Source organism: Pelophylax lessonae (genome assembly GCF_965119305.1).
Source record: "Pelophylax lessonae genome assembly, chromosome: 1".
Classification (NCBI taxonomy): Eukaryota; Metazoa; Chordata; class Amphibia; order Anura; family Ranidae; genus Pelophylax; species Pelophylax lessonae.
In genome coordinates this window covers 532,880,219-533,002,114 of record NC_138768.1, presented here as the reverse complement: position 1 = coordinate 533,002,114, position 121,896 = coordinate 532,880,219, and the positions used below count along the sequence as shown (strand labels likewise).

Here is a 121,896-nt window from a genome sequence, read left to right as displayed (position 1 = left end):
CATCAGTGCAGCCTCATCAGTGCAGCCTGATCATTGCCCATCAATGCAGCCTCACCAGTGCATATAAGCTCAGCCTCATCAGTGCAGCTTGATCAGTGCCACCTATCAGTGTCCATCATTGCCACCTACTAGTGCTGCATATCAATCCAGCTTAATCATTGCTCCTGATCAGTGCTTACCATTGCCGCCACATTCTCTGCCCTGCTGACCCCATCCTATGTCCCACTGACCCCCATCCTCTGCCCTCATGTCCCAGGGTCTGATAAGGAAGCCGCAGCCATTCATTGTGAACAGCTGTGGCTTCCTCATCAGACCCTGAGACAAGAACAGTATACTGTGGCTGGGGTGGTATACATTTAGATGGGGGTGCCCGATTTAAATCTTGCCTAGGGTAGCACAAAAATAAAATACACCACTGGACACTGATGCATAGTGACTAGTGGCAGTCACTAACCCCTTTGTGCTGCATTAGTTGTACCAGTGTCAGTGTTTATTAACCATCTCATGCTGCACAATACAGGGGTTAATTAACACTGACACTGGTGCCACTGTCACTAATGCAGCACAAAGGGGTTAATTAACTGTCACTGGTCACTAATGCATTAGTGGCCAGTGGCAGTACATTAACCCCCTCCATGCTGCATTTTACAAACAGCATTGTAAATTAACTCCTCGCCTCAATGAGTTAATTACTTGAGCCATTTCACACATCTACAACACTGACATAACATTGCCTTATGTAAGGTGTATTATCAGCCTGAGCAGCCTCTGAAAACTCACTATTCCACAGGGCTTCACTGGGCTGGCTCCTCGCAGTTCCTTGCAGAAGCACTCTCCTCCGTCCTTTCTTCCCGCCTCCTGGCCTCTGGATGACATCACACTCGGCCGGGACTAGAAAGCATCTGTCGGGTGGAGATCACTCCGCCTGACAGGGAAGTGACTGGACTCACCAGTCAAAAAGGCCACTCGCTCCGCACCGATTCCACCCCTGCAGACAGGCATGACACCCGCCGGCCACCGCTACATTATAGTATACTTGCAGAGCTGCAGCAGAGCAGTGATGCTCCGCAAGTATAACACAATGTAGCGGCGGCCGGCGGGTGTCATGCCTGTCTGCAGGGGTGGAATCGGTGCGGAGCGAGTGGCCTTTTTAGGAAGCATCAGAGCGGCCTGGAGGGCAATCGCCTCCCTGCCTCCCGGCCCAGTCCGCCTCTGGTCACGGACTTGTCAGGTCCTGAGTCTTCTCTCTTCTTCACAACTTAGGTTGCCCAAAAAATTGAATTTGGGCTCAAACAGCAAAAGATCCTGAATAGATGGATGATCCAGACCAAGACTCATGTATATTTAAGCCTGCTTCCTTTATCATAAATCAAATTTAAACTTCTGAAGCAGGTTTAAAATACCTGGGGGGGGGGGGGGGGGGGGAACAAAAGTACAGAGCAAATATGTTATACACCTTGTATGCATTGCAAGGTTTCATTACCAGCTTTGACAGTCATGTACAGTAGTACCTTTAAATAATTTCACAAGAAAAGGTTGTGTGAAACTACCCAGTTAATCACCTATAATTGCCTTGATATAAAAACCAAGAGCAAACACCGCCTATAGAAAATTTCACAGATGTTCATTATTCAGTGGCTGTGAACAGGTATTACATGCTGTTCTTGGCTCGTGTAACATCGTTGGCACCAACACATGTTTGTTTAATAGGACCAAGGCTGCTTTATAAGTCCAGCAGAAAAGACTCTGACGTGGGCATTGTATACTTAGACTCAAAGTGGAAACATGGCAATCATTCTAGAGTGTATAGCTCTGTTTTTCATTGCCATTTATTCATACCTGGAAGCCTTTGTCAAATTATTTATCCCAGCAAAAAAGAAATCTGTTAGTGGAGACATTGTACTGATTACTGGAGCTGGACATGGAATTGGGCAACTTGTAGCCCTGGAGTTTGCCAAACTAAAAAGCATTGTGGTTTTATGGGATATCAACAAGGTAAGTAAATGAGTATTGTATCTCAATTATTATTAGGTTATTAGATCAGATGTCAATGTACAAATATATGTACAGGCTATATGCATAATGGTGTCATTATATTGACTCTGTATTTTAGATATTATAGGAATAAATGTAAAAACATTTCTATCGAAATTTTATTGTGGATCCAAATTTTTGTATTTCAGAAAAAAATTTGATAGCTAAAAGTGAACAGGTGACTGTGCTAGTGTAACACACTGCTCAATTGTTTAACAATCCAGAATTGATGCTTTGTTTTTTTTTAAGTAATAAGCAAGTTAAGATTGTAAGATTGTAAATGCCTGCAGATGTGCACAAACCTACTGTTTAACCACTTGATCTCCAGAAGATTTTACTTCCTTCATGATCAGGCCATTTTTTGCTTTTTAGCACTTTGCTATTACAACTATTATAATTATGATTGCACGGTCATGCAACACTGTACCCAAAGAAAATTTGTAACATTTTTTTTCCACACAAACAGAGCTTTCTTTCGGTGGTATTTGATCACCACTGGGTTTTTTTTTTAATTCTTTATTTATTGGTATGTGTCAAAAAATGACCACATAACAAGACAATATGAATGGGTACAAATCGGCCATGAAGAACACACATCATCAACACAATTTTAGAAAACCATAAAAGAAGAGTGTACAGAAAATTGCACTGCAGTAAAAATCAGTCACTAGCACTATAAGCCTCGGTTCACATTTATGCGATGCGGGAAGGCTGCGAATTCGCAGCCTGTTCCCGCATCGCACACGCACCCCCGGCAGTTCACACTGCCATATGCGATACGCTGGGGGTGTCAATGTAATGTTAACGACACCCCCAGTTTGATCGCATATAGCAGTGCGATCGTGCAGTTCGCACAGGATCGGATCGCACAAGTGTGAACCGCTGTGCGATCCGATCCTGATGCGGCTGCCAAAAAGGGTCCCTGTGCGTGTTTGCTGCGGCTGCGGTGCGAATTTAGCCATACAAACTGTATGGCTAAACTCGCACCGCACAGCCGATCGCATGTAATGTCAGAGCAGTGCGCTCCGACATTACATGCGAACCCCGCACACGCACAAGTGGGAACCGGGGCTGAAGGTACATTTCTAAATCAAAACTACCATGGAGATAAAAGGTGTTTGACCTCCTTAATTACCACTGGGTTTTTTTATTCTTTGCAATATAAACAAAAAAAAAGAAAAAACACGAAAATTTTGAAAAAAAAAAACAATATTTTTTACTTTCTGCTATAAAACATATCCAATAAAATGTTTTTTTTTTTTAATCTAATTTCTTCACAAATGTTGGCCAAAATGAAATATATTCTGATACATGTCTTTAATTTAAATTTAAAAAAGTGTACAGTGATTGGTTTGTATGAAAATGATAGCGCCTAAAAACTATGCTATATATATATATATATATATATATATATATATATATATATATATATATATATACATATATATATATACAGTATCTCACAAAAGTGAGTACACCCTCACATTTTTGTAAATGTTTTATTATACCTTTTCATGTGACAACACTAAAGAAATGACACTTTGCTACAATGTAAAGTAATGCGTGTACAGCTTTTATAACAGTGTAAATTTGCTATCCCCTCAAAATAACTCAAGTGAGTACACCTCTAAGTCAAGATGTCCAAATTGGGCCCAAAGTGTCAATATTTTGTGTGGCCACCATTATTTGCCAGCACTGCCTTAACCTGGACATGGAGTTCACCAGAGCTTCACAGGTTGCCACTGGAGTCCCCTTCTACTCTTCCATGATGACATCACAGAGCTGGTGGATGTTAGAGACTTTGCCCTCCCCCACCTTCCATTTGGGGATGCCCCTCAGTTTCTCAATAGGGTTTAGGTCTGGAGACCTGCTTGACCAGTCCATCACCTTTACTCTCAGCTTCTTTAGCAAGGCAGTGGTCGTCTTGGAGGTGTGTTTGGGTTTGTTATCATGTTGGAATACTGCCCTGTGACCCAGTCTCCAAAGGGAGGGGATCATTCTCTGCTTCAGTATGTCACAGTACATGTTGGCATTCATGGTTCCCTCAATGAACTGTAGCTCCCCAATGCCAGCAGCACTCATGCAGCCCCAGACCATGACACTCCCACCACCATGCTTGACTGTAGGTAAGACACACTTGTCTTTGTACTCCTCACCTGGTTGCTGCCACACACGCTTGACACCATCTGAACCAAATAAGTTTATCTCGGTCTCATCAGACCACACAACATGGTTCCAGTAATCCATTTCCGTAGTCTGCTTGTCTTCAGCAAACTGTTTGCGTCTTTCTTGTGCATCATCTTTAGAAGAGGCTTCCTTCTGGAACAACAGTCATGCAGACCATTTTGATGCAGTGTGCGGCAGTGGTCTGAGCACTGACAGGCTGACCCCCCACCCTTTCAACCTCTGCAGCAATGCTGGCAGCATTCATATGTCTATTTCCCAAAGACAACCTCTGGATAGAACACTGAGCAGGTACACTCAACCTCTTTGGTCGACCATAGCGATGCCTGTTCTGAGTGGAACCTGTCCTGTAAAACCGCTGTATGGTCTTGGCCACTGTGCTGCAGCTCAGTTTCAGGGTCTTGGCAATCTTCTTATAGCCTAGGCAATTTTTATGTAGAGAAACAATTTTTTTAAGTTCCTCAGAGAGTTCTTTGTCATGAGGTGCCATGTTGAACTTCCAGTGACCACTATGAGGGAGTGAGAGTGATAACACCAAATTTAACAGACCTGCTCCCCATTCACACCTGAGACCTTGTAACACTAACGAGTCACATGACACCGGGGAGGGAAAATGGCTAATTGGGCCCAATTTGGACATTTTCACTTAGGGGTGTACTCACTTTTGTTGCCAGCAGTTTAGACATTAATGGCTTGTGTTAAGTTATTTTGAGGGGACAGCAAATTTACACTGTTATACAAGCTGTACACTCACTACTTTACATTGTAACAAAGTGTCATTTCTTCAGTGTTGTCACATAAACATATATTATGAAATATTTACAAAATTATGAGGGATATACTCACTTTTGTGAGATACTGTATACATACTGGAATGTTTTTTCTTATACTGTACTACTAATGGCAGTGATTAGCGACTTATAATGGAATTGCAATAGCACGGCGGAAAATCTAACACTAACTGACGCTGGGGGGAGCTGGCTAACTGCCACTGATATCACTAGTGACATTAACCACTTAAACTCTGGAAGATTTTCCCCCCTTCCTTACCAGGCCATTTTTTGCGATACGGCACTGCGTTAAACGAACTGACAATTGCGTGGTGGTGAGACGCTGTACCTAAACAAAATTTATGTCCTTTTTTTCCCACAAATAGAGCTTTTTTTCAGTGGTATTTAATCACCTCTGCATTTTTTTGATTTTTTTGCACTTTAAACAAAAAAAGACCAATAATTTGAAAAAAAATATATATATTTTTTACTTTCTGCTATTAAACATATCCAATTAAAAAATTGAAAAAATCTAATTTCTTCATCATTTTAGGTCAATATGTATTCTGCTACATATGTTTGGTAAAAAAAATAAGTGTATATTGATTGGTTTGCACAAAAGTTATAGCGTCCCACCAGCCGCCTTTCTGCAGTACATTTGCTGGGGGTGGGGGGGGGGGGGCTGTCAGAAAGTGGATATAGTATATATATTTTAATCCTCTGTACCATGGGCAAGGGTGGGTTTTATGTAAGGCCGAGGCACTAAATGACTGCCTATGACTAAGTAGCCAGTCAGCCTTTACCTTACCCACAACCACCCTTGGTAGCAAGTTATAAAGGGTAATGAGGCAGTCGCCAGTTGAACCCAAAAGCTCAACCTCCCCTCCTTTTCTGACTAATAAATTGCAATATGTGAATCTTGGCCTTTGTCATGAAATATAGGTGTCGGTACAAAAACTGCATACAAGAGGGTAAAAAACTGCATTCTGTATTGTTGAAATAGTGACTTAAGCTGAACCATTTGAGTGTTTCCTACACCTGGGGCAAAAGAACAAAAGGTCTTTTTTGACCGTGGTCATAAATTCTTGCTATAGAATACAAAAATATCACAAAAAGAACACAAAAAAATGTAATCACGACAAAGGCAAGAGGACAAGCACTCTGAACCCTGATGAAGTCGGCAGTAATGTATAAATCAAACCCTCTTGCACCTGATGTATTGTTTATGTCCCCATGCCAATGCCATGCTTCAGTGCCCCCAGCCCCCTATAATACTTTCCTGAGCCCCATCTCGATCCAGCGATGTGCACAAGTGCTGCAGCTCTCCAGGGACTCTTCCTCCTCATTGGCTGAGACAGCAGCAGGAGCCATTGGCTCCCGCTGCTGTCAATCAGAGCCAGTGAGCTAATGAGAAGAGAGGGGGTGGAGCCTAGCCGCTGCTCAGTGGATGAATGGACATGCAGAGCCGCAGCTCGGGAACAAACCTGCTTGGATGCCCCCATTGTAAGCTGCTTGCTCTGGGGACACTTGGCAGGAGGGAGGGGTGAGGAGCACCAGTGAGGGACAGAGAAGAGAAGAATCAGGGCTGCTCTGTGCAAAACCACTGTACAGAGCAGGTCAGTATGAAATATTTGTTATTTAAAAAGAAAGCCTTTAATATCACTTTAACCACCTCCCTACCGGCCCATAGTATATATACGTCCTGAGTTTAAAGCTAAATACCGGTGTTATGGCAGCAGATAGCTGCCATAACCCTGGTATTTTTTTAAACTGCAGGCGATCGGCTTTCCGATAAGGGTGGTCCCAGCGGCGGATTCGCCGCAAGATCACCCTCCGGGATGGTGGAAGGGGTGCCCCCCCCCGGTCCTTTTTCCCTCGCTTACCGGACACGCCGGCAGCGGGGAAAACGATTGGGTCCCGGATCCTCACAGACAGGATGTCGAGTGAGGGCAAGCTTGCCCCCACTCGACTCTATTGTCTTGGAGGACCGGAGCGACGGCAAACGTCGTTGCCGAGCAACCGGCTTAAAGGTCCCTTTTTTTTTTTTTGTCATTTTTTTTTTTTTTTTTCCTTTCTATCTTTATTAGTGTACTTGTGAGATCTGAGGACTTTTTGACCCCAGATCTCACAAAAAAGAGGTCCTGTCGTGCCTATTTCTATTACAAGGAATGTTTACATTCCTTGTATTAGAAATAAAAACGATCAATTTTTTAAAAAAAAAAAAACGGTGTATAAATAAAAAATAATAAATAAAATAAATAGTAAAAAAAAAAAAAAATTAAAGCGCCCTGTCCCCGTTAGCTCGCGCGCAGAAGCGAACGCACACGGAAACCCCGCCCACATATGTAAATGGTGTTCAAACCACACATGTGAGGTATCGCCGCGATCGTTAGAGCGAGAGCAATAATTTGAGCCCTAGACCCCCTCTGTAACTCTAAGATGACAACCTGTAGAAATTTTTAAAGTGTCGCCTATGGGGATTTTTAAGTACCAAAGTTCGTCGCCATTCCGTGAGCGTGCGTAATTTTGAAGCATGACATGTTGGGTATCTATTTACTCGGCATAACATTATCTTTCACATTATGGAAAAAAATTGGGATAACTTTACTGGATTCTTATTTTTTAATTAAAAAAAGTGAATTTTTTCCCAAAAAATTGCGTTTGGAAGACCGCTGCGCAAATACGGTGTGATAAAAAACATTACAATAATTTCCATTCTATTCTCTAGGGTCTCTGCTAAAAAAAAATATATAATGTTTGGGGGTTCTAAGTAGTTTTCTAGCAAAAACAACTGATTTTAGCTTATAAACACCAAATGTCAAAAATAGGCCTAGTAGGCAAGTGGTTAAGGCCCCATTCACACGAACGTTCTGTTCACACGATCTGTTTTTCAGGCAGACCTGATCTGACCCTCTATTGCTCTCTATGGAGCGGCGTCCACTGATGTGTCCACATGTGTCCACTGATACCTGCCAACATCCGATCTGGGCTGCTAAAAACCAACAGATAGGGATATGTTCGCCATCCATCTGAAATCGGATGGCAGTCGGATATAAACATACAGTACATGAGAGTCCATTTGCATCCGACCGCCCCATAGAGGAGAGCAGGTTGTGTCCGTGTCCGCTCTGCATAGCAGAGCAAACACGAACCTGTTATCTGCCTGCTCAGTGGGGATCAATGGAGAGATCCCCAGCTAAGCAGGCGGATCTACTGGACGAAATCCACCTCGTGTGAAAGGGGCCACACACATACGGACCATTTGTCTGTTTTTTATCCATCCGTTGATGGATGAAAAATGGACATCAATGCATCTCTATGAAAAAATAGATTTATTTGGATGATTGTCCAGTTTTTGGAATGGATCAAAGCCCTAATTTTTTCCGTTAAAAAAACTGATCGGACGAAAAACATATGTAAACGAACAAACGGTCCATTTTGCATTCGTTTTTGGATCGGTAGTGGAAGTAAAAAAAAAAAACTGATGTAAATACTGATGAGAAACCAATAAAAGGCAAATTACTGTATATAAACTGAAGAAAAACTGATGTTAACCGCTTCCATACAGAGCAGTTAGACCCCCTTCCTGCCCAGACCAATTTTCAGCTTTCAGCACTCTCACACTTTGAATGACAATTGCTCAGTCATGCTACACTGTAACCAAACAAAATTTTTATCATTTTTTTCACACAAATAGAGCTTTCTTTTAGTGGTATTTGATCACAACTGGGGTTTTTTTTTTTTTCGTGATATAAGCAAAAAAAGAGCAAAAATTTTGCAAAAAAAACACTTTTTTTTAGTTTCTATTATAAAATTTTGCAAAAAATTAATTTTTCTTCATACATTTGGGCCAAAATTTATACTGCTACATATCTCTGGTAAACTTAACCCAAATTAGTGTATATTATTTAGTCTGTGTGAAAGTTATTGAGTCTAGAAGCTATGGTACCAATTACTGAAAATTGATCACACCAGATGTACTGATGGCCTATCTCCTTTCTTGAGGCCCTGAAATGTCAGGACAGTACAAATACCCCCCAAATGACCCCTTTTTGTAAAGTAGACAGTCCAAGGTATTTAGTAAGAGGCATGGTGAGTTTTTTGAAGTTATAATTTTTTCCCACAATTCTTGGGAAAATGAAGAAAATTTTTTTTTTCTTTTTTTTCCCAAAACGTTGTCAATTTATAAGCTATTTCTAACACATCAACAGCATGTACACAGCAAAAATGACACCCCAAAATTCATTCTGCTACTCCTTCTGAGTATGGTGATACCACATGTGTGAGACTTTTACACAGCCTGGCCACAAAAAGAGACTCCACGTCCATGTAGCACCATAAGGCGTTTTAGGAGCATAAATACACATAAAACTTTCTTACTACCTATCACACTTTTCAAGGCCCTAGAGCACCAATACAATGGAAAAGTCCACAAAATGACCCCATTTTGGAAAGCAAACACTCGTATATTCTATGAGGCATTATGGGTCCTTTGAACATGCCATTTTTTTCCACAAGTTTTTGGAAAATGTGGGAAAAAAATAAAAACTTTTTTTTTTTACACAAAGTTGTCAATTTATAGGATATTCCTAACACATAGCATGTACATAGCAAAAATGACACCCCAAAATACATTCTGCCACTCCTCCTGAGTATGGCAATACCACATGTGTGAGACTTTTTCACAGTCTAGCCATATAGAGGGGCCCAACATCCAAGGAGCATCATCATGCATCCTAGCCACTTGCCTAGGCCTATTTTTGACATTTGGTGTTTACAAGCTAAAATCAGTTGTTTTTGCTAGAAAACTACTTAGAACCCCAAAACATTATATTTTTTTTTTTAGCAGAGACCCTAGAGAATAAAATGGAGATTATTGCAATATTTTTTATCACACCGTATTTGCGCAGCGGTCTTCCAAACGCAATTTTTTGGGAAAAAATTCACTTTTTTGAATTAAAAAATAAGAAACCAGTAAAGTTAGCCCAATTTTTTTCCATAATGTGAAAGATAATGTTACGCCGAGTAAATAGATACCCAACATGTCATGCTTCAAATGTGCGCACGCTCACAGAATGGTGACAAACTTTGGTACTTAAAAATCCCCATAGGCGACATTTTAAAAATTTCTACAGGTTGCTATCTTAGAGTTACAGAGGAGGTCTAGGGCTCAAATTATTGCTCTTGCTCTAACGATCGCGACGATACCCCACATGTGTAGTTTGAACACTGTTTACATATGTGGGCGGGGTTTCTATATGCATTCGCTTCTGCGCGCGAGCTCACGGGGACAGGGCGCTTTAATTTTTTTTTTTTTTTTTTTTACTATTTATTTTATTTATTATTTTTTATTTTTACACTGTTTTTAAAAAAAAAAAATTGATTATTTTTATTTCTATTACAAGAAATGTAAACATTACTTGTAATAGAAAAAGGCACGACAGGACTTCTTTTTTGTGAGATCTGGGGTCAAAAAGTCCTCAGATCTCACAAGTACAATAAAAGATAGAAAAAATAAAAAAAAAAAATAAAAAAAAATTAAATAAAATGAAAAAAAAAAAAGGGACCTTTAAACTGGTTGCTAGGCAACGACGTTTGCCGTAGCTCCGGTCCTCCAAGACCATAGAGTCGAGTGAGGGCAAGCTTGCCCTCACTTGACATCCTGTCTGTGAGGATCCGGGACCGGATCGTTTTCCCCGCTGCCGGCGGGTCCGGTAAGCGGGGAAAAGGACCAGAATGCGGTGGGAGGGGGGGGGCACCTCTTTCGCCACCCCGGAAGGGTGATCCCGCGGCGAATCCGCCGCTGGGACCACCCTTATCGGAAAGCCAACCGTCCACCGTTTAAAAAAATACCAGGGTTATGGCAGCTATCTGCTGCCATAACACCGGTATTTAGGTTTAAACGGAGGACGTATATAAACCTTTTTGGACTTAGACATGGTGGCTGTATGAAGGGTGACAGGTACTCGGGTACTTTGCTGGGCAGGTGACAGGTACTCTGGTTTTGATGAGCAAGTGGCAGGTACTCGAGTACTCCGATAGGCAGGTGACAGGTACTCGGGTACTCTTATGGGCAGGTGACAGGCAGGTGATGGGTACTGATGAGTAGTACTGATACTGATAGGTGATACTAATACTGTACTGATGGGTACGGATGATCAGTACTGATACTGATAGTTGATAGGTACTGATGGGTACTGATGAGTACTGATGAGTAGTGATGGGTACTGATGAGCAGGTGGCAAGTACTCGGGTACTTCAGGTGTCAGGTACTCTGATGAGCAGGTGGAAGGTACTCGGGTACTCTGATGGGTAGGTGACAGGTACTTGGGTACTCCGATGACGGGTACTCGGGTACTCCGGTGATGGGTACTCAAAGTACCAGAGTACCTGTCATCAGAGTACCCGAGTACCTGTCATCAGAGTACCCGAGTACCTGTCAGAGTACCCGTCAGAGTACCCGTCATCAGAGTACCCGAGTACCTGTCATCAGAGTACCCGAGTATCTGTCATCAGAGTACCCGAGTACCTATCATCAGAGTACCCGAGTACCTATCATCAGAGTACCCGAGTACCTGCCATCAGAGTACCCGAGTACCTGTCACCAGCCCATCAGAGTACCTGTCACCAGCCCATCAGAGTACCCGAGTACCTGTCATCAGAGTACCTGATAAGCTGGTGACAGGTACTCGGGTACTTTGATGGGCTAGTGACAGGTACTCTTTATTGGGGGGGGGGGGCAATCAGTGTGGTTAGGGTGCACTGTACTTGGTAACTAGCTGTTACCACACTCTCCTCCTCACACAGGATCAGTGTGTGAGGAGGAGAACACGGTGACAGCTAGTTACCGTGTTCTCTGATGACATTTGTGACCGGCTGTGATTGGACACAGTCGGTCACGTGGTAAAGAGCCAATTTCATTGGCTCTTTACCTAGATCGGGGATGGGCTCTGTCCGAGGGACGAGCCTCACCCCCGACGTCCGCCCGGATCGAGAAAGGATTTGTGCCGACGTCATTTGACATGGCGCGGTAAGGAAGGGGTTAACTTCAAAGAATTTTCTTTGAAAAAACTTGATTGAACTGATGAAATGAATGGTCCGCATGTGTGAAAGGGGCCTAAGTCATTCTTTTAAAAGGACTTTGACCATGTACGCAGCAGATAAAGAAATATTTGGCTGGTTCAATTCTGTTTGCATAACATTTACATAAACTACATGAACTTATCATGCTTGTATTTGAATAATTTTATTAACGATCCTATTGTTTATAGTTGTTTTTTTCAAGATTTCAATGATTAACAAAAATTACGGGAACTAACTGCTAATAAAATGCAAACTAACTTTGGATGATTTGTATTCCTGAAAATGATTAAACCAGAGTTAACAAACAAACTTTATGTTGGTACCAAACCGATGCCACAGTAATCTTTGTCCAGGGAATGTTTCTCTGGTTGTATATAATGTTTCTCTGGTTGTAGAATAAAGCAGTACTTGTGACTGTACCATGTTTTAAAACATGCTATAAATTGAAAAATAAGAAGGGGGGATCTATCTATTAAAGGTAAATAGACTATGCACTTTACAAGTGCAGTTGCACTCATTTTCCCCAGAGCTTAGTATATGTGGTAAAGCTTCACGTTGTAAAGAATATCTAATCAGGCGCAAGGAAAAAAAAATAAAAATCAGCATTTTGGCTAATTAGATGATGGAAATCAGAAGAGCAGGAGGCAGTTGGCAGACCTTTTTCGGTCATGAGTCTTCGACAGGTTCTGTCGAATCATCTGTCGTACATAGGGGCCGAATGTTGGCCCGTGCATATTAGGCTTAGGAGCCCAACAGAGGACTGATACTTTGCAGCTTTAAAATGTTCCAACGTTCAGATGGCCGAACGTATACGAGCTCTCCCGAGCGGTGGCGGCGCATGCGCAATGACGTGTTGGCACCAGGCGGCGCTATTTTTAAATCTAAAGCGCCACAGGAATAGGCGAGATTCCTCCACAGCCGCACTTTTTTATTTATTTTTGTACTATGTCAGTTTCTACTTACGCTGTATATGGGTTGTGCTCAAAAGAATAGAATACTTTATAAATGTGGTTGTTTTGCACTGTATCTTAGAGGCTGTCTTTACAAGTCTCTTTACTATAAAAAACAAGTATTGAGTGTTTATGGGATGGTAGCACCAAGAATTTGTCTGAGCCTGTACCATGCCCGCAGCACTGCATCTCCTGTAGTATGCCCGCAGTCCCGCATTCTCTTGTACTATGCCCACAGCCCTGAAATCTCCTGTACCATTACCATGTCCACAGCCCTGCATTCTCCTGTACCATGCCCACAGCACTGCATTCTCCTGTACCAAGCCCACAGCCCTGCTTCTCCTGTACCATACCCACTGCCCTGCATTCTCCTGTACCATGCCCGCAGCCCCTCTTTTGGGTCTCCTGGTGGTCCAGTTGGGTGCAGTAGCTGCTGCATTTCCCACCCTAGGCTTATACTCGAGTCAATCATTTTTCCCATTTTTTTGTGGTAAAATTAGGGACCTAGGCTTATATTCGGGTCGGCTTATACTCGAGTATATACGGTATGTTAAATTTTTGTATCACTTTTGCTACAGTATTCTGACTGATAAGTAATGCTTTGCTGACCTTCTTGTAACTTTCACTTTTCTTGTGTAAAGAAATGTTTGTTTTTTCAGGCCTTGTGACAGCATGAAATGGGAAGGGGATTTCTTTGTTAAAGTGTTTTTAATCCCAATAAATGTCACTGGCAGCCCCTCTCGTGGAAGTATTTTTTTTAAATTGCTGCCTCTAAATACCTATATTATATAGGTACTGTATTTAAAATACATAAGATATAATATTTTTTTCTCAGAGATCTTTAGGCCGGTCACGTGACTCCCGGCCACTCTCCTCCTTCGATCCAGGACTACAACGGGGGGGGGGGGGCTGAGCTCTCCCTCTGACGTCAGCCGGGGAGGTCACATAACCACTGTGCTGGCCCCTCAGCCCCTCCCGCCGTAGCCCTGGATCAGAGGTGTAGAGCGGCTGGGAGTCACATGACCAGCCAGAAGCTATCTGAAAAAGGTATTTAGAGGCTTTGTTTTTTAAAAAAAATACTTACACTGTGCATTATGGCTGGGTACACGAGAGGGGCTTACAGTCATATTATTGAAAGTTTAATTTTCTACAGATAGTGGCAGGAGGGTGGGGGGTGGAGACACAGACATGGAGCTGACAGGCAGGGAAGGAGGGAGCGAGGAGGACAGAGGAGAGCTGCGGATGACGGAGGCACGCAAACTGAACACAGTGATCAGGGCTTAGCAGCCATGGTTATCGGTTGGTTCAGAGAGGGGGGACACAGGAAGTGGCAGGATCAACCAGGTTTTTTACAGTTTAGAAAGGGACAGATTAGACAGCACAAGCACTGTGCTGTTTAATCTGCTATAGGGGAACAGGAGCTCCTTATTTATTTATTTTTTTAAAGGCCCCTTTCACACTATCCGTCCGTCGGATGGATCCCGTTTTTCTTGGCTGGGGATCGAGCCGCCGATCCCCCGCTGAGCAGGCGGATGACAGCTTTGTCTCCGCGCTGTGTGCGGAGACACAGCTGTCAGTTCCCCATGCATCTCTATGGGGGAAATCGGATGGGAACGGACCGTTGGTGCGTTCTCATCCGATCCCATCAGATCCGATCCGCTGGACAGATGGAAAATAGGGTTTCCATCCGTCCAGATTTGAAGGATCGGATCGGGTCGGATGTCAGTGGACATGTCTCCACTGCCATCCGATGCCCCATAGGAATGCATGGGGGGACCGTTCAGATCCGCCAAAAAACGGACAGGCGGATCTGAACGGTCCGCCTGTGTGAAAGGGGCCTTAGGGTTTACGACAACTTTAAGTAACACCCTTTTATAATCAACTGTCTGCTGGACACCTGTTTAATGAGTAATTAGACCCACCTGTAGTTGAATTCTTGTTAATTAGGATTTTGTTTTCTGAAATGTAGCTTTGCTTCTAATGGGCCATACACACTATACAATTGTCTTTAGATTTTTTCCTTTAGATTAACCAAAACCATATAATATGAGGTCAAATCTAAACACTTTCAATTTGTATGCAATCAGGCATTCCCTTGCACTACATAGTTGAAGGTAAATCTAAAGGAAATCCATAGGCCCGTACACACGTACCGATTGTCGGCCGAAACTGTTCGGCCGCCGAATGATCGGCCGATTTTCGGCTTGTTAGTATGATGCTTCTGACAGCCGACAGCGCACTTTCGGCCGAACAGAATCTGTCGTGCAAGCATTAAAATTTTTGTATGCCGACACCAGAACGGCCGATTGTTCGCCAGTCAGTACAGAATTCGGCCGACAGACAGCAGATTTGCAAGACTGGGCATGCTCAGAGAAGAAAAACACACGAAAAGTTAACCATCACATGACATCACTTCTGCAGTCGGCTGTTGTTGGCCGACAAAATTAGTGTGCAGTCTTTTGCAGTTTTCAACAGACAAGACAGCCCTCGGACAAAAGACGGCCGATCGTTCGGCCGACGATCGGTACGTGTGTACGGGGCTTAACAACAAAAGTTGTATAGTGTGTATCCAGCTTAAGACTTTCATTGGAGTGTATTCATTGTTTTGCAACATGATCATAAATTAATTTGTTAGGAAAAAAATACTTTTTTTGTGTTCACATCACTGTATGCCTTCTGGCAGAGTTTTGTGGATTACAAAATTGGTGAACAGATTTACAAATCTTTTGGCAGTACAATCTTTTGATAAGACAGTTCACGTGTACTGTACAGTATGTACTCAAACTCTGTATTTAGCTATGTATCTGGAACTCAGTTTTAATTTTTTTTTGTGTTGGGTTGTTTTAGTTGACCCATCTCTGTACCAACATGCACTGCAGAAATAGTTAAGTAAGCATCATTTTATTTTTTATTAGCATAAGGTATAGGCTAATTATAACCGAAGCAGCACATTGTTCACACCAAAGCTATTGGTGTACGTTTTAGTCATGGTAAAATTCGATTAGTGAAACATAAGTAAAGTGACCTTGTTTAGCAATCAGAACATTTGGAGAACTAAGGTAATGCGGTATAAAATAAATATATATTTTTTTTAATACACTTGATAAGTGAAAATTCAGGAAAAATTGATTTTCTGAAGAATGCTCTGAAAACAAGTTAGCTCTAATGGTAATTCCCTTCAGTGCTCCTGCTTGACCGTTTAATTTTATCTGGATACTGCAGACAGAGCTCTTCTTCAACAGGCTACCTCTGGCTAGTGTAGAGGGAAAAGTCATGCCGTCCACTCTCCCCTTCCTTTCCCCTCGTCCATTCACACAAAGCCTTCTATTCTGTCCCATTAACCACTTAAGGACCGCAAGGTTTTACCCCCCTTAACCACTTAAGCCCCGGAAGATTTCACCCCCTTCCTGACCAGGGGGTATTTTGGGATTCGGCACTGCGTGATTGTAATGGACAATTGCGCGGTAATGCGACGCTGTACCTAAACGAATTTGGCGTCCTTTTTTTCCCACAAACAGAGCTTTCTTTTGGTGGTATTTGATCACCTGTGCGATTTTTTGATCATGCGCTATAAACAAGAAAAGAGCATAAATTTTGCAAAAATAACAATATTTTTCACATTTTTTTATATGAAATTCCCAAAAAAAAAATGTAAAAATCAAAATTTTTTAACATTTTAGGCCAATTATTTTTTTTACCGTATGTTTGTTAAAAAAAAATCGCAAAAAGCGTATTTTGATTGGTTCGCGCAAAAGTTATTGCGTTTACTAACAAAGGGAAAGATTTTTGTCATTTTTATTGTTTTTTTTTTAAACGCGTAATGGCGGCGATCTACGATTTTTTTTGCGGGACTGCGACATTGGGGCGGACAGATCGGACCCTTGACTGACATTTTTGACACTTTTGGGGTTACCAGTGACATTGCTACAGTAATCAGTGCTATACATATGCACTGACAGTACACCCTCCACTACACTGGCAGTGAAGGGGTTAACTTTTTTTTTGAGAGGGAGGGGTTAAGTGTGTCCCTAGGGGCGTGTTTCTAACTGTGATTGGCTGTGGCTTGATGTGTAAGAACAGTGATTAACGGTCCTACATTGTAGAACCGTTTGATCACCATTCTTACACAGGGGAGACTGACAGGCGTCTTTGTTTACACTAGCCACCTGCCTTTCTCCCGCTGTCACGGACGATCGCGAGTGCCCGGCAGACATCGGGTCCGCTGGGCACACACGCGGGGGGGTCCGTGACCGAGCGGGAGCGCGCATCCGGCGGCTGGCGCTCGCTCCCAAAACCCTTACAGTCTAGCGACGTACCCCTACGTCTCTTTGCCTGTGAGCGGCTGACTGCCGACGTAAATAGTCGTGCGGCAGTCGGCAAGTGGTTAATGACTAGGCAATTTTTTGCGATACGGCACTGCGTTACTTTAACTGACAATTGTGTGGTCGTGTGACGCTGTAGCCAAATAAAATTGATGTCCTTTTTTTCCCCACAAATAGAGCTTTCTTTTGGTGGTATTTGATCACCTCTGCTACTGCCAAATCCTCTGGTGATATTTTATCACCACCTTTTGATTTTGTGCGCTATAGACAAAAAAAAACAATTCTGAAAAACAAAAATATTTTTTACTTTCTGCTATAAAATATTCCCAATAAAAAAAGAAAAAAAATGTTTTTCATCATTTTAGGCCAATATGTATTCTGCGTCATATTTTTGGTGAAAAGAAACCCAATAAGTGTATATTGATTGGGTTGGGCAAAAGTTATTGCGTCTACAAACTAGGGAAAAGATTTATGTCATTTTTATTTTTTTATTTTTCTGGTAATGGCAGCGATTAGTGATTTTTAGCGGGACTGCGTGTAGTGCGACATTCAAGCGGATTGATCGAACACCTAACTGACACTTTTGGGGGGACCAGTGACATTACTACAGTAATCAGTGCTAAACATTTGCACTGTTTCTGTAATAATGGCACTGGCAGGCAAGGGGTTAACACCAGGCGTAATTAAAGTGGGGCGTTACCAGGGTCGTTAAATGTGTGCCTGGGGGACACGGCGGCGTGCTCACGCCCCCACTATCTGCTACACGAATCGACGTACAGGTACATCATTTCGCGTAACAGAGCCAACCTGCCACAGCATAACTATGTCGGCTGGTTGGCAAGTGGTTAAAGAGGTAATAAACTCGAAAGCAAAAATGTAATAAATTGCAGCTTACCACATCTAATAATTAGTAAGCTGTAATATATTACATTTTTGGTTTTGGGTTCAATACTGCTTTAATATAAGGCATTCTGTGAAAGGGCAAGAGGAAATCTTGCCGTTTATCTAATCATCCATTCTCTTCTGCATGTTCATTGTAGTGCATTGCCTTTCACTTTCAATTGCACCCAATGCAAAATACATGGGCAAAACAAACACATGCCTTCAGGCGCAACACAGCGTATATAGCAAGAATGGTTAGATAAATTTAGTACTCATTGAAAATGAATTGGCAACACAATTCATGATGACATACAATAGAAATAAGCATACATAATAAGTGTGATAAGGCCCTGAAAGTTTTATACAGTAATTTCTCCTTAAAGTGGTTCTGCGGAGACCAGCGGAGAGCAAGAGCGGTCCAGTCCCAGGAAAGCCTACACAGGTTGTGAGTACTGAGGATTGCCCCTGGGGGTCTGCCTAATGTCAGTGGGGTCCACTCCGGAGAAGGTTCTGGAATCCAAGTATCAGCTAGCTGTAAAAGGGGTACATGGTCAGAGGACCCTGAAGTGGAAAGGGGGCGCCTGCAGTTTGGGCCCTGAAGAGTTAGTACACAGTGTGAGTGCATCAGTTGAGAGTTGCAGCCATACAGGAATTCACAGCAAGCTACCTCAAGTCAGTGCAAAGCTGGAGGGAGTAGTCAGTGACTTTGCAGTGTAAGCAGTGTCAGATGCAGGGCCGATCCCAGGGTCACAAACGCCTGGGTGCAGAAATATTTCTGGCGCCCCCACATGGTCGTGGTCATCTTACTAACTCCTCCCCTTTACAAATGTTTCTATGGCAACGACTTAAACACAGAGATGCTCCCCTAAGGAGTCTTCCTTACCCCGGGACCCTGCCACGATCTCTTAACAATAAACAAATTACAGAAAGAGAAGCAGAGTACTCTAATAGGACCTGGAGGGGGGTCTCTCTAATGGACACAGAGAGGGCCTCTGTTAGAGAGTCTGTTAGACAGAGCCCCCAGACATACTATAGGAGATGGTCAGAGACTGCAGACTTGATACAAGAGATGGTCAGAGACTGCGGATATGATACAAGACATCAATGTATCGATGCAGCCTCACCAGTGTCCATCAAATGCAAGCTTATTAGTGCCCATAAAATGCTGCCTTATCAGTTGTGCCCACCAAATGCAGACTCATAAGTGCTCACCAAATGCAGACTCAACAGTGCCCACCAAATGCAGCCTTACCAGTGCCCACCAAATGCAGCTTACCACAGCCCACCAATTGCACCCTTATCAGTGCCCACCAAATGCAGCCTACCAGTGCTCACCAAATGCAGCCTTATCAGTGCCCACCAAATGCAGCCTTCCAGTGCTCACCAAATGCAGCCCATCAATGCCCACCAAATGCAGCCTAGCAGTGCCCATCAAATGCAGCCTACCAGTGTCCACCAAATGCAGTCTCATCAGTGCCCACCAAATGCAGCCTCATCAGTGCCCACCAAATGCAGCCTTCCAGTGCCCACCAAATGCAGCCTTCTAGTGCCCACCAAATGCAGCCTACCAGTGCCCACCAAATGCAGCCTTCACTACCTCCACCTAACCTCCTAAACCCTCCCCTACCTCTTCCCTGCAACATGCATGCCCCCCAATACTGCACCTTCACTACCTCCACCTAACCCCTCTCCTACCTCCTCCCTGCACCATGCATGCCCCACTCCATACTGTACCTTCACTACCACCACCTAACCTCCTAACCGCTCTCCTACCTCATCCCTACACCATGAATGCCCCCCTCCATACTGCTCCTTTACTACATCCACCTAACTCCTCTCCTGCCTCATCCATGCACCATGCATGCTCCCCCCCCCCCCCATACTGCTCCTTTACTACCTCCACCTAACCTCCCAACCCCTCTCCTACCTCATCCATGCACCATGCATGCCCCCCAGTACTGTACCTTCACTACCCCCACCTAACCTCCTAACCCCTCTCTTACCTCATCCCTGCACCATGCATTCCTCCCAGTACTGTACCTTCACTACCCCCACCTACCCTCCTAACCCCTCTCTTACCTCATCCCTGCACCATGCATTCCTCCCAATACTGCACCTTCACTACCTCCACCTAACCTCCTAACCCCTCTCTTACCTCATCCCTGCACCATGCATGCCCCCCAATACTGCACCTTCACTACCTCCACCTAACCTCCTAACCCCTCTCTTACCTCATCCCTGCACCATGCATGACCCCCAAAACTGCTCCTTCACTACCTCCACCTAACCTCTTAACCCCTATCTTACCTCATCCCTGCACCATGCATTACCCCCTCCCTAATACTGCACATTCACTACCCCCACCTAACCTCCTAACCCCTCTCTTACCTCATCCCTGCACCATACATGACCCCCAATACTGCACCTTCACTACCTCCACCTAACCTCCTAACCCATCTCTTACCTCATCCCTGCACCATGCATGACCCCCAATACTGCACATTCACTACCCCCACCTAACCTCCTAACCCCTCTCTTACCTCATCCCTGCACCATGCATGACCCCCAATACTGCACATTCACTACCCCCACCTAACCTCCTAACCCATCTTTTACCTCATCCCTGCACCATGCATGACCCCCAATACTGCACATTCACTACCCCCACCTAACCTCCTAACCACTCTCTTACCTCATCCCTGCACTATGCAGAACAGGCGCTTCTGCTACTTGGCCAAAACCGTCCCTCACCTCAGTCATTGCAGGCTGCCCAGGAACTTCATTCAGAGCTGATCCATCCCACAGGACCCACACCAAGACAGGAAGACCGCGGGAAGAAGATTTAAGGCATGTGATGGACAGCGCTTCCGATGCACCCATTGGCTGTGTAAGCAGCAGTAGGCGGTGCAGCCTGCAAGATTTAGGCTGCGCCGACTCCTGCTGCCTCCCCAGCCAATGGGTATTTGAGGTTCTCCTTAGTCCCTCCCTCATAACATCACCCAGAATTGGGAGGACACAAAGTAAGATACAGGACGATTGTCCGGTCCTGTCTTGGTGTGGGATGGATTGGCGCTCCCCTGTGATTCCCTTGCTCCTCCTCCCTCCCTCTGACCTACCAGCTCTGCATCCGCCTCCCTCCGCAGCTCCCGTACGGCGATCCCCTGTGATCCCTCCGCTGCCATAGAAACTTAAAGCGCTGCGGCGCCAAGCAGTGGGAGGCAGCGGGAGGCTGAGTGCCACTTGAGCCTCGGCGCCCCCCTTCTGCCTAAGCTTGCAGCGCCTGGGTGTGGTGCACCCCGTGCACCCGCCCAGGATCGGCCCTGGTCAGATGTTCAATGTTCTCCAGTCCTGGATCTTCTGGACTTAAAGCGGTTGTAAACCCTATACAAAAAAGAATAAAAAAAAAAAAACCTGCAAGACAAAGGCATAATGAGCTAGTATGCATCGCATACTAGCCCATTATGTGTAACTTACCTTAAAACGAAGCCCCGACACGGACCCCCGGACATCGATGCGGGCGCTGCCATGATCCCTCGTCGTCTCTTCCGGGTTCGGCGGCTCCGGCGCGCTGATTGGCCGGAAGAATCGGCTTCAGCGCGCTGATTGGCCGGAGCCGCGATGACGTCACTCCCGCGCATGCGCGCGGGAGTGATTTTTCCGGCAAGCTCCCAGCAACTTAATTGAAGGTCCCCCCGGACCTTCAGAGCGCATGCGCCGCTCGCGCGAGCGGCTGCATGCACTGTAAATATCTCCTAAACCATGCCGGTTTAGGAGATATTATTTGTACCTACAGGTAAGCCTTATTATAGGCTTACCTGTAGGTAAAAGTGTCAAAAAGCGGGATACAACCGCTTTAAAGTCGAGGTTCCAGCACCAGTTTCAGTGCTTGAGTGTGTTTTAAGTGTCAGTGAGCGCTGGCTAGCGTCGGCTGGCGTCAAGGCAGTGTTAACGGACAATCTTCTAGAAAGTCCCAAAGTTGTACCTAGTTGAGCCTAAGGAGTATCCCACTCATTCCCTTCTCCCTTTCCCTAAAATACAAAATAACAACAAAACAAAGATGCCGGAGTTGTCGATGTCTCAGTTCTCACACCCAGGGTCGCAGCTCACATGGGCTGGAGAGGTAAACGGTAACAATGGCAGACCCACATCAGGCCCAATGCCTGGAAAACCTGCTACACTCCCATGACACAAATTTCAGCCTGGTTTTATCTTGGTTGACAGAGAACTTGTCAGAAGTTATCATGCTGATAACAGGGCAACGAAACAGCAGAAAGACTAAAGGGCCATATACACTATAAGATTTTCTGAAGACTTTTTCCTTCAGATTTACCTTTTCTATGTAGTGCAAGGGCCTGCCAGATTGCATACAAATTGAAAGTGTTTAGGTTTGACCTCATATTATATGGTTTTGGTAAGTCTGAAGGAAAAAGTCTTCAGAAAATCTTATAGTGTGTATGGCCCATTAGTGCTTTGGAGAGAGATAAGAAAACACTACAGATATATGCGCTTAGGTCAGATTTTATGAATCAGGTTTAAAGCCACTTTAATACATTTTCTGCATCAAGATAAAAGACCGTCTGCATGCAGCTCCCCTCAGCCCAGTGGCGTACCAATGGGGGGGCGGCCCGCCCTGGGTGCCACGCTCTCGGGGGTGTCAGCCGGTGTCCTGCCTGTGTGTTCAGACAGATCCCGCAGTGTGAAGGCAGCTGCAGTGGCAGCTCCTTCAGTCTGTGCTGCTAGCGGGGGAGCGGAGCCGCGGCGGGAATATGGGGGCGGGGCCGTGACGGGAAGAAGGGGGCGGAGCCTCGGCGGGAAGAAGGGGGCGGAGCCTCGGCGGGAAGAAGGGGCGGAGCCTTGGCGGGAAGAAGGTGAGTGCCCATTTCCCAAGTGTGTGTGCTGGATAGGAGGGGGATGGGGCTGCTGCATATAGAGGAATTCATCTTTCTCTATTCTTCCTGCAGCTGCCTAATGAATAACTGATTCTCCTCCTCTCGCAACTGCAGGAAGAATAGGGAAAGATCAATTCATCTATATGCAGCTGCCCCATCCCCCTCCTATACAACTTCTTTTGCTGACCCCCCCTGTTCTTTAGCCCCCCCATGCTCTTCAGCTCCCCACAGTGCTTTCTCCCGCCCCCCAAGTGCTCCCTGTCCCCCCAGTGCTCTCCACCCCCCTGGTTTTCTCTGCTCACCCCCCAAGTGCTCCCTGTCCCCCCCCCAGTGCTCTCCACCCCCATGGTTTTCCCTGCTCACCCCCCAAGTGCTCCCTGTCCCCCCCAGTGCTCTCCAACCCCTGCACCTTCCAACCCCCCTACAATGCTTTCCAAACCCCCTCTTAATTCTCTCCAGCCCCCACCGTGCCCTTCAACTCCTCCAGTGCTCTCTGCTTAGTCTGTGCTCTCCGCCCCCCCTAGTGCTCTTCTATCTTCTATCATGTCCTCAGCCTCTGAGCATCTACTGTATCATGTCTGTAGTCTCTGACCATCTACTGTATCATGTTCTCAGTCTCTGACCATCTCCTGTATCATGTCTGCAGTCTCTGACCATCTCCTGTATCATGTCTGTAGTCTCTGACCATCTACTGTATCATGTCTTCAGTCTCTGACCATCTCCTGTATCATGTCTGCAGTCTCTGACCATCTCTTGTATCATGTCTGCAGTCTCTGACCATCTACTGTATCATGTCTTCAGTCTCTGATCTTCTACTGTATCATGTCCTCGGTCTCTGACGATCTCCTGTATCATGTCTGCAGTCTCTGACCTTCTCCTGTATCATGTCTTCAGTCTCTGACCATCTCCTGTATCATGCCCTTAGTCTCTGACCATCTCCTGTATCATGTCTGCAGTCTCTGAGCATCTCCTGTATCATGTCTGCAGTCTCTGAGCATCTCCTGTATCATGTCTGCAGTCTCTGACCATCTGTTGTATTATGTCTGCAGTCTCTGAGCATCTCCTGTATCATGTCTGCAGTCTCTGACTATCTACTCTATCATGTCTGCAGTCTCTGACCATCTACTGTACTAATGTCTGCAGTCTCTGACCATCTCCTGTATCACGTCTGCAGTCTCTGACCATCTACTGTATCATGTTTGCAGTTTCTGAGCATCTCCTGTATCATGTCTGCAGTCTCTGACCGTCTACTGTATCATGTCCGCAGTCTCTGACCGTCTACTGTATCATGTCTGCAGTCTCTGACCATCTACTGTATCATGTCCGCAGTCTCTGACCATCTACTGTATCATGTCTGCAGTCTCTGACCATCTAATGTATCATGTCTGCAGTCTCTGACCATCACTTGTATCACGTCTGCAGTCTCTGACCATCTACTGTATCATGTCCTCAGTCTCTGACCATCTACTGTATCATGTCTGCAGTCTCTGACCATCTCTTGTATCACGTTTGCAGTCTCTGACCATCTACTGTATCATGTACTCAGTCTCTGACCATCTCTTGTATCACGTCTGTAGTCTCTGACCATCTCCTGTATCATGTCTTCCGTCTCTGACCATCTCCTGTATCATGTCTTCAGTCTCTGACCATCTCCTGTATCATGCCCTTAGTCTCTGACCATCTCCTGTATCATGTCTGCAGTCTCTGACCATCTCCTGTATCATGTCTGCAGTCTCTGACCATCTCCTGTATCATGTCTGTAGTCTCTGACCATCTCCTGTATCATGTCTGTAGTCTCTGAATATCTCCTTTAGCAAGTCTCCAATCTATTACTCAAACTTAAACACATTGCTAATAATATTAGCTATCTATTTATGCTGAAGGTAGGACTGTGCAGGGGAGGCAGAGAGTGCAAAAGGGGGAACTGTGATTAGAGAGACGGAGGGCAGACTGCAAGGGGCACTGTGATGGGGGGCTGTGAAATTTGTGCAAAAAATATATTCTTGAACACATTACAATTTTTTGTGGGTGTTTTTAAATTTTAAAGTTGGGGGGGGGGGGGTGCCAGATATAGGATCCGCCCCGGGTGCCAAATGCTCTAGGTACGCCACTGCCTCAGCCCCCTCTAAATACTTACCTGAGCCTAATCTTGATCTTGCAATGTGCAGGCTCTCCCTCTCCTCCTTGGCTCAGACACAGCAGCAGGAGGTGTCGGGGTTGAGCTGTGCACTGTGTGTCCTATGGACACACAGAGCCAGCTTGGGAATGAGGCCGCACAATTGCCCCTAAAAAAGAAAGCGGCTTGCGATGGGGGCAAGGGGGGGGGGGCAGGAGCACCGTCAGAGGACCCGAGAAGAAGGGGATTGGAATTGGGGCTGCTTTGTGTAAAACCATTGCACAGAGAGCAGGTAAGTATATGTTAGTTATTTAAAAAAAAATAACAACTGTGCCCTTTTAATCACATTAAATCAAAAACAGAAGAGTTTGCCTAATGTTAAATGAGCATATACAGTAGTAAGAAAAGTGCACGTTACAAGGCAACTACCGAAACCAGGAAATTTCCCATTTAACTTATTTTCTTTTTTCTTGTTGGAAGCAATAATGTCTTATCAAAGAAGTAACTGCATAAGTTGACATGTTCCTTTCATTTGATTTAGGAATTAGGGCCTGCTTGCTAAATTCCCCTATTTTAGAATGTAGAGTCAGTTTTTGGCTGCAGTGAGCTACGATGAAGTGGCATTGTGATGCATGTTTCAACACAGAGTTTCCTTTTTTACTTTATAAGAAGTGCACAAAGTAATACTTAATGCATGTCTTGCCACAGCAGTGTTGCGTTGCTGTACAAGCGCTCCTCCTTACCTGTACGCTGCAGTAAAATGCACTGTGTTAACAAGCCCTAAAAAATCGAAACCATATCTTTCTTACAGTAGGATCACAGCCACTTAAAGTCTTGATTGAACCCAAGTTCTGTGGAAAACCCACAGAGATAAACATCATAATTAAAAATCAAGTTTGTTTCCAAGCTAATAAGATTAACTCTAGTAAACCGACATGTCTAATTATACAACACTTAATAACTTTAATTAATATTTCAAAACAGCAATAGCTATAATCTTTTTTTATTGACTAAAAGATCATTGGGCCACTCCCATTCCTATCAAATTAATTGTTTCTCTACATTGCACATGTTGTGTATAAATTGTATAATAGGGTATGTTTTCAAATACAGTACTTCATTCATTTAGATCAGGGGTTATGGAATTAAACTTCAAGGAGGTCCAGTCGCTAAAATTTTCTTTGGGCCGAGGTCCGAATCTGAAGTCTGTCCTATGACTATATATATAACGTGTCCATCAGCGTTGCTCTTAACATAAAATATGCCCATTAGAGTGCCCCCCTAACATAAAATGTGTAAAATGTGCCCATCAGAGTGACCCCTAACATAAAATGTGTAAAATGTGCCCATCAGAGTGACCCCTAACATAAAATGTGTAAAATGTACACATCAGAGTGCCCCCTAACATAAAATGTGCCCATCAGCGTGACCCTTAGCATTAAATTTGCCCATCAGCGTGACCCTTAACATAAAATAAGGGAAACGCTGATGGGCATTTTTTATGTTAGGGGGGCACTCTGATGGGCACATTTTATGTTAGGGGGCACTCTGATGGGCACATTTTATGTTAAGGGGCACAATGATGGGCAAAACAAAACGTGTCCATCAGCGTTGCTCTTAACATTAAATATGCCCAGTAGAGTGCCCCTTAACATAAAATATGCCCATCGGAGTGCCTCTTAACATTAAATATGCCCATTAGAGTGCCCCTTAACATTAAATGTACCCATCAGCATGACCCTTAGCATAAAATTTGCCCATCAGGGTGACCCTTAACATAAAATAAGGGGCATGCTGATGGGTACATTTTATGTTAGAGGGCACTCTGATGGGCACATTTTATGTTGGGGGGCACTCTGATGGGCACATTTTATGTTAAGGGGCAATCTGATGGGCAAAACAAAACGTGTCCATCAGAGTGCCCCTTAACATTAAATATGCCCATTAGAGTGCCCCTTAACATTAAATATGCCCCTTAACATTAAATATGCCCATTAGAGTGCACCTTAACATTAAATATGCCCATTAGAGTGCCCCTTAACAGAAAATTTGCCCACATAAAATAAGGCGCACGCTGATGGGTACATTTTATGTTATGGGGCACTCTAATGGGCATATTTTATTTTATGGGGCACTCTAATGTGCCCATCTGTGTGCCCCTTAACAAAATATGCCCATCAGCCTGCATTTTATAAAAACAAGCAACCCCCTAAAAAATGTGCCCCACATACCTTTGGGGGCAGAAAATGCCAGAGCCAGGAGTCGGGAACAGCAGGGGGCGGGTGTGCACGTAATGTCACGCCCCCAGCTCGCGGCCAGCTGGGAGGGAGCCAAACAAAGAAGCAGGGGGCGGGGCTCACTGGTTGCTAGGACACCCGCGGTCCCAGCAAACCAATGGCTACTTATAGTGGCGGCCTGACGGGTCAGGGCGGAAGCATCGTGCGGTCCTTTCCTGGACCGTGGGCCGCCATGACGGCTGATTTAGATCTTCAATGTGCATTGGCCACTGCTACTGCTTTGAAGGTTTGGGTCCTGGATGGGGTTAGTATGTTTTACCCCGTTTGTATGGGTTACCTCCAGGTACTCTATTTTTCCTTCCAGAATCAAAAAGCATATTGGTACCCTCTTTCCCCAAATTGCCCCTAGTGTGCATTTGAGTGTTATATGGAAAAACAGTTGGGAGGTTACATAGTTACATAGTAGTTGAGGTTGAATAAAGACAATAGTCCATCCAGTTCAACCTGTGTATGTGTGTGTGGACATATTCATTTCCCATACCCCTGAATGTTTTGATCTTGGAGATGTATGTCCAAGAGTCTTTTAAAAGTAGCCATACTCCCTGCAGTTACTACCATTTGTGGAAGCAAGTTCCACAATCTTATTGCCCTTACTGTAAAAAACCCTTTGTGCAGCTTGAGTTAAATCACTTCTCCTCTAATCGCATTGTATGGCCTCGTGTCCTCTTGCACTCCTTGCGACTAAATAGTTTTTTTTCTATGCTGAGATCGCCGTTGAGGTATTTGTAAATCGCTATCATGTCCCCTCTCAGGCGTCTCTTCTCTAGGGAGAATAAATCGAGCGCTTGTTGTTAAAGGGTAGGGACTTATGTGGACAGTTCCTCTGTAAAGCATTGCATAGTATGTCAGCTCCATACAAATACTATAAAAATATAATACTATATAAAAACTATATATAAAAAATACTACTAGAAAAAAGATCCAGTACAAAGGGGGTAATGTAAACCTCATGCACTCCAAAGGGAAACTACACTGCTCAAAAAAAATTAAAGGACATCAAGTTTAGTTTCTAAGGCCCCTTTTACACGTTCCTATCGGGTCCGCCTGTCCGTTTTTCAGGCAGAACGGATCAGAACCTCCATTGCGTAAATACATACATCCAATCTGATCTGATCCGCCAAAAGAAGACAGATGGGTATCCATTGCCCTTTCTTCCAGTGGAGTAGATCGGACAGCAGTTGGGTGTAAATGGACAGGCGGTCCATTTACATCCAGCTGCCCATAGAGGAGAGCCGTCTGTGTCCGCTCTGCATGAGTGGAGCGGACACAGACATCTGCCTGCTCAGCGGGGATCAGTGGAGAGATCCCCTGCTGAACAAGCAGATCTTAGCCACAGTCTTCCCCGTGTGAAAAGGGGACTAAGGAGTGCTTGTTATGTGTTTATTAGAAGACTAGCAGGCTGCCAACATTCTGCTCTTCATAGAAATTAAAAAGAAAGAGATATGATTTCAGTGCCTCTACTGTGATTATTGAAGAATAATTTCTTCATAACTCATATAGCTACAGCGATGAATAAGCACTTCAATTACCTCAGTGTACTGGAATAAAACAAGAATATAAAGGTAGCCTGGCTATGTGAAATGGCAATATGCACGAATAAATGCAGGAGAGAAGCAAAGAGGCTGACCTGGAAATGTTGCAGTTTCTAAAAAAATGTAAATATATCTTTAAATGATAAATTTATAGAAAAATAAACATAATTCAAATATACCTCAAATCCTTATAATTGATTTTATCAGCATTATTCTATGTCATTTTGTTTGTGCTAACATGTGCGTACACGCCCATGTCTTTTATGAAGAAATTTAATAAAATGTAAATTATTTTTAGAAGTTGGTTTTGGTGTGATCCTTCTACTCCCACTGGCCCGTAAAGCCCCACTTTCCCCTATCTTCTGTGTCCTCAAAAGATATAATAAAAAGGGATCAGGAAGGATTTCTATATGGTTGGGGACACAGAGTGATCCTGGTCAAATTATGCCAAAGTTTAAACTCATTGCCTGCTCAGGTACAGTTTTCTTGGAGAAAAAAAGTCTACTTTTTTAAAATAAAGGAATTCAGGTGTTTTCATAAAGCAGTGGATGTGACATTCAGCAAATATTCACTGCAGTTGAATCAAAATATTTGATAAGTGAGATCTGGCGTATCGCGGAGGCAGAAGTGTGTAACCAGAGCTCCGCCGGTCCCACGACTTAATCCGTATCAATCCTCAGATTTGGCTGCTTTTTTTTTGGACATCGCTACCTACTGAGTATCCCCAACTACTAAAGAACATACCTGGCCAAAAATTTTGAGTATCGGACGTCCTGGAGCGGATCGGCGACTGCGGCCTAGTCGGGACCAGAAGCCGCGGACTCGCCTAGAGCGGCATCCGGCCGCGGACTTCCACGGAGCGGCCGATCGAACTGTGTCTTGCGGACCATCGCTGCTCTCCTAGCATCCCCAGGCCCTATAGGTCCTAACTTGCCATATATAGTACAAAACTGTCCACCAGGAACAGATCGATAATAGCGGCCTAGTCAGGCCCAGAAGAAGGCCTCCATCTTCACTCTCTCCCTCAACCTGAGGTAAAATCATTCCCTCTGACAGAAATCTCTCCCTCACCTGAGGTAACATCACTCCCTCTGACAGGAATCTCTCCCTCACCTGAGGTAACATCACTCCCTCTGACAGGAATCTCTCCCTCACCTGAGGTAACATCACTCCCTCTGACAGGAATCTCTCCCTCACCTTAGGTAACATCACTCCCTCTGACAGGAATCTCTCACTCACTTGAGGTAACATCACTCCCTCTAACAGGAATCTCTCCCTCACCTGAGGTAACATCACTCCCTCTGACAGGAATACCTTTTTGCAGCACCCGATCTCCCTCCTTCCTATCACAAACCTTCCGCTCGGCCCAAGCACAAATATTAAACCTGATATAATAAACAAATGACTGCCTAACCTAATTACACTGTGTGGCCAATGTGAACTGGGACCCATCCATCCATCCATCCCTGCAGCACTGATAAAACACTTCTGATTCATAACTATCACACATAATTCAGTGGTAATGACCCACAAACGTAAAGAGTTACCAAAATTAATTAAAATTGATCACATCCACAACTCTCATCCAGCTATGCTACAACAAAAAGAACACTGCAGCAATAGTGGAGACCTACAAATGAACATGCAAGCAGCAAGCGGAAATAACAAAAAAGGCAAATCACAATCATTATACCAAGTGGGTAATCTTGACAGCGAATACTCATCGGGTTCATCCTCCCCTGAGTTTCCCTCCTTAAGGAGCCCAGCCAAAAATAAACCCCGTATCACATCCCCAGCCAAACAAGTGCACTGGTACATTCAGGGGATGGATGTGCCCCAAAGTTATGCCTCAAGCTCTATACCACACCAACAGGATCAGTTCACTTCTTTACCCACAGAAGGTCACCTTATCACTGATATTATGTTGAAAGAAATGCTACATTCCTTTAGGTCAACGCTTCAAGCAGACATAATGGGTTGGATGCAGCAATATAGACGAGAAGTTCATGACTTGGGAGATAGGGTGGATACGGTTGAATCCTCTCCTAACAAACAGACCTTGTCCTTTAACACGATGGTTGAAGCCCATAATCAGCATTCCAAATAAATATTGTGGCTTAGGGACAAGGTTGCAGATCTAGAAGATAGATCAAGAAGGAACAACCTAAAGGTGAGAGGAGTTCCGGAATCTGTGCAGTCGCAACAATTGGAACAGTATGCTAACCGGCTATTTTCCACTCTTGTTCCTACACTATCTGAAACTGACCGGATAATAGACAGAATTCATAGGCTGCCTAAACCGGCCTTCTTGGCGCCAGAAGTCCCGAGAGACGTACTCCTGCGAGTACATTTTTTCCATTCCAAGGAAAAAATCATGTCCTCGTTTCGCCAATCCTCTGAGATACCAGCAGAATTCTCAATGATCCAAATATTGCCTGACTTATCTAGGCACACCCTTCAGAGAAGGAGAAACTTGGCGACGATCACAAAGGCGCTGAGAAATCACAAAATCCTACATAAATGGAAACATCCGGCGACCCTCACAATCACTCACAATGGTACTACTACCTCTATCTCAACCTTGGAAGAAGGGATATCACTGCTGCAGAGATGGGGCATTGTTCCTCCGACAGATGACTCCCAGCACAGAGCTCCTGCCCCTCTACCTACTAACGCAGATTGGAACATAGTTATTAGAAAGAAATCTCAAAAAAAGAAAGATAAGCTGCAGGGTGGATTACCAAGCACCTCTAGCCAGCACCACACCAGTTCTAGGCCTATGGAATGAAGGTTTCCTCATGGCCCCTTATCCGTACAGGATATCGACTACCTTTGTCGATCTCAGACCATTTTTATGGTCCTTTTTTTACCTTGTTCCTTTTTTGTATTTTTTCTTTTTCCTCTTCAGTTTTGTATTACTTTTTTGCAACAAGGAATCTCCATCATCTTTAAAACGATCCTCTCGAGACCGAAAATATGGATACAGTTCAGTTCCATTGACTGTTTACTCCATTCCGAAGTTCGATCAGCAAGCTCCTTTTACATCCATGAATGCCATTTAAAATTATCTCAATAAATGCAAATGGATTAAATCATCCTGCCAAGAGATACACTCTTTGGAAAGAAGCTAAGTCTTCCAATGCGGACATCATTTCGGTACAAGAAACACATTTCCAGACATCCAATCATCCCAAATGCTCTAACAAAGATTTTCCCAACATCTATTTAGCTACATCTCCATCGAAGAAAAAAGGAATCCTCCTAGCAATTAAACACACAATTAACTGGAAACAAAAGGACTTGGTGACTGACCCGGATGGCCGCTATATTATGCTCACAGGATCATTTAACGGATTGCCCATGACCCTAGCATCAATCTATGCTCCTAACACGCATCAACTTCGATTCCTCAAGAGAACACTAAAAGTCAACTCCAAGGTCAAATATGGCAATCTTATAATCTGTGGGGACTTCAACCTGACATCTAATCCAGAGATGGACACTTCATCCTCTTCAATCAACAGGAGAACCTCTTTACAGGGTTTATTACATAAGGAAAACTTGTACGATGTTTGGAGGTGTCTCCACGCATCAGAGAGAGATTACACTTTTTACTCCTCCAGACATCGTACATACTCAAGGTTGGATATGTTTGTGTCTGATAGGCAACTTCTGGGGATGATCTCATCCTCGGTCATTAAGGATATCACATGGTCTGACCATGCTGTGGTGGAGGTGACCGTGGATGAGGGAATCCCTAGGGGGGCTAATTCTGTATGGCGTTGCAACATTAGAAATCTGCAGTCCGATATGGGTAAAAAACATATCTCCCAACATCTTACTGAATTTTTCCAACTAAACGTAAATTCGGTATCAGATCCTTGGAGCCTCTGGGAAGCACATAAGGCCTACATGAGGGGAATCTGCATACAGCAGAGCTCTAAACTTAAGAAGAAATATAATCAAAAGCTCTCACTAGTCCTATCTCAAATTCATCACCTAGAATCCAAGAACAAAATTTTCACAGACACCAAAACCACGAATACCTTGGCTGACCTAAGGATAGAACTTCATTCTATTCTATTGGAAAAAAATGATATCCAATTCAGAAAACTTAAATTAACATGTTACGCACAGTCCAATAAAATCAGTAAAACATTAGCAAATAGGCTTAAATCCAGACAAACTAAATCTAGGATCTCTTACCTCATTTAATCTAAGACAAATCACAAAATTAACCCATCCTCAAGACATAGCAGACTAATTTGCTGACTATTACTACTCACTTTATAATTTGGAATCAGATCCCGTAATCCACAAACCTGTAAGTAAAGATATTTCAACGTTTCTAGAGAACCTTAATTTACCTCGTCTCTCTGAAACACAACTCCAAACGCTTAACGCACCCATAACTATTGACGAAGTAAGAAAAACAATATTATCCCTACCTCAAGGCAAATCGCCAGGCCCAGACGGCTTCCCGAGTGAGTACTACAAGCTATTTCAACACACCCTCACACCGTTTTTACTTGATGTATTTCAAAAAGCGGTTGACACGTCATCATTCCCAAAAGATATGCTAGGAGCCTATGTAACCACGATCCCTAAACAGGGGAAAGACCCCTCTAAACCCGAAAACTATAGGCCGATCTCTTTATTAAATACTGACCTCAAAATATTTGCTAAATTATTAGCAAAACGCCTACAGGGAGTGATTCATCCCCGGGCGTCAAACATCAGATGCGACTAGAAGAATTGTTAATATCCTTGATGTAGCAGAACAACGTCTGACGCCTTCTCTGCTGCTCACATTGGACGCAGAAAAGGCGTTTGACAGAATCAATTGGATGTATATGTCATCCGCCCTACGTAAATTTGGCCTGGAGGGTAACATCTATTCAGCAATTATGGCTCTCTACTCACAACCTACAGCCAAAGTCTTCACGTCCGGAACGCTTTCCCAACCCTTTAAAATTTCGAATGGTACAAGACAAGGATGCCCCCTTTCCCCAACAATTTTCAATTTATCCATTGAACCCCTAGCCGAAGCTATAAGAAATTCTCCCGAAATACAAGGTTTCACTATTGGCGATACAGTACACAAGATAACTTTGTTCGCAGATGACATTATCTTGATGTTGTCATCTCCAGAAACATCCCTACCTGCAGCCCACATTATCCTTACCAATTTCAGTAAAATCTCTTACTATAAAGTAAATAATTCCAAATCGCTTGTCCTAAATCTGAATGTTAGTCCTGATACAAAAAACCGTCTGATGGGAAACTGCCCCTTCACATGGACAGATGAGAAAATATCCTATTTAGGTATTACCATTACACCTCGAATCTCTGGCCTTATTCACTCAAATTTTAAATCCCTAAAACAAAAAATCTGTGAGGACCTTAATAACTTCTCTAAAATTGACTTAACATGGGGAGCGAGAATGGCGGTAATAAAATAATAATGACCATCCTTCCTCAAATCTTATACTTGTTTAGAGCACTGCCTATCCCCATACCAAAAGCACAGTTGAATGCCCTTACAAGTATTATTAGGAAATTTATTTGGTCAGGAAAAAAAGCCCGCATAGCTTTCAATATACTAACTGCACACAAATCCATGGGGGGAGCTGGGCTACCGAACTTACAAGCCTATTGTTGGGCCTCAAGGCTAGACCAAATAAAACATTGGTATACCAGTAGTGAAACCCCGCTATGGGCATTAATTGAAACCGACTTGGTGCCAACTAAAAACCTAACACTCATGCTTCAGTGTGATTTATGGACACCCTGGAATTGGCACAACATTCCTATAACAGTCAAGGCTTCTCTCCAAGCTTGGAGAGCTGTTTCCAAACTAACTCCTGCAGTAAACCTTTTCCATGCATGTGATATCCCTATCAAGATAGTAGAATTTAAATTTAAAAAACGTAATGTTTCTAGACTAGAGGATTACGGCCTGTCACTCATTAAACAACTATACATTAACTATAAGCTTAAAGACAAAGAAGAAATTATACAGGAGTTCTTCCTCCCTCATGACCTGTCATTTACCATTTCCAAGTTAATTTTCACTCTAGCCAAACATCCACTATCAGAACTACTAACTAATTCCCAAACATGGAATTTCATCTCCACAGTTCCACCCCTAACTAAAGGAATATCTCTCTTTTACTCCTGCCTTACATCTGATTCCTTCAAAACCAAATCACAACACATGCTGAAGTGGGAGAAAATGCTTAACCAATCTTTCACTCTAAAACAATGGCAAATAGCGATCAATTCTACCCACAAATTATCACATTGCACAAATCATTGGGAAATGATAACTAAGATTGTGAATAGGTGGTATTTCACTCCCTATAGGTTATCCAAAATGAATGCTTCCCTCTCTCCACTATGCTGGAGAGAATGTGGTAAAATTGGTACCCTACAACACATCCTCTGGGAGTGCCCCTCCCTTACAAGTTTTTGGAAAGCAATTTTCCAATGTATGGCATCCATCACTGGAATCTTAACACCTCCCAAACCTAAATTAGCTTTACTTAATCTAAACATTGAATTATATCCACTCACATATAGACAAATGATTGTACATCTCCTTTCGGCAGTTAGGACTTTAATATTACGAAAATGGAAAACACTCCGAATCTCTCTGAGGCAATCACCTTGGTCAATGAGAACTATAAACTGGAAAAAGCCTTATCCTTCAATACTTTAACGCATCACAAATTTCAAAAAGCTTGGTCGGAGTGGCCCTATTTGGCACCTGAAACTAGAAGTTTATAATCTAACCCTTTACTTAGCTTAGTTCCACTTGTTTTGAGCTCATCTTTATTTGTGTTGATCTTGGGGAGGTCGGGAGGTGGGGACGATCCATGACTTGGTGACATTGTTCCCCTAGGGGTTCTGAGTCGGGGTGGTTCAACGCCTCTCATCTTCTCTCTGCATCAATGCAAACTGTATTGACATTTATATGCATAATGTATATGCACTTGTACGAAGTTTATATTGATTCTTGAACACTGTACCATCTACTTTTGGATAATATTCTACCTTGTTGTAGTCATTTTCTTTACTTATTTCACATTCTGTTAATGTGTTTTTTTTTTTTGTTTCTCATCTATATTTGAATCTTAATAAAAACTATTGATTGAAAAAAAAAGATATAATAAAAAATGTACAAAAATGTGAGGGGTGTACTCCCTTTTGTAAGATACTGTACATGCACTATAAATAAGTATATATGTTGATATACTGTATATTCTACATTGTTGTATTAAGCCTGTGTTTATCAATGCAGATCAACGGAGCTCCATCGACATGGTGTGAATGAGGCAGTGGGGCCCATATAGGTTTTTGCGTTCGTTAATTTTGAATGTTCTACCAATGCACCGCAATAGACCAAAAAATGTACATGCGCTGTATCTGTACTTGCCTTATTTGTGTCAACCAAAGGTCTTGGTCCTAGAATTTATTGGCATCACCTCAATTGCTATTGTGCTGGAAAAGTATTTGCATTTACAGTAGCAAGAAAAAGTATGTGAACCTCTTGGAATAAACAGGTTTTCTGTAGTATTTGCCATAAAATGTGATCTGATCCTCATCTAAGTCAAAACAATAGACAGAGACAGCTGCCAGCACGTAAACAATTCTAATTTCTCATGTCTTTATTGAACACACCCATTAAACATTCAGTGCTGGAGGAAGAAGTAAGTGAACCCAAAGACTTATTACTTCAACAAAAGCTAATTGGAGTCAGTAGTCTGCCCACCTGGAGTCCAATTAATGAAATGAGTTTGGAGGTATGGTTTAGCTACTTTGATTGCTAAAAGACACTGAAACATTTTAAAATTGCTGTTCATAGTAGCATCAACTGATGTGATCCATGCCTGGCAAAAAGTTGCTCTCTGAAGACACGAGCACTTGATTTGCATAAGGCCGGAAAGGGATACAAGACAATCTCAAACTGTAAAGGCCCGTACACACGTACCGATCGTCGGCATACAAACGTCGGTGGACGAAGGATCTGCCGATTGTACGCGTGTTAGTATGGTGCCTCCGACAGATGTCTGCGCACAATCCGCGGACAAAAGTCTTTCTTGCAAACATGAAAATTTTTGTATGCCGACACCAGAACGGACGATTGTTCGCCTGTCAGTACACAATTCGGCCGACACACAGCTACAAATCCCAACACGCATGATCAAACCAAATGAGTTCCCGGAAGAATTTTCTCTAGTAAACTCAACATTTTATTCAGAAAGAACTTTCGGCTCGCGGAAGTCCAAGAAATATGTGAAATGCGGAGCACATGCTCATCTTGATAAATGTGAGAAGAAGGAAGATGCTGCTCATAATGCCATACTTTTCTAATAAAAAGGCATGTGTTCTGTTATGATGAAGATAATGTTTGTCTATTCTATCTGTTCTATCAAATTTTAGAATTAAATAATTTGAACTCTTCACCATTATTTTTGTATTTTCACACCAAAGATCTAACTATTGATATGACCCTTTATTCTTGTATGAATTAATGTCTAAAACATATTTTTCAGGTTATGCACAATATTAAACATGTTAACAAATTCTGATAGGCCATTTTTTATTTTCATTTTCTTTATTTTTTGGATCTCAGCAAAAAAAAAACAAAGCAAACATCAATACTTTCCGTATAATAAACTAAACATAAAAAAGGTCCATTTGGACAAAATTAAACTAGAAACTGGCAAACAGGGGTAAAATAAATAATAGGGGGTTACAAAAATTAAAGTTGCTGGTAACTGAAATCAGGTTGCCATGAGGGCAGGTTTGGATCCTGCTGGCCATATTGCCACTGGCCATGTGGCATTTGGCGAGGTGGTGGGTGTTGTGGAGGTGGAGGTGGAGGTGGAGGTGGAGGGCACGGGTGCTCCTGGCATGCATGGCTGTGCTCAGTAAGTATGCCGTTTTCAGCCTTTTGCAGCACATCGAGGATGATTTTTCTGGCATACTGACACTGCCTGAGGTCCACCTTATCCAAAATTTTTGCCGTCATGTTGCCGAAGGACTCATTGGCCTCCGGTTTCCGACGTAGGGCTATGGTGGCCTCCTGGATAAACTCGTCGGTGATGTCATCCACGTGCTTCCTCTTTTGCCTCCGTTTGGCAGGAGGAGGTGGTGGTGGAAAGAGTTCCACAGGCTCCTCAGGCTCCGCAGGCTCCCCAGGCTCCTGGCTGCAACCTGGCTCCTCCTCAGTGACACTTCCCTGTTGATGAAATGAACAATTGATTAGAATGTTATAGTGTATATAAAAATGCATGTTTGTTATATTATTGTGAACAAATAGCAGACTTTACATACAGTGGCGTATCTAGGGTCTCCAGTGCCCTTGTTGAGGAGCTGTATTTGGCAACAACCCCCCCAAGATCAATGTAAAACTGTAACCCACCCCCCCCAAAAAAAATTTAAGGGCATTAAAAGTTTCTAATTTGCCCCTTGTTTGCCCAGTGTAGAGCTCTCTAGTGGGCAATCATTGTCTCAGGTGTGAAAAAGAAAGAGAGGGTTGAGAGATAGAGAGAGGGAGAGAAAGAGGGGGTGTGAGAGAGAGAGGAGGGGGTTGCAGAGAGAGAGGGGCCTGAACTTGCAGAGGGCTTGATGTAGGGCATTGAGGGTGAAGCAGTGCAGGGAAACAGGAATAAGGAAGCCACCTGCCTTGCTGACCCAGAGTGAGAGACCAGAGACATGGAAGCAAGGATGGATGTATCATTTGCAGGAGCTGTTAGTTTTGTATTAAAAAAGGTTGAGCCAGAGGAATGCTGAGGCTACAGCAGTGTTTGTTAGGACCAGAGGTGTGCTGGGGATGCAGCAGTGTTTGTAAGACCGGAGGGGTGCTGGGGATGCAGTGAGAGGCAGTCTCAGTCTCCTGGTCTTTTGGCTCAGCTGCTCTCAATGTTTTACACCTGCATGAATCCGCCTGCAAACTGGGGGTTCTGGGGTGTGCAGGCTGAGTGGATTGTTAAAATAAACAATAAAACAATGCCAATGTTTTTGTGACCCACCCCCCTTGGCCTGCGCCCCTGGCGGTTGCCTGTCATGCCAACCCCTTGCTATGCCCGTTTACATAAAGGGTCAATTATGGTTTAGCTTATAATTTTGTTACATGATTACATTTTAGCAGACAATATATTGTGAAATGCCATACCTGAGTAAAACTCTCCTCCAGGAAATCCTCATCCTGGCTTGGATCAACCGACACTGAGCCCTCTGCCGAAGTAGAAGGCAGTGTTGAAATTGACGGCCTGGATTCCATGGTGTCTGCCAGGAATCGCATGTTATCATAGTACCACAGCCGTGGTACATATACATTCCGTGCACCTGCTCCAGACTGGGTGGACTCCTCTATTTTTTTTAACTCCCGCCTGTAGGCAGTGCGAATACTGTTTATTTTTTTGCGGATATAAGTAAAATTTGCCCCAGGACAGACGGGCTTGTAGAAGGCCACCAAATGTTCCATGGCCTGTTTTCTGAGTTTTCTATTTTTATAATCTGCGGACTTGACTTGCCACAAACACGGCAGTTGCCTGAATTCATCAATGAAACTGATGAGAAAGTTGTGGGTGGTGAAATTGTCCACCATATTGCAGGACAGTATATGCCTGCAAGACACAAAACAACACAAAACATATTAAAATAGCATGTATTTTGGCACATAATAAAGATATTCCTAATAAAAGCTGTATAGGGCCCAAAACACACACTTTCTATTAAAAGAGTCGTACCTTTGTTTGTGGGGAAAAGTCGTGATTCGCCGCTCGATCGTGCTCCAACTCTCGATATGTCCGCTAGCGAATCGTCGGCCGAACGATCTGGCGTCCTTTAAATACAGCGCAGGCGTCAACTCCTCCTCCAGTGGCGGGCTTGTGCAGGGGTGTGTACGTGCCGAAGATCAGGCCTACATGCGGCACTCACACCTGAGGCAGTGGAATAATCATTGTTTAATTACGAACCATGTCTCAACAATCTGGGAGCTCAATTAGTGGGGGCCGAAGTGATTGGGCCACCCGAAAATCAAGGGCTACACCCATGTCAAAGCCAGAAATGGTGGAGATGGTCTCCATTTTAGAAAAAATGGATTACGATGGAAAGTTGGCAAATTACGATCGGCCCAATGCCAGGAAAGATGGCATCATGGACAAGGTGGTGGCCTGTTTGGTCAAAAAATTCGGTGTCGAGCGATCGAAAGATCAGATTCGGAAACGGTGGTCTGACCTCAAACACCGTGAGCAGGATCAGCTTTCCCAAATCCATCGGATTTTGAAAAAAAGTAAGTTTTATTTTTTCTTTATTTTTTTAATCATGCAATATGTTTTTTATAATTTGGTGTATGTTGTATTAACATGTCTAGATTATAATGTCTATGTAAAAAGTTAGATTACTCATTTTAGTTGTCATGTCGTGATTTGATCGATCTATTGTTGATGTTTTAGTATATGACATTAAAAGTCAGGAAGCCATAGTTAAAAATATATGTATTGTGTTGCAACGAACGTTCTTTCCTGCACGAATCTTCTCAGCAAACATTCCTATTAATCACAGATTATTATTCAAACCTTTAAATAGGAGAAAAACGTAAACTCCGTGCCAAACTATGGGAAAGGAGGAGGAGAGGTTTGGCAGCTCCATCGGCAGTTGTGGAAGAAGAGGAGGACATGGGCCCAGATGGTGGCACAGATTCCACTAAAGGTAATTGGTTCCTATGCACTGTCAAACATTAATGTACCATATTTTTCGTAGATAACCATGTACATGTCTTCATATTTGTTACTAAAAGAGCTATCAAGCAGGGCACCATGTCCTAACAAATGTACCTCTTGTGACTTTTATGATATGGCCAATGTTTTGTATTATGTAGATGAAGACATTATGCCTGAGGTGATTCTGGTGGAGCCTACAAGTGACCAGACACCAGAGCAACAAGAAGGTTGGTAGTCACAGATTTTTGTGTAGTGGGATCATAGAAATATGTGTATTTGCAATGATTGTTTAACCTTATATTCTTGTATTCCCTTACAAATTTACATTGCAGATGTTGCGTCATGCCAGGATGTGGCATCCCCAGCCAGGTCTGAACCAATATCTCCTGGCAACTTGCCAAGCAGCATGGAAGCCACTTCCGAAACTGTGGAGGAACCAGGACCAAGTGTCCAAGAGCCAATTGTGTGCCCACGTAGGTTTTTTCAGAATGATTTTTATCAGTGTTATTTTTAGCCTCCAATTTACAACACTAGTTCCCTATGGGAGCCTCTTTATTTGAATGGAAGTCGCACCGTAAGTCGGATCAGGATGCTCTGACTTGCGGGGCCACTTGCGTTGTGAAGATTTTTGAGGGGGAACTACACCAAAAAATTGAAGAACCCACCGTGGGTGTCCCCCCAAGTTCACAACCAGGCCTTTTGTGTGTGGTATTGAGTTTGAGGGTATGCCCACAACAAAAAGACAGCGTGGGTTACCCCCAAAACCCCTACCAGACCCTTATACAAGCATGCAGCTTGTCAGGCCAGGAAAGAGAACGAGCAAGCGGACCAAACACCCCCTGGACCACAGCAGGACACATGCCCTCAACATGGGGGGGTTTTGTTGCTTTCGGCCAGGGGGCCTCTGCACCGCACACCCAAAAGCACCTTACTCCCATGTAGAGGAGGACAAGAGCCTCATCCCCACAACCCTGTCTGGTGGTTTTGGGGGGTCATGCGGCCAGGGGGTTCCTAGGACTTTGGAAGCAACCTTTAACAAAGGGTGGCCCCCAGATCCCAGACCCCAATCACTATGTGAATGGGTATGGGGTACATAGTACCCCTACACATTAACCACATAAATGGAAGTGTATGTGAATAACGACAGGAGACGTTTATGAAATGTTCTTAAAGATCTTCGTCCGGTCTTCTCCACTCTGCTCTTTGGATCTTCTCCTCTCCAGTCTTCTGCTGTCCAATCTTCTGCTCTTATGTTGTCTGCTCTTTTGCCCTAGGCTCTTCTTCTTCCTCCTGTCCTCCTCCAATGCTGTTGCCGTGCATTCTGCCCGTCTCTGGTCTCTGCATCTTAATATATATACATTACAACCATGCCCTCACAATGACGTCATCATGCGTTCACACCCCTAATGAATATATAGTAAGCTCAGGAGACCGGCAGAATCATCAGCAACAGCATTGGAGGAGGTCAGGAGGAAGATGAAGAGCCTAGGGCAAAAGAGCATAAGAACAGGGTAGGTATTAACTCGAGAGGAATTTAAAGATTACCTGCACACCAAATGTTTCTATATTATGACCTCATGTAGGTGATTCACATTGACTCCGTTGTATTTTATTTTCCAGATCATGTATTACATAGTTGCACATTGGCCAAATTGACCCGTGAGGCTCTTCAATGCTGCTCAGACCTCGAGCAAATAAAAGAGACTGCAACGGCATTGCAAGGAAAGATGCGTGATTTTGTGGACATGCTTGCCAAATTTTAAAAAAAATTAATTTAAAATTTTTTACTGTTTGTTTTGGGATGTTCCCATTTTTATATAATATTTTATGCCAGTTTTATGACACTCAGATGTTAAAGAGTGTACCCAAGTTTGGGAAAAGCACTTTCCAACACCCTAACCCTAACCCTAACCCTAACCCTGTGAATGTTTGATACTAAAACATTTTTACATTCAACAATGTGTGTTCAATTCTTTATTAGACTTTCGTTGGGGGGTCGAGGTCTAAAGCTGTGTAAAGAAGCACTAAATGTATGATGGCTGTCCTATTCACATATTTACATGTTAATGAAAGCATTTGGGACACTGCCATATGCAAGTTGCTGGAGGTGTCAATGAAATGTTAAAGATACCCCCAGTTTTAACGCATATCACAGTGCGATCTGACATTTCACACAGGATCGGATCACACAAGTTTGAACGACTGTGCGATCCTATCCTGATGCGGCTGAATAAATGCATCATGTGCGACTTTTGTGCGAGTGCAGTGCAAATTGAGCCATACAAACTGTATAGCTGATTTTCGCATGAACATCTGATCGCATGTAATAAAGGAGCAGTGCGCTACGATATTACATGCCATCAGATGTGCAGTGTGAATTGAGACATACACTTTGTATGGCTACATTCGCACTGAACACGCATACAAGTCGCACATGACCCTTTATTTCTGATGTATCTGGATTGGATCGCACAGTGCTTAACACTTGTGGAATACAATCCTGTGGAAAAAGTAAGTGGCGGGTCACCCTTATGCAATGCTGGAAGGCTGCAAAGTCGCAGACTTCCCGCATCGCATAAGTGTGACTCAACACTCAAGGTACTAGCAGTCCTAGGATTCAATATGGCATTGATATTGCCAGTAGCAATCAGTGTAGGGAGATCAGTGTAATCTATAGTGTATTGCTTGTTCGTTGCTCTAGTTCACTTTCCATTACCTATATATATATAACACTTTGAGATGAACAATGATCAAGTTTCACATAACACTGACATATCCTAACATTGGTGGGCAGTGAGAAGGATGTCATAAATGAACACAACATAACAGGTGTAGGTACTTTGTTAATACCCTAATGTATTATCTGAAATATATAGTATGGGCAACTTCTGGACAATGAACACCAATATAAGGTGACATTAGATGAACCTTGGGTGTGACCTAGTTCTCAATGTGACAGGGTTTGTGTACATTTTGTGGGGTGCAGAAGGCCCTTGTATTTACACCACTGGCTAAAAAATAACACATGGCCATCATCACTTTGGATCAGCTGGTGAGAGACTACAGTCAAGAAACACACTGATGAATGTATTAACCCTTCCAAAGTCACACATATATAACACATGATTAACCCAAATAATTGTGTCTGGCATATGTGCCCAAATGATTATAATCCACAATACAGAATCATTGCAATTTTTGTTTAATGTGTTGAAAAATAATATATCTCTGACATTTATCTTGTGTGTCCAATCTTTAACAAGATTAATGTGTTTGTGACAGTGATTGCTGCCAGGACACAGCTCCTCTCCCCACGAAATAGTCCAGATATTCCTGGCGGATCTGACGGGCCCTGTGTGATGCCAATGCTGACCGTCCAACTTCCATTGACGGCATGGACTCCACTTGGTTAGAAGGTTGGGCCTCTCCACTTGTACCTGGCATAGCAGGGTCAGTATCCAGTTGCTGCAATACATAATTTTGTGCATTCCTGCGTAGGAAGTTGTGCAAAATGCAGCAACACAAGACCACATTATCCACTTTGTACAGTGCCAGGTTTATGGACGTCAGGAATATCCGGAACCGGTTGGCCATTATCCCGAAGGCATTCTCCACAACTCTGCGAGCTCTGGACAACCGGTAGTTGTAAATCCTTTGGTCTGGGGTGAGGTTCCTCTGAGGGTAGGGCTTCATGAGATGCTCCCCAAGCGCAAAAGCCTCATCTGCGATAAACACAAAGCTCATACCCTCAACAGTTTGCTCCCTGGATGGCAGGTTCAGAGTGCCGTTCTTTAGACGACGAGCGAACTCCGTCTGATCAATAACTCCCCCATCCGAATTGCGGCCATTTTTGCCAATATCCAAAAAAATAAACTCATAGTTTGCATTAACTATGGCTAGCATGACTATACTAAAAAAACCTTTATAATTATAATAAAATGTGCCGGAATTCGGAGGGGGGACAATGCGGACGTGCTTCCCATCAATAGCACCCCCACAATTGGGAAAATTCCACTTCTCCAGAAATTGATCAGAAATCTCCAGCCATTGCTCTGCGTTTGAAGGAAACTGTGGGGAAAAAATAAAAAAAAATAAAAAAAATAAAATTAGTGCTTGAGCACATCACATTATTAATTACACACACAGTTGTCTGTTAAATGCTTTTGCAACTTGCTAAAAAAATATACAACAGGAAGGCAAAGGTTTGGATATGGGGATGTAACATCTACATACATTTATTTTCAACCTCCTATTGTTCTTATATTGTAAAGGGCCATACACACTAGAAGATTCTCTGAAGACTTTTTCGTGCAGATTTACCTTTTCTATGTAGTGCAAGGGCCTACCAGATTGCATAGGATTTGAAAGTGTTTGTTGGACCTCATATTATTTGGTTTTGGTAAATCGGAAGGATAAATTGTTCTGACAATCTTCTAGTGTGTATGGCCCATTATACTCACCAGCTAGAGCTGAGATTTACAAACTACGGCCCTCCAGCTGTTGCAGAACTACACATCCCATGAGGCCTTGTAATTCTCTGACATTCACAGACATGACTAGGCATGATGGAAATTGAAGTTCGTGAACAACTGGTGGGCCATAGTTTGAAGACCTCTGAACTTGAGCTTTGGTATATGCTGACTTTGAGATTTAGCATGTGGGTGGGGGATGGGTAAGTAAAACTGGGCATTTATACATCAATAAGGGCTTGTGGTCAGTGAAGGTTTTAACATCATTACATAAACATACAGAATCATAGGTGGGAATGGATGGACTGATGTATTTTAGATAAATCATTAACTAGGTACTAAAACATTGGCCAAGGAATAATTGTTTGAGGGAAAGCAATAAAATGACCCAAATTCAAAATACAGTTAACAGGCAATGCGTTTAGGGACACATAGGAGAGAATGGTGGGGTGGTTAGTGGGTAATTTTACAAATGGTTAAAGATAATCTACATCTTTACTACTATGTGCATGCGGACAGAGGGTAGTTTACAAATAATGGCCTGTATCAATTGCTGTACATCCAAAAACATCATAATTCGGGTGAAACTAGTAATACATGTAATGTAATGTAAAAAATCAAACATACCTTGATATAGTCCTTCTGCAAGACCTTGATGATGGCAGAGCAGGTCTCAGGGATGATGATACCAAGTGCTTGGGGGGAGATGCCTGTGGTGAACTTCAGATCCTGCAGGCTTCTCCCTGTTGCAAGATACCTCAACGTCGCAATTAACCTTTGCTCAGGAGTAATTGCAAGCCGCATACAAGTATCCTGCTTCAGAATATAGGGGGACACCAGGGCAAGAAGACGGTAAAAGATGGGATCCGTCATCCTCAAATAATTCCTGAAGTCATCAGGATTATTTTCCTGGAGCTCCCTCAGCAAGGACATATGAGAAAATTGATCACGGTTAAGCAACCAATTTTTCGTCCAGGAGGTCCGCTTCTTCTTCCTATTGCTCGTACGTCGTCTCAGAGCCAAAACTCCAACACTAACGACAGCAACGGACGAATTCACGGTCGCCATAATAAATTCTCGAACGATGTCTCGGAAAATAGCGAAATGTCGTCAACCAAACAAATGCTACCGAAATCAGCGCGAGATGCCCAGAAGGGTCACGGCCAAACACTCACTTCCTCTTTTGTAGCGGCGAACGTGCGTGGAACGTAGTGACGTCAGTTTCTGTCGGAAGACAAATGTCCTGGGCAAGTTTAGAGCACTTTTCAACAGACAAACAACAAACACACCAGCCGGGAACATTTGTAGGACGTTCTGTCGGCCGACGATCGGTACGTGTGTACGGGGCTTTAGGGTATATATCAGTTGACAGACAAATTGCCTATACATGGAGACCCCTATTACTGTGGCTACGCTTTCTAGAAGTGGGCACCCAGCCAAGATAACTCTCAAGGCACAATGCAGAATCCTTGATGAGGTAAAGAAGAGCCCATGAGTAAAAGCTAAAAAAGCTTTTTCTTTCTTGTATTTGTTTTCCAAAATGTTGTCATTTTGTGGGTGATTCTATTTTCTTGGCACTTCAGGGCCCCAGGAAATGTGATAGATAGTAAGGAAATAAATGCATAATTTATGCCTCTTAAAAGCCTGATGGTGCCCCTTTGGATTTTGTGTCACTCTATGAGTCTAGGCAATAAGTTTCCCCTCTACTTGAAATGTGTTAAAAACCCTAAAGCCAGCAGATTTTTGCTGGAAGCCTATTTAACCACTTTAGCCCCGGAGGATTTGGCTGCTCAATGACCAGGCCCTATTTTGCGATTCGGCACTGCGTGACTTTAACGGACAATTGCGCGGTCGTGCGACGCTGTACCCAAATTAAATTGACGTCCTTTTTTCCCCACAAACAGAGCTTTTTATTGTTTGCACTATAAACAAAAAAAGAGCGTCAATTTTTTAAAAAAACACAATTTTTTTTTACATTTTTTTATATGAAATTCTCAAAAAAAAATGTAAAAATCAAAATTTTTTAACATTTTAGGCCAATTTGTTTTCTGCTATATATTTTTAGTAAAAAAATCGCAATAAGCATATTTTGATTGGTTTACGCAGAAGTTATTGCGTTTACTAACTACGGGAAAGATTTATGTAATTTTTATTGTTTTTTTTTGTTTAACTAGTAATGGCGGCGATCTGCGATTTTTTTTGTTGCGGGACTGCGACATTGCGGCGGACAGATCGGACCCCTAACTGACATATTTGACACTTTTGGGGGTACCAGTGACATTACTACAGTAATCAATGCTATAAATATGCACTGTTGCAGTAAAAATTACACTGGCAGGGAAGGGGTTAACTTTACTGGTGATCAAGGGGTTAAGTGTGTCCCTAGGGGAGTGCTTCTAACTGCCAGGGGGAGTGGCTTGTGAGATCATCACAGAGAAATGAGATCCTATATAGCAGGATCACATAGCCTCTGTGATAATCTAAAGGAGAATGACAGACGGCTGTGTTTACATCAGCCGTCTGTCTTTCTCCCTCTGCTGCGGGAGATCGCGAGTGGCCGGCAGCCATCAGAGCCACCAGTCACAAGCGATGGCTCCCCAGGGAACGAGCGGGGGCGGGAGTATAGGTACGTCGCTTTGCCCAGTAGCGGCAGAGTGCTGCAGTATATGTATGGTGGGCGGGGCGCAAGTGGTTAATAGGACAGGCAGCATTCCCTTTAAGATCTACATATGACATCCCCAAACTGGAACTCAAGGTTTCCATAAAGTCTTAGCAAAGCTGATTTATGCTTACTAAAAGCTTTGCATATATTTTGTGTAGCAGGATTCCGCCAGGGTTACCGCTAGCAACAACAGCACATTCAAGCATGTTCTCCAAGTGTGAGCACTGAGACAGGAAACAGTCCAGCATCTTTTGGGTTTTGTATTTATTTAGGAACTTGGATGGGAGAAAGGAATGAGTGGGATACTCCTCTGGCTCAACTATTCACAATGTAATGGGACAACTGAGAAAAATGCTTTTTGACGCTGACTTCACGCCGGCTGAATGCCGGTCAACGCCGGTTGGCACTTGTTAACGCTGACTTGCTGTCTGTTAACACTTAACTGACTTTGACACTCCCCGGTGACACAAAATCCTTTGTACTGCTCCCTTTAGCCCTCCTGGCTGAGGTAGCTACTTGTAAACACTGCTGCAACTCTTAACTCTTTAGGGCCCACACTGGCACCCTCTTTACAGACTTCTCTTCAGGGCTTAGACTCTGGCACCCCCTTTCTAAGCCTCCTCTACTGGCTAGCTGGCTCCTGGATCCCTCTGACCTTCCAGAGTGGTCCCCTATCCTAGGCAGACCCCTGGGCAGTTTACAGTACTCACGACACTGCTTTCCTGGAAATGTCCACCCCGACAACTCCACTTGGTCCACAGCACACTGAATCCCTTTCTGCAGCTCAGCTCAACCTGCTGTCCTCTAGGCCGACCGCTCAGGACACCTTCCTGACGCTGACAGGAGGAGAGACAGCCGTCACCCTCCTCCTGGGACTCTGCTTCCCGCCAAAGACATCCTGTCATGTGCTCCCCTCAGACTTATACCCCCTCCCAGGATGCATTGTGGCAGATTCTACCCTCTGGGATAGATACAAGCACTGGTGTGCTATTGGCCAGGCTATCTCCACTGCCCATTAAGAGCCCTCAATGGACACAGTGGGGAGACTCACCAAACTCAACAATCACACCTGAAAGCACATGACAGCCTAGCTGAACAATAAGGCCCATCTGATTAGCAGACAAGGCCCCCCTTTATAGTTTGCCTAGCACCTACCTGGGAGGGTGCTACACTTGTAAAATCTTGTTGCAAACATTGGTCTTTTACCTATATGTACAAGTACTAAAGGGCATGTCAGCACTGCTCATTTATCAAAAGCTATATTTGCATCTGTTTGTTTTAAAAAAAAAATATAGCTTTTGTGTCAGGACTTGTTCATTTATTTGCCTGCCTAGAATATCACATCAAAAAATCTGTGTTGGAAGAAAAACATCACAGCTCCTACAGTGTGCCTAATGATCAATTGCAAAGTGATTTTCTGACATGCTCTAAAAAACTCTGCAACAGGTAACCAACATAAAGGTCAGGGAGATAATGACATCATGAACTTTCTAAGGTCTTATTAGTCTTTAGTTTGCATGTATGCAATGGCAATTTATTATATTGTTTTAGTAAAGGAAAACACATTTAAAGAGGTTGTACACTCGTTCAAAAAAAATTTTTTTTTCTTACAACCTGCAAGAGAAAGACATAATGAGCTAGTATGCATCGCATACTAGCTCATTATGAAATACTTACCTTAGAACGAGCCCCCGCCGTGCCGCTCTCTTACCTGTATGACGAGCGACATGTTCAGTTGCCCGTCTTCCGGGATCGCGGCATCCGGCCATCTGATTGGCCGGAGCCGCGGTGACGTCACTCCCGCGCACGCGCACGGGAGCCGACGGTCACGGCACGGGGCTCTGAAGGAACGGCACGATCAGCCGTTCCTTCAGAGCGCATGCGCCAGTGACGTCACTGGCTGCATTAAAGGTAAATATCTCCTAAACCGTACATGTTTAGGAGATATTTACAGTACCTATAGGTAAGCCTTATCATAGGCTTACCTATAGGTACAACTTCCTGAGGAGGGTTTACTTCCTCTTTAAACACTGTTACACCCAGGCAGGTCTGGGAACCATTTCCAATAATACATTTTATCATGTTAGTGGAGTTAACATTTTACATTAGTCCTAATAGGAATCAAAAGCGACCTGTGACCTTATTAAGATGGGTGCTGGCACCCGTACTGCGTACAAGAGGTGTTTCTTTTGGCTTCTGCATCAGCCCCAATTGCATTCAGGGACCCTATGGAATTGGATGCAGACGTGGCGGCTGCACAGACAGAACCGTATGTCAAAATTTGACTGGCATGCCGGAGCAGGCGCACAACCCTGAAGGCACACTGTCTGTAACTAGTTACATTTTTTACCTGCCTTAAAATGTAATCCTTTACATGGGTTTGTGCACCTAATCAGATTATACAATTTTTAAATGTGGGACTATTGTTATTATTATGTAAAGCAAAAATAATTCAACACTGCACATCAGATAATAAAAGGATGGGCATCATAAATTCCACACAGAATGGGCTGTGCCCAAATAAACTTATAAACAACTCCTGTATAAATATTGTTTTTAATATTTACAGTATGTGTGGATCCAATCACTAAATTCTCCTCTGATTTTTAACAAGGTATTGTGATTTCAAATGTGTAGCTAGTGATTAGGACAATGTAGCTGACTTACGCTTGTTTCAGTGACACTGTATTGGTGAGGCTAGCAATCAGGACAGTATATCTGTCTTGCACTTTGCTCTGTTGACACTGTACTGGTGTGGATAGTGATCAGGACAATGTTGCTGGCTTACACTGGATTCAGTGACACTGTACCGGTGAGTCCAGTGATCAGGACAGTACAGTATATGTGGCTTATACTTTGCTCTGTTGACACTGTACTGGTGTGGTTAGCGAACAGGACAATGTTGCTGGCTTACACTGGCTCTGGTTATACTGTACTGGCCGACAATCAGAACACTGTTGCTAGCTGTTCTGATCTAGTGGCACTGGAGTGGTGACAATCAGAAACACTGTTGAAGGCTTCCCTGGCTCTGGTGATACTGGCACTGTTGTGGCTTGTGATCAGGACTCTGTTGCTGGTTGCTCTGGTCTAATGATACTGGCCTGCCGGTGTAGTGGTGCTTGAGAACACTGCTGCTGGCTGTACAGACTCTGGGGACACTGTTGCTGGCTGCATTGGGCTGGCAAAACTGACCCTTGTGTGGCAGCATTTAGGAACAGTTTTCCTGGTTTACACTGGTCTGGTGACACTAGATATGTCTGTGGCTAATGACTAGGAACACTGTTGCTTGCTGCACTGGTCTGGTGGCCATGGTCCTGATGTGGTGGTGATTGAGAATAATGTTGCTGGCTGCACTAGTCTAGCGGCCCTGGCCCTGGTGTGTTGGTGATCGAGAACAATGTTGCTGGCTGCACTGGTCTGGAAACACTGGCACTCATGTGAAGGTGATCAGAAACACCACTGCTGGCTTACACTGGGTCTGGTGACATTGGCACTTATGTGGCAGAGATCATAAACACTGTTGCTGGCTTCACTGGCTCTGACGACACTGGGACTGGTGTAGCTAGCAATCACAGACAATTTGGCTGGTTTGCACTGACTCTGGTGACGAGAACAATGTTGCTGGCTGCACTGGTCTGGAAACACTGGCACTCGTGTGAAGGTGATCAGAAACACCACTGCTGGCTTACACTGGGTCGGGTGACATTGGCACTTATGTGGCAGAGATCAGAAACACTGTTGCTGGCTTCACTGGCTCTGACGACACTGGGACTGGTGTAGCTAGCAATCACAGACACGTTGGCTGGTTTGCACTGATTCTGGTGACATTGTGACTGGTGTAGCATGCAATCACAGACACTTTGGTTGGCTTGCACTGGCTCTGGTAACAGTGGGACTGGTGTAGCTAGCAATCACAGACATGCTGGCTGGCTAGCATTGGCTCTGGTGACTGTGACTGGTATGGCTAATGATCAGGGACACAATGGCTAGCTACACTGGTCTGGGGATAATGTGACTTGTGCTGCTAGTGATCAGGGACATTGTGGCAAAATGCAGTCTTTGCTTACATGGATGATTGGTGTGATTGGTCATGGTGTTCATGTGGTAAAGACCAAATGTCATGGTTTGTGATCTGCACAATGACCAAACGGTAAGTGGTTAAAAAATACTTGGGCATCCTGCCATGAAGGTCTTTTTTGGGTGTTTCCTGGGGTGATAACTGTGCTCCTACATTGTTATCCTATCTACAAGACAAGCAGCTGTGCTTTTGTTAGTATGTTCCACCAATGTCCCCAAGAGAAAATCAATGGTGCTGTAGGCTTGAACCTTATTATAATAATTATATCATTTAAAATGAAAAAAACACATATGACTACAGACTTGCTGGTTGAATTGGCCGCGGCCATTTATTAAAAAACTTTCAAAACATGTTTAATTTGGTTCAGCCAATAACCTCAAACCAACCATACTATACAATTTTAAACGTTGTAGTTTAGCCAAACAGCTCAAACTACCCATAAACAAATTACCATTAAAAACCATTCCCATGAAAAACTTAAAACAAAATGACTGCGACGATTTCAGGGCTGGAGGGAGGGAAAATCTTCTTCCTCTGCTCCCGCTGACTGACAAGGCTCAACAGCTTCTTCTAGACCAACTGTTGACATCAAGGTGTCCAAATTCTCTTTTTTTGTCCAAATACAGGTAGGTTACTAAAGTACTAACCAATTAATTATGAGAACCTAACTGACCAATCAGAATCTTCTACTAATTGACCAATCAGTTGTTTATACATTAAAACTGACATTTTCTTTTACTAGTGTCAAGCCCCAGCCCCATATATGCAGATTGGTTACTTCTTGACCCTATCTGCATTTTCATTCTGAGGAGTTATGTGCAAGCAGATGTGCATGCATGTAGCAAAGAATTGGTTGGAGTACAGCACTGAGATACATAAAAAAAAAAAAAAAAGAAAAAAAAAAGAAAAGAATGAAAAAAAAATGAAAACAATTATTTTAAGAGAAAAAAAAATTGACATACAGCGTTTCAACAAATTGCATCATTTATTTGGGGCTTAGTTAAACTTTAACGCGAGTATCTTTATTTTAGCCATTTGACTGTGATATGTAATATGTACCCTACTGAGTCTATTGTCAATTAAAGCACCTGCTCAGTGTCATTATTTGTTTCTATAAAAACTCCTATTTAATTGTCCTGTCATCCATATTCAGTCCTAATAGTCTCCTCCTTCCCTTTTCCTATTTATTTTGTTTTGCTGGTAATTTAAATAGCTTTCAAATGTACACTTTTCCTTTATTTTTATTGTATTTATTTTTTTTTTTGCATTAGATAAAAAATATGTTTAAAAAAAAATGTATTATTCTACGTCTGTATACCTTACAATGGTCCACTCCCTCATAGGTCCACTGGAGTCCCTGTTTAATAACTACCATGAACCCGAGACCTACTTTAAACTTAACTTGCTTACTCATGCCCGTCTGCTAACGTAGAGAGCACTTGGAGCTTTATTAAGGTGGCCGCTCCACGGACTCGGACACAGCTTGATCCCCTTGGGGGTGTTTGGTCTCCGGAGTGGATATCGGACTATAGCATTGGATTTAACTCATCAGATCTTATATAACCTCTTTCTGGGCGGGGTTCAGGTGGACTCTGTATCCCCTCTTACTCTGGTTAATTCACTTTTTTCAAATGTGTTTTATGCTTATGTTTGGTCATATATTCACGCTTCTACCACGACCTTATTACGTGTACTTTTGTCATACAGATGTTACTTATTTTTTTCTGTACTTGTTTACTTTTGTACTTCTTACCTGTATGTTCGAAATTTCCAATAAAACTTTTATAATTAAAATAAATAAATAAATAAATAAATGTATTTTATTGTAAATCAGAGAGGTAACAAAGTACCTTTTGTTTTGCTGCATATTTTTGTCTTTAGATTGCATAGAAAATAAAATACTTTTTGCACTGCAATGCTGCACAGGGAAACCTTATCAATCCAAAACAAAATGATGTATGTATTACTTCCGTGTCATATGTAATGACAAAATTATTGCCAAATCAGTTGGCTCATAACTAAGATGTAAGTTTTCAATTCAACTTGTTCTTGGTCTGATTTGTTTTTAGCTATAAATGTAGTCAATTACAATAAGATATAAGCCCAGTAATTTATAAAAGCTAGCTAGATTTCACCCTCCATCCATTTATCAAATAACAGCAATGAATGATGACTCAATGTGGTTGTGGACAATTTGTGCACTGTTTTTTTTTTTAAATACGATTATCCTCAAATTAATGGAAACAGTAATGAATGGGCAGTAATCATATTTCTGTTTCTTGTCTTCCAATAGGAAGGTGTGGAAGAAACCGCTGGTCTATGTAAGAAACTGGGAGCCAAAACCTATGCTTATGTAGTGGATTGCAGTAAGAGGAATGATATTTACGCTGCAGCTGAAAAGGTAGATTTTTATCATATATATTTTTAACAAAATTACAAACTATACATATACTCTAAAGCTAGCCATACATTACACAAATGTATTGTTAAATTTCCTTTAGATTTACCTTCAACTATGTAGTGCAAGGGCCTGCCTGATTTCATACAAATTGAATGCGTTTAGGGTTGACCTCATATTATATGGTTTTGGTAAATCTAAAGGAAAGTTTACAAGAAAATTATATAATGTATTGCCAACCTTACGGGTTGATTTACTAAAGGAAAATGGGCTGTTCTCTTTCCAAGTTTAGTGAATAAGGCATAGCTCTGCTGACTTCCACCATTCAACTATGTGCAAGCAAAAATATATATATTTTTTAATTTTCTTTGCACATTGCTCTTTGCCAAGTTATAAGACAATTCCTTTGCAAAGTAAACACCTTATTTAGCAAATTACCATCAAATATATATAGTACAAGCAAAATATTTTTTTACAACACAGTTTTGTAAATAGTAATCTTGGCTTAAGAATTTAACTAAGGCTAAGGTCAGTTTTTTAGGCGGATCTGATCGGATCCTCCATGCATCCCTATGGGGCAGCGGATGTCAACGGAGACATGTCCACGGACACCCGCTGCCATCCGCATCCGATCCTGTCCGTGAAATCCGGGCGGATGGAAACCCTATTTTCCATCCGTCCAGGGGATCGGATGGGATCGGATGAGAGCGGACAGGCGGTCCGCTCTCATCCGATTCCCCCATAGAGAGCAGCGGGGCTCTGACAACTCCCTCTCCGCACACAGTGCGGAGACGGAGCTGTAATCCACCTGCTCAGCGGGGATCGGCGGATCGATCCCCGCTGAGCAGAGAACAGTCCGCAACGGACAGCGGACCGTGTGAAAGGAGCCTTATACCTACTTCTGCGGCTTTGGTCAGATCACACACCAAGCATCTTGTCATGAAGGTGAATGAAGTGAACCCACAAGTGATCAGGTGATATAAGTTCAATGACTGGAGAAGCAGACCATACTGAAAACTCCAGCACTGGAGTAGACTGGGTGAATGGCAGAAAGGACTGCGAGTCTCGCTAGAGCGGGTTGGGACATGGCAGAGACAAAAGAGAACCAGAATACAGGACAAAGGTTATGGCAGGTGGTAGACAATTGAATCCAAACAGGCAAAAGGAAAGGTGAAAAACAAGCTCACAGAAGAAGGAAGTATTGCTTAGGTGCCAGACACGTAGATGCAAATCCTTTAAATAGGCATGGTTCCTTAAAAGTCACAAACACAATGGTGTCATTGGCTGCAATGCTACAAGGGAAACATAGAAGAGCTGGTGGCTGAGGGAGAGAGAAAGCCTGGAAGCATGGAAAGGATGGACATGCGTTCCATTGACTGGAGAATTCATCACACTGAATGAGCATGTGGCTCAAAACAGTCTGGTCAAAGCCATGGCAAAAAATCTGACAAAAAATAGTCTGGCAAAGAAAACTGACCCAAAATATAGTCTGGTCAAAGCCATGGAAAGAGAACTGACTCATGCCCTTGTCCAGATTCTATCCAAGACTAAACCAAACTTAAGCCCTGGGTTCCCCTTGCTCCAATCTTACTTCTATACTGCTAGGTGAGGTTTGTGTATACCAATAACACTGCTGTTCTGCTCCACACTTCAAGAGAAGTGTAATTCCATTGGGAACCCATAGCTACTGACAAAAAAATGTAAGAAGGATGATTTTAAGGGCACGTAGAAATATGCTAAAAAAAACCAATGCAAGTTATTGCAAATTTGCCCTTCATCTGCTTTCTGTACATTATCTCTGTAAGAACAAAAAGTCGTTAATGATTGGTGTGCTAAAAAGGTTACATTTTGATGATTTTTGTTTCCTTAATTTAGGCAGTTTCCACCAGCCGCATATATATACATATGCGATGGGAGGGCAGGTGGGCCTAAACGCCTAGCCACCGCACATATGCATCAATGCAGAAGTTCTTCTGTGCTGAGAAAATTTACTGCCCGCTCCCATCCTCAGTGATTGAGCTCAAGCTTACGATCGTATGACTACTACTATGTTTCCCCCAAAATAAGTCCTACCCCAAAAATAAGACCTAGCTTAATTTCCGGGAAGGGCTCCAATATAAGCCCTACCCCGAGAATAAGCCCTAGTAAAGTCCTTGTAAAAACATGTAATCCAGTTTGTAAAAATATTATATACTGTGCAGTGTGTCTCCTTTTGTAACTTTATTGTGGAAAATACCTTATTCACAGTGCCGCTGGGCGCGCACGTGACCCGTCTGAGATCTTCCCCTCTCTTCCTGACGTCAGTGGCCCCTCCCTCTGCAGTGCTCGCAGCGGGGCTGACATAAGTGGGGATCTCGGCCCCTTCCTCTGCAGTTTTTTCGAGCGGGGAAGAAGAGCTCCGGTGGTTCACGTGAGTGCCTAGCGGCTCTGTAAATAAGGTATTTTCCACAATAAAATAACAAAAGGAGACACATTATATAATCTTTTTACAAAACAGATTACATTATTTTACAATTATTTTAACAAGGTTTTTTTGGGATTACAGAATGTCATAATGCTGACTCCTGAGCTGTGCTGTCTGTCATGCTTTAAAGGATCATATATATATTAGGATTACAACCACTTTGACATCATTATTGTACAGTACATATGGTAAATAAATAAGACATCCCCTGAAAATAACCTCTAGTGTGTTTTTTGTAGCCAAAATTAATTAAAGACCCAGTCTTATTTTGGGGGAAACACGGCATGAGAGCCAGTCACAGTGGTAATGTGATTTGAAAGCCTGCCTTTAAGAGGAAAGAATCACTTGGTGAAGGGGGAATTATGGTGAGAGGTTTTTTATTATCAAGATTATTAGGACACCTGACTTTACATGCACATGAACTTTAATTGCATCCCAGTCTTAGCCCATAGGGTTCAATATTGAGTTGGCCCCCCTTTTGCAGCTTTAACAGCTTCAACTCTTCTTGGAAGGCTGCCAACAAGGTTTAGGAGTGTGTCTATGGGAACGTTTGACCATTCTTCCAGAAGTGCATATTTAAGGTCAGGCACTGATGTTGGAGAGAAGACCTGGCTCACAGTCTCTACTCTTATTCATCCCAAAGGTGTTCTATGGGGTTGAGGTCAGGACTTTCTGCAGGCCAGTCAAGTTCCTCCACCCCAAACTCACTCATCCATGTTTTTATGGACCTTGCTTTGTGCACTGGTGCACAGTCATGTTGGAACAGGAAGGGCCATCCCCAAACTGTTCCCTCAAAGTTGGGAGCATGAAATTGTCCAAAATGTCTTGGTATGTTCCCTTCACTGGAACTAAGGGGCCAAGCCCAACCCCTGAAAAACAACCCCACACCATAATCCCCCCTCCACCAAACGATTTGGACCAGTGGGAAAAGCAAGGTCCCCAAATACATGGTTGAGCGAGTTTGGGGTAGAGGAACTTAACTGGCCTGCACAGAGTCCTGACCTCAACCTGATAGAACACCTTTAAGATGATTTAGAGTGGAGGCTGTGAGCCAGTCCTTATTGTCCAACATCAGTAACTGACCTCATAAATGCGCTTCTGGAAGAATGGTCAAACATTCCCATAGACACACTCCTAAACCTTGTGGACGTCCTTCCAAGAAGAGTTGAAGCTGTTATAGCTGCAAAGGGAGGACCAACTCAATATTGAACCCTGCAGATTAAGACTGGGATGCCATTCAATTTCTGGTGCTGTAAAGGCAGGGGTCCCAATACTTTTGACAATATAGTGTTTGTACTGTGTGCATGTGTGTGTGTATGTATATGTGTGTGTGTGTATGTGTATATATATATATATATATATCAAATTCATTTCTGTATCTTACAAAGGTCAAGTCAGAAGTCGGAGATGTGGATATCTTGATAAATAATGCTGGAGTGGTGTTTGGTGTGGAGTTTCTAAACTTAAAAGATAACCAAATTGAGAAGACATTTGAAGTTAACATCCTTGCTCATTTTTGGGTGCGTATGATAGTTAAATAAAATCCAACTTACCTTTTGAGGTTTTCTTTTTTTTTTTTTGATAACAACAGCATTAATAGCACATTCTAAAACTTCTGATTACAAAAAAATGCTCAAACTGTTAGAAGATTTTCCTGATGTGTCCACTTAGTGTTTAGTACATACCAGGTGACTTTCCCATATGCTGATAAGCGTCAAGGTTGTAAAAGTTTAACAATGTCATTTTAAGATAACAATAAAATGATGACACATATAAGGTGCTGGGACCCAAAAGTGCCAGGACATAGCTTCAGCAAATTTTATTACCTACTGCTCTGCCCAAATAGCAGGCTACTCTGATTGGAAACGTTCTGTCTCTTCCAGGGTTTGTCAGAGCTTGCCTAGCATTTCCTGCCTCCTGTACATATCTATTTCCCAGTGGGGTAACCCATTACAACAATTAGCCAACGTGAGTTTGAAGAGGGGCAAGTTAACTGGCAAGCTCCAACACTTCTGGGTAGCTTTGCCTGTCAGAATGGCCTGGCATTCATGCAAAGCAGAGGGTAGTTAAAGTCTCTGTACTTTACGCCTCGCAGCATCTTTTTGTTTTCTTATTGTGCTAATAAACCCCAAACTAAAAATCTAATATATTGTAGTTTGCCAATCCTTAAATGTGGTGGCTGCATTAACCACTTAAGCCCCGGAAGATTTGACCCCCTTCCTGACCAGGGTTTTTTTTGCGATTTTTTACTGCGTGATTTTAACGGACCATTGCGCGGTCATGCGACGCTGTACCTAAACGAATTTCACGTCCTTTTTTTCCCACAAACAGAGCTTTCTTTTGGCGGTATTTGATCACCTGTGCGATTTTTTGATCATGTGCTATAAACAAAAAAAGAGTGTCAATTTTGCAAAAATAACAATATTTTTCCCTTTTTTTATATGAAATTCCCCCAAAAAAATGTAAAAATCAAAATTTTTAACATTTTCGGCCAATTTGTTTTATGCTACATATGTTTGGTTAAAAAAAAAAAAATCGCAATAAGCGTATTTTGATTGGTTTGCGCAAAAGTTATCGTGTTTACTAACAAAGGGAAAGATTTGTGTCATTTTTGGTGTTTTTTTTTTTTAACGAGTAATGGTGGTGATCTGCGATTTTTTTTTGCGGTACTGCGACATTGCAGCGGACAGATCGGACCCTTGACTGACATTTTTGACACTTTTGGGGGTACCAGTGACATTACTGCAGTAATCAGTGCTATACATATTCACTGTTACTGTAAAAATGACACTGGCAGGGAAGGGGTTAACTGTATTGGGGAGGGAGGGGTTAAGTGTGTCCTAGGGGCGTGTTTCTAACTGTGATGGGACATGGCTACTAGTGTAAAAGCAGAGCTCAACGGTTCTACATAGTAGAACCGTCCGATCTCCATTTTTACACGGGAGAATGACAGGCGGCTTGTTTACATAAGCCACCCGCCTTTCTCCCGCTCTACCGACGATCGTAGTGTGACCGGCGGACATCGGGTCCACCGGTCACACGCCCGGACTCCTCTGTGAACGAGCCGAGGCGGGTGCGCGCCTCAGCGGGCGCGCGCTCGCCCACTATTGGCTCAAAACCCGGTGACAGGCTAGCGACGTAGATCTACGTCACTCTGCCTGGCCGGGGCTGACTGCCGCAGTAAATATACTGTGCGCAGTCGGCAAGCGGTTAATTTTGCTCTTTTAGGTTTTTCCCTCTTTTTCCACCTGATTAGCCAGTAACACATCTCCTGTATTAGCATGCCCCCAGTCTGGGTGAATGAGCAAAGGAGGCAGAGTAGGCGGCAGCATTGTCAGTCTTGGGGAAGTGAAGTCTTAAATCTACTAGCAGATTTAAATGCACCAACACAATTAAGCCAAATGTCAACTAACACTTTAGAATCGGTTACAGCAACGTTTTTTTAATTTTCTTTGGGATCAAGGTTTTACATAAATAAAAGCTGATCATTGTAAACACCCCTGTCAATGTTAAATGGTTTGTCCCATCCCTGTAACTGATACATCTGGTAGAGAGCTTGTTCTTTTGAAAAACAACATGCTTACTAGCTTCACCAGATGAAAATAGAAGGAAAGCCTATAAAAGAAAACGGATGCAGCTATTGCATCTAAGAAATGGTAACCTGCAATGAAAGAAAGGTTTGCTTTTGGGTTTAATACTGCTTTAAAGTGACAAACGCACTGATTTTCTATTTCTAGCATTTATTTTAGCAGTGCAATCAAAATTCTTCATAATTTACTTAAAGTATATCTAAAGGTAAAACTTTTTTATTTTTTTTTAGTTTTGTATGGAGTGGCGAGGGATTATAGCACCTGTTTATTGCAGTCTGTGCCCCCGTTAGGGAGATTTACCCTCTCCATTTGTCATGTTTACTGTTATCATCAAAAGTAAAAGAAAATTCCAAATTTTGGGTTGTACCCATAACGGTAATAAATAGGGAATCTTCCAATGGGGACACTAGTTCAGGTGACAGCCAGAGATTTTGACTTTGGCTGGATTTCCTCACACTTCCTGTTTTGGCAATAGGACAGGAAGTGAAGGGAAATCTCCCCAATGGGACACGGGAGATAAAAATAGAAATGACAGGGGCTAGAACCCTCTTACTCTATCCAAAATGAAAAAAATTGCCTCTAGTTATACTTTATTATCACTATATAATCAACACAACTGTTTTATATTTAGAAATTCAAATGTACATTCAAAATATTTTTAAATACCTTTCCAAAATTTAGTCTCATTATTGGTACATGATGTTTACAAATATTAGGAATGTAGTAAAATAGGTGTAGCGCTAAACACATAACAGAAGGTCAGTGTCCATATCCAAAAGGGGCGAAAGCAAAAAGAGTGAACCGTCACCAGCACCCAATCATAAAGCCTCTTACCAGATCACATTGACCCTCATTACAAAGGTCAAACAGGGCAGCAACTCCTATATGCAGCAGGTATGGTCGTGAGGTCCTCCCAACAGTCACCCCGTAGTTCCTCTCTAAGTGCCAGATGATATCCTCAAACCAAACAGAGAGACACTTCTCATAGTGTAGTATGCTTATAATAAATTATTACGAAAGAATAGCAGCAACTTACATTTAAACAGTGGCGGCTCATAATTTTTGGGGGGGCGCAAAAAGAAAAATGTAATAGGTATTGCTTCGCGTCAAAAAACGCAGTAAAAAATTGCGTGACTTTGAAGTCATGGTACAGGCATGGCACAGGTGATGGTATAGGCATGGCATAGGTGATGGTACAGGCATGGCACAGGTGATGGTACAGGAGATGGTATAGGCATGGCACAGATATGGTATAGGCATGGCACAGATATGGTATAGGCATGTCACAGGTCATGGTACAGGAGATGGTATATGCCCCCTTTCAATGCAGAGACCAGCGTACATGCCCCCTTTCATTGCAGTGACCAGCGTACATGCCCCCTTTCAATGCATAGACCAGCGTACATGCCCCCTTTCAACGCAGAGACCAGCGTACATGCCCCCTTCAATGTAGTGACCAGCGTGCGTGCCCCCTTTAATGCAGAGATCAGCGTGCGTGCCCCCTTCAATGCAATGAACACTGTGCTGTGCCCCCTTCAATGCAATAAACACTGTGCTGTGCCCCCTTCAATGCAATAAACACTGTGCTGTGCCCCCTTCAATGCAATGAACACTGTGCTGTGCCCCCACAATGCAGAGTTCAGCGTGCATGCCCCCTTCAATGCAACTGTGCTGTGCCCCCTTCAATGCAATGAACAATGTGCTGTGCCCCCTTCAATGCAATAAACACTGTGCTGTGACCCCTTCAATGCAATAAACACTGTGCTGTGCCCCCTTCAATGCAATAAACACTGTTCTGTGCCCCCTTCAATGCAATGAACACTGTGCTGTGCCCCCTTCAATGCAATGAACACTGTGCTGTGCCCCCTTCAATGCAATGAACAATGTGCTGTGCCCCCTTCAATGCAATGAACAATGTGCTGTGCCCCCTTCAATGCAATAAACACTGTGCTGTGACCCCTTCAATGCAATAAACACTGTGCTGTGCCCCCTTCAATGCAATAAACACTGTTCTGTGCCCCCTTCAATGCAATGAACACTGTGCTGTGCCCCCACAATGCAGAGTTCAGCGTGCGTGCCCCCTTCAATGCAACTGTGCTGTGCCCCCTTCAATGCAATGAACACTGTTCCGTGCCCCCATCAATGCAGAGTTCAGCGTGCGAGCCCCTTTCAATGCAGAGCGCCACAGCATTGTCCCCAATCACTGCAGAGCGCCACAGCATTGTCCCCAATCACTGTAGAGCGCCACAGCATTGTCCCCAATCACTGCAGAGTGCCACAGCATTGTACCCAATCATTGCACAGCGCCACAGCATTGTCCCCAATGATTGCAGAGCGCCACAGCATTGTCCCCAATGATTGCAGAGCGCCATAGAATTGTCCCCAATGATTGCAGAGCGCAACAGCATTGTTTCCAATCATTGCACAGCGCCACAGCATTGTCCCCAATCACTGCAGAGCGCCACAGCATTGTCCCCAATGATTGCAGAGCGCCACAGCATTGTCCCCAATCACTGCAGAGCGCCACAGCATTGTCCCCAATGATTGCAGAGCGCCACAGCATTGTCCCCAATGATTGCAGAGTGCCACAGCATTGTCCCCAATGATTGCAGAGTGCCACAGCATTGTCCCCCAATGATTGCAGAGTGCCACAGCATTGTCCCCAAGGATTGCAGAGTGCCACAGCATTGTCCCCCAATGATTGCAGAGTGCCACAGCATTGTCCCCAATGATTGCAGAGTGCCCACAGCATTGTCCCCAATGATTGCAGAGTGCCACAGCATTGTCCCCCAATGATTGCAGAGTGCCACAGCATTGTCCCCAATGATTGCAGAGTGCCCACAGCATTGTCCCCAATGGTTGCAGAGTGCCACAGCATTGTCCCCCTATGATTGCAGAGTGCCAGAGCATTGTCCCCAATGATTGCAGAGTGCCACAGCATTGTCCCCAATGATTGCAGAGCGCCACAGCATTGTCCCCAATGATTGCAGAGCGCCATAGAATTGTCCCCAATGATTGCAGAGCGCCACAGCATTGTCTCCAATCATTGCACAGCGCCACAGCATTGTCCCCAATCACTGCAGAGCGCCACAGCATTGTCCCCAATCACCGCAGAGCGCCACAGCATTGTCCCCAATGATTGCAGAGTGCCACAGCATTGTCCCCAATGATTGCAGAGTGCCACAGCATTGTCCCCAATCACTGCAGAGCGCCACAGCATTGTCCCCAATCACTGCAGAGCACCACAGCATTGTCCCCAATGATTGCAGAGCGCCACAGCATTGTCCCCAATGATTGCAGAGTGCCACAGCATTGTCCCCAATGATTGCAGAGTGCCACAGCATTGTCCCCCAATGATTGCAGAGTGCCACAGCATTGTCCCCAATGATTGCAGAGCACCACAGCATTGTCCCCAATGATTGCAGAGGGCCACAGCATTGTCCCCAATGATTGCAGAGTGCCACAGCATTGTCCCCCAATGATTGCAGAGTGCCACAGCATTGTCCCCAATGATTGCAGAGTGCCCACAGCATTGTCCCCAATGATTGCAGAGTGCCACAGCATTGTCCCCCAATGATTGCAGAGTGCCACAGCATTGTCCCCCAATGATTGCAGAGTGCCATCAGCGGGATGTCCTGGATGATGATTGGTCCAGGCTGGAGACTGGACCAATCACAGCCAGGATATCACGAAAGTGGGGGTGTCCTAGCGCTATGACCTGCGCCCAGGTTATGCCCCCAGAAGGCAGCCAATCGACGCCTCTTCTGGGTCGTAAACCCCACCCCCCCCCCCAGCCACCACATAGGCCGGCGAACGAGATTTTTTTTTTAAAACAGCATGTCAGATGTGGTATGCTGGCGTTTCACATCCACAGCACTGGTTGACAACCAACAAGATGGCCACCGCGTCCTCTGCCCGTGTATGCGTCCCACGTCGTTGGCTCCTAAATATTAGGAATAGTAAATATTTTGGAATCTTACAGACTTTTTTTTTCCGACAAGTTTTTTATGAATTTTTAGGGCTCTTTCACACTGTCCGTCTCCGTAGGCGGATCCGTGCTGCTCAGCGATGTCAGAGCCCCATGCATCTCTATGGGGGAATCAGATGAGAGCGGACCGCCTGTCTGCTCTCATCCGATCCCATCCGATCCGATCCCCTGGACGGATGGAAAATAGGGTTTCCATCCGTCCTGATTTCACGGACAGGATCAGATGCGGATGGCAGCAGGTGTCAGTGGACATGTTTCCGCTGACATCCACTGCCCCATAGGGATGCATGGAGGATCTGATCAGATCCACCTAAAAAACTGACAGGCGGATCTGATCGGATCGCTCGTGTGAAAGGGGCCTAACTCAGCATATAATTAAAGTGTTACTAAACTCACAACAATCAGTCTGTATATGCAATAAAGCATGCTTGTTATACTCACTGTGGAACCTAAGGGGTAATCCTCTGCATTGTGTAAAAAGGCTGTTTGACCCTATCTTCTCTGATCCTCGCCTTCTACCACAGTCCCCAATCCATTATCTGGTAAGACAGAGCCTTTGGAGTCACTCTACACATGCTCAGTTTGGTGTGTATTGCTAGAATATTTTTTGTCTTGTAAAGGTGCATGTGATTGCCACAGGGTCAATCAGAACTGTCCAGACAGAGGGTCAGGGGTCCTGCAGCCTCAAAGGACATATAGAGTAGAATGAAAACTCCTCCAACAAGCTTTAACCAGACACTGAGAGTAGTCACAATACTGCTATATACTGCTGATGAGAAAAGGGAACATAATTATTTGATTCCCTGCAGATTTTGTACGTTTTCCCACTTCCAAAGAAATGAAGGGTCTATTATTTTTTATCACAAGTGTATAAATGCAAAGAGCACATGTGCTCGGGGTCTGTCAGCTGGAGAGCGGAGTCGCCGAGGTAGGGGGCGGCTGCCTCCTCCTCTGTCGAAGTTGCCATGCGGCCTCAGGTGGTTGAGGGTCTAAAGTGCTAGAGAGGAACTGAACCCGGAGGTCCTGCAGAGCTGACTGGAAGGGAGACACTGGAAGGATCTGATTCTACATACATTAAAGAAAGATCTGTGTCAAGGGGCCTGACCTAAAGGGGGGGCCATCCTTGCAGCTAGAAGAGTGAGTGGACGGGTGTCAGTAAAGGGGATGCTGGAGAGTATCCTGAAGGTAATGTCATTCACCAAGTCTATTTCTGGAGAAAGAGCAAAAAAACTTAACCCTTTCCATACACGTGGCAGTATGGTTAAAGCAGTGTGACTGCTTCCACAAGCAACCTGGTGAGGCCAAGTGAGAGTTGTCCTTATCAACTGTATATATACTGAGCAAAATTATACACGCAACACTTTTCAGGGTTCATACACATTTTTACCAATACAATTCCATGACTTTTCCATGACTTCAAGTCAATATTCACGACCTAATGTTTCATGAAATGTCTATGTAAGTATTGTAATTTAACCAATATTATCAACTATATTTGAATATACTGGAGAAAGAAAAAGATTTGATGGGTGCTCCTGCTTGGGGATAAAGCTTCAGTTCAGGCAGTCATGACGGATAAGGTGCAGCCAGACTGGTTTGGATGGCACAGATGCACAAATGCGGCGCTTACATCGAGGGCAGCTCTTTGTTAGGCCGAAGCAACAGTCCCACGAACAGGCAGAAAAGAGAGAAAGGCACCACTCTGTGTAGCAGATGTAAATAATTTTATTGACACATATTAAAAACTTGCATGGAGGTAAGCGTCTATCTTCATAGTTCGGCGTCCTTTCTGGGTCCTCAGTGTTTCCGTCCCTGAGGCTGGCCAGCAGCCGGGAGACGACACTAAGGGAGAACCAATCAGGGGACTCAGTCAGATCGAGGCAGCGGTGAAGCGCATACCTCACTGGAGGGCCGCACGAACATTATGACGTGGAGGGGGGGGGGGGCGGTAATCGGTTTCGGAGCATGCGTTATCCGCTTTTCTGCATATTTGAATATACAGTGATTGTGAAAAAATTTCCATGACTTTTTCAAAACTTTGTGGGTTAAATTTTTTTCCGAAACTTTTCCAGGCCTGAAAATTGCCATTTTAAAATTTGATGATTTTTCCAGGTTTTTCATGACCGTACGAACCCTTACTTTTGTTTTTGCCCCTATTTTTCATGAGCTGAACTCAAAGATCTAAGACTTTTTCTATGTACACAAGGCCTATTTCTCTCAATTTTTGTTCACAAATATGTCTAAATCTGTGTTAAGTGGGGTACACACTAATAGAAAATCTGCGGAAAATTCCCGTCCGAGGTAAAATCGTACGGTTTTCGGCTAGTGTGTACACAACTTTCAGGCAGCCGATGCCGACATTTTCAACGAAAAAAAACCGAAGGAGAAACACCAAAATTTTTATCGTCCGTCCCCAGACGACCAATTTTCGTTAAATGTGTATGCAGTACGTCCGTGAAAAATCAGATACGAAAGACCGCGCATGATCTGAAGTTCCTGACGACCCGGAAGTCTAGGAACAAATGTCCCAAAAAAAAATAAAAAATTGAAAAAAAATCGGACGAGAAATTTTGTGAACATTATGCACTCTCAACTAAAAACGGTTATGACCACTGAACATGAGAGAGAAAAATCGGAGGATATTTCGTCCAATTTTCGTCAAGTGTGTACGCGCCTTTAGTGAGCACTTCTCCTTTGCCCGAGATAATCCATCCACCTATAGCTGGCCACAATAAAGGGGGGGGGGGAGGGGGGCTTTGCCTATTTTTTTTTTTTATGCCAGCTCTTTTGTTTACATTCTGCTGTCAGTGGGGAATCCCTCACTGAGAGCAGGGATGACTCATCGTTGTTAGAAAGCCAGTGGATGCCAGCTCCTTAACAACTGTTGACTCATTCCTGGAAAGTGGACGCAGGGATAGTAGTCAAAGAAGGACTGGTGCAGCTGGAAGTGGGAAGAGTGTGCTCAGATGTGAGCCGCTGTTCAGATTTTTTCCTCTCCCAATGCCTCCATCCGCTAGGGACAGTTTTCACTTCACTAAACCTTACAGCTAGTTACTTTCTGGACCTGGATTAGACCCCTGGATCATTAGGCAGAGAGTGCATTGTGGACTGTGATTTGTGCTGTCATCCCAAAGTCTCGATTCAAAGCCCATGCACAGGAGGACTGGACCTTCTGCCTGTGTAAGTGATTCATTTTTATTATATTTCTGGTAGGGCTTATGTCTTACTTTTATTTTTTATGAACTTATTCATGAGAGAGTCTGTGAAGTCTCGAAAGTGCATGGCTTGGATTTGGCTTGGATGTGGCTGCTTGAACAGGCACCACCAATGGTACTATTTTTAACTGCATAGGGCAGCCATTGCCGGTAAAAGACAGGAGAGTTTCTGAATGTGTAGGTTAGATGGTTGTTTCCAATCTGACAATTAGCAATCTCTTGTGTTCCAAATATGTAACACATGAAGCCAATTAGCTTTTCAATAGCCCCCATTTATCCATTAAAGCCTAGCAATGTGGAGACTCTGAGCCCATTAACCTCCCTGGCGGTCTGATTATGTCAGTATTTTTGAATGTCAAAGCAGTACATTGTTTTGCATGGAAATCTGTTGTTTTATATTGTAGGACTGTAATTCTTAGGAATAACTCACTTAAATCTGTCCAAACAAGAGTCTAGTTGACATCCGGGGTATGATAAAGTTTAAAACACAAAATTATAATATAATAAAAATACATTTTATTCAATAATGTAATCAAACCAAAAACACTGACATTTGTCCAAACAAGGGTGCAATATTACTTATCACTCTAATACTAGACACTGCATACTGGTTTAGTAAACATCCCGGGTATAAAACATTTTGAAACATGGGACTGCACAAAGTCCGACGTCACAATCAGGACAATTGAACCTGGCTTCCTTTCTGATTTTCCTTCCACTGTCATCTGGCTTCGAGCAAAAAACCACGCACATCCTTGTAGGTGCTGACTTTTTCTCGGTTGGTGGGATTTAGTCCATAAAGTGATGACATGTCAGGCATTCCAGGTTGACAATGCCAACAAACCGACATCCAGCCCTTTTCACAGCCAATGATGGTGTTTGGTGGTTCACAAAGATACGTTCAGCAACTTTCCAAATTATGTCAGAATGAATCACAGGCTTGTCACTTTTTTTTTTTGAGCAGAATGTAGGCATTCCGCAAGCATTGCAAAAGAAGATGTCTGAAGATCTTCTTATAGTACTTTTTTTTGCTGTTTCCTCATTGCTGGGTAGAATGTCATTGCTTGGTTGGCTCTGTCGACACCTCCCATGGTGTTATTGTAGTCTATCACTACTTGGGGCTTCATGATTTCTTTCCCACCTTTCGTGCGTACCATAACAGTGGAGGTATTATGAACTGTACTCATTAGGCACACATCTTTCTTGTCACGCCATCGCAGTGCCATCATTTTGCCTTTATGCCAGGCAACCATTTCTCCAGTTTTCAGCTTCTTATTGCCAAACATTGGCGGCATGTTGCACTGGTAAGCCCTATTGGTTCTATAGGCATCTGTTTTGTTTTGCAGAAGAAACTCAAAGTTCAGGAGACGTAAAAAAAAGATTGTCAGTTACGCAATAGCCCTGATTTAGCAATGGCTCAATGAATGAAAGAATGGAAGATGTTGCCATTCCATAGTTGCTGTATTTTGGATTGAATTTTGTTCCTTTTCCAGTGTATATGACTGAATTCCAAATGTAGCAAGTTGACGATTTGCATAGCATGTAGGATTTTACGCCAAATCCTGCCCTCTTTGATGTATTGTAATGTATTGTACCCAGCTGAGCCTTCCTTTGTAGGCCATTAGACTTTCATATATGCTGATATCTCTTTCTGGGACATTGCTCTGTTGGAAATTCTTTAGAATCATTTGGGATACTTCCCAAATTTTCTTTAGTTTTGGTGCAGGATGAGTAGTTTCATCAAATTCTTCGTTGTTTTCTAAGTGTAAATATTTCATGATGAGGGAAAATCTGTACTCTCACATGACTGTGCTAAATAATGGAGTGGCAAGTAATGTATTAGTTGTCCAATACCACTTCTGCAGGGGTTTCTCCACCACTCCCTGAAGTATTATTAGGCTCAGAAATTTCCAAATGTCCTCTTTGGTCACTGGTTCCCACTTTCTGCTTCTTGAAAACTTCTGATGCAGAGTAGCTAATTGTTGCTCTTTGTACCGGTTATTCTCAGTAACGATTTTTTCAATAACCTCATCGGTCAGAAATAATTGTAAGTATGCCAAGGGGTTGTTGTGTTCAACATCTACTTTCATATCAGGTGCTCCAGTAAATGGGAATCTTGGGGGCGCTGCCTGATCCGTACCGCAGTCAATAGAGCACCAAGTTCGCACATCACTGAGCTCAGTCGCAGAATCGTCGCTGTCACTTTCAGTGTCTGATGACGAATTTCCCCACGAATCACTATCACTCAATTCTTCAAGTAATTCTAATTCACTATTGCTGTTTTCTAGCTGGTCTAAAACCGCTGTTGACCTAAAGGAACGCTTTTTGGACGCCATGGACGTTCTTAAATTTCCAGGCAGAAAGAACAGTAAAAGTGCAGGCAGGGCACGGGACAAAGTACTAGGGACACAACTGAGTTGAAATGATTTCACAAAGAAATGTATTTCTAAGAGATTACAATGTATTACAATGTGTATGTGTCATGTTTTTGTTTATTTATTTTAATTTCCCACCGGGCTCTGGCCCCCCGCGTCACAGTGCTCACAGGGAAGGGAACCTTGAAGACAGATGCCGACATCGGCCAGAGGACATAGCGGGAGGACATCAGGGGATCGCAGGGACAAGATAAGTTTCACTACAGGGTAATCCGAGCTCAGGATTACCGCCAGGGAGGTTAAAGGGATAGTAAACTATATAAAAAATAAAAAAAAATATTGGGCCAATATACATTGCATACTAGCACATTATGACAGACTTACCTGTAAACAAAGCCCTTCTCGGCGCTCTGTCACTGCTGAAGGCATCTTTACCTGGTCTTTTTTCCAGGTTCGCAGGCTTGGTCAAAATAAATAGCCGAGCTGGCGTCGACGTCATTCTTGCACATGTGCCCGAGAGTCACTGTTTACAGCAGGGCTCTGTCCCTTCAGAGCACATGCGTCAGTGACTTCATCGGCTGCATTTAAAGTAAATATGCGGTGCAAGTTTAGGAGATATTTTACTGTTCCTATAGGTAAGCCTTACTATATGCTTACCTATAGGTAAACATCATACATGGGAGTTTACTCCCACTTTAAACTGCATTGATGCAGGTAGGGATTCAGCAGTTTATAAATGGCCATGTACAGCTATCCTTAAGACACAACCATTGTACAGCACTACTAAGCAGGAAGCACAGAAAGCATAGTGACTGATCACTTTCACATCTATCTTTATAAAATCAAAAGCCTTAGGTTTTCTGTAAAATAAAATGATAGAATTTATTATCCCAAATTTTTTTTCATGTATGTTGCTTAGTCCAGGTGATTTTTAATTGTATACATTTTAGAAAAAGATATTGAAATCTGTGTATTTATCAACCTTTAAATCTAGACTACCAAATCTTTCTTGCCTGCAATGATGAGAAAAAATCGAGGACACATAGCTACTGTGGCTTCTGTTTGCGGTCATATTGGGATAACATATTTAGTAGACTACTGGTAAGTGACTTTTCTTCCAGTTTCAGAATATTAGTAATAAAATATGGTAACTATGGGTCACTTAGGCTCTGGATATTATGTGTGCCCTAAACTATAGCTCTAGCAAGTGTACTTAATAATTACATTAGCCATAGAAAATTCCCTGCTGTTAGGTCTCACCTATGCTTACTAATATTTCAAATTTTTAAATTTTGTTTATTTCCTCTACATATTTGTGTAACAGGCTTCCCACCAGTAATACCTATAAATTGTATCTTTGTTTTTATGTCATAAAATCTTCAATAAAAAATATTTATGAAAAAAATTATATTAGCTAATAATACCAAAGATGCATCGGAATGAGTAAAGGCAAGTAAGATGGTAGTCAGGTAGTCAGAAACTTGAAAATGCCTTGATGCCAGCCTTATCTGAAGGGAATGATGTAGCACCCTCCTAGGTAGGTGCTAGAAAGAGAGTATAGTTTTGAATCCTTTCTGCTTAAAAGAGGGATTGCAGGTAAATCAATATTGTTTTCTGCCTAGCAGAGAGCAGGATCTGCTAGTGAAGTCTGCTCAATATGCTCAGGTGCAAATCAGTGTTCCTGAAGAGTGTTTCACACTGGTCCAAAAGGGAGGCATATTGGACAGTGGGAGGAAATCTGACAAATGGGTGCACACAGGGCCGGACTGGCCTACTGGGATAGCGGGAAATTTCCCGGTGGGCCGCCGGCCCTGGGGGCGCTTTAAGATTGTGGCCGCTATTGGTTACCGCGCCGCGGCCGCTATTGGTTGCCGCGCTGCGGCCGCTATTGGTTGCCGCGACGCGGCTGCTATTGGTTGCCGCGCCACGGCCGCTATTGGTTACCGCGCCGCGGCCGCTATTGGTTACCGCGCCGCGGCCGCTATTGGTTACCGCGGCCGCGCTGTGACGGCCGCTGCAGCCTTGGTGAAGACAGTCTTTTCCTACCCAACACACCCAACACACCCAACACACAGTACACAGTGTGTACTACACAGACGCCAGCAGCATGATAGCACCCGGGAATCGAGTCCGACTGACCACCAAGTTAGTAAGAAAAATCTGCAGTGCAAATTGCAATTATTGATCCCATCCTCCAACCTCCACCAGTCCAGACAACCACCCACCACTGCCCTTGCTGATCTCACCACCCCCACAGATCTTATTCCTGATAGGATGGGGGGGGGGAAGCAGTGGCGGTGGGGAGGATGGCACCCCCCCCCATCACCACTGCCACTAATCTCCCCTCACCACTATAGCTTCCACTGATCTCACCACCACTACTGATCCCCCCCACCACCCCTGCCACTGATCCCACCATCCCTGCCACTGATCCCGGCCCCCTCACCACCACCGCTGCCACCAACCCCACCCCCCTCACCACCACCGCTGCCACCAACCCCACCCCCCTTATCACCACCACCGCTTCCACCGACCCCACCCCCCTCATCACCACCACCGCTGCCATTGATCCCACCCCCCTCATCACCACCACCCCTGCTGCCACCGATCCCACCCCCTCATCACCACCACCCCTGCTGCCACCGATCGCACCCCCCTCACCACCACCCCTGCTGCCACCGATCCCACCCCCCTCACCATCACCGCTGCCACTGATCCCACCCCCCCTCACAACCACCACTGCCACAATCCCACCCCCCTCACTATCACCACTGCTTCCACTGATTCCACCCCCCTCACCACCACCCCTGCTGCCACTCATCCCACCCCCCTCATCATGTCTGCAACCTCTGACATCTCCTGTACTATGTCTGCAACATCTGACATCTCCCGTACCATATCCGCACAGCCCCTGACATCTCCTGTACCATGTCCGCACATCCTCTGACATCTCCTGTACCATATCCGCACATCCTCTGACATCTCCTGTACCATGTCCGCACATCCTCTGACATCTCCTGTACCATGTCTGCACAGCCTCTGACATCTCCTGTGCCATGTCTGCACAGCCTCTGACATCTCCTGTGCCATGTCTGCACCGCCTCTGACATCTCCTGTACCATGTCTGCAACCTCTGACATCTCCTGTACCATGTCTGCCCAGCCTCTGAAATCTCCTGTACCATGTCCACAGAGCCTCTGACATCTCCTGTACCATGTCCGCACAGCCTCTGACATCTCCTGTACCATGTCCGCACAGCCTCTGACATCTCCTGTACTATGTCCGCACAGCCTCTGACATCTCCTGTACCATGTCCGCACATCCTCTGACATCTCCTGTACCATGTCCGCACAGCCTCTGACATCTCCTGTACCATGTCCGCACAGCCTCTGACATCTCCTGTACCATGTCCGCACAGCCTCTGACATCTCCTGTACCATGTCCACACAGCCTCTGACATCTCCTGTACCATGTCCACACAGCCTCTGACATCTCCTGTACCATGTCCACACAGCCTCTGACATCTCCTGTACCATGTCCACACATCCTCTGACATCTCCTGTACCATGTCTGCCCAGCCTCTGAAATCTCCTGTACCATGTCCACAGAGCCTCTGACATCTCCTGTACCATGTCCGCACAGCCTCTGACATCTCCTGTACCATGTCCGCACAGCCTCTGACATCTCCTGTACCATGTCCACACAGCCTCTGACATCTCCTGTACCATGTCCACACATCCTCTGACATCTCCTGTACCATGTCCGCACAGCCTCTGACATCTCCTGTACCATGTCCGCACAGCCTCTGACATCTCCTGTACCATGTCTGCAACCTCTGACATCTCCTGTACCATGTCCGCCCAGCCTCTGACATCTCCTGTACCATGTCCACACAGCCTCTGACATCTCCTGCACCATGTCTGCACAGCCTCTGACATCTCCTGCACCATGTCCGCACAGCCTCTGACATCTCCTGTACCATGTCTGCAACCTCTGACATCTCCTGTACCATGTCCGCACAGCCTCTGACATCTCCTGTACCATGTCCGCACAGCCTCTGACATCTCCTGTACCATGTCCTCGCAGCCTCTGACATCTCCTGCACCATGTCCTCACAGCCTTTGACATCTCCTGTACCATGTCCTCACAGCCTCTGACATCTCCTGTACCATGTCCGCACAGCCTCTGACATCTCCTGTACCATATCCGCACAGCCACTGACATCTCCTGTACCATGTCCACACAACCTCTGACATCTCCTGTACCATGTCCGCACAGCCTAAGACATCTCCTGTACCATGTCCACACAGCCCCTGACATCTCCTGTACCATGTCCGCACAGCCTTTGACATCTCCTGTACCATGTCTGCAACCTCTGACATCTCCTGTACCATGTCTGCAACCTCTGACATCTCCTGTACCATGTCTGCCACCTCTGACATCTCCTGTACCATGTCTGCAACCTCTGACATCTCCTGTACCATGTCTGCCACCTCTGACATCTCCTGTACCATGTCTGCAACCTCTGACATCTCCTGTACCATGTCCGCACAGCCTATGACCATCTCTTGTCTTTTATCATGTCTGCAGTCTCTGAGGGGGGAGTCTGGAGAGGAGTCGGGAGTGGGAGTGCCACCGGGATGGGGGTCACGGGAGAAGTCAAATGTCTGTGGACTGTGGAGAGAAGACTATAGGATAAACCCAGAGCCAACAAGGGAGCCAACTGACTGAGCCCTGCACGGTCCCCCTGAGAGGAGGTCAGTGACACTTCCGCCAGACCTGTCTGAGTGGGGGTCAGTGATGTAAGGGGGAAATAAATACAGTAATGTAAGGGGGGCATTGATATAAAGGCCCCCCTTATATCAGTAACCCCCCTTCTTTCTGCGGAAGGTGGTCTATGGTCACATTTCCAGAGTTCCTGGGGTTCCCCTTTACATTAGAGTCTGCAGCATTCCCCATTACAGTGCAAGGGGGAACTCTGCGGACCCTCATGTAAAGGCAAACTTTAAGTATTTTTTATTCTGGTAATATATCACCATCGCAATAAGTGGACTGTTCTTGATAATTGCTCCACTTTTAACTGAAATTTGCTCGTATGTATGTATGTATATATATATGTATATGTATGTATGTGTGTATATATGTATAATATATATATATATATATATATATCTGTCTTATCTATATATAATACACACTTCACATGTGCTTTAAAATGCATGGTTTTCCCTTTTATAATCAAAAAAATGACGCTATGCTGTTGGGCCGGTATAAAAATGCTATGGGGCTGGTATGAAATTATTTCCAGGGCTGGTTTTTATTCCCAGTCCGGCCCTGGGTGCACAGGCATTTGGTACAGCCCTGGTGATTTGGTAGAGGAGAATGCCTCGCATGCTGGGATTGTCAGCAGATCTTTGGTAGTGAGCCCTTATAGATCCCCAGCTCTGGCGTGTGCAGAGTAAGCAGAAGACTTTAAGGATATCCAAGAGACAAGCCGCGCTCAGGACAGGCAGCAAACAAACATAGACGGAGAAACAAAGCCAAGGTCAGTACACAGGAAATCAGATATAATAGCCTAGGGTTATACAGATGGGAGCTCAGAGAACAGTGAAGTTGCTCGGGCAAGGAGGACTGCACTGAGCGCGTGTATATATAGAGAAGCAAACAGGGAGGTGACCCAGGAAGTAATAGAAAGGAAAAGGATATAAACCCACAGGGGAGAAGGCGATGCCCAAAGGTGAGCAGAAAAGCCAAATACCACATGTGAAAAAAAGTAAGGTTGAAGCACTGCAGAAGGAGGTAAGAGTATACAAACAAAAATACAGGCTAACTTGTGGCATGGATACTGTATAAATGCCAGGAGCACATGTGCTTGGGGTCGTTCCGCTGCAGAGCGGAGTCCTGGAGGGAGGCGGCAGTTGCCTCCTCCTCTGCAGAGGTGCCATTCTGCCTCAGGTGATGGACCTGAGGGCCTAAAGAGCTAGAGAGGAACTGAACCCAGAGGTCCTGTAAAGCTGACTAGGAGGGGAGACACTGGAAGGATCTGATTTTGCAGTACATTGAGTACAGATCTGTGTCAAGGGGTCAGATCTGCTTGAAAAAAGAGCACGCATTAATCTTCTTTCACCTACTGCGCATGCTCCGCAACGCGTCCCGGTCCTGTGACGTCAGAAGGAGCGACGTTTCTATCCATCGTGCATCCCTGCCCTCGCTTTCATCTCGTCCCTCTTCCGGCCAGGGGGGTGCGAGCAGGAGACTACAAGAACTGCCAATGTGAGTTTTTATGTATTGTAATAAATCGTACCACTTAAGTCTACACTTAGAGGTACCTTTTGTCCTTTTTTTCTCTACATGTTTGGGGAAGCTGCTTCCACTTCCCCCCTCTGAAGGGCAGCCCTGCATCGTGGACTTACCTCTACCTCTCCCTTGCCTGGGATATTCAAAAAAGGACTTTAGAAAAGGACTTTTAAATGGACTCATTATCTGCACTCGCAGTGCAGTGTTGCATTTAGGTGTTCACGCACTACCGCCCAATTATCCCTATTCATGGTTTAAGCAGTGAGACTGCTTCCACAAGCAACCTGGTGAGGCCCAGTGAGAGTTGTCCTTATCCAATGTATATAGTTCCGTATGGAGTATCCCACTATTCCCTTCTCTCATCCAAGTTCCACAATAAATACTAAAAAACCAACACCCCTGGACTGTTTAATGAGCAACGAGCCATTGGGAGTAAGGATAATTGTGTGAACTGTACCCTAAGCGGCTGTACGCTGGTAATCAGAGGAGGCCCAACAAGTCATCATACAGCAATAGTGCTACATAATAGTCATTGACAATTTTACCTTGGGTATAATAATCCTTTCTAGCTAGAAGATGTTTGCTCAGGTCAAGGAAGGATAGATTTTGTGGTCTCTTGGGGACCCTTTTGGCTGTCCATTTGTGGCACAGATGATCATTCTTAATCCAAAGGGCAAATTGTTTACTTAAAACCATAAACTATAACCCCCTAATAAAACTTTTTTTCAATTTTGAATATAGTGGAAAAGGGTTAGATTCTTTGCCATGAGTATTTCCTCCTTTTTTAGTGTGTGGAAGTGAGGAGGAAACTCCCAACAGTGCACATGTGGCAACAAAATTTGAAAGCGCTTTAACACTTACGTACTCTATGCAAAACTAAAAGATTTAAATGGAGTTCAAAAGCATCTTTTTTTTTCATTTTCCCACAGGCAGGGCAGCTGAAGCTGCAGTACCTATTAATCTCTAGAGCCATCCCCTGAAATAATTCTATTTTTCCAAATGTTGCTCAGTCTTCCAGGCTGAATGATGACCAGATCTAGTCAATCCAGAAGACTGAGGACAGATTATGCATGAATGGGCATCATTATGGCCTCACCTCCTAAGCACATCACTGCAGTGCCTTTTAATTGCAGTTTAGAAGTACTTATGTCATCAAACAGTATTATTTTCTTCAAATGTCTGCAAAAATAAACTTTTTTTGTATGTTTGGTTTTAGTGCCACCAAATTTGGAGCTGTTGGTTTTCATGAGTGTATGACTGCAGAACTTGCTGCCCTCGGAAAAGATGGTATTAAAACCTCTTGTTTATGTCCAGTGTTCGTAAACACAGGATTTGTCCAAAAGCCAAGTACCAGGTGAGAATCTTGACTTTGTTATATAATGTACACACAGTGCCACACCACAAGTAAACAATGAAGACTTTACATCTTATGCACCCATGGTGATATCGTAGAAGACATCTTCAAGCAATTATTTGAATATGTTATTTTATTTATTGCATTTAAAGTCAGCCTTTGTACAGAATAAAAATGATATACAGTGCATTGCGAAAGTATTCGGCCCCCTTGAACTGCGACCTTTTGCCACATTTCAGGCTTCAAACATAAAGATATAAAACTGTAATTTTTTGTGAAGAATCAACAACAAGTGGGACACAATCTTAAAGTGGAACGAAATTGATTGGATATTTCAAACTTTGTTAACAAATAAAAAACTGAAAAATTGGGCGTGCAAAATTATTCAGCCCCTTTACTTTCAGTGCAGCAAACTCTCTCCAGAAGTTCAGTGAGGATCTCCGAATGATCCAATGTTGACCTAAATGACTAATGATGATAAATAGAATCCACCTGTGTGTAATCAAGTCTCCGTATAAATGCACCTGCACTGTGATAGTCTCAGAGGTCCGTTTAAAGCGCAGAGAGCATCATGAAGAACAAGGAACACACCAGGCAGGTCCGAGATACTGTTGTGGAGAAGTTTAAAGTCGGATTTGGATACAAAAAGATTTCCCAAGCTTTAAACATCCCAAGGAGCACTGTACAAGCAATAATATTGAAATGGAAGGAGTATCAGACCACTGCAAATCTACGAAGACCTGGCCGTCCCTATAAACTTTCAGCTCATACAAGGAGAAGACTGATCAGAGATGCAGCCAAGAGGCCCATGATCACTCTGGATGAACTGCAGAGATCTACAGCTGAGGTGGGAGACTCTGTCCATAGGACAACAATCAGTCGTATACTGCACAAATCTGGCCTTTATGGAAGAGTGGCAAGAAGAAAACCATTTCTTAAAGATATCCATAAAAAGTGTTGTTTAAATTTTGCCACAAGCCACCTGGGAGACACACCAAACATGTGGAAGAAGGTGCTCTGATCAGATGAAACCAAAATCAAACTTTTTGGCAACAATGTAAAACGTTATATTTGGCGTAAAAGCAACACAGCTCATCACCCTGAACACACCATCCCCACTGTCAAACATGGAGGTGGCAGCATCATGGTTTGGGCCTGCTTTTCTTCAGCAGGGACAGGGAAGATGGTTAAAATTGATGGGAAGATGGATGGAGCCAAATACTGGACCATTCTGGAAGAAAAAAAGTGATCACAAAATGTGATAACGTATAGCGCTTGCTAAATATATGACAAGTGATAATAATTAAAGCCAAAGGCGTATTCATAAATTATTATGCATTATTATGAATACGCCTTTGGCTTTAAATATTATCACTTGTCATATATTTAGCAAGCACTATACGTTATCACATTTTGTGATCACTTTTTTTCACCAGCACTCGCACTTTCATATAGCAGCTGCACAATAATATATCATTTAGTTATCAATAAATTCACTTATTTAAGCACACTAGGTCTTCTCATAGACCTCTCTCCTTTGGCGCGGGAAATATACACAGTATATTGTCTCTTCATTCTGGAAGAAAGCCTGATGGAGTCTGCAAAAGACCATAGACTGGGACAGAGATTTGTCTTCCAACAAGACAATGATCCAAAACATAAAGTAAAATCTACAATGGAATGGTTCACAAATAAAATATATCCAGGTGTTAGAATGGCCAAGTCAAAGTCCAGACCTGAATCCAATCGAGAATCTGCAGAAAGAACTGAAAACTGCTGTTTGCAAACGCTCTCCATCCAACCTCACTGAGCTCGAGCTGTTTTGCAAGGAGGAATGGGCAAAAATTTCAGTCTCTCGATGTGCAAAACTGATAGAGACATACCCCAAGCGACTTACAACTGTAATCGCTGCAAAAGGTGGCGCTACAAAGTATTAACTTAAGGGGGCTGAATAATTTTGCACGCCCAATTTTTCAGTTTTTTATTTGTTAAAAAAGTTTGAAATATCCAATAAATTTTGTTCCACTTCATGATTGTGTCCCACTTGTTGTTGATTCTTCACAAAAAAATGACAGTTGTATATCTTTATGTTTGAAGCCTGAAATGTGGCAAAAGGTCGAAAAGTTCAAGGGGGCCGAATACTTTCGCAATACACTTTATCATCTACCTAAAAGCAAGCATCAGGGGTGCCTGGTGTTACGTTTATTAACCAGGAATTTAGTGTGCTTCTCTTATCTAGAGATACTCTGTCACTTAGGGGTCTGTTTATGAAAAAAAAAAATCGCTTTGCAAATATCTCATCATTCATGCAAAAAAAAAAATTAAAACCTTTGGGCCTGGTATCGATTTTTTTTGTAAATAAATGCTTTAAAAGACGGTCCAGAATATATGTAAATGAGATTGCATAGCATCATAAAGTACTTACAAATACTGTACATTGTTTATTTAAAATCTCATGGTATGCCCTCTTTCTGAGAAAGAGAGTGGTCACATATGTGTAAATATGTCTTCAGAATTTGGTACAATCGTTCTCCCCTTCATTATTGTGCCTTGGATGTAAACCAAGTAATTGTGATAGTATTACTTGTGCAGATCTTACAAAGTCTGTCGTTTTCCCTATACTTTCCATATTTCTTTAAATGTTAAGCAACACCTAAGAGTAAATGGAAAGAGGGGAAAAGAGATCAATAGTGTGGGAGTTTAGATGAAAGCAGAAGATTTGGGGAAATAGTGTTCAGAAGAGCTGGAGTGGATGGGGGGGGGGGGGGGGGTTGTCTACGTACCCCTGTCCTCTCACCATGTCGGAGATTAGCTATTCGGTTTTTGATATAGATAGGGAGTGCAGGGTTTACCCCTCTATAAAGAAGCTAAAGACAAGTCTTTCAGTAAAACGAAGCAACAAAAATCAAACCGTCCCAAGATGTAAATCCACCATCAGTCATGTTGTCCAGTCATGCAGATCCATGTCAATCACAATATATCCAAGAGAAAAAAAAGCCCACTGACATGCCTGAACCTGTCATTTGGTTCACGCCGAATGACTTATCCTGGTCCTTGGCACCACAATGTAAGCAAAGGAGTGGGGTTGTAGGTGACCTCATTGACCATATATGGACTTGACAATATTTGGCCAATGATGTTACTGGGATCCCCATGGTAAATGGGTGTGCAGTTGAGAGCAGGAGGTGATTCGGGAACATAGAAGAAACTTGTATTACAACTTCACAACTGTCATTCCCCGGCTGCTGTAGCTGGGGAAGCAGCTAATTAAACAAAATATGTGCTTGGTTAGCTAGAATGGAGGGAAGGGTAGACACTGGGGCAGGGTAGACACATCTAATAGATGCACAATGTCTCCATAAGGAGAACCTATCACGTGCCCATGCTATCAAATGGGGAGCATGTAAAGTAAGCAAAAAAAAAGTATTAAACCTTTTCACACCGGCGCCTCCCAGCCCTTTAATAGTTTATGACACCGGGAGGGGGGGGGCTTAACAGCACATGACCGCCATGATTGGCTGTCACAACGGTCATGTAATCTGAGAACTCCTGATTGCTTTCGATTAGTCACCAGTAAATTTCAGGAGCATGCAGCCTAAATGCTTTCGGCACAGCTGTTTGGGCAACTATTCACGCAAATATGCGGCACCTCGGCGCCAAGCATCGGGAGCCAAGGGGTTAAAAAAACAAATGATAATACAGTTCACGGTTAACTGTAGAATGATAACCCCAACACCACCCATTGAGAATTTTGGGTACCATTGTTTTTTGGGATTTCACCGGCGCAAGCAATTTTAACTCTGAAAAATTTACCCTCTTCCTGACAGGCCATTTTTTGCTATACAGCCCTGTTACTTTAACTGACAATTGCGTGGTCGTGCGATACTGTACATAAAAAAAGTGTCCTTTTTTCTCGCAAATAGAGCTTTCTTTTGGTCGTATTTGATTACCTCTGCATTTTTATTTCTTGCGCTATAAGCAAAAAACGACCAACAATTTTGTATGTAAAAAAAAACAATATTTTTTACTTTGCGCTATAAAAACATATCCCATAAAAATGCAAAAAATCGAATTTCTTCATCAATTTAGGCCAATGTGTATTCTGCTAAATATTTTTGGTAAAATAAGAATCCCAATAGGCGTATATTAACCACTTGCCGACCGCTCACAGTGATACTACTGCAGCAGGTCGGCTCCCCTGGGTCTATCGATGTATACATACGTCGCTGGAGTCCTAGTGATCTCGGCGGCGAGCTCGCGCCGTCGGAGGCTCGCTCCCACTGTGTTTAGACACAGCCGGAGTCAGGCTGGAGGAGGAGAGGCGGCGATTGCCGTCTCTCTTCCCCGATCGTCGGGGAAAGTGTGAGAAGATCCGCCTGCTTGTGTAAACAATGCGGGCGGATCTTCTCTGTGACAGACAGGGAGAGATCACATGATTCAGCATAGCTGAACCTGCGATCTCTGTCTGTGTCACAGAACCCCCTCCCCCCACACACGTCAGTAAGCATGAGGCATACATTTAACCCCTTGATCACCAACAGTGTTAACCCCTTCCCTGCCAGTGTCATTATTACAGTAACAGTGCATATTTTTAGCACTGATTACTGTGGTAATGTCACTGGTACCCCCAAAAGTGTCAAAAATGTCAGTTAGGGGTCCGATCTGTCCGCCGCAATGTCACAGTCCCGCAAAAAAATCGCAGATCGCCACCATTACTAGTAAAAAAACAAAAAAAGAACAATGAAAATGACATAAATCTTTCCTGTAGTTAGTAAACGCGATAACTTTTGCACAAACCAATCAAAATGCGCTTATTGCGATTTTTTTTTTACCAAAAATATGTAGCAGAAAACAAATTGGCCTAAAATGTTAAAAAAATTTAGATTTTTTAATTTTTTTTTTTTGGGAATGTTATTTTTTTCAAAATTATTTTTCTAAATTGTCGCTCTTTTTTTGGTTATAGCGCAAAAATTAAAAATCGCACAGATGATCAAATGCACCCAAAAGAAAGCTCTATTTGGGGGGGGGGATGTTGTAAATTTAGTTTGGGTACAGCGTCGCACGACAGCGCAATTGTCTGTTAAAGCAACGCAGTGCCGAATTGCAAATTATGGCCTGGTCAGGAAGTGGGTAAAATCTTACGGTCTTAAAGTGGATAAAAATACACTCATTGAGAATTTTTTTGTCAAAGACATGTAGCTAAATACATTTTGACCTAAATATATGACAAAAATGTAATATATTGGATATTTTTTAACAGTCAAAGTAGAAAATGTAAATTTTTCGCAAAAGTTTTGCTCTTTTTTTATTAATATCGCAAAAAATAAAAAGTGCAGAGGTGATTAAATACCATCAAAAGAAAGCTCTGTTTGTGGGGAAAAAAAGGACGTAAATTTTGTTTGGGTACAGCATTGCATGACCGCGCAATTGTTAGTTAAATTCATGCAGTGCCAAGTTGAAAAAAGTGGCCTGGTCATTGAGCAGCAAAATCTTCCGATGCTAAAGTGGTTAATTGGTTTGCGCAAAAGTTATAGCATCTACAAACTATGGTATACATTTTTGGAGGTTTTTTTCTCTTTTTTTTTACTAGTAATGGCGGAGGTCAGCGACTTATAGCGGGACTGCAATATTACGGCGGATAAATTGAACAGTAACTGACACTTTTTTGGGGACCAGTGACACTAATACAATGCTAAAAATATGCACTGTCACTGTACTAATGACACTAGCTGGGAAGGGGTTAACATCAGGGTTGTTTAAGGGGTTAACTATGTGGCTAGCTGGTGTTTTACTGTTGTGGGGGAGGTGCTTGTTCTAGAGAAGGCATTGATCCATGCCCCTGCTTTCTAAGAACACAGGATCAATGCCTTGCTTACTCACAGAATGGCCCTGTTTACGTAAGCAGATCGCCGTTTAGCCTATGTCCTGAATGATCAGTGGGTGCTGGTGGTCCGCAGTGATTCTACACAGCAGGAGTTTCCGGCGGTGCGCACTCACGCGAGATACCCGGAAATGCTGGATCACATATATATATATATATATATATATATATATATATATATATATATATATATATATATATATATATATGCAATTCTGCACAGCACGGCCACCCTGTAGCAGTAGAACTGCTAAAGGCGGCAGGCAAGTCGGTAAGGCTTGTCATGTATAGTGTCTATTTACTCAATGCAACCTCATCTTTTATCAAAAATTGGGTTTAATATTGTGTTTTCACTGAAGTTCAATTCACTGTATTTTTTCTAGAAAATATGCATTTAATAGATGGCAACATAAAAAGCTTCCACCATTATATTTTTTTTCTCTCTGCTTTCAGAAATAATATAATGTGTGCAAAAAATTTCAAAACGTGCTACAGTAGTTAAATGGTTAAGCTAACCACATGTGTTACAATTTTCCTATACAATCTTTTCTTAGATGCACCAAAAACTGTAGCACAAGTTTATACCTGATTGTATATAGTAGATTGTTTAGGTAAGCAATACAGGTAATATTAGGCATCACAAGGACGGACCCTGCTTCTATGTACAAGTTTTCGTTTTCATGTTTCATTGTACAAATACTGTAAAGTTTGGTTTTGTAATGGTGTGTGTGTGTTTAAGATTTTGATAAGTTTCACTAAAAGTCTGCAGAGTGTAGAACCTTTCAGTTTCCTTAAATACACTTGAAATATTTTAGCAGCAGAAATATAAACAGTTTGTGAACAGGAAATTCCTCTGTAGTTGTGGAACGCTAACAGTCATAATTTATTTGGCCTTGTTTGCCAGTCTAGGCCTGTGCAAGGATTTTTGTCTACTTAGGTGAAGGTGCAACTTGCCACCCCCTCCCCATTGGCATCCGCATGGGGGGGGGGGTAAGGGGGGGGAGCGAGTGCCTCTCCCCCCCCCCTGGAATGTCAAGCTCTGTGAACAGATCCCCGCCGGCTCCCTGCTCTCCCTGTCCTCTCTCCTTCTGACAGCTGCAGGGGGTGGGCCGGACTGAGGATTCCCTGCTGACATCAACCAGAAGGGGCGGAGCTGCGACTCGGGGAGGAGAGGAGCCTGCCTGGTGGAGGAGAGAGTCGGGACACACCAGCGGCGGTGACCGTGAAAAGTGAGTCAGACTGTCAGAAGAAGAACTAATTGATCTAATGCTGCTAATGGCATGATAAGACACAGTCCGGGGCAGTGGAGCAGGATGTTAATTTGAAGGGATTCAAGGGAAGGAAGGATGTTATTATTAGTGGGTTATCCATGCTGCACCAGGCCAGAGGCAGCACTGGAGTACAGGGGCAGAGGCCAGTGGTGGAGCACACACATGACATGACGTGGATTTTGATTTGAAGGATATAATCCTAGGGATATTGGTGCTTATGCATCAGAGGCAGGAGGAGAGACTTTGCTTGTCAGCTTTCAACGCTGCTCCTGCACATTTGCTGCCCCAGCCCGGCCTCAGCCTACGTTCACATTGGTCTGATCGCATGTCATTTTGAAGTCAATTGCCAGCAATGGAATTGGCCAAATCGGTGCGACACCGACTTTGAGGCGCCGCCCCGATTCCCAAAAGTAGTTTCTGTACTACTATTGGTGATTTGTCATCAAACAGCTTCCACCTGTTGGTACCTGCCATGCCAGTCCCAGGTCTGCCAATGTGCATGGAGCCCAAGAAACATGGCTGAGGACCAATGCGTGTATGTGCGGGGGGGAGATGGCCGACACTAACGTGGGTGTGTGGTAGTGATCTGGTGGCTACACTGCCAATGGATTGTTTCCATATGAAAGGCAACACTTGGCTTGTCAGGTTTAAACACAGTAAGTGAGATGCTTTCTTTTAGGCCTTGTTTTCATTTACGTTTTCAGGGCAGTAAAAATGCATGGCTGAGCCACGTTTACCACCACCCAACCACTCCCCTTTATGCTGCAAAGGCACTGCCACTGTCATACATAGTACAACAGTGGTGCCAGGGTATTATACACACACACGCACAATCGCTTTATCCACTGGGAGTGTGTAAAACCCTCAGATGCCACTACAATACTACATACTATGGTGGCAGTGCCTTTGTAGCATAAGGGAGAGTGATTGAGTTGTGATAAACATGACTGTTCACAACACGTTGTTCACAACAGCAATCTCATTTTCACACAGTGAACCATTTAAATATAATTTTAACCCTTTTGGCCCGAGTGTCTATTCACCAACACATTCACCAAATATAAACTACGATGAATCCATAAAAGTCGGAATGAGATTGCCTAATGATAACTGCTGTGGGCTGTGTGAGCTGGAAACTTGCCATTTGAACTCCTAAGCTATATAAAAGAACCAACCAGCATCCACCCAAAAACTAACATTATCTACCTAGTATGTATGGGGGAAACCCTTAGCTTAGAGAAGTATATCTACCAACACAGGGACTGCCCCCGTAAATTTGATAACTTATGGGGTCCCTGGCTTGATACCCCAGGTTTGAGACTGTTGGAACTGGTGATGGACAAACCACTTATTGGCTAGGCTTGATCTCTCTAATTAGTGCAACTCCCTCCTCATTGGATTACCTTTTCATAGACTATCCCTCATTTAGTCCATCATGAATGCTGCTGCAAGACTCATCCATCTTATCATTCAGTGTCCTCCACCACTCTCTGCCAATTCCTCCACTGGCTTCCACTCACACAACGAATAAAATTCAAAGTACTAACAATAGGTTACAAAGCCTTCCACAACTCTGCCCCCAGGTACATCACTAGCCTGATCTCAAAATATCAACCAAGCCGCTCTCTTCAGTCCTCCCAAGACCTCCTGCTCTCTATCTCCCTTGTCACCTCCTCCCATGCTCGCCTCCAGGATTTCTCCAGAGCTTCTCCTATGCTTTGGAACTCCCTACCCCAATCTGTCCAAATGTCTCCTAATCTATCCAGTTTTAGACGATTGCTGAAAACCCTTCTCTTTAAAGAAGCGTTTCCGGCTCCTAACTAATACACTGTTTTACTTTCTCCATCAGCTCATCGCCCACAGCTATTACCTTTCGTATCAATTGACCCTCCCTCTTAGATTGTAAGCTCTAATGAGCAGGGCCCTCTGATTCCTCTTGTACCAAATTGTAGTGTAACTGTAATGTCTGCCTTCATTTTGTTAAGCGCTGAGCAAATTGTTGACGCTATATAAATCCTGTATTATAATAATAATAATTAGTGATTGCTACTGTGTAATTTACAACAGATACAAAAGTTGGGGGAGCCTTCCCTGAATGTTTATATCAAGGTGGATACTGTACTAACTTTTTTATGGCTGAGCTGTAACATACAGTATCTCTTCATGTACTTATTTAATGACACATGCAGTGTTTGCTGGTGCTCAATATATTTGCGAGGCTGTTTTGGCATTACTCTATTTGTATTACTTTTGTTCGGTGTTTTATTTATTCAATAAAACTTTTCTTGATTTAAAATAAAATGATCTACCTAGTATTTGTTTGAGAATTCATTTTTTTTTCACTCTATAAATTCCAGATTGTGGCCTGTACTGAAACCTGAAGATGTCTCTACGAGTTTTGTGGATGGAATACTAAAAAATAAGAAAATGATTTTTGTCCCTTCTTACGTGAAAAACTACCTGGTGCTAGAAAAGTAAGTTTAAGATTGCGGTCACTAAAATAGTAAAGACCATTGCACTTGCTTAAGTGAGCACTGGATCCTCATGCAATAAACACATCAATCTCAAAACATAAACTCATCCAGAGCATATAATGTAAGTGTTGGAACCTGGGGGGAAAAAAATATTTTATTTTACATTTTTATATTTTTTACCCTCTTTTCTGATCCAGCCCTCCCATGCACTTCTGCACCAAGTAGATTATGAATAATAGTGGATGATTGCTAGCTATTAGCAAGCAGTAGTTTACTATTGTTATGGTCTGCTGCTGCAGAGGAAGGTTGGCTGGAACTGGATCAGGACTGACAGGAAATGTTATGATGTCACAAGCACTTCCTTTGTAAATACAATGTTGGAGTATTTTGTTTCAGTGTTCTTCTACAGATTGCTCTTACTGAGTTCTGTGCAGAAGGACTGTAAGCCCAAAAGCCAACTAATTTAGCTCCTGGGCAGCATGCTGGACTGAAAAACATGAATTGGGGAGGTGATTGGCAGAAGATAAGTAGCCACTAAAGATAAAATATATGAGATGTTTAGAACTTTCTTTCGCATTGCTGCCCAAACCAAGTTTATAACGAATGTCAAAGGGGGTGCTTGGTATGGTTTTTTAACACCGGCCAAATGGTCATTCTGAAACAATGCTTTTTAGGGGTCAAGTATACTTAATGCTTTTTAGGGGTCAAGTATACTTAATTATGTGCATTTCCTTTATCCCCATTCCCCCAGATCAAGAAGTCTTTGGGTCTGAAGATCAAAAAGTTGCATAATTATGCTCTAATGGCATTGCATTGCAGAAAGCCAGTTGTTGACAAAATCTCTATAGACTTGTATAGTGCCAGCTAATTCTGTCTAAGAGCAGACACGTGTCAGGTCCCAATATTTAGACCCAATGACCATAAGATACATTTATTACATACATTACAGTTACCTCATCTACATCTAGAGGTTTTTAGGATCAGAGTTCTCTTTAAGGGGTACATATTAGTAGGTATCACCCAGCTATTTACAAAATATGTTTTTTCTTCTTTTTTCAGATTTCTTCCTCAGAGGGTAATAGACAGGATAAACAAGATGCAAGATGTAAACTTTAGCACTGAGTTTAGAAGTGCATCCAAGACCAAATAACTTGGTTCTAAGATTCTTGACAAAATTTTGATATTTTTAAAACAAAATTAGGTAATTTTTAGACAAACAATAAACAGTTTATTTGTTGCTCTTTGTTAATAATACTTGCTAGATTTATCATATAATGTGCCACATTATTTTGTTCAAAGAAACACTCTAAAAGCAATTACATATATTATGCAGCAAGCAATAATCGTATCGGATTGTTTTTTTTTCCAAAGGAAAACTATGATTTTAGGTCAGATTAGTTTTTCCTTTTTTTTTTTTTTAACTTATAGGTCTTTAAACTGATATTACATACCTTTTTGTTTATTCTCTGATTTAGTTTGACTTGGCTTACTTTCCTCTCTTCCAGTAGCAAATGTAGTTTTTTTTAACATTTTGTTTATATTTCATTTTTCTCATAGTGTATCAGTAATTTAAAGTTCTTACTGTTTTAAAACAAAAACAGATATACCCTATAACCATGTATATTTTAACAATAAACCCTTCAACATAATCATTTATGCATGTTTTATTTTTTTTGTCTGAATTTATTATTTTTCAAAGGATAGGTGCCTTTGTTATGAAACACCACAACATTTTTTTTGCCACTTCCTGTGATCAAAACAGTACTAAATACAGTAAACCCCCCTCCATTGCGGGGGTTACGTTCCGGACCCAGCCGCGAAAAGTGAAAATCCGCGAAATAGAAAAACCCTAATAAAATGCATTGTAGGCATGTTTTTTTTTACTGTCACTGTACGTGTAAAAGCATTTTAAGGTCTTTAAACACACTTTTAAAACAATAGAAACTCATTTAAACACATAAAAGATACTGAGAGACATAGCAAGAGCTATGGAAAACACAAAAATATTTCATTTTTAATGATTTATATAGTAAAATAACATTACAAAAAAAAACGCAATATACCGGGACCGCAAAAACTGAACCGCGATGGAGCTTTTTTAAGGTGGGTTTACTGTATATCCCATATGATCACTAGCTGGGCACATAGTGGATTTTTATTCCTGAGGTACACATTTTGAAGGGCCATTTTCAACACTAATTTTTGAGCTTCACATTTGCTTCACTGAGCACCTGCAGAGGATAAACATGAAACAAAAATCCCACAAGGTTCACCAATTAGAAAAATCAGCCCTTTGAGTTACATTAATATTAGACATTTTGCAAGTTTTGAACTCTTGGCAATTTGTAGTTTTTTTAAATGTGTCAGAAAAGTATATGAATGCAGGTTTTTTTTTATAAATTCTTTATTAGTTTTGCAAAAAAAAAAACAAAACATAAAAAATTACACAGCAGAGCTTTGGGCATACCCAGCGCAAAGTAAACAACACATTAACAATAAGAAAAAAAAAACATATAAAAAACATATAATTCCATAATATAGTCTAACAAAACAGCTGCTCAGCTCCAAATACAGGATTATGAAGGAGAGTAATGTATGGTACCATTCATCTCATTAGTTAGGATTATATGCACTGAGAGCTACTGGATGCATAGTTCATACCTCCATAGAGCATAAGTCGACAAATACTTATTTCCAAGAGGGCTAAGTATCCCAGGCAGAAGCTGTCAAGGTGGATTCAAGCCAGAAATCCCAGACTTTGGAAAATATATTAGGACATCCACGGGAGAGGTATGTGGCTTTATATAGTGGTAGTACCATATTCACTAAGGACTGCCAGAAAACTATAGTAGGAACCTCCCTGGATTTCCACTTCAATTTAATGGCTTTGCGGGCGTAGAAAAGGAGTAAACTAAGGATGGTTTCCAAGTGCCCAAGGAGCTAGAGGGGTCACCAGACCAAGTAAGCAAACTTCTATGGTGAGAGGGACCCCCACATTAGTTAATGTAGCAATGAACTGTGTAACTTCAGCCCAAAAATTTGTATTTTTGTACATGTACAGAATATATGTTTGAAATCTGCATGTTACTCCGAACACCTCCATCACTGAGGAAAGACCCGGAAACATTTTATTTAACCTGTTAGTTGTCAGATATATTCTGTGTACCAACTTGAATTTAATCAGTCTGGAAACCAAACTGATTCAATTGAGAGAAGGGATACTAAACGAAAATGTGCTGCGCTAGAAAATAGTGAATAATGAAATCACCAAAAAAATACAGAAAATATATATATCACTCTGTATGTGTGTCAGGATAAGGTAACCTGAAATTAATCAGTATTCCTTAAAAATGTGAATTTCACCAATGTATATCAATAATCACATAAATCATAAATCATCCAGTGTAAAATATAATAAAGTGAAAAATTAGGATAATAATTAAATTAAATCCCAATAAAGTCCATGCAAAAATTAGGAGAAAATCCAAGAAGGTGTGCCACAAGATCCCAAAGAGTGCATCCACGCAATTCCTTGTAAGAATATAATAGACACCAACGTGTAAATCACCCAGGGAAAATCAGATGGCTGCTTACCAGAACGGGTAGGTCTCTCAAGCTAATGAGTAGACCACAGAAAGCTTAAGTGTAATGCCAAGGATGGCCACAGGGGTGTGATGACGCTAACCTATAGCGAAACCGGTCGGGTGATCCAGACGTGACGAGACCACGCCCCCAACAAGCCGGCTACCTAGATACTAACAGCGAGGGAGATGTTCGTTCGTTTCCAGCGTACCTGTAACCTTTAGATGCCTTGAATTCACATCGCAAATGTGAGTGGTTTTATCTGCTTTTTACTTTTAAATAAATGCCTTGTATACGGAGTTACACTATGTCCCTGTCGTAATTTGTTTCCCACTATGTGGACATCGCCATTGAGAGTTTAAAGGAGACATTCTGTGGCCATCCTTGGCATTACACTTAAGCTTTCTGTGGTCTACTCATTAGCTTGAGAGACCTACCCGTTCTGGTAAGCAGCCATCTGATTTTCCCTGGGTGATTTACACGTTGGTGTCTATTATATTCTTACAAGGAATTGCGTGGATGCACTCTTTGGGATCTTGTGGCACACCTTCTTGGATTTTCTCCTAATTTTTGCATGGACTTTATTGGGATTTAATTTAATTATTATCCTAATTTTTCACTTTATTATATTTTACACTGGATGATTTATGATTTATGTGATTATTGATATACATTGGTGAAATTCACATTTTTAAGGAATACTGATTAATTTCAGGTTACCTTATCCTGACACACATACAGAGTGATATATATATTTTCTGTATTATATATTTTTTGTATTTTTTTGGTGATTTCATTATTCACTATTTTCTAGCGCAGCACATTTTCGTTTAATTTCCACTATGGGTTTTTTCTGTGATTCCTTTGTGCAGCAGCTCACCCTACAATACTAATTTTTTATAATTATATTAGCGCAGAAATATCCACTTTTATAGAGAAGGGATACTCCCATAAGTCTTCCCAAGCTTCATTATCGATATCTGGAACATCCGCCTGCCATCTAGTTTGTAGAGTCTCCATACCAACATGAACCGATGGCAGAAGAGCCATATATAATTCTGAAAGAGGTTTAGGTAACATCTCATCCCGTAACACATTTTCAATGTCTGAAGTGTACAGGTCAATTGGGGATCTGTCGAAATGAGCAGAATAAGTATGGCGGAGCTGCAGGTACCCGAAGAATAAAGAATTAGGGAGATTAAACCATGCTTTCAAATCGTCAAAAGGTAACAGCTTACCACTAGGACATAAATGGCCAAGCATCCTGATGCCCCTGGATGCCCAGACAGTTGGATCTGGAATAGACTGAAATTCGTAGAGGGTTGGATTGAACCACAGGGGAGTGTTGGGAGACCAAAGGGGAGTGTCAACAATGCTCTTAGCACTTTCAACCACCATGCCCTGAGCACCGCCAACATTGAGAGTTTTATTGGGACCAGCTGTCCCCCGTAGGGGAGGAGGCACAGAGACTCGTAGCAGCCCAAGTAAGCAGCCTCCAGGGTGCATTAGTGTCATCCAAAATAGCCTAGTTGTGGGCATGTGTAAGTGCCCCCAGGAAGTATGAGTACAAATCAGGACACACTAATCCCCCCTGGGTCCAGGGCCTACATATTGTTTTCTTGCTAAACTGGGGAGGAGTGGATTTCCAAAGAAAAAAGGAGAGTAGGGAATCAAATTGTTTAAAACATTTTTTTGGAATCCACCACGGGGAGTGTCTTAGAATATACAGGAAAACGGGAGGATTTTCATTATAATTAAATTAATTCTCCCAATGAGAGAAAGTGGAAGATTGTCCCATGCCTTCAGTCTCTGCTTGGTAGTATTTAACAGGGGGTATAAGTTCAGATGTGCAAAATCCATAACATTGGATGTAATGTTAACTCCTAGGTATCTTAAGGACGTTGTCCATGTAAGAGGTAAAGTGGGGTTAGCTACTGCTTGCGCCTCTTCATCTATGGGTAAAATTAAAGATTTCTCCCAGTTTACCTTTAGGCCAGATAAATTATCATACCTATCTAGAATTTGCAGGGTGGCATGAAAGGAGGGCCCAGGATCATGTAGGAAGAGAATTAGGTCATCAGCATATAGTTCCAGTTTTTCAGTTTGTGAACCCACCGATATTCCCCTAACTTCATCCAACTGTCTCAAGGCAGAGGCCAAAGGTTCCATTGCCAAAGAGAATAGGGCTGGTGGCAGAGGACAACCCTGTCTCATGCCTCTCTCCACAGCAAATGCAGGGGAGAGATCACCACTCAATTTGATTTGTGCCGTGGGGGACTGGTATAAAATATTAATCCACCTACGGAAGTTAGGTCCAAATCCGAAAATCTCCAGGACCTTGGCCATATGTCCAATTAACTATGGCTTTTTCTATATCTAAAGCCACAAGTATCCTGGTTGTCTTATCCCCTGGGGGAATTTGGATATGGGTAAAAATCCTAAGTTGATGTCTATGGACCTGCCTGGCATAAATCCAGTTTGATCAATGTCTATGAGGGTGGGGAGCACCCAGGGGAGGGCTGGCAGCCTTAGGTCTGGGGGGCAAGTCTAGTCAAGTGGCCCTTTGAACCATCGAATCAGCTTACCATCCATGCCCACCTGGTTTCGGACTTGCAGCTGTATACAGTGTCTGGCCCCTACAATAATCCAGCCCCGGCCTGAGTAAGGCCTTTTTACCAGTTTTTACCACTTTTCAGAGTGGCCTGGGGGGCAATTGCCACCCTGCCCCCCTTGCCAGTCCTCCCCTGGGAGCACCTTGACCAACCTGGTGGCCAAAACCTTGGTTAGTATTTTAAGGTCATAATTTCATCAGGATATTGGTTTATAAGAAGAGCAATGTTGTAGGTCCTTCCCTGGCTTTGGTAACAACACAATATGTGCTTGATGCTTGATGCATAGTTTGGGGTAGTGCGCCTATGTCTAGACGTATGGAGTAAAGTGCTTGCAACTTAGGGGCTATTGTGGAATAAATGCAATTTTTATCATGTTTGTTTCAGTTTGTCATTAAATATTCAGATAGCAAACCATTTTTTTTTATAAAGCACAAAAAAATATTTTTCTGTTTTCCACAGTAAAATGGTACTAAATTTGTCTCATTTCATCAGTACCAGAGCACATAGCAACATAACTGAGGTTACGGTACACATTTTTTACTTTGGAGGCCATTTTTCAGCCTTTGATTTTACTGTGTTATACTTTCTTTGTAGAGCCCATGGCTTTCTAAATATCAGAGAAACCCCACAAAGCTCACAACTTTTTTTGAACCCCTAATATACTTATTTCTGGGTATTTTGTAACTTTCAGGCAGGGTTCACACTTACAGTATGTGATGCCAGACATCGCATGTGATTTGCACCGCATTCCTGTGCACATCACATGCAAAGTCTGTGTGATGCAAATTTAGACATACAGTTTGTATGGCTGAAATTGCATCACATTTGGACCAAAATTGTTCAGGACCCTTTTTCGGTTCACACTGGAATTTAGATCGCATGAGTGTTTAGACCTACGCAATTTGACTCCTGTACTATTTCACAGTTCACACTGTGTTCTGCAAACCGATTTGGGGGTGTCATTAACTTTACATTAACCATTAACACCTGCAGTGGTTTGCAGAGAGCAGTGTGAACTGCCTGCGAGTTATATGCGATGTGGGAACCCACACAGGAATCGCCGTGGTTCCTGCATCGCATAAGTGTGAACCCAGCCTCAAGGATCTGGCGTTTTAGTGCACATTTTCGTAGTTTGGCAAATAATTGTATAACTGCTACTTTTATCACTTTTGTTTCAATTTATCACAAAAAAATTTGAGATGACAAGTGCCCCTACAATAAAACCCAACCCCAATTAAATCTATTCTGCTACGTTTCCATTTCAATAAAGTTCTATTTAAAATAAACAGCATATGTACATTGTATCATTTTCATTATACAATCGCAGTATTGGTCAGTAGTCCTACAATACAACATAACCTTTCTTTTTTTTTCAATTCCGAAATCAGATAAATCTGCAGCTTGTTGAAAGAGACACTCCTACAAAACACCTCTAAGCAGGGTACAGTAGTGAAAAAGTGTATCCATACATTGTATACCCGTTGTATACCCAATAGCATAAAGTATAGAACGTCAATAAGTCAGCATCTAACACTGTTGCTGTTTTTTATATATTCAGCAAAGCTCTCCATTTCAAAGTGCTGTTTCTGGAATGTGTACAATAGGAATGTGACACTGTTAAGCCTACCCTATAAAATCATATTGTGGTACAAGAGGGCTTAGTCAATATAGCTGCTGGATGAGGATTTTTACTGTCAAGCACATGAGTAAAATAAAATAAAAAAAAAAAAAAGATGAGAGGGGAAAAAGATAGGGTTGAAAAGGAAGGGGGCGCCAGGGGATGGGGTCTATTCGTCCATTTGTTAGCATGCTATCAGACAATAACCATTTGTAAAGTTATACAAATAACAGACCTGTTGAACTCTTTGTGAAGGTAATATTATATCCACGGGGACCATACTCATTCAAAGAAGCGTGTCCTATTATAGACATTTTTTTTTTTTATGTTTTCTTTATGAATTTGGTACCACAACATTTTATGTTTGACTTGCTCCATGGTTGGGGTAGAGGACCAACATGCTTTTACCAAAGTCTGTTTACTGCAGAGAAGAGTAACCTTGTTTTGGTGTTATACAAATTGCCTTGTGGTACACACTAATTGGTAGAGATGTCGCAAACCTAAAATTTGCCGTCCGCGAATGGCGAACGCGAACCTCCGCAAATGTTCGCGAACCGCCACAGACTTCAATAGGCAGGCGAATTTTAAAACCCACAGGGACTCTTTCTGGCCACAATAGTGATGGAAAAGTTGTTTCAAGGGGACTAACACCTGGACTGTGGCATGCCGGAGGGGGATCCATGGCAAAACTCCCATGGAAAATTAGGAAGTTGACGCAGAGTCAGGTTTTAATCCATAAAGGGCATAAATCACCTAACATTCCTAAATTGTTTGGAATAATGTGTTTTAAAACATCCAGTGTGTGTATACGATCAGGTATGATGTTGTATCAATCAGGTAGTGTAAGGGTTACGCCCGCTTCACAGTGACAGACCAAACTCTGACAGACCAAACTCCCAGTTTAACACACCGCAAACAACCGCAAACAGTCCATTTGCAGTGGGTACAGTACAGTCTGTGGACCTGACACTCACTGGCAACTATAAAAAATATACATTTTTTTTAATTTGCAAGGTGCTGTGCCACCGTATATATGAGTGGTGGGCACTGCAGTGGGCACAGTACACTCTGTGGACCTGACACTCACTGGCAGGCCAGGCAACTGCAATTATAAAAAATATATTTTTTTTAATTTGCAAGGTGCTGTGCCACCGTATATATGAGTGGTGGGCACTGCAGTGGGCACAGTACACTCTGTGGACCTGACACTCACTGGCAGGCCAGGCAACTGCAATTATAAAAAATATATTTTTAATTTGCAAGGTGCTGTGCCACCGTATATATGAGTGGTGGGCACTGCAGTGGGCACAGTACACTCTGTGGACCTGACACTCACTGGCAGGCCAGGCAACGGCAATTATAAAAAATATATATTTTTTTAATTTGCAAGGTGCTGTGCCACCGTATATATGAGTGGTGGGCACTGCAGTGGGCACAGTACACTCTGTGGACCTGACACTTACTGGCAGGCCAGGCAACTGCAATTATAAAAAATATTTTTTTTTTAATTTGCAAGGTGCTGTGCCACCATATATATATGAGTGGTAGGCACTGCAGTGGGCACAGTACACTCTGTGGACCTGACACTCACTGGCAGGCCAGGCAACTGCAATTATAAAAAATATTTTTCTTTTAATTTGCAAGGTGCTGTGCCACCGTATATATGAGTGGTGGGCACTGCAGTGTGCACAGTACACTCTGTGGACCTGACACTCACTGGCAGGCCAGGCAACTGCAATTATGACAGAGGAAAAAAATAATTATTTTTTAAACTGCAAGGTACTGTGCCACCCAATATGAGTGTGGTGTGCACACAGTACAGTCTGTGGTGGGTCTGTGGCCTCTCACACACGGCAGGCAGGCAACTGCACAATAGATATATATATATATATATATATATATATAAAAAAATTGACTGAATTTGGGGTTTGGGTTTGAGCCTGAGCTACTTGCAGCATTAAGTCGGTTGACGATAAAAAAATCTCCTGTCCAGGACTTCCTCAGGATGGTTAGACTCTACCTTGGCTTCACTCTCATCATCAGAGAGGTTGTTCTCCACATGTAGTAACCGGGCCAAGACTCTCTCCTTTTGGAGTCATTACTTAACGGCTCTTTCCCACCATAGTTCTTCTCCTCAAGCAAGGCCTCTTCCTCCCGAACTTCCCGCATAAGCTCTGAATAAGTGGGAGTATCCTTAACCCCTCTAAGTAATAGCTTCAATACAATTGGATGATTGGGCCGAGCGCCCTGTAACACCTGATCCATGCATAGTCGGTCAGCATCTTTGGGGTCAACACCCTTTCTCAGCAGAATTTTGTGAAACATCTTGTCAATCCTGGCGATGTATTCCGACAACTTCTCGCCCTTCTGCTGGTGGGTATGGTTAAACTTGTAGAGGAGGTCGTGGTCTTCTCCACCCGAACAAACACATCCAAAAGAGCTTTCAGGTAATAAATGGCTGTACAGTTGCTGTTCCCCATCTGTAAGTTTCGAATCACTTCTGCTGCAGGGCCCCTTAAGCTCTCACTCAGCCTGTCTTTTCACAGACTCCGCCGCATTCTATTCATCCACCGCCTGGGTGGCCTCAGTCATCCAATTCTCGAAACTCTCTTCTCCAGGAGGGGTGGGTGACTGCCCACAAAAGAAGCGTAGCTTGGGGTAATTCTGTGCAGCCCAAATGGCCCCGTTTAGGACTAGACTATCCACCAATCGGCTCATGACGGCATAGAAAGAGGCAGGGGGGGGGCAGTAACCCTGTCCTCACCCTTGTTCAAAGAGCTGGGCCCTGGGCGAGGAGAGAGGGGCTTCCCTTTGAGGTCTTCATTCTTCTTCAAAGAGGAGAAAACCCTAGTCAGGACAGTCTCGTCCAGCATCACCCGGTCAGTGTAGAAAATGTCTGGAACTTCTCCCTTCCACTCTACCAATACTTGCACGATGTCCAGAGCGTAGTCAGCCCGTGCATCCAGGATGTAGGCCAAGCGCCCCGGTGTTAGGGCTCGCACCCCACGCCTGATCTCATTTTCGGTGTGCTCATATCCCGTAACTTCCAGGACCACACTCTGGTCGTTGCTGGCTCCTTGGTATAGTGCCCACGACCGGGCAAAAGCAGGGTTCATTGCTTCTCCAACATAGCCCTCTAGGAGAGGCACTCAGGGCAGAAGTGACACTGGACATCCCGGACGAGCCCCCAAATGTAGCCCTGCCCTGCCCCCTTGGGGGTGGCTTGTTGCATGGGTGTCCTCATCACCTCCTACACCCCGAGCCTGCTCCAACCCATCTGACACTATCAGTTCTGTCATAGTAAATGATTAAGACCACAAAGGTTGCAGTGAATAAACAATTTACTGCTCTTTTAGTTTTAAAGCAAAAGCAGAGTAATCAAACAACAATCAGAACTAACACAATCATTGCAAAGGAGAAAGAATCCTGAATTCCCAGCCAAGGATTAATGCCTTTATACTCAGCACTCAGGATCCAGAACACAGGCCACGCATATACACACAAACAAATGTGTATGTATGCTAAGAGGATAGTGTTCCAACAATGAACAATACTTATAACTAATAACTAATAAATGTGGTTTGAGAGTGACCGCAGATAAAGTTATTATACTAAATGACTTCAAGAAATAAACAGTGTAATGTTATATTATCAACTTAGCAGATTGCGCTCTGTATACTGACGGGGGCCCCCTTTAAGATGAACTGCAATGTCTCCTGGAGAGTGAGGCCTCACTTATCTTCACCGGCAAGGAATCCCACAATCCAAGAAAGTATTTGTAATCCAGGAAAAGGGAAAGGATGTTGAACTATGTTCCCCAATGTAATAATAGTTGTAATCCACAGAGAGGCAGATACAGGTTATCCTGCACGTCACCACAGATTAGCAGCCTAGAACTGGATTGAGGGCTTAAGGCCTGATGCATCCACCTCGTATTATATTTATATCGGCAGTGTCCGGTGGTTTTACTAAGTGTCAGTAAGGCCTGATTAAAGTACACAATCTACATGCCCTTTTCAGAATCAGCCTAGGTCTGTAATGTAAGAGAGATGTAGACACTGCATGTCTCTCACCCAAACCAGGAGATCCGTTTCCCTCTGCGACCAGGCCCCGCTCTCATCAGCATCTCCGCCTGCCGGTCAGCAACCTTCCGCTCGGCCACGCCACCGAGACTCCTCCACACAGTCACACCACTGACTTCACTCCGGTGTCCGTCACTAGGCATCGGCCTAAGTTCCTGCGATCCACAGCAGCTCTTCCCCTTCTGTCCAGTACACTGTCCTCGAGGCAAGAGAGCGAAGCAAAGTCCCGCCTCCCTTTATATAACCACCCCCAGCAGGCTCTGTGAGTCCTGATGCTCCCTGGGAGAAAGGTCCTTCTGTCTCAGCAGTCTATGATCCTGGCTCCTCCTGGACTACATCTCCCATAATGCTGAAGTCACTGTCTTGCAGAGCTTTAATAATAATAACAACATGAACAACACCAGCCGTGTGACCCGGCTACAGTCAAAACACGGGCGGACATGCCCTTCTTCCGAGCCGACAGCACCATGCTTCTCTGCACTGCCCATGGTTCCCGACTTTTGACCTGCTGTCCTCTCTTGCTCTGGGGCACGGATGCTCCTCAGCCCATGGGACTGGTGCTCCACACCCGCTGCTGCTGCTCTTTGCTGCTGACGTGGTGGCGGTTCAGGTTTGAAACGCCTGCCTCCTCTGCCTCATTAGCTTGCTGGGGGTCTTCCGGCACTTCTTCCAGGCATTGCCTCAGCGATCCCTTACCACCGCTAGCTACTGCATTCTCTAAGAGTTGCCTGGCAAGAATCTTCATGCCCAAGAATCAGGTAAAGCAGTAATAAAGCTCTTCCTAAACTGATTCTTTGACCAGCAGTAGGATTCCTGGTACGGTGGGCCCTATATATACTGAGTCCCACTGCTTCCAGAAAATTCCATCAAATCCCATTGGCCCATTCCTACCTGCCCACAGGTGAGCAGGAATATTTAAAGGGCTGGCGTCAATGAAATTGCGCTGCACAATAAGTCAATGCTAAATGGTTTAAATATCAGGGGAAAGACAGAGGCAACCCCATGAAGGTGTGCCCAAATAAATTGTGCCCCCCTTTTACATTCTGAAGTTCACTGTCACTGCTGACAGCAGGTACATAGTATATGCTTGCTGTGCCGCGTACAGCCGCTTATCATTGTTAAATATATTTTTAAAGGCTAACAAAAAACAAAATGTATAAAACTAAATTAAAACTCTTTTTTAAACATTACAATAAGCTCTTTGTTGTAGATGGAGCAAGGAAGAAGGTAATTCATGGATAACAAGGGGTTTGTAGGCAAAAACAATATTTTTAAAAGGCTAACAATAAACTAAATTTATATAATTAAATGTGATTTATTAAAAAAAAATCCATATTTTGTTATAGATGGGGTAAGAAAGATATTAATTAGTGGGTAACAACAGGTTAATAGGAAAAACACAAGATAATGTGTGAACAGGGAATTAACAAGTTAGATAGAGGTTAAATAAGGGCATAAAAGGGTAAATTAGGGGTTAATGAACAATAAAATAATGTTTTGTGTACTCATAACTGCTTTTCCTTCATACTGGGATGCAGCTACAGCTCTCCCACATAAAGATCACTGTAAGGTAATCAGAACAGGTAATATGTAACTTTTGTAAATATAAATAATAGGACTTTTCCTTCAATTTACTTGTAAAATCATTTTCTTGAAGTATATCACGGGACACAGAGCCAGTAATAATGACTATCTGGGTTATACTCTACCTTTAGGTGATTGGACACTGGCAACCAAGAGACAGGAAGTTCCTTCCATATAACCCCTCACATACAGGAAGTACCTCAGTTTTTGAAGCAAGCGATGAAGATCCCAGGAAAGGGGGGAGGGACCTCTGTGTCCCGTGATGTACTCCAAGAAAAGGATTTTACAGGTAAGTTAAAGTAAAAATCCTATTTTCTTTATCGTACATCACGGGACACAGAGCCGGTAATAATGACTATCTGGAATGTCCTAAAAGCAATGCCCATGAGAGGAGGGGACACAGTAACCCAAAAATTGCCCCTGGGCAAAGACAGAGCCTTTACTGCTGCCTACGCTACTTCCAAATTGAGCCCCTTCTCGGGCTCTTGCATCCAATTGGTAAAACTGCATGAATGTATGAACTAAAAACCAGGTAGCAGCTTTGCAAATATGAGCCATAGACACCTGATGACGCACTGCCCATGAAGCACTTACCCTCCTAGTAGAGTGAGCTTTTAACCTACAAGGTGGAACTTTACCCTTAAAGCCATATGCCTGAGCATTGACCTGACGAATCCACTTGGAAATAGTGGAAATAGTTGGCGCTTGGCTTTTCTTAGGCGCTTCCGGCAGGATAAAGAGAGCATCAGTACTACGAATTAGTGCTGACATTTTTAAATAGACTTTGACTGCTCGTACTACATCAAGAGAATGCAGCAATTTCTCCTCCATAGTCTGAGGACTCGGAAAAAAGGAAGGTAGAACAATATCTTGGTTTAGATAAAAACCGGAAACTACCTTAGACAAAAAGGCCAGATGAGGGCGTAAGACCATCCTGTCCTGATGAAGGATCAAAAATGGCTCTTTGCAGGAAAGAGCCGCCAATTCTGACACCCTTCTGGTCGAAGTTATGGCAACCAAAAAGACCAATTTCCTTATCAAAAGAACAAAGGGAATATGCCTGATAGGCTCAAAGGGTTGGTTTTGTAGCACAGAGAGCACAAGTGTCATGGGTCCGCTACCTAAGGGTTAACTTAGTGCAGAGTCTGCAGACTAATTGCAGTGATTGGCAACAGGTTGCCTTATTTAAACTCCTCAGCAGCATTATGTCATTGCTGTCTGATCTGCAGCTTCCTGTGACCCCTGCTCATGTTTACCTGCTTCTGTGATTGATCTCCTATATGACCCGGCTTGACTTTTGGACTCTCCTTGCTTTCTGCCTGCACCTGACCTCGGCTCCCTCTGACCTTGAACCTGCATGCTCCTTTGGATTCCACACCGCCCACCTGTTGTTGAACTGATCCGTTTGCCTATGAGCCCCCAGAGTGAGTGTGGACTCCGGCGTTCCGTCCTTCAGCCTGCCTGCTGTTTGGATCCTCCTACCTGCTAATTGTCTCCTTTTAAAGCATCTGGGACCTTAAAGCTGCCCGTCCAACAGCTGACCCGCCAGGCCCTCATACCATTCTGCTCTCCCGTGCCACCTGTCTGCTCTACCAGGGGCCGCGGGTCAGATACGTAAGGGAGGCCTTCCTCTGCACTATCGGGCTCATCAGTCAGGTACGTGAGAAGTGACAACAAGATTTAAGCCCCAAGGACATAGGGGTGGCTTGACTAGTGGAACCGTGCAAATCACAGCTGGGACCTTGGGAGAGCAGGTCTAGATGACATTGAAGCAACCATGGCTCCTCCACTGTTAATTTTACGATTTCCACGAACCAAGGTCTCCTGTACCAAGCCAGAGCCACTAGAATCACCGGCTTTCCCTCCACCTGAATTCTGCTCAACAGATGTGGCAAAAGCTGGACCGGAGGGAACGCATAGATCAGGTTGAACCGAAACCAAGGAATCACAAGGCAACTGAAACAAAGGCATGCGTTCCGATCGCGATCAGATCCCTGGTTCTGGAAACAAACCTGTTGAGCTTGTTGTTGAACCTGGATACCAATACATCTACATCGGGAAAATCCCAACGTTGGCAGATCAGTTGAAAAACCTTGGGATGCAGGGACCACTCCCCTGGAAACAACTGCTGGTGACTTAGAAAATCTGCCTGCCAGTTGTCCACCCCCAGGATGAAAACCGCTGACAGACATGGAACATGACTCTCTGCCCAAGACAGGATGTGGTTCACCTCCTTCTGCACTGATTGGCTTCTGGTTCCCCCTGATGGTTGATATAAGCCACCAGAGTCGTGTTGTCAGACTGAATCCTGACAAGACACCCCCGCAGTCTGGTTGTTCAATAATCCAGCGCCAAATGGGCTGCTCAAATCTCCAAAATGTTGACGGGTAAAACCTTTTCTACCTGAGACCACTTTCCCTGGATAGAGAATGCCTCCAAGACCACTCCCCAGCCCACAAGGCTGGTGTCTGTGGTTACTACTTTCCAGGTCACAGGCAAGAAAGATTTCCTGTTGCTTAGGTTGCTGAAGATCAGCCACCAGGTCAGATCCTGTCTCGACCTTGGGGAAAGAGTTTTTTGCTCAAAGCGGACAATATACTGTTCTGGAACAGCCTGGAGAGGAATTGTGCATAAGGGACTGCTTCAAATGAGGAAACCATCTTGCCCAGCAATCTAATGCACAGCCGTATAGGGGGAAACTTTTTCCCTTTTACCAACTGCACCAGACCCTTCAGGGCCAGAACCTTTCTTGATGGCAGAAAAATCTTTGCCTGAGCAGTCTCGAGAATCAGACCCAAATATTCCAGAATCTGAACAGGCCTCAAGGCTGAATTTTTTAAGTTTACAATCCAGCTCAGACTTTCTAAGAACTGGACGGTCTGGGAAACATCCTGTTTTAGACCTGGTCTTGACCGATTCTCGATCAGCAGATCGTCTAGGTAACCCATTACTAAGATGTCCTGAGACCTTAGAAGAACCAACACTGGGGCCAATATTTTTGTAAATACTCGGGGGGCTGTGGCCAGACCGTATGGCAGAGCCACAAACTGAAAATAGGACTGCCCTACTGCAAAACGCAGAAACCTCTGATGGAGCTTGCAAATTGGTACACGGAGGTATGTATCCTTAATATCTATGGATGCCAGAAAATCTACTTTTCCCAGAGAGGCTACCACAGAGCGGCTTGATTCCATGCGAAAAGACCGAACGGTCAGGTACTGGATCAGAGCTTTGAGATCTAGAATGGGTCTTACCTCGCCATTTTGTTTTGGCACTGTAAAGAGATTTGAGTAAAAACCTGTGAACCTTTCTTTGGTTGGAACCTCCACAATCAGGCCCTGTGCCCACAAATGTTCGAGGGCCTGAAACAAGGACTTCATTTTTACTGGGCAAACAGGGACATTTGAACCCAGAAACCGAGGAGGAGGAAACTCTCGGAACTCTACAATGTAGCCCCATGCCACTGTGGACAAGACCCACCTGTCCTGCACCACTCCTCCCCAGGTTTCTGGGAACTGTATGAGCCTTCCCCCCACCTGAACAAGTGGGGGCGACCCTTCATAAGGCAGATTTGGAACCTGACTTAACAGGCCTTTGGACCCAGGGTTTTTTCTGACCTTGATTTTGAGGTCTTCTAGACCCTGACGGCTGAGACTGCTTAGAAGCTGACGTGTTAAGAGGTACCGTAGCACTTAGAGCTATAAAAGATGGATGTTTAATCCTTCTTTTAACTTGCAACAATGCACTTTTTCCACCTGAAATCTTCTAGATGTATTTATACAGATCCTCACCAAAGAGACGTTCCCCATGGAAAGGAAAAGCTGTCAGTAATTCTGCCGACCATCTCTTAAGCCATAGTACTCTGCGCATATGAACAGAGAGATGAACAACTCAGAAATCCGCTAGATAGAATCCTTAAGGGCATCTACCGCAAAACACAAGGTGCGAGGAAACTCCGCCAAATCTTCAGAAGACTCCCCTTGAATAGTTTCTCCTTGAAACTTCCAGTCACCCTTTTAAAATGATCCTTTAAGGATTGGCAAACTCCTATAGCCGCTATAGCTGGTTGAACAGCTTAGCCAGCAATGGCAAAGGAAGCTTTAAGTAAGGATTCCAACTTTTTTTCAGCTGCTTTCTTAAAAACCTGGGCATTATCAACCGGACAGGTCAAATTCTTGTTCACAGAAGAAATAGCAGCGTCTACCGAAGGCATACACCACTTCCTCTTGAATTTCTCCTCCATAGGATAAAGCAAAGAAAATTTCTTTGGAGGCATGAACAACCTGTCAGGCTGATCCCAATCCTCATACACCAGCTATTCCAGCAGGGGGTGTGAAGGAAAAGCCTGTGAATTCTGCTTAGGGCACAAAGAACCCAGAGAAGAAAAGGAGGCTTTTGACATTTTCAGAGGAGGTAATTTAAACCCTGTCCGAACCATTTTGGTGAGGGACTGAATCAGTAGCCTCTGAGAATGAGATGCAGAAAATGGTTCCTCGGAATCTGAGCCCTCAGAAGAGGAACCATCTTCAGCCTGCCCCTCTTCCAAATCATTAACAGTCACCTCTTCAACCTCTTCTGCCCAATCTGGCTCTAAACCAGAAGCCCCTGAAAGACCTTGACAGCCTAGGAGCTCTGCTGCATCCCTGCTGGGCCCAGGTACAGGATCTATCCTGTTTTCTCCCGCCCTGTGAATCAGAAGCAATCATTAAGGCTGTTTTACCTTTAAAAAACAATGGATCTGGCGCAGAGGTGATTCGCTAACATACAATTGGATGAAGAATCAAGTCCATAAACAATGTCCATTGACAAACATAATACATACAGTGTATGGATGGTGGCTGCTGTCCTCAGAGTCTAGCAGGCTCTGTATCTGAAGGAAGAGAAAGGGGTGGGCAAAAAGGAAGCGCCACCTAAGTGTAGTATATAAGAGATTTTATTTCACGCAGAGGTTAAAATAACTCACAAGATGCTGGAGTAGATAAGCTCACAATAATGCTGTGTGGTGAAGAGTAGTGTTGAGCGAACACGGACTGTATTATTCGTGTTCGTACCGAATAATTGGATTTTTTGTACCCGAACACGGACACGGACACTTTACTGTATGTTCGGGTAAAAATCCGTGTTCGGTCGTTTTATTTCCGGGTTTTGCATGCTTTGGCGCTCTTTTCATGGCGGGCTTTCAACAGCCAATCAACAATCGTTTAACTGGTGTGCCTTAAGCCATCCCAGCCATGCCTGCAAATGTCTCAGTAGCTGTGATTGGCCGTCTGAAGCATGTGACCAAGTCTTTATAAGTTCGAGGCAGCCGCAGCGGCGTCATTATGCTGCTTAGATTCAGGGACAGAGCACACATCAACGTGCTGGCTGCTGATTAGGGAAAGATAGGCAGGAAAAAACCATTTGTGTCCGGATAGAATTGAGGGACAGGTCGGAGTGTTTAGGCAGGGCGAGTTGTAGGCATTTTAGGGATAGAGTCTGCTGAATTATATAGGGTCAGTGTCTTCTACAAACTACAATCGATATTGCTGTGTGGGGGGTGGGGTCTGCACTCAATCCTGATCTACGATCTCTTCTCAATCCTGTTAGGGACAGAGTCTGCTGAATTTTAGGGAAACTGTGTTCTACAAACTACAATCGATATTGCTGTGTGGTGTGGGATTGGAGATAGGCAGGTGTCAGTGATCCACATCCATTTTTCTGTGTGTGAGCTGCAGTGAACACAATCTTTTTGGGCTGCAGTGAACACAATCTTTTTGGGCTGCAGTGAACACAATCTTTTTGGGCTGCAGTGAACACAATCTTTTTGGGCTGCAGTGAACACAATCTTTTTGGGGTGCAGTGAACAAAATCTTTTTGGGGTGCAGTGAACACAATCCTTTTTGGTGTGCAGTGAACACAATCTTTGTGGGGTGCAGTGAACAAAATCCTTTGTGGGGTGCAGTGAACACAATCTTTTTGGGGTGCAGTGAACAAAATCCTTTTTGGGGTGCAGTGAACAACATCCTTTTTGGGGTGCAGTGAACACAATCTTTTTGGGGTGCAGTGAACAAAATCCTTTGTGGGGTGCAGTGAACACAATCTTTTTGGGGTGCAGTGAACACAATCTTTTTGGGGTGGAGTGAACAACATCCTTTTTGGGGTGCAGTGAACAAAATCCTTTTTGGGGTGCAGTGAACAAAATCATTTTTGGGGTGCAGTGAACACAATCTTTTTGGGGTGCAGTGAACACAATCTTTGTGGGGTGCAGTGAACACAATCTTTTTGGGGTGGAGTGAACACAATCTTTTTGGGCTGCAGTGAACACAATCTTTTTGGGGTGCAGTGAACAAAATCTTTTTGGGGTGCAGTGAACACAATCCTTTTTGGTGTGCAGTGAACACAATCTTTGTGGGGTGCAGTGAACAAAATCCTTTGTGGGGTGCAGTGAACACAATCTTTTTGGGGTGCAGTGAACAAAATCCTTTTTGGGGTGCAGTGAACAACATCCTTTTTGGGGTGCAGTGAACACAATCTTTTTGGGGTGCAGTGAACAACATCCTTTTTGGGGTGCAGTGAACACAATCTTTTTGGGGTGCAGTGAACACAATCTTTGTGGGGTACAGTGAACAGAATCTTTGTGGGGTGCAGTGAACACAATCTTTGGGGGGTACAGTGAACACAATCTTTGTGAGGTGCAGTGAACACAATCTTTGTGGGGTGCAGTGAACACAATCATTGTGGGGTGCAGTGAACTCAATCTTTGTGGGGTACAGTGAACACAATCTCATACTGAAGGTTTGAGGGTGCTGCCTGTTCCATACTCCCCCTACTCCTCATCTAGCCTTTTAGGGGTACAAACAATAGTAATTGGGGCCTAGTGTGGTTGTGTACGTGTGATATACATACACTTTTTTGGGATCATATTTTCTATTCCGCTATTTAATCAAAAACCTTTGGGGATCAGTTAAATTGGGGGATAGTCTGTGTTGGTACGTGTGAGAGAGATCCACCTTTCCAAGTTGTTGGGGTTCATCTCATACTTCTGAAGGTTTGAGGGTGCTGCCTGTTCCATACTCCCCCTACTCCTAGCCTTTTAGGGGTACAAACAATAGTAATTGGGGCCTAGTGTGGTTGTGTACGTGTGATATACATACACTTTTTTGGGATCATATTTTCTATTCCGCTATTTAATCAAAAACCTTTGGGGATCAGTTAAATTGGGGGATAGTCTGTGTTGGTACGTGTGAGAGAGATCCACCTTTCCAAGTTGTTGGGGTTCATCTCATACTTCTGAAGGTTTGAGGGTGCTGCCTGTTCCATACCCCCCCTACTCCTAGCCTTTTAGGGGTACAAACAATAGTAATTGGGGCCTAGTGTGGTTGTGTACGTGTGATATACATACACTTTTTTGGGATCATATTTTCTATTCCGCTATTTAATCAAAAACCTTTGGGGATCAGTTAAATTGGGGGATAGTCTGTGTTGGTACGTGTGAGAGAGATCCACCTTTCCAAGTTGTTGGGGTTCATCTCATACTTCTGAAGGTTTGAGGGTGCTGCCTGTTCCATACTCCCCCTACTCCTAGCCTTTTAGGGGTACAAACAATAGTAATTGGGGCCTAGTGTGGTTGTGTACGTGTGATATACATACACTTTTTTGGGATCATATTTTCTATTCCGCTATTTAATCAAAAACCTTTGGGGATCAGTTAAATTGGGGGATAGTCTGTGTTGGTACGTGTGAGAGAGATCCACCTTTCCAAGTTGTTGGGGTTCATCTCATACTTCTGAAGGTTTGAGGGTGCTGCCTGTTCCATACTCCCCCTACTCCTAGCCTTTTAGGGGTACAAACAATAGTAATTGGGGCCTAGTGTGGTTGTGTACGTGTGATATACATACACTTTTTTGGGATCATATTTTCTATTCCGCTATTTAATCAAAAACCTTTGGGGATCAGTTAAATTGGGGGATAGTCTGTGTTGGTACGTGTGAGAGAGATCCACCTTTCCAAGTTGTTGGGGTTCATCTCATACTTCTGAAGGTTTGAGGGTGCTGCCTGTTCCATACCCCCCCTACTCCTAGCCTTTTAGGGGTACAAACAATAGTAATTGGGGCCTAGTGTGGTTGTGTACGTGTGATATACATACACTTTTTTGGGATCATATTTTCTATTCCGCTATTTAATCAAAAACCTTTGGGGATCAGTTAAATTGGGGGATAGTCTGTGTTGGTACGTGTGAGAGAGATCCACCTTTCCAAGTTGTTGGGGTTCATCTCATACTTCTGAAGGTTTGAGGGTGCTGCCTGTTCCATACTCCCCCTACTCCTAGCCTTTTAGGGGTACAAACAATAGTAATTGGGGCCTAGTGTGGTTGTGTACGTGTGATATACATACACTTTTTTGGGATCATATTTTCTATTCCGCTATTTAATCAAAAACCTTTCGGGATCAGTTAAATTGGGGGATAGTCTGTGTTGGTACGTGTGAGAGAGATCCACCTTTCCAAGTTGTTGGGGTTCATCTCATACTTCTGAAGGTTTGAGGGTGCTGCCTGTTCCATACCCCCCCTACTCCTAGCCTTTTAGGGGTACAAACAATAGTAATTGGGGCCTAGTGTGGTTGTGTACGTGTGATATACATACACTTTTTTGGGATCATATTTTCTATTCCGCTATTTAATCAAAAACCTTTGGGGATCAGTTAAATTGGGGGATAGTCTGTGTTGGTACGTGTGAGAGAGATCCACCTTTCCAAGTTGTTGGGGTTCATCTCATACTTCTGAAGGTTTGAGGGTGCTGCCTGTTCCATACTCCCCCTACTCCTAGCCTTTTAGGGGTACAAACAATAGTAATTGGGGCCTAGTGTGGTTGTGTACGTGTGATATACATACACTTTTTTGGGATCATATTTTCTATTCCGCTATTTAATCAAAAACCTTTGGGGATCAGTTAAATTGGGGGATAGTCTGTGTTGGTACGTGTGAGAGAGATCCACCTTTCCAAGTTGTTGGGGTTCATCTCATACTTCTGAAGGTTTGAGGGTGCTGCCTGTTCCATACTCCCCCTACTCCTAGCCTTTTAGGGGTACAAACAATAGTAATTGGGGCCTAGTGTGGTTGTGTACGTGTGATATACATACACTTTTTTGGGATCATATTTTCTATTCCGCTATTTAATCAAAAACCTTTGGGGATCAGTTAAATTGGGGGATAGTCTGTGTTGGTACGTGTGAGAGAGATCCACCTTTCCAAGTTGTTGGGGTTCATCTCATACTTCTGAAGGTTTGAGGGTGCTGCCTGTTCCATACTCCCCCTACTCCTAGCCTTTTAGGGGTACAAACAATAGTAATTGGGGCCTAGTGTGGTTGTGTACGTGTGATATACATACACTTTTTTGGGATCATATTTTCTATTCCCCTATTTAATCAAAAACCTTTGGGGATCAGTTAAATTGGGGGATAGTCTGTGTTGGTACGTGTGAGAGAGATCCACCTTTCCAAGTTGTTGGGGTTCATCTCATACTTCTGAAGGTTTGAGGGTGCTGCCTGTTCCATACTCCCCCTACTCCTAGCCTTTTAGGGGTACAAACAATAGTAATTGGGGCCTAGTGTGGTTGTGTACGTGTGATATACATACACTTTTTTGGGATCATATTTTCTATTCCGCTATTTAATCAAAAACCTTTGGGGATCAGTTAAATTGGGGGATAGTCTGTGTTGGTACGTGTGAGAGAGATCCACCTTTCCAAGTTGTTGGGGGTTCATCTCATACTTCTGAAGGTTTGAGGGTGCTGCCTGTTCCATACTCCCCCTACTCCTAGCCTTTTAGGGGTACAAACAATAGTAATTGGGGCCTAGTGTGGTTGTGTACGTGTGATATACATACACTTTTTTGGGATCATATTTTCTATTCCGCTATTTAATCAAAAACCTTTGGGGATCAGTTAAATTGGGGGATAGTCTGTGTTGGTACGTGTGAGAGAGATCCACCTTTCCAAGTTGTTGGGGTTCATCTCATACTTCTGAAGGTTTGAGGGTGCTGCCTGTTCCATACCCCCCCTACTCCTAGCCTTTTAGGGGTACAAACAATAGTAATTGGGGCCTAGTGTGGTTGTGTACGTGTGATATACATACACTTTTTTGGGATCATATTTTCTATTCCGCTATTTAATCAAAAACCTTTGGGGATCAGTTAAATTGGGGGATAGTCTGTGTTGGTAAGTGTGTGAGAGAGATCCACCTTTCCAAGTTGTTGGGGTTCATCTCATACTTCTGAAGGTTTGAGGGTGCTGCCTGTTCCATACTCCCCCTACTCCTAGCCTTTTAGGGGTACAAACAATAGTAATTGGGGCCTAGTGTGGTTGTGTACGTGTGATATACATACACTTTTTTGGGATCATATTTTCTATTCCGCTATTTAATCAAAAACCTTTGGGGATCAGTTAAATTGGGGGATAGTCTGTGTTGGTACGTGTGAGAGAGATCCACCTTTCCAAGTTGTTGGGGTTCATCTCATACTTCTGAAGGTTTGAGGGTGCTGCCTGTTCCATACCCCCCCTACTCCTAGCCTTTTAGGGGTACAAACAATAGTAATTGGGGCCTAGTGTGGTTGTGTACGTGTGATATACATACACTTTTTTGGGATCATATTTTCTATTCCGCTATTTAATCAAAAACCTTTGGGGATCAGTTAAATTGGGGGATAGTCTGTGTTGGTACGTGTGAGAGAGATCCACCTTTCCAAGTTGTTGAGGTTCATCTCATACTTCTGAAGGTTTGAGGGTGCTGCCTGTTCCATACTCCCCCTACTCCTAGCCTTTTAGGGGTACAAACAATAGTAATTGGGGCCTAGTGTGGTTGTGTACGTGTGATATACATACACTTTTTTGGGATCATATTTTCTATTCCGCTATTTAATCAAAAACCTTTGGGGATCAGTTAAATTGGGGGATAGTCTGTGTTGGTACGTGTGAGAGAGATCCACCTTTCCAAGTTGTTGGGGTTCATCTCATACTTCTGAAGGTTTGAGGGTGCTGCCTGTTCCATACTCCCCCTACTCCTAGCCTTTTAGGGGTACAAACAATAGTAATTGGGGCCTAGTGTGGTTGTGTACGTGTGATATACATACACACTTTTTTGGGATCATATTTTCTATTCCGCTATTTAATCAAAAACCTTTGGGGATCAGTTAAATTGGGGGATAGTCTGTGTTGGTACGTGTGAGAGAGATCCACCTTTCCAAGTTGTTGGGGTTCATCTCATACTTCTGAAGGTTTGAGGGTGCTGCCTGTTCCATACTCCCCCTACTCCTAGCCTTTTAGGGGTACAAACAATAGTAATTGGGGCCTAGTGTGGTTGTGTACGTGTGATATACATACACTTTTTTGGGATCATATTTTCTATTCCGCTATTTAATCAAAAACCTTTGGGGATCAGTTAAATTGGGGGATAGTCTGTGTTGGTACGTGTGAGAGAGATCCACCTTTCCAAGTTGTTGAGGTTCATCTCATACTTCTGAAGGTTTGAGGGTGCTGCCTGTTCCATACTCCCCCTACTCCTAGCCTTTTAGGGGTACAAACAATAGTAATTGGGGCCTAGTGTGGTTGTGTACGTGTGATATACATACACTTTTTTGGGATCATATTTTCTATTCCGCTATTTAATCAAAAACCTTTGGGGATCAGTTAAATTGGGGGATAGTCTGTGTTGGTACGTGTGAGAGAGATCCACCTTTCCAAGTTGTTGGGGTTCATCTCATACTTCTGAAGGTTTGAGGGTGCTGCCTGTTCCATACTCCCCCTACTCCTAGCCTTTTAGGGGTACAAACAATAGTAATTGGGGCCTAGTGTGGTTGTGTACGTGTGATATACATACACTTTTTTGGGATCATATTTTCTATTCCGCTATTTAATCAAAAACCTTTGGGGATCAGTTAAATTGGGGGATAGTCTGTGTTGGTACGTGTGAGAGAGATCCACCTTTCCAAGTTGTTGGGGTTCATCTCATACTTCTGAAGGTTTGAGGGTGCTGCCTGTTCCATACTCCCCCTACTCCTAGCCTTTTAGGGGTACAAACAATAGTAATTGGGGCCTAGTGTGGTTGTGTACGTGTGATATACATACACTTTTTTGGGATCATATTTTCTATTCCGCTATTTAATCAAAAACCTTTGGGGATCAGTTAAATTGGGGGATAGTCTGTGTTGGTACGTGTGAGAGAGATCCACCTTTCCAAGTTGTTGGGGTTCATCTCATACTTCTGAAGGTTTGAGGGTGCTGCCTGTTCCATACTCCCCCTACTCCTAGCCTTTTAGGGGTACAAACAATAGTAATTGGGGCCTAGTGTGGTTGTGTACGTGTGATATACATACACTTTTTTGGGATCATATTTTCTATTCCGCTATTTAATCAAAAACCTTTGGGGATCAGTTAAATTGGGGGATAGTCTGTGTTGGTACGTGTGAGAGAGATCCACCTTTCCAAGTTGTTGGGGTTCATCTCATACTTCTGAAGGTTTGAGGGTGCTGCCTGTTCCATACCCCCCCTACTCCTAGCCTTTTAGGGGTACAAACAATAGTAATTGGGGCCTAGTGTGGTTGTGTACGTGTGATATACATACACTTTTTTGGGATCATATTTTCTATTCCGCTATTTAATCAAAAACCTTTGGGGATCAGTTAAATTGGGGGATAGTCTGTGTTGGTACGTGTGAGAGAGATCCACCTTTCCAAGTTGTTGAGGTTCATCTCATACTTCTGAAGGTTTGAGGGTGCTGCCTGTTCCATACTCCCCCTACTCCTAGCCTTTTAGGGGTACAAACAATAGTAATTGGGGCCTAGTGTGGTTGTGTACGTGTGATATACATACACTTTTTTGGGATCATATTTTCTATTCCGCTATTTAATCAAAAACCTTTGGGGATCAGTTAAATTGGGGGATAGTCTGTGTTGGTACGTGTGAGAGAGATCCACCTTTCCAAGTTGTTGGGGTTCATCTCATACTTCTGAAGGTTTGAGGGTGCTGCCTGTTCCATACTCCCCCTACTCCTAGCCTTTTAGGGGTACAAACAATAGTAATTGGGGCCTAGTGTGGTTGTGTACGTGTGATATACATACACTTTTTTGGGATCATATTTTCTATTCCGCTATTTAATCAAAAACCTTTGGGGATCAGTTAAATTGGGGGATAGTCTGTGTTGGTACGTGTGAGAGAGATCCACCTTTCCAAGTTGTTGGGGTTCATCTCATACTTCTGAAGGTTTGAGGGTGCTGCCTGTTCCATACTCCCCCTACTCCTAGCCTTTTAGGGGTACAAACAATAGTAATTGGGGCCTAGTGTGGTTGTGTACGTGTGATATACATACACTTTTTTGGGATCATATTTTCTATTCCGCTATTTAATCAAAAACCTTTGGGGATCAGTTAAATTGGGGGATAGTCTGTGTTGGTACGTGTGAGAGAGATCCACCTTTCCAAGTTGTTGAGGTTCATCTCATACTTCTGAAGGTTTGAGGGTGCTGCCTGTTCCATACTCCCCCTACTCCTAGCCTTTTAGGGGTACAAACAATAGTAATTGGGGCCTAGTGTGGTTGTGTACGTGTGATATACATACACTTTTTTGGGATCATATTTTCTATTCCGCTATTTAATCAAAAACCTTTGGGGATCAGTTAAATTGGGGGATAGTCTGTGTTGGTACGTGTGAGAGAGATCCACCTTTCCAAGTTGTTGGGGTTCATCTCATACTTCTGAAGGTTTGAGGGTGCTGCCTGTTCCATACCCCCCCTACTCCTCATCTAGCCTTTTAGGGGTACAAACAATAGTAATTGGGGCCTAGTGTGGTTGTGTACGTGCGAGATACATACACTTTTTTTGATCATATTTCCTATTCCGCTATTCAATAAAAACCTTTGAGGATCAATTGAATTGCGGGATAGTCTGTGTCGGTACGTGTGAGAGAGATCCACCTTTCCAAGTTGTTGGGGTTCATCTCATACTTCTGAAGGTTTGAGGGTGCTGCCTGTTCCATACCCCCCCTACTCCTCATCTAGCCTTTTAGGGGTACAAACAATAGTAATTGGGGCCTAGTGTGGTTGTGTACGTGCGAGATACATACACTTTTTTTGATCATATTTCCTATTCCGCTATTCAATAAAAACCTTTGAGGATCAATTGAATTGCGGGATAGTCTGTGTCGGTACGTGTGAGAGAGATCCACCTTTCCAAGTTGTTGGGGTTCATCTCATACTTCTGAAGGTTTGAGGGTGCTGCCTGTTCCATACCCCCCCTACTCCTCATCTAGCCTTTTAGGGGTACAAACAATAGTAATTGGGGCCTAGTGTGGTTGTGTACGTGCGAGATACATACACTTTTTTTGATCATATTTCCTATTCCGCTATTCAATAAAAACCTTTGAGGATCAATTGAATTGCGGGATAGTCTGTGTCGGTACGTGTGAGAGAGATCCACCTTTCCAAGTTGTTGGGGTTCATCTCATACTTCTGAAGGTTTGAGGGTGCTGCCTGTTCCATACCCCCCCTACTCCTCATCTAGCCTTTTAGGGGTACAAACAATAGTAATTGGGGCCTAGTGTGGTTGTGTACGTGCGAGATACATACACTTTTTTTGATCATATTTCCTATTCCGCTATTCAATAAAAACCTTTGAGGATCAATTGAATTGCGGGATAGTCTGTGTCGGTACGTGTGAGAGAGATCCACCTTTCCAAGTTGTTGGGGTTCATCTCATACTTCTGAAGGTTTGAGGGTGCTGCCTGTTCCATACTCCCCCTACTCCTAGCCTTTTAGGGGTACAAACAATAGTAATTGGGGCCTAGTGTGGTTGTGTACGTGTGATATACATACACTTTTTTTGGATCATATTTTCTATTCCGCTATTCAATAAAAACCTTTCTAGGGCAAGATCTTAAATTACAGAAATATGAGGAGACCGTCAAATAAGGGCCGTGGCCTGGGTCGTGGTGCTGCTGGTAGAGCTCCTGTTGCAAGGAGAGGACATGGTCGATCTGTGCCAGCTACACGCACAAGTGAAACACCTTCCTCAAGTGTGAGTAGGCGACAGAACCTGCATCAGTATTTGGTAGGGCATCAAACGCCCCTAGAAGTGATGAGGCCAGAACAAGTTGAGGCGATAGTAGATTGGTTTGCTGCTGACAGTGCCTCCAGTTCCTTCACATTGTCTCCCACCCAGTCTACTGCAGAAAGGTCAGAGTTGGCACCTGCAGCCAATGTCCAACCGTCTTTCACCTCACCCCCTTGCAAATCAGGCCAGCAGTCTGAGCCCCAAGCCATACAGCAGTCTCTTATTCTTTTTGAGGACTCTGTCAGCAGGGTTTCCCAGGGCCATCCACCTAGCCCTGCCCCAGAAGTGGAAGAGATTGAGTGCAGCGATGCCCAACCACTTATTTCTCAAGATGAGTACATGCAAGGATCATCGCAGCACGTCTCCGATGATGACGAAACGCAGGTGCCAACTGCTGCGGCGTTCAGCATTGTGGAGACCGACAAGGAGGGCAGGGGTGAAGACTGGGTGGAAGATGATGTGGAGGACGATGAGGTCCTCGACCCCACATGGAATGAACGTCATGCAGGTGAACTGAGTAGTTTGGAGGAAGAGGCGGTGGTCGCACAGAGCCACCAGCACAGCAGAAGAGGGAGCAGGGTGCAGAAGCGGAGCGGCCGTGCCCTAGACACTACGCCCGCTACTGCCCAACGCAGCAAGGGAACGAGCGCACCAAAGTCAGCTCAAAGGAGTTCTCTAGCGTGGAAGTTCTTTAGAAAATGTGCTGATGACAGGACACGAGTGGTTTGCACCCTGTGCAATCAGAGCTTGAAGCGAGGCATGAACCTTCTCAACCTGAGCACAACCTGCATGATCAGGCATCTAAGTGCAAAGCACGAGCTGCAGTGGAGTACACACCTTCAAAACCAAGAAACGTCTCTGGCTCATCCTGCTTCCTCTTCTGCTGCAGTCTCGGCCGCTCCAGCCACATCTGTAGTGATACCGGCACCTGCCACCCCGCAAACAGACGATCTGTCAGCAACACCACCACCTGGGTCACCAACAACCATCTCCACAATGTCCCGTGGAAGCGTTCAGCTTTCCATCTCCCAAACACTTGAGAGGAAGAGGAAGTACCCCCCTACCCACCCGCGATCCCTGGCCCTGAATGCCAGCATTTCAAAATTATTGGCCTTTGAAATGCTGTCATTCCGTCTGGTGGAGACGCACAGTTTTAAAAACCTTATGTCGGTGGCTGTCCCACAGTACGTCGTGCCCAGCCGCCACTACTTTTCCAGGCAAGCCATCCCTTCCCTGCACAACCAAGTGGGGGAAAAAATCAGGTGTGCACTGCGCAACGCCATCTGTGCCAAGGTCCACCTAACTACGGATACGTGGACCAGTAAGCACGGTCAGGGGCGTTATATCTCCCTAACGGCACACTGGGTAAATGCAGTGGCGGATGGGCCTGAGGCGGATAGCAATTTGGCGCATGTCCTTCCACCACCGAGGATTGCAGGGCGCTTCAGTTTGCCTCCTGTTCCTAACTCCTCCTACTCCGCTTCCTCATCCTCTACCGCCTCCTCATCCGGACAGCGTAACACCTTCACCACCAACTTCAGCACGGCCAGGGGTAAACGACAGCAGGCAGTTTTACAACTTGCCTGTTTGGGGGACAAACCACACACCGCGCAGGAGTTGTGGAGGAGCATGGAACAGCAGACAAATGAGTGGTTGCTGCCAGCGAGCCTCAAGCCCGGCCTGGTGGTGTGCGATAACGGGCGAAATCTCATAGCAGCTCTGGGCCTAGCCGGTTTGACGCACATCCCTTGCCTGGCGCATGTGCTGAATTTGGTGGTGCAGAGGTTCCTTAAAAACTACCCCGATATGTCAGAGCTGCTGCAGAAAGTGCGGGCCGTTTGTGCGCACTTTCGGCGTTCTCACCCTGCTGCTGCTCGCCTGGCAGCGCTGCAGCGTAACTTCGGCCTTCCCGCTCACCGCCTCATATGTGACGTGCCCACAAGGTGGAACTCCACCTTGCACATGCTGGAAAGACTGTGCGAGCAGCAGCAGGCCATAGTGGAGTTTCAGCTGCAGCACGCACGCGTGAGTCGCTCTGCGGAACAGCACCACTTCACCACCAATAACTGGGCCTCCATGCGAGACCTGTGTGCCTTGTTGCGCTGTTTTGAGTACTCCACCAACATGGCCAGTGGCAATGACGCCGTTCTCAGCTTAACTATCCCACTTCTATGCCTCCTTGAAAAAACAATTCGGGCGATGATGGAAGAGGATGTGGCACAGGATGAGGAGGAGGAGGAGGATGAAGAGGTAACATTTCCAAGGCTTTCAGGGCAGTCATTCGCAAGGGGCTCCGAGGGTGGGTTCCTGCACACGCAAACGCCAGGGACGCAATTGTCCAGCAGGGGCACAGTTCTGGAGGATGAGGAGGATGAGGAGGAGGAGGAGCTGGAGGAGGAGATGGAACCATGTTCACAGCAGGGTGGCACCCAGGCCAGCTCATGGCCATCACTGGTGCGTGGCTGGGGGGATACAGAGGACACGGACCATACACCTCCCACAGAGGACAGCCTTTCGTTGCCTCTGGGCAGCCTGGCACACATGAGCGATTACATGCTGCAGTGTCTCCACAACGACCGCCGAGTTGCCCACATTCTAACTTGTGCTGATTACTGGGTGGCCACGCTGCTGGATCCCCGTTACAAGGACAACGTACCGTCCTTAATTCACTCACTGGAGCGCGATCGCAAGATGCGCGAGTACAAGCGCACGCTGGTAGACGCCATGCTGCTGGCATTCCCATCTGACAGCGGGGCCACAGTGGAAGCACAAGGCAGAGGAGGAGGAGGAGGTCGCCAACGCAACCAGGGCACCGCCAGCACCTCAGAAGGCAGGGTTAGCATGGCCGAAATGTGGAAAAGCTTTGTCAGCACGCCACAACAAACAGCAGCACCAGCAGCTCAGATGGAACGTCTTAGCAGGAGGCAGCATTTTACCAACATGGTGGAGCAGTATGTGTGCACACGCCTACATGTAGTGAATGACGGGTCTGCCCCCTTCAACTTCTGGGTCTCCAAATTGGGCACATGGCCTGAGCTTGCCCTTTACGCCTTGGAGGTGCTGGCGTGCCCTGCAGCCAGTGTATTATCTGAACGGGTATTTAGCACGGCTGGGGGCGTTATAACAGACAAGCGCAGCCGCCTGTCCAGAGACAATGTGGACAAGCTCACGTTCATTAAAATGAACCAGGCATGGATCCCACGGGACTTTTCCGTACCTTGTGCAGAATAGCAATGGATACCGACCTTACCCACCCATTGTTCCATTTTTGCTCTTTCTCACTCTTTTGGGGTGTACCCTCATTTAAAATTTGTGAAAAGAAGCAGTGTTGGCTACCTCGTCCTCCTCCTCAGGGCCAGATTAATGTAGGGGCTATTGGAGCTGCAGCTCCAGGCCCCTACCTTTTATATAGGCCCCCGGGTTGGCCATATTCACTGTTACCGCTCTTCTGTCACTTGTAAACACAGAAGTCTAGCTTCTATGCTCACTTCCCCAGGCAGCACCCTCAGAACCTCCCCACACAGCGCGAAGGCCGGACAAGGAGGGACAGTTGGCGATGCATGGATGTGTTTATGGGCTTCAGAGACAGCATCCCATGTTGAATTAGGCATGCATGGCTGCACCCTTCCTCCTCTGGGTGCATGGCAAGGCACGGCCCTAAGGCCCTTCAAAATCCTCAGCACCAAGCCCATGATGCTGTTAATCCGGCCCTGGTCCTCCTCCACCGCCGCTTCCACCTACACCGCCCATAGGTGTGCGCAGCCTATTGCATTAAGGTGTGCACCCCAAAGTTGAAATACACATGCATGTGTTTGCCAGCAGGGAGAGTAATGTATCGGGGCCATGTACCTGTAGGCAAGGAGAAATAGAGCAGAGCAGGTCCCAGGGAGATCTTTCCCATCTCCTCACTGGCAATGCTATGTGCCCTAGGTGATTAGGGTGTGCCCAGGCACACCCAGCACACCCTGTGCGCACGCCTATGTCACCGCCACATCCACCACCACCTCAACCTCCCTCCTACTCCATATGGGCCTCGTCCTTCAGAGATGAAGAAGAACATTGTTTTATTTTTCTGTTTTTTTTTGTTGTTTTAAGTTATTTCCCTATCCACATTTGTTTGCAGAGCACTTGCCATGCTCTTAATTACGTTTTGCTGCCATTTGCAGCACTCTAGCCCTTTCCTTTGGTGTTTTAGAGCCATTTTAGTGCCTTAAAGTTCGGGTCCCCATTGACTTCAATGGGGTTCGGTGTCCGGGAAAAGTTCGGTAAAAGTCCGGGACACGGACCCGGACTTTTTTTTAAAGTTCGGCCGAACCCGTCGAACACGGACATCTAGGTGTCCGCTCAACCCTAGTGAAGAGCTGTCCCGGATGGTCCCAAAATCAAAGTGATCCACTTGGCAGTGAGATGTAGTGAGCCAGGAGTTCAGTTGTCCCTTGGCCACCGGGAAACAACCAGCGTGGACCGCAAAGAAGTGACGACACTGGAACTGGAAACCATTGAACCAGGCTTCAACAAATGATTAGGCTATGTACTGGGAGCAGCAGCTCCTTCTACAGGCCTATCAAGGCATAACACCAAAGTCTTATTTATAGTAAAGTCTATATATCAACATGGGCAACACTGGATTGACTGCACAAGAACAATATTAAATGCAGAATATAATTAACCATGTAGTCATTCCTAAGACTGAACATAACCTATGGAATCCTCTAATGATTTGTCAGAAATATAATATAAATAGAGGATATGAACAAGGAGAATTAAAAATTATATGGAAAAAATATACATGGAATATATATATATATATATATATATATATATATATATATATATATATATATATATATATATATATATATTAATATAAAAAATTGTTACAATATAAAAAATTATTATAAAAGATTAAAAAATGATTATAAATTATATAAGAATCACATGGAGATATATCCTTTATTAAATATTTCATATCATAGTCACTATAGATATTGTGAGGTTCACTTCTGAGCATATACCATAGAAAGAGAAAGAAATTATCAGAAATTATTGGTCAGTATTATAACAAAGTGTGGGTTTCTCTTTGCTTAAGCATCCAGGCACAAGAGTGCCCAGGGAATATATCCAAAAAGTATACTGTTGGCACAGTCGCTTAAAGCATTCGGCCGCAGAGAAGGTTTGAGGGATGGATTCAATAATCCAATAACTCCAAACAAGGCCAGTGTTGGATTTTTGGTGAAACTCCAGAAAGTGGCGGGGAACACTATGTTCACTATATCCTTTCTCGATGAATCGCCTGTGCTCCCCAAAACGTGCTCTCCGGGGTCTGATGGTTCTACCCAACATAGAGTAGCCCACATGGGCAAGACAAACAGTACACAACGTAAATGTTGGAGCAGTTATGGAAATCCTAAAGTGGTAAGTTTTCCCATTATGTGTAAACATTTTTTTACCATGATCCACAAATTGACAAGTCAGGCAAAGGATTTTTCTACATTGATACATCCCAGTCAAGGGTATCAGAGTCAGTGAGCGATCTGTGGGTTGAGATTTTATTTTACTCTGAGCTATTTTGCTTTTCATTTTTTTGGCTCTCCTGTAGGAAACTTTTGGTTTCTTGGTGAGTGAGACTTGTAGTAAAGGGTCTTTCAACAATATGTGCCAATGCTTGCACAAGATAGCTCCATTTTCTTGTGTTGGGCATGAAATTCTGTAATAAACCTGGTAGGCTGGAGGGATTTTGGGTTCTTAGGTTTGGGGCGGCTAATATTACAGTTCTAAATGAAGGCCTCCTTGACAAGAGGAGAAGGGAAACCCTTTTCATGAAATTTCTTAACCAGGACTTGTCCCTGGGTACTATAATCATCATCAAAAGTACAATTCTTTCGCAGGCGACAGTACTGGCTCCGGGGAATATTCTGTACCCACCTCAGGTGATGAGAACTCCGAAAGTGGATATATGAGTTACCCGCTGTAGGTTATACAAAGTTCTTTGCAAAGATTTTGTCATCAATGTGGCATAATTCTAGGTCTAA

General features: G+C 43.7%; 1 protein-coding gene across 1 annotated transcript; it reads left to right on the top strand.

The window, feature by feature from the left end:
* Positions 1-1,709: 1,709 nt before the first annotated feature.
* LOC309546246 (17-beta-hydroxysteroid dehydrogenase 13-like) lies at positions 1,710-88,549 on the top strand. The gene is made up of 7 exons (XM_082245820.1): positions 1,710-1,995; positions 54,297-54,404; positions 58,254-58,385; positions 71,028-71,134; positions 77,547-77,684; positions 87,194-87,310; positions 88,370-88,549. The coding sequence occupies exons 1-7, from the start codon at positions 1,786-1,788 to the stop codon at positions 88,458-88,460; spliced, it is 903 nt and encodes a 300-aa protein (XP_082101946.1). The 5' UTR covers positions 1,710-1,785; the 3' UTR covers positions 88,461-88,549.
* The last annotated feature ends 33,347 nt before the right edge of the window (positions 88,550-121,896 follow it).

Bases quoted from the DNA above. Each gene is read 5' to 3' on its own strand.
- LOC309546246 (XM_082245820.1), top strand. From the start codon at position 1,786: ATGGCAATCATTCTAGAGTGTATAGCTCTGTTTTTCATTGCCATTTAT. The intron at 1,996-54,296 runs GTAAGTAAATGA...GTCTTCCAATAG, and splicing joins TTTTATGGGATATCAACAAG to GAAGGTGTGGAAGAAACCGC. The intron at 87,311-88,369 runs GTAAGTTTAAGA...TTCTTTTTTCAG, and splicing joins AACTACCTGGTGCTAGAAAA to ATTTCTTCCTCAGAGGGTAA.